Raw genomic sequence first — 144,179 nt, 5'->3', positions numbered from 1 at the left:
GAGCTTTGCCCAGGCTTGCCTTTTGAAGAAGTCATTGCTTTGATGTATGAGGGAACACATGAAACAGTGAGGGGAGTGAGGAGTAATTGCGTTGTGTCTACGGGAGGACAGTATTTAGCCCACACAATGACTTCAATCTCTGAGCTTCTCAGCCAAATGGACACTGCATCACACTCAGACTGCGACAGAGGAATCCGGACAGAGTGATTCCCTTTCACAGGCCAAAGTTTAATCTCTAGATTGAGACGCGTAATAAACCTGTCGATTGTTTTGTTTCCCCTGCAAATGACGGCAATAGTATGCCGACCGTTTCTGATGAGATAGGTGAACAGGGGGCTTTCCTTCTGATGGGGTAGTTCAGCACAAGGTCAGGACGCTTTGTGGTCCTCATTTTTGGGTCAAATCCTTTTCGTTTGATGGCCTGTCCACCACGGAAGTGTTGAATGCGACTTGAATGTCAGTAGTGGCTGTCGGTGAGGACAGAAAAATAACTGCTCCAGTAAACTACACTTGCCTTAGCCATGACTTGGAATCTTTTTTTTTTTTACACACAGTCACTATCTGTCAATCAATCAATCAATCAATCAATCAATCAAACAAATATTATGAAATACAAGATCAAATTTTATTCATTTTCTTTATTTTTATTTTTTTTCAGTCTATGTATTTTATCGTATTTTACCCCTTTTTGTATTGTTGCAAATGTATTTATTGCGGTGGCATTTTGTGCTAGAGAGTAAGAAATGCCTGTGTCGAAATGTTATTTACACATTGTTTCTTTTCATCTCTCTTGTTGAAAATCACCTATAAAGTTACACTACACATTTTTCTAAGGTGCCAACAGCAACACTAGTGGATTCAGAGGGAATCCTAAGAGACCAGCGTGTTCTCATTCAGGTCTTATTGCACAATCATAAATGCGAATGGGGAATGGTGAAATACTCCAAGAAATTGATAAACAGCAATGTGACATTACAAGCCTATCATGTCTGCAGCCACTTTGCAAACTGGCCCTGAATGAGTCAAACTGGTGGAAATGGAAGACTGATTACGAACAACTTTATTACAAATCACTTCCCTTCATGTCTGAATCCAAGTGATAATCGTTTTTTTAGCAATCACTCCAAGTGATTAAAGGTGCAGATCTGTTTATATTTGACTATTGGTCTGAAAAGGTGACTATTAATAATAATGCCTGAATTAAGTTTGTATTAATAAATAAAAACTAGTAATATAGTTACTGAATTATTGTTTTTATTATTTTAGAAACATTGTCCAAAAATGTGTGTCTGAGACTGAGATTTTGCCTACATTGAGTAGCAAAACAAATATGAGTGAGTAAAAGGACAGCCAGACCTCTGATGTACCTCTGTGCTCCTTTCAGCATCATAATAGCGCGGTGTGTGTGTGTTTGTTCTCACAATTCACAGGCTTCACAATCTTCCCCGGCAGCGTTTAAAGATCTCTGCTCTCAAACTCCTCTATCAAAAGCAGATGTTTTAAAGCCAATCACACTCTTTGCTGTCTAATGCTGGAACAGTGTGCAGCTTTGTGGGCGATCACTTATCAAAAGTTTGAACTGACATTAAGTGAGATAAATTTGACATTTTATATTTGCTTCAAAGTTAAACAAAGCACTTTAAACAGGCTGTATTCATTTTAATTGGCTGTGATCATGCTGACTATGGTCCAATTATATTTAATATGTGTGCATGTACTCTTTAACTTAGCAGCTAATTATCAAAACACTTGCTGCATTCATATTGTGTTGCGGTATTTTTTTCAGAGTTTTCAATTGATTGGTCAGATGGCAAAAAAAAAACTAAAACAAAAGTTAAGGTCAATATACAATACTACAAATATGAATGAATTTTAAGAATCCTTGTATATAACAACAGATTAGAGGGAAAGATAATAGTTAGGCTACTGTACTGTATTAAGGAGAAAATTCAAAGTGAAGTAACCTCAGATAGCTAGCTTCAGCTGCTGTTTTCAACAAAATGCAAAGAGAGATTCTACAAGGGTCCTGACATCTGATTCTGAAACACCGTATATGGATGCAAAACCGTTTATTAGACATACAGGCCTAGTTATACAAAAAGCATTCATATGCATGATGGGAACATGCTGACGCCGTATGAGTCACTTTAACTTTGTCTGTCAAACTGAAACTCCAAAATCATAAGCAGCACAAATTCTCCAGCTCGGAGCAATTTGATAAAACACAATTAGCTCAGGCAGAACAAAAAAATTTGCGATAAGAAGCTCCCAGTACAGTTTTTTTTCTTCTGTTGTTGTTGTAAATCTTCATTGACTGAGCATCTAGGGTGCGTAGAGATTAAACTCACTACGCCACAGTGAGTATTAGCAGCCGAAGCTTAAGCAACCGGTTGGCAGTGAAGTGTTTATCACTCGCCAGATTTAATTAAATAAAGAGAGCGCGGCTCTCACGACCTGCGCGGAATAATTGGATGAGTGCTTTCCATGCTCTGAGGTTACCAACTTGTGACTATCTCACAAAGAAGATGACACGATGCAGAGCTAGTGTAGGCCATTTTCCTCTCTAAGCATCAGTGGTCCCTTCTTACCTCTTGTTTCATCAGCCAGCTCTGCTGCAGTGGACCTGGGCAGCCCTCAGTGGCTCAAAGTGTGACATGCCTGTCAGTCTAACCTCCATTCATTGCGAGTCACCAGCCAACCAGAGGCAGCCGCTGATAATTTAAAGCCGCAATGTGCTGTCACCAAGACAACCGTAAAAAAAAAAAACTAAATATGATATGGGACGGCAAACTCTGGCGCTGTCAGTCACTGTCGAGGTTTATAGAATGGTGAAAATTGGCATCTTTGAAACACGATTGAATGAATGCACAACGAGGAACCAATGGAGGAAGTCGTGCCCTGTTAAAATTCAACAATATTAGACACTCTCTGCTCGGCGGAGCAAAGAAAAACAGCCTTATGTGGTTATGGAAATTTTAGTGAAATTGGAGGGAAACAAGCCTGCCTCGCCATAAGCTGAGGATTGATTCGGCTTTGTGTTGTTCATCTCAAGCGGTCCTGTGCCTCATGCAAAGTTGAAGCCAAATAGTGGTACGAAATAGAGGTAATAACCACACCGCTTCAAAAAGCGCTTTCCATTTTAGTGAGTTTTGAGGAGCTTATGGTGAAATTCGTAATCAGCCTCAAGAGCTTTGAAGAGAAAAAGAAATCTAATTTGATAAGGAGGTAATGAAGCCTCACGGTAATTATCCAAGATAACCTATTTGTGGCACTGGTTGAGCAGTGATGAAAATTCTATTTAACATAGTTGGCTGATTTCTCTATTTTGATCAGTGCGAATCAAGAGACGGTGTGCTTTATAACCCTTGCCAATTTACTTTGAACTCCCCAAGATGCCAGGGATCATTACTTTAAGGATCCTCAAACAACCTCCTGTTACTAGGTAATTCAAAGCAAGAGGTTTGAAGTCTCGGCTGATAACTTGGGTATTGTAGCCAAGGTGCTGAAGTATTGTTGTTGAGCATGCATGTGAAATAGGCACTTCAGAGTGGACAGTGGAGCAAATACTTCACCTGCTTGGTCAGAGCTGTTATTTTCCTCTGATTTTACCTTCCTTGCAAAACAAATAGGCTGTTTAATCACAAGAAACAGAATATCTTTTCAGTCTGTAAGCCCACATTTGAAATATAGCAGAATTTCTGCTTTTGTTTGACTTCTGTGTACAGAAATAATAGCAAGCATCCACGTTAATTTGATAACTCGTGCAATAAGAGCTCTAGTTCAATGAGTGTTTAGTGTTTGTGGAGCTGTGCGGTTGCCATAGAGGTAAACTACTACCTCCACCGTCAATAAACCTGAACAGAGCTGGTTATTAGAAGTGACATGATTAATTAAACAGACATAAATTAAAACATTACGAATCCATCAGATGAAAGCGATGGCATGTAATTAACAGCAGAAGTTAAACAGCATAGCCTACTGGTTGCAGTGTATTCTGTTGGCAGGGAAACATGTATAATATTGTATTGGAAAAGAACAAACTCTTGTCTGGAACTGTCCAACACTCTCTGTTCTCTAAAGACTGAATTACCATCTCAAATATGAGCAGCAAAAAGAACCTTGACTGTTGTATTATCTCACTACATAAACCCTTAATCCTCATCATTGGAGAATTAGTTTAGTTGTTAAAAAAAAAGCATATTTTCCGCTAAGCAGGGATTTGTTACTCAACAGATTCAGGATGTTCTGAATGCATGGCTCTTAAAAATCTTGCATTTGGTTTCAACCATAGACTGTAAAAAAAGATGGACGACACCCCTTCACTCTCTTCCACTGGTGAAAAGTGAAGCCGCCAAAGTTCTAATATGGCGCTGACATCTTGCGCAGATTTGGGACCTGCTTCTGCGCAGTAGTAACACGGGATCTGCTTCTGCGCAATTGTAACGCGGGATCTGCTTCTGCGCAATAGTAACGCTGGATCTGTTTCTGCGCAATAGTAACGCAGGATCTGTTTCTGCGCAATAGTAACGCGGGATCTGTTTCTGCGCAATAGTAACGCGGGATCTGTTTCTGCGCAATTGTAACGCGGGATCTGTTTCTGCGCAATTGTAACGCGGGATCTGTTTCTGCGCAATAGTAACGCGGGATCTTTTCTGCGCAATAGTAACGCGGGATCTGCTTCTGCGCAATAGTAACGCGGGATCTGTTTCTGCGCAATAGTAACGCGGGATCTGCTTCTGCGCAATAGTAACGCGGATCTGCTTCTGCGCAATAGTAACGCGGGATCTGTTTCTGCGCAATAGTAACGCGGGATCTGTTTCTGCGCAATAGTAACGCGGGATCTGTTTCTGCGCAATTGTAACGCGGGATCTGCTTCTGCGCAGTAGTAACGCGGGATCTGTTTCTGCGCAGTAGTAACGCGGGATCTGCTTCTGCGCAGTAGTAACGCGGGATCTGCTTCTGCGCAATAGTAACGCGGGATCTGTTTCTGCGCAATTGTAACGCGGGATCTGCTTCTGCGCAGTAGTAACGCGGGATCTGCTTCTGCGCAGTAGTAACGCGGGATCTGCTTCTGCGCAATTGTAACGCGGAATCTGCTTCTGCGCAGTAGTAACGCGGGATCTGTTTCTGCGCAATAGTAACGCGGGATCTGCTTCTGCGCAGTAGTAATGCGGGATCTGTTTCTGCGCAATAGTAACGCGGGATCTGTTTCTGCGCAATAGTAACGCGGGATCTGTTTCTGCGCAATTGTAACGCGGGATCTGCTTCTGCGCAATAGTAACGCGGGATCTGCTTCTGCGCAGTAGTAACGCGGGATCTGCTTCTGCGCAGTAGTAACGCGGGATCTGCTTCTGCGCAGTAGTAACGCGGGATCTGCTTCTGCGCAATTGTAACGCGGAATCTGCTTCTGCGCAGTAGTAACGCGGGATCTGTTTCTGCGCAATAGTAACGCGGGATCTGCTTCTGCGCAGTAGTAATGCGGGATCTGTTTCTGCGCAATAGTAACGCGGGATCTGCTTCTGCGCAGTAGTAATGCGGGATCTGTTTCTGCGCAATAGTAACGCGGGATCTGTTTCTGCGCAATAGTAACGCAGGATCTGTTTCTGCGCAATTGTAACGCGGGATCTGCTTCTGCGCAATAGTAACGCGGGATCTGCTTCTGCGCAGTAGTAACGCGGGATCTGCTTCTGCGCAATTGTAACGCGGAATCTGCTTCTGCGCAGTAGTAACGCGGGATCTGTTTCTGCGCAATAGTAACGCGGGATCTGCTTCTGCGCAGTAGTAATGCGGGATCTGTTTCTGCGCAATAGTAACGCGGGATCTGCTGCTCACTCGCATTCTTTTCCAGTTGGCATGAACGCGTTTCGTCAACAGTTCATGTTTAGATAAGGCCAGATTGTTGACAATCATACACACTGCTCAAACATTCTAAAACTCTACAAAACCAGTTGAAACAACTGGATTGAGCACTTCAATTGATTTTTTTTTTTAATGAAAAATCTTTAAATACATTAGCTACAATATTTCTAATTTAATTAAGATAGGGCCTATTTGGACACATTGAGAGATTTTTCCTGAAAGGAATGTTGCCTTTGCCTGTTCTCATTATTTAAGTTTAATGAATGTTTATGTATATTTAATAAATATACAATATGATTACATAGGCATTTCATTCTGTATGTATATATTTCATTATTTAACAAACATGCACACTCATTCATAAATTATATTTATACACGTACAAATTCATAGCTTAATGTTTGTTTTTTTTGTATTCGTTACTTGATTTATATTTGATAAACCTTTTTTAATAATTAATTAAATAATATAAAATAATTAATAATAGAAGTATTTTAGTAGTAAAAGTAGCCTACTAAAGAAGTAAAAATACCAAAAATTTATATAAATTGATATAACTTATCCACCTCCGACTTATGGTTATTAGTGGCAGCTGACGTCCGGTTTTATTGGCAGGTGCGGTCGGCTGAACCCCCTCTCATTAGACTTCATGGGGAGGCGGGCTTTATGACCAGTATAGGCGATCGAGACGCTTTGGCTTCACTTTTCAGAACTTGTGCGGCACGCTTGGTTTCAACAGCTTTCTTCTCATTTACCTGCCCCAGTTGTTTTTATTTCGCCACAGTACACATGTATTCACTACCGAGTCCATTTAAACAATACTAGTGAGCAAATATCTTTCAGTTTTCTCACACATGCCAGACATGGGGAAGCTACTTTGCCAAGCTACATGCCAATCATATTTTAAAGTAGCCTACCAGTACTCTTTTGATAACCACATTGACTTTAAGGGGACATTATCTTTTAAATGCATAACTAGGTTTTATACAAACATAGACCACTGTTCAAAAGTCTGAGGTCAGAAGAAATTAATACTTTTATTATTCAAGGACACATTAAATAGAACAAAAGTGACAGTAAAGACTTTTATATTGTTTCAAAAGATTTTTGCAATGATCTTTCTATTCATCAAAGAATCCTATAAAATAAAAATAAATCTAATTTCCACAAAAATATTAAGCAATAGGCTACTGTTTTTACTGTATTTTTGATACAGCACAAAGCAATCAGGTATAAATGCCCTATGCGAAGCAATATGGTATTTTCCTGACATGCTGCATAACGCCCTTGTTGTTTGGGCTCCTTAAAAAAGTTTTAAGGATAAATATGCAATGCAATGCAAATATGCAATGCCCATATGCAATAAAATTGCATATGGGCTCAGGGCTGACTTGCCATTTCACGTGGCGATGTGCATGACATTTTTTACAACTTTGCGCATGGCTCCACTTCCGAAAATGCACATCTTCGAGGCGACTCTGGAATAACGAGTACGTCCATGTTTAAAGATCCATGAATAATAAAAAAATGTCATGAAGTGAAATGAAAATGTTTAATAAAATTAGAAAATATTACAGAGATTGTTTTTTATTTTGTTCTAATGTCACAACAAATAATATTTAAAATATTTACTGAGTTTTGCACAATTCTTGGAATCTTTTGCAGTGTGGGTTTGAAGAGCTGTACTAAAAACAAACATCATCATATGTGTCCTCCAAATTGACCGACAACCTAATCAGTTTCAACGTAAAGAAATGTTAACGTCCCGGACAGAGATGAACAGCTCAAACAGAACAATAAATAGAGCATTGTTGTACCTTTTATATAACAAGAGTAAATAGAAAACTAGGTTTATTTTATTTTATTTTATTTATTTAACAGGGACAATGCAGTCAAACATAGTTACAATACAAATCCTGCAACTGATGCGCAGCATATATAGTTTAGCTAATGCTAATTTTCAACTCCTGTCCCTGGTTGGGCTTTTCTAAGTACATTATAAAACAGACACATACAAGTATAAAACATTCACATTTCTTCAAACATACACTTAAGCTTTGTTTTATTACAAATGTTGTTATACTGACTTTTACTTCAATAAAAAAAATATTTGAAAGCACAAAAAATAGACACACATGACAACAGCCACACCATTCAATTACTTTAGAGTTTGCAGCACTGACTGCCTCTTCTGATGACAGAGGCTGCGTCCAAAATCTTAAAAAGACTGCCTTCAGAGGATGCATTCCGAGGTAGGAAGGCATCAAGGCACCTTCATCTGATCGATTTTTGAAGGTAGTATAGATGTATCCTTTGCTGCCTTTGATATCCCACAATCCTGTGCTTTCCAATCTGTGACAGTTGAGCTAAAAAAGAAAGATGGTGTCTAAAAGTTGCGGTTGGCGGTCAGTAGACTGTGTAAATGTACATTTCTGATCAACGTTTTCCACTTCTGATGTCATTTCTAGCAAGAAAATAACTATTGTAGGAATTAAATATTCACTAATTTATAGCCAAAGCTCTCTCTATTATGCTGTAGATCATTAAACCATTACTCTGCCTCAGAAGTCTGTCCAAAATCCGTTTCGTGAGTTGCCTTTGTGCTGTCTGCAGAGTCATTGCCTGATAGGGCAGTGAGGCAACAAGTAAACTGCTTAAGTTTTTGGACACAGCCAGAGTCTTGCCAGGGTACATTTTTTGTGAGTACCTTACTTCGTCTCACCGCTGCTTCCTGATGGCTTTAGAGGACAATTACTCTGAGTCACCCCCTGTTATTTCAAAAGAATAGTACAATGGCGCATGTGTCAAGTATAAATCCCTCATCTGTTGGTATGGAGGCTTGCGGTGCCAATAATAACCAACTGCAGAACCGCAGAGCCAAGCCAGCAGTCTCAAACCGGTGTTGGGGTGGAGCTTATACATCATTAAGGTAGGTTTAGTTGTGGGGTGGGGTTGGGTATTCGTTAAGGTAGAGCTTATTTTATGTATTAAACGTTTACATTAAAGGTTTCATTAAACCTTAACAAATATACTGTTATATTACTAAACACAATATTACTGTTTTTATTGTATTTTTGATACAAATAAGTAAATACAGCCTTGGTGAGCTACTGTAAAAACTGTTGTATTTAGCAAGCTATACTGTCATGCTACTGAAAACTAGTTAAATCGCTACTTTTAGATATTCCCAACACTGCAGACACCCTTGACTAGTTTCCATCCCATGAAACGTATCAGTCTTCCAAGAATTAATTCCAACTAACTGTGAGATTACTTTCTAGGTGTTAAAATGCAACAGAATGTCCCATTTCAACAGAGCATATTTGAGATGGCCACTAAGGCAACGCAACCACACACCCCACCCCCCACCCCCACCAAAAAAAGAAGGATTTTCTTTTTAATCCATTTCTCTTTTGTAAACGGACTGATGAAGTGGAGTCCCTCCACCTGCCAGTGTGTCATGACTGACTGGTCATGTGTCACAGTTAGAGCCAGCTCAAACACACTCACCCAGCAGCATATCTCTAATAGCAACCAGCTGTCTGCTCTGTGCAAAGAGAAATATTGACAGAAGTGTCTGCTGGAAAAGTATGCCCGTCTTATTATCTGCCCGTTGGCAGGAGCTGAAGAGTCTTGTGGCTCGAGGAAAGCTTCATTGCCCATATTTGTTGAGCTAACAAATCTGGAAGCTCAGTTAGTGCAGGATTCAGTGGAGCCACTATTGTCTGTTATATTTCTATGGCTAGCCCTGATAGCATACAGCTAGGCTGGCTAGGGAGCAGAGAAGAGATTGGATCACAACAGAAAGCCAAGTCCCTTCACAAACCTGGATCCCCTTGGCATAAAATGCCCAATGAATAGTCCAGTTTGTGTTTATTTGTTTGCATTTAATCATTTGAATGAAAGCTCCACGGGCAACGTGACTGAAATACCAAGATTGGCTTTCAAAGTGGCCACACTTTAACGTAGCCGAAAGCCTCCATACCTTTTGATTTGGGTTCGAGGCTGTTAGCGCTTGCCAAATTTAGCCCGGCCGGGTTGTTTGGTTGCTAAATGAATGCACGAACATGCGCCGTCTTCGCTGCGGCAGGAACGTGATGTGGAGTGCGCTGTTCTGACATCGGGCAGGAGTCTCTACCTGTTATTTTCACTATATTAATATTCAGCACAGCTTGTTGCTCTAGTGCAGGCAGACAGTCAGAATGACAATGTAATTGGGGAAATCTGGGGATTTTGGAAAGCGGCTAGAACAAAGTAATTCCAAGCTGACAACTTTGAGGAAGATCAAGGTGTATTTCCTTGTTTTGGCAAGGTTCAAAATAGAATTGCGCATTTAGAGTTTCCATTTTATATCAGTTTAGCGAGAATTACAGTGTTTGCCTGACTAAACATCTTAGACAAGGGGGTGTTTTGTCACAGCTGTTTGAGAAACTGATCTGAAACTCTTGACGAGACAAACAAATATCAAAACAGGGTTTTGTGGCAGGCACGTTTGCGCGAGACGACAAATGACAGCGCACTCGTTCTCGCGTCTTGAAGCGAGACTGTGATTGTGCATAACAACGCGCAGAAAAGGAATCGTAATAAAGAGGTCAGTAAACGCGGGAGAAGATGAAAGAGAGAGACTGCTCGTTTAATGTCAACTGAAGGAGAGGCAGAGGTATGGATGATTGAATTCTGCCATTACTGCATCTGGTCATGCTTGATTTCAAATAATGACAGCAGGTGCTTGGAAAGAGAAGAAGATATATCTGCTGGATATATCAGCAGGATATATCTGCTATTTGCAGTCTGTCAGTTGACAGAGGTGGAAGACAGTGACGAGAGCCAAACCTGGACGGCAGGTCAAGCCATTTGCACGTGACAGTCTGGACAATTCCATGTGGGAGAATACGTTCAAACGACCGTTAGACAAAAAACGACAAAAAAAAAGTTTACTTCCTTTTCATATGTGGAAATTTTGTAGGAACCTGTGGGATGATATGCATGCAGATAATTAAAGGGATACGATATTTTGAAGAATGTTTGTAACCAAACAGTTGATGGACCCCATTGGCTTCCATAAAAAAAAAATGCCCCACAATTGTTTGGTTACAAACATTCTTCAAAATATCTTATTTTGTGTTCAGCAGAAGAAAGAAACGCATTCAGGTTTGGAACAATCTGAGGGTGAGTAAATAATGACAGAATTTTCATTTTTGGGTGACCTGTCCCTTTAAGTAGATTTTCAAACTTTTTGCTTCTATGGACCCCTAAATATTCCCTTGCAAGGGACAGATTCCTAAAATATTATATTTTCTCTCTATATATAAAAAAGCTGCCTGTATTTTGTATAAATAGGCTACCCTTCAAAATTCATTGAGATATTATAAAGTCAACATGTGTCCAAATTTAAATGTGATTTTTTAAGTATAATACATTATTTATTATTATCTTTTAGAGGATACTATTCAAATATGAATTTAAGGTTATTATTTTAATTTGATATTCATATTAATAGTATATGTATTAAAATATTAAACCATTTTATTAAAATATGATGATAACCTCTGATCAGCTTAATGAATAACCAGAACATTTTTCAGTTCATGCAATTGAAAATCTGTATCTTGCAGCACAAGTGTGGAAAAAATATAGATCTTTAAAGTTGTACAGTTTACTTTTATAAACTTGTCAATGAAACAACCAAGAGGTTTATTTTAAATACTAACATATTTCCCATATGTCAAAAAAGCTGATTTTATAAATGATTTCATAAAAAGACAGATATAATGGGATATAATAGGTTTTCCTGGTAATACAAGCAGATCATCAATGATATTGGATTGCTTTCCTTCTCAGTGATTTGAGTCACTCAGGGGGCTGTTTTTCTATGAAGTGTTTTAGACAGCTGAGAGTGTCCTGCCTATAACACAGATCCCTTTCCCTCAAAACAAAACTTACAAAGTATCATGTGTAGGCTATACTAACAGGCTAATGATTACAGAAAATCATTCAGGACTTTACGGTTGTGGTATCTTTGTATACTAATAAATGTGGCATTTTATACAACAGTTTTGGCCCTCGAATTGTATTGGCTAAGCGGCATTCCAAGTTTTTTTATTCCGTAAAAAAACAAAAAAACAATTTAGTTCTGTGTTTTTCTCAGAGATGCCTGCTAGTTGATTCTGCTTTGGTTTTGACTAAAACTATTTTGACAGAAACTATTATTCAAAAAATGATATTGTGTCTAAAATGTTTAATAAAGGTACACTATATAATAATAATAATTCGTTACATTTATATAGCGCTTTTTCTGAGACCTCAAAGCGCTTTACATATAGAAGGGGGGAATCTCCTCAACCACCACCAATGTGCAGCATCCACTTGGATGATGCGACGGCAGCCATATTGCGCCAGAACGCCCACCACACACCAGCTTACTGGTGGAGAGGAGACAGTGATGAAGCCAATCAGTATATAGGGATGATTAGGAGGCCATGATGGACAGAGGCCAAGGGGCAGATTTGGCCTGGATGCCGGGGTTACACCCATAGATATCATATATAAAGGCTAGATGTCTCGTGCGCACTGCTGGCCAATGGAGGTCGACGTCCGCACGTGGCGGCCATCTTGCCACAGTGTACTCGGTCACTACTTCAATGGTGCATGTACTTTTAAATAACCATAACTTGCTCATTTTTCTACCGATTTTCAAACGGTTTGGTTTGTTATAAACGTCAGAGATGTAGTTATGACACTGCATACATACACTGCATACATATGAAAAATTATAAGATACATGTTCAAGCATTCGGAATTATAGCCACGTTAATAACGTTTGTAAGAAACCAAACCGTTTGTAAATCCGTCAAGATTTCAGCGAGATAAGAGGATTTGTGTGCGTGCTGATCATTCACCTTAATGCACAGAGCACTGTCACAAGATGGCCGAACGATGATGCCGGAAGTGACTGCGCCATAAGACATCTAGCGTTTATATATGATATCTATGGTTACACCCCTACTCTTTTTCGAAGGACATCCTGGGATTTTTAATGACCACAGAGAGTCAGGACCTCGGTTTTACGTCTCATCCGAAGGACGGTGCTCTTTTGGCAGTATAGTTTCCCCATCACTATACTGGGGCATTAGGACCCACACAGACCACAGGGTGAGCACCCCCTACTGGCCTCACTTACACCTCTTCCAGCAGCAACCTAGTTTTCCCAGGAGGTCTCCCATCCAGGTACTAACCAGGCTCAGCCCTGCTTAGCTTCAGTGGGCAACCAGTCTTGGGCTACAGGGTGATATGGCTGCTGGCATATAACTTTTGGCCCTTTGGCAAAACTGCATGCATTTTGCGGAAGAACATTTCTTCGATTGTGCTTTGGCTCTGTGTGACTGTGAATATGGTTCTTTCTCATAACTACAGTAAAACAAAAAGAGAGAGATTATCCTACTGCTCATAAAACATTCACTAGGCTTAAGAGATATAACTAGTTTAGATGGAAAGGATGTCAAGCTGACTATCTGAAGATGTTAATGTAGCTATACCAATTATAGACATGGCACTTCCTTGAAAATAAATTCCAGCAAAGCACTACAGCAATTCATACACAAAAGATGCTTTACAATGACCTCTGTTAGAGAGCTACATAAGGAGATTTATCTGTTTGATGAAATACCTTACTCACCTGTTGAGTAATAAAAACGCCATCTCCGTGTTTTTTTATTACAATTACAACGCTTTTACATTTCAAATCCCTTAGTTCTCGCCATCTCCAAAAAGCCAAGCAAATGTTGATTCTTGTTTTATTACGAACTCTGTCACGTTCTCTTTTTGCCAGCAGACTCTTCTCTATTTGGCCTTTCTTTTAAATGGGTGATTTTCCGTAGGTTCGAGATTTATCGTGCTCCATGTCAACCTTTCTCACTCATTGTGACAACTAACCTATGCCAAAATATAATATATAAGCACTTATAGACTTACCATCAGGGTAAGGCAAGTAAGAAGGGGAAGAAGGTTTGATGATGTATTGATGTATTGAAATTTTGAACACAAAAAAAGTTACATAGTGTACCTTTAACTGTTTGCATCAAAGCAATATTAACAGTCAGCACAATGCTAATCTTACATCTGTGGTATTGCATAAATGTGACAAATAAACCTTTTAATTTTGTATATTATTGAGCTATTCAAATGTTCCTCAAGCTTGACGATATTTTAAGAATTCGGTCTCAATCCAGGTCCACTTAGGTTATCATTTTTGTTGCACTTCACTGACACTCTGGTCAGTTTAGATAAACCAAAATGAAATCCATTGAGGAATATCAAACTTGAGCAGCTGCACTTTGCAAAAGAGATACCCACACATATCACTCCATTTAATTGCCGCTGTGAGAGAGACTGTTTCCATGCCACCCTCCATAATTCTCAGCGTGGCAGTGCCAGTTGTAATCTGATGACCCTCAAAGCAGATATTGCGTAATCTGTAGAGTGGGCAGGATGTGATTCTTGAGGTGTGTGATTGACAGCTCTTGAGCTAAGCTTGGCTCCAGCATTCATTCCGACTGTCTGCGCTGGTAACGGCGCTCAGTGCGACTCTCTGACTGCTAATGATTTACAGAGGACAGTCTGTATTCATCTGGCTATGAAAGAGGCATCAGGATATGTGACATGACAGAGACTTGAGTATTCTCGCTTAATGAACACACTCCTTCTTCTTTTTCGTCACGGTTTATCTTTTCATGAATAGTTCCATGTGAAGTCATAAAAATAATAACAGGGTATATATTTCCCCCCCATTGCGTCATCCGAAAATATCTGGGAAAATTTCCATTTGAAAGATATTTTTCTCAGGGATTGGTGCCACTGAGTGTTTTTCAAGTGACAAATAGATGAGACATAGATAAAACATGTAGACTCTCTCATCCCATCACACGTCTCTGTCAGGGTTGAGAGAGGAAAATTACAGAATGAAGAAAATCAGACTTAAACTACTATAAAGTAAAGCTGCGCCATTATGACACAAATAATTGTCAATTATTTCCCTTGATGCTAAATCAGGATAATCCGTTTCAATTAAAAACATTTCCGTTTTATTCATATTTACGCCTATTTTGTGTACAGACACAAGACCTCTTCATTAGTTCTTTTAGTTTTTGATTGTTGAGTGATGTTTCTTCAGCATTTATTTTCACATGCTACTGCAAAACAGTAGTACTGGTAAAACATGAAATACAAATCTTGCTTTAATTACAGCTGTAGTTACTGATAGGCCTACAGACTAATACAGAATATGATGCTCAACAGCTCCAAAATAAAACATAAATGTAATTCTGTATTCAACTATTTTTACGATTATTTAATCACAGCACTTTTCATTTGATTAATTGTGCATCTCTACTGTAGAGGTTGTCTTTTGTCATGCTTTGATTTGAAGACGTCTACGTCAATGCACGATCAATTCTCAACTGTATAAGTCTGGCAATTCATTTTCATTTCATCTTCCATCTGAAGATATTTGAGAGTCACTCCAGACCTCACGCTGTAGCAGATGGTTATATCTTAAACTCTGAGGTGAAACATCAGGACACACAAACAGCTCGGTTACTGAACATCCATTTATTTTTATTCTTCCCTATACAACTCTCTCTATAACCTTTACTCAACTGGAGTGCCCTATAGTGTCCAGTTGGTTACACTACACACTCGTTTTCTTTTAAAATGATACATCACTCCCACATAGAGCCATGCTGGCATGTTCAACCTTTAAAAAAAAATATATTTTTTTAAATTCTGAAGCTAGAGAATATTTTGTTGAGTTGTTGGAGACTGAGAACCAAAAAAAGCAGCAATGCACGTATTCCTCTGAAATGATCAGGGGCGCTGAAGACTTCTGCTCTTTGCTGTGCTCTTCCTCCTTTTTATATCCTTCAACACAATTCTTTTTGTGGGAAGTGTTTAGCACTGGCACAGAATTCAAGGCAACTGGATGTCCTGGAGCTAGACTTGCATCCACAGAGAAGCTGAATCATTTTCCATACAGAGCATGTGCGCTTTCAGATGTGCAGGATCTAATTAGAATCACCTCCTCTGCCTTGTCAAGATCGGTTTGTGTTTGTGTGTTCAAAAGAGGTCTTTTCACAGTTTGCCAGGTCTGAGAAGCCAGCAGTTCAGGAGCCAGAGGACTACACGCATGCATAATCAAAGATACTCTCTCTACTGCAGCCAAGGAGGTCTATAATACCTAGAGACAGCTATCCGTTCGTCTCGACAGCAGTTGTTCGGCTGGCTCCAGGAAGTACGTGATTTGAAATCTGCCATCTTTGCCGCCTGTTTGTTTTTGGGCCAATCAGCTGAGCCGCAACTAATGACTCTAGAGCCACAGGAAAATGACCTCATGACAGCACTGACTGAGCTGTGACTTCAAAGCACTATAGTTTTATTTTCAATTTCTTTCTTTTTTTCAGCTGGGCTTTATAGTTTCAATGTATTTCGATTTTAACGTTCATGTTTAATGCAGACAGGTTGTAAAAGCTGTATAGTATAGGCTTTAAGTTAACAAACCATTAAAGTTTATTCATAGTTTATATATTGTTGTCTCTACATTCTTAAATATTAATAGGCACAAATAGAGAGCTCTTCATTCATTGGCACTGTAATTGACAAAATTAGGTAACACTTTAGTTTAGGGTCCAATTCTCACTACTAACTTGTAGCATATTGGCTGTTTATTAGTACTTATAAAGCACATATTAATGCCTTATTCTGCATGACCATATCAATATTCTACATCCCTTAATCCTACCCAATACCCAAACTTAACAACTACCTTTCTAACTATTAATAAGCATTAATTATTAATTATTAGAGTTTATTGAGGCAAACGTCATACTTAAGTTGGTTAATAGTGAGAATTGTACCCTAATCTAAAGTGTGACCCAAAATTATTATTGTTAAATTAGCTCATAAAAATAGTTATTTAATGTGTCGGCGCATTTTGCTGGATTTTTTCACATAGCGGCAAAATATGAATATGCCTATAGAGAGCGCGTGCTATTGACATCAGCTCGATAAAACTCATCAGATGCATGTACTTTACGTCGTCTTGCGACCCTGTGAGTCACTCTCCATTTTAGACACTGACAGCAGGTCTCTCAGGTGCACGCCCCCCCGCTCTTGGTTCGTCCCCTCTATCTCCGCTGGGCTCTGCCCACTTTTCTAGCATTTTTCAAATATTGCCAGTGGGTGGAGTCAGGGGTTTAGTTACCCTTTAAAGCTGCATTCAGTAACTTCGGGATTTCTTCGCTGTATTCTCGCTTTTTGCTCGCAGGTTTCTCTCTAGAGCTCCCCCCACAGCTTCGGAATAGATATTTGACAACACTGTTGTAAAAACTCGTTGGCTATTCTCAGACACCAGAGGCTAGCAGATCAACGACATCAAAGCAGATGGGATATTCTTTAAAACGTCTTCTTCATTCGGGTTCGAACAGCGTGAGGGAGCGCAATAATGACGGCATTTTAGCAGATTTCTTTTGGCCGTAAAGCAATTGTTTACATCGCGAGACCTGATATCACGCGAGACTTCCTGACGCGGCGGCCGGCGGCCCGCCGCCCCAAAGTTGCAAGTGTGTATTTTCCGCTCACGGGCACCAGGGGGGTGCGAAACGACCACCATTCAACCCGAAATAAGTAATATAACCATTCCAATGACTCCGAAGCTGTTCAGTTAAGGTAAAAAAAGTTACTTAGTTCACCTTTAATTAAAAATTTGCTTTGTTAACAACTTGTTAACCATATAAATGATGTACAGTATTTATAACCTCGCTCACTCACTCACTCACTCACTCACTCACTCACTCACTCACTCACTCACACACACTCTCTCTCTCTCTCTCAACCAGTTATTTAAATTTAACCAAACACGCAAAGACTGTTACAAAATATTTCTATTTCAAATAAATGCAGTTTTTTTTTGTACTTTCTATTCATGAAAAATGTATCATGGTTTCCTCAAAATATTAACTTTCCCCCCCCCATATTGATGATAATAAGAAATGTTTCTTGAGCACTAAATCAGCATATTATAATGATTTCTGAGGGATCATGTGACACTGAAGACTGGGGTAATGATGCTGCAAATTCAGCTTTAAAGTTATTTTCAATTAGAATAATATCTCACAATATTACTGTTTGTATTATAATTCGATCAAATAAATGCAGCCTTAATGAGACTTAATAAGGCTAAAAGTAACAGACACTAAAACTTGAATTTTTTATGTTATTTTAGTAAGTGATGAAAACATATTCTTGTTTCAGTATTTCCCAGTTATGTAAGTTATTATTTTATTTATGATAAAACTATATCAAAGGCAGCAGACAAAGAAAAAAAAAAAGAAGGATGTCAGAATACATGGATATTGGATACCTTTGAATGGTTGCCAGTGAAGAAAGTTGCTTATTGCAGCTTATTGCATGGTGTTGTTAAGGCAATCATCCAGCTAGGGCTAACAGTGCCATGCTAACCACTCAAGCCTTGAGCCCTTGCCTCCAGCTCACAATGTAAGTAACATGGACATCTGAACATATCACATGCAATAAATAAATAAATAAAAATACTCATTTGCTGATTCGCTGATTTATTTCTTAGGCAAAGTATGAGCTCCGTATCAGTGGGGATTAGATTGCAAGACATGTCTGACTCTTTCTCAATCCTTGAACGGGGACTCCAGGCCCCCTGATTATTGCATGTCCTTTATTCAGCCTTGAGCTCTCAGTCATGGTAGGACTTGTACATCACTCTATTCTGAATTTTGTAATAGAGGCACCAAAACACTAAAGAATCCGTTTGATACACCATGGACAAGGCACATATAAGTAGCAAAAGCAGAGAGAGACAGCGTTCATTTTAATGAGAACTGAGGGGTGTCTAAGATAGAAATTCAGAGAGAGACAGGGCCTTTTTGGCTCACTCTCTTCAGCAGTGCATTGCTCTGACAAGCTCCCAGTTTTACTGAAGTGTGCACTTGTAATAACAAAGCCCCATTTCTATCCAGTCACTTGGTGGCATGAGATCTGCCAGACTTGATGTCTCGCTGCCTTCACCTTTTTTCCTTTCTTTTTCCTTTTTCCTTGTAGCTCCGTGTGCGATGCGACGTGTGCCGGCAAAATGCTTCATGTTTCTCCTATGTCTGCGCTGTCAAGTCGACACTGACAAACAGGATTTGACAAACAAGTGATACGGGAATACTAAAATCTGTGAGAGCTACTTCATGTGCCGATGAGCAGCACGCCAACTCAAAGCGGTGGGAAAAAAGATGTCATTTGCTGCATAAGGTGATTAGAAACCCATATAAAGTAACAAAAAGGACAGCAATCGAGTGACAGATTGAATACCGTAAGTCATTATTTCACAGAACATTACAGCACGAAAATGTCTGTAATTTCTGATATTTATTCATTGACGGGAGATGGCTTCCTAAAGAGACCAGGAAATTGGAATTCTTCATGTCCTCACTTACATTAAATATGGATTGAGGAAGCGAACGATAGGGCTGCTATTTAAGTGGCTGGGGTTAAAGTAGGCAGTGATTGACCACCTCCTGTTCCTGCCTGACAAAACTCCATTTACATGCCACATCTGATGTCTCGACGGAGACACTAATTCTCCACTTTAGCACCAGCAAATGAGAGTAACATAAACGAGGAGATAAATGTCATGAGCAACATCTCGTAAAAACATTCCGTCATGGTGTTTTGACCACACGGGTTAAGTCATTCAGACTCTCCTGCAAGACCTTACTGGATTGGTAACACTCATGGGCAGAACTAATATTGGAGATTGAACTAGGATGAAATTGTGTACTAACAGCAGGGAGTAAGAGCGATGGAGCTGATGGCTGAGGAAGACAGACAGCGAGAGATCAAATGAGACATCTAAAGATCCAAGGCCAACAATCTCTGATTTCTACCACCGAGTGACTGATGATTTGCCAAGTCAAAGCAAACCTTCTCATCTGTGAGCTTAGTTAGCTTCCAAACCAAACCCTCATTTGGATGTCTGCAAGCCTCTGAAGGCTGCTATTTATGGAAAAAAAGAGATGGTGGAAGGATGATACACGGCTTGAGACTTGTAGTTTTGCTCCTTCTTTTGGCGGAGTCAAAGAGAGGAAACAAGAGAAATCCCAGAGCATTTTTTTCTAGAAGACTGTGTTGGTATGAATGAGGAAATAAGGTGAGTTCACGCAGTGTCGGAATTAACGTAATTACGAGAATCTGACTTGGTCACATTGGTGGTGGTTGAGGAGATCCCCCCTTCTATGTAAAAGCACTTTGAGTGCCATTATATAAATGTAATGAATTATTATTATTATAAAGTGTTCACATAAACTTAATTTTCTGAGAGCTCCGACCTAATGGCTAATTTCTAATGGCTTCTGCAGTAAAATGTAGTTAATCTTGTAATATTTCTGTAAAATTACTAAAATTGACTAATGTTAATGCCTTAACAATGAAGCAATAATCTGAAAATAAACAATACAAGATGTACAGTTTAATATAGATAGCACAGAGTTGAATTACTATGCAATGTCCTGCTAAATAAACTATAATCAACTTACAGCTGTTATTGTTTAGTGGTTTTGTCTATTGATTACTCAAGTTACACATCATTTCGGCATTAATAGTGTTGCCAAAGAAATGCATAATTCCAGGCAAGAGGTCATAAACAGCTGCCAAGGAGAATGCAATCTTTATATAATGTGTAAATGTGCTATAGTTGTGTGTGCTGATTATTTGCTTCAATTATCATTGAATTCAAAAATAATTGAAAGTGTTCCAAGTAAAAGTTTTACTTTTTACATTCTAATAAATATGCTTAAAATAATCTATACGTACATGACATGTCATAATTCACTAGAAAAAGCTGGTTTATTCTACACAAGGCAGGTCACTTCAGACAAATTTATGTCAAACTGACAAAGTGCCAACTTGTTGCGGAGTACACCGGTTAACCTGCAGTAAAATAACAGGGCCACATAATACAATGGGTGCTCCAAAGCTGCTGGGGGCAGTAGAGAGGGCAATACTGTTGCATTGGTTGCTTAGGAAGATAAAGCCAGTGAGACATAAACATCTCACAGCTAATCACTAAGAAGTAATGTAGATGACAGTTACACTTCAGCAGTCATTGTTTATCGATATAGTGAGGCAGATCATTGAAGCTGTTGCATTCCTTGCACTGCTCTTTCGAATTTTGCATCATGCAGAGCAATCCTATCCAAGCTTTCGGTCAGTCTGACAGTAATTTCCACAATGAAAATGTATGATTGCACAAGTGACCACTATGGAGTCATTCTCTGATATGGTGTCATTCCTATTGTATGTCATAAACTCCAGGCTGTTCTGAAAAATACAAAACAAATTCTTTGTATTTTAAAGGAGAATCTGTCTAGCGCTGGAGTGAGAGAAGGACATCATTATCCTCATCACCACATTTCATTGTGTCAATCACTGTAAATGTGAGCCCGCAGACAAAGCTAGATAATATTTGAGTCATGGTGCAACGCTGGGAAACCATTTTAAAGCAAGGACAACTTTTGCATGTGCTATTAAATGTTATTGAATTCATGTAGTGTGGGCTTCAAAAGTCAGTATGTGATTCAAAATCTAATTTATACCTGAAAAGAGCATTTAGGATTTTTGAAACAAAGAAATAGTTATATTTTGTTATATAATGAATCAGAAATATGCACAATTGTTATGTGGATACTACAATTTGCCATTTTGTTTGCCCATATAATCTTTAAGTTTAAACGTATTTGGCTTGCTGTCCGCAGCGGAGGGGCTGGAGGAAGCAGCTTCAACTCGAGCTGGGAATACTAATGCTTTGAAGATGAGGATGGTTGCAAGATGCCTAAATTATGTTTGGGGAGGTGAAGGGATGCCAAAACAGCTAATGCCGGAGAAAGGCGAACGGCTACTAATATGCTCCGGCAGTTAATTGAAAGATAAGATGGGTTCACGCCTCCCGAAACTTACCTTTTAATAATGCAGAACAGAATCCTTTTCACTAGTGAGAATTTTCACATGGACTCCTTTGTGTTACATATCTGGTCATGCGATTGAGGAAACACAACTCAACGTGACATTTATATCACAAGCAAACGTTTGTCTTCTTAGTGTCGGATCCATAAGGGATGTCCTTCACCACTATAAAAACAAATATTATCTGAAAATCTCAGCCATGCATAGGTCAGAGAGTCAGTCAAAGAAGCTCTAGCTGACATTTAGTTGCACTGATAAATACCATGACATTTTACAAGATGGCCTTGCCTTAAAAGAGGACCTCCAATAAGGGAGTGTATCAGTCAAGCCATCACACTATGCTCAGCATGTAACTGATTTAAGTGTGTTTACACTGTATCCTGTTATTTACAAGCTCAGGAGAGTGTTCCCTCCAATTACGGACAAATAAGCCAACATGCAATACCTTGAACGTGACGTTTAACTCCTAACTCGCTTCCCTTGATCAGAGAACAGCCCAGCTTTTATCCACTTTGGATTCACAAACAATATTCAAACTATGTTCCCACATAAAAGCAGCGCGGCATCTTTGTTCTGTCACTTCTTAATGTCTTCCATAAAGGCTTCGCTTATTCATTAAGAAGGTTATCTCACCAGCAGCAGAATTCCCTCAGATTGAGACTGCCACCCCTGCTGTGAGGAAGCGCGCAACTGACGCTGTGGAGGGATCATTATTAGAGTGGATATTAGAGAATGATGTGTGCCTCACAGGTTTCAGTGTTGACTGGAGGAAATAGCCAGAATTCCCAGGCTGATCACGCACTCCTGTAAGTCACTTTTATCCTGTGCTAACTCAAAATCCTGTCAGAAAATGCTCTGACTGAACACTGAATATATTGATTATTATTGGTTTAATTGAATGGGGAAATTAGTTTGTTTTAAGCATCATTTAACTCGAAAATGAGGCATTTTTTACTGCACTTGAAAAACATATTTAGGCCTAAATTTAAGATTTATGTGTTTGAATCGCACATAAAATTTCCATCGATTTAGATTAGTTTTAACATAAATTCAGGGGCTGTTTTCACTGCACCGTTTTAAACTAAAAACTAAAACTGACTTTTTGCCGTTTTGGGGGCCTGAAAACTTTTAAAAATTGTTTCAAAGTGCAAGTTTTTGAAAACTATGCCTTTATCATCTTTGTATAAACGACAATAACGCGAATTTGTGAAAACGGTGACATCATGCGCATACATAAATGTTCAGTCTATTGACGCGTAGTGTTTCTTCACAAAGTGATATCGTGTAAGTGACAGTAAAAATCAATATTCAATCGCTTAAAATCTGAATTATTGATGATAAATATTTCAACATGGTTTTTGTGTATTTAAAACACGTTCAGCTTATTAGCACTATTACACAAATCTTTCATTTATGTATGACTGACAAATACGACATTATTACATTAAGTTTGTTGTTTATGTTAAAACAGCATATGGATGGAATTTTTATATGCAATTTAAATACATAAATTTCAGTATTTGAGTGTGTGCACAATATTGTATTCCAGCTTTATCCTGTGACTTATCTTCATTACTTTTTTTATCTTGATGCAAATTCATTGTAATAGTTAAGCTATTTACTGCAACAGACAGAATTAAACATTAACTGTGGTTTAATTAAAGAAAATAACATGTACTGATTTAATACAATGCTATTTCGTAAAAAGTATGTCTAAATGCTGTTCTTTCCTTATAACTCAGTTTTTTTTATGTGAATACAGTCAATTATCAGTCTAGCAACACCATTCTGCTGGGTAACAGCACGGGCTGCAGAATTGATTTTTATAGGGAGGGCATTAACTGAACTATTAACTGAATTATGGTTTAAACATTTTATGAAAAATGCAAATCTGCACTTTTAATCATGAATCCATGAGAAACATGCACCCTCAGGGATATCACGATAGTGAATGTTGCCCTCTTTATCAGTAGTTCAGCCCTGTGCTTGCAATAAACAAGCGTGGCAGTTCATCAGAAGTATTATTAGATGCTCACCAACTGAATCAGAAATAAAAGTATACAACTGTGAATGCAAACAAACAAACAAACCCCCAAAAGAGGCCATTCCGTTTCAGTTTGATGCTCATAATAAATCCAAAATGACATCTCCAATTTCAACACATTATAAGAGCGGTGCTAAAAAAGGAAGAGGAATTGTTCTTCATCTAAGTGGAACTGATAGACAACCTCAGGTGTTTGCTTTGGGCCTTTCATTTTTGATGAAGCAGGCAGAGCTAAACGAGCTTTTCATACAATCCACTAGGGAAGAAGGCAGTCTTTTACATACAGTAATAACACAAACATGATCATAATCCTAAGGGATGAATGCCATCAGCACTTGTCACATTGTGACAACAGTAATCATTATTTTAAAAGGCACCATTGTTGTTATATCACCTTTGAAGTGTTAAATTAATACTAGATTGCTTTTAGCTTAGCATTTATAGAAATGCTTTTTTTATTTTGATCATTTAAGACAAGATCTTGTTGATACAAGGGTATCAAAAACGGAACAGATGCTATTATTTTCTCTATGCTCAAGCTTAGAATATAGAGCCATATATAGAGGCTTCAGTTACATTGTGTGCAGAGCGTGTCCACGACTCAGCGGTTTGACAACGAACATATGACGAGAAAAACAAGATAAAGGCCCGGTTTCACAGACAGGGCTTAGATTAAGCCTTATTTCAATTAGGACATTTAAGCAGATTTTATAAATGTGCCTTAGAATAAAAAATGACAATACACATGTAAACCCAAACTAAGATATGTGCTAAGAGTTTGTTTAATGTTCAAATCACTGGCAGGGCAAAATGATGAGGATGATGATGATGATGATGATGATGATGATTTTTAAATAAAATAAAGCAAGTTTTTTTTTTTTTTTTTTTTTACATTGATTAACAAAGAATGTACATCACTTTTTTGTTGCAATTTGTTTTTAATCAATTTATGAAGCCCCTGTGTACTGAGTCGTTACATAATCATAATTTCCAACACTCTCACATTTTGTACTTGCAATTTAGCGAGACAGAAGCTGCATCTGTGGCGACCACCATGTTCTCTCACTGACAGAAACTCAGCGCTCAAAGAAAATCCAGTTTCCTAAAATGGTCCAAGTTGTCACATGTTTAAATTCATATATAATGTTTGAATATTTGTCTTAAAGGTACACTACGTACAATTTTTTGTTCAGAATTTAAATAGTCAATAATGTGCAGGAAATTGCATACATGTGCACGTCTCATCATATCCGTGAATAAAGAAAAGTTGCTCCGGCTACTTTGATGCGTGTATGGTGTGGGAGTAGCATAGGTTAGTTGTCACAATGAGCAAGAAAGGTTGACATGGAGCACGATAAATCTCAGACCTCAGGGGAATCATCCTTTTTTTTTTTCTTTTTTTTTTTTTTTACAGAGTCTGCTGACAAAAAGAGAACGCGACAGCTCATACTGGCTTGGCTTTTCGGAGATGAGGGATTTGAAATGTTGTAAAATCGACTTGAAGGTGAGTAAGGTATTTTACTCAACAGATAAATTGCCATATAGAACAGAGTTCATTGTTAAGCACTATCTATTGTGTATTATCCTAAGTCACCTAGAGCTGAAACACAACAATGTTCTTCGGCAAAATGCATGTTTTTTTTTTTACATGGTTACAGTGTACCTTCAATTTCTCATCATTTCAAATGATATATTCATAGACTACTACTACTACTACAAAAAAAAACTTAACTGCAACAAAAACGTTCCGCTCAAAACAAAAACAAATCAGCATTAACCCCACAGTACTACATCTAAAATAGGATTTCATACAAATGAAATGAAAAGATTTCCTAAAGGTTTTTCTTCGTTTTATTAATTTGTGTGGAAATACATTCTGTGGAAGAGACATTTGTAAACAGCCTGGAGTTATCATTAGAAGCCCAACAGAATGAGCATTGGTCTGTGCTGTAATTGAAAGATAGTGGCCACAGCTGCAGTACAGCAACGCAATGATACCGATTCAAATAAAGGGTGGAGATTATTCCAGGTAGACAGAAATGCAATGATTAATTTCCTCTTTGGGTTCCGCGCGCTCATAATAATGGGTAAGAAAATGTGTCATTGTTTGTGCACAAAGCAATAGTGCTCCTGGTGGTACCCACAGTGTGAACTTTGAAATGAGGTGTTCCTGTACCTCAGTTAGCAGCCAGGATACAAATGAGTCACTCAGCATCCCACGCCTGCATGCACATCCACCGTATAATAAAGCCATTTCACCCAGCATGAAATAAAAGACCATTTTCAAGTTCAGTTATTTGGTTCATAAACTCTCTCACTGCCTAAAACACACGTGCACGCAACAGTTTGCATATAGCCCACACGAGAGCACGGTGGCAAACTTACACACTGTGACACCAAGCCAAGTAAAGAATTGCTACCTAAATTAGCCAAAGATAATAGATTTAATTACACATTATGCTATAACATAAGTGCTTCACTTTATATTCATATAAAAATTCATTAAAAGCATAATGCCTTCTGATATTCACAGCATAAAACCTGAAGGAACCCTGCTAGCCCACCCGCTTCAATACATAAATAAAGCTGCCAACTTCAAAATTGTATCCTTATTTCTCTCCTAGGAAATGTGACTGGAAAAATGATCTGGGCTGTAGTTTAACACCTCACACAAAGGTACCTTTTCCCCCTCCAACACACCTTAATCAAAGTTTGCGAGCATTTTCAACAAGTGATTCAACGGCCTTTACATTTCAGTTCAAACGTGAACCTTTGTGGCAACGCATTAGTCATAAGAGCCACTAATTAGCTTGCCAGGATGTTTTTAACAGGAGCATGAATTAAATTTGCCTAACAATGCATTGCCTAGAGGTTTTTCTCCTCATTTAAATAATGAAGAACAAATATTTTTAATTTGAGTTTGTTTGTTTGTTTTACATTTATGAAGTTAACAAGAAATAAAATCTGTTCTTTTGTGATGTAAGTGTTCTGGCAATATCGTCCTTTTCACCGCTTTGGTTTGTCAATAAAACTACATTACTTCTGCACCTTTTGGTACTTTAATCACAAATACCAGAACCATGTGTGATTCAACAGCACCCTCTTGTGTGTGCCCTGATGCGCCACACGAACTGTTGCTATGCTACGAAGGACAAGGTTACAAAGTTCACTATCAACAATCATGTAACACGAGCAATATTGCTTTCTTCTCCATCCATAATTGGGCTTAAGTACATTACCTGACTTGACCTCAGATTTCCGTGCACAATATTACAACACCAGTGAAATATACAGCTACTTTTTTATTTGGAAAGAATGTGCATTTCATATAAAAAGCAAACCACAGAATCTCTTTTAAAACAAGATGACTAGATCAGTAAAAACCTTCACCTGGTCTCTGAACCATTGATAAGTTCATAGATAAACAGAGCTATGGAGGAACTCAAGAGTCTTGTTTAGTTTAACAACGGCATACTGCTAATAGAAAGGTGAATGAGTTGATGTGAAGGGATAGTCCTGTCAATCTTTATACATTCTTTGAATGTTTATGATTGCAAAATTATAGACGCTTACTTGTCAGAAGCCTGTTAATTCAAGTCATTCGTATTAGGTTACACAAAGGCAAAAAGGCAAAAATACCAACAGGGTAACCATAGTGAATGTTTCTATTTGGCAAAATGTAATCATTTAGTCTTTGCTTCCTTTAGGCAATTGCATAACTGATTATTTTAGTGCTAAGTAGAGTTTCAGAGTCTCACAAATAAGGACTTATTAAGGACATATTTTAAGAGCAGAAATCTTACCTTACCTTAAGCTTTTATGTGCCTACCTACTCTTTCTTGACATGAATGCCATTTTTATTATTATTAGTGTGGCCGTTTATGCTGTCTGAGCTCAGCTTCCCTTCTGCCATCAATTTCTTGATGTGGTCGTGCGGCCCCTTCCCCATCATGGCTGAAGGATAGCGGTAGGAGCCTCCGATGCGGTCCCACAGGGTGAAGTACTGCCCGTAGTTGTAGTCAAAGAAGAGGTGGTGGTCAGTGTGGTGAGCTGAACCATTGATGATTTTTTCCAACAGGCTGGGCACGCGGTAGTCCCCGTCATGGATGGAGATGGTCCATATGTTGACGAACACGTACAGGGCTAAGTACAGAACCTTGTGTAGAGGGAAGAGGAAGGGGTAGATGTGGTACGGTAGGCCCTGAAGAAATCCATCCACCGGGTGGAAAGCGTGGCTGGCGAACGGAGAGGGGATCTTCCACACATGATGTGGTTTGTGAAAATACTGTATATGAAGGGAAAAGGATGAAAAAAACGGGATTATATATATCAAAGACATGGAATATACACCTTTTTCATATTTTCTGTAGGGGGAAATCTACACAATTATTCAGAATGGTTTTAAATATGGAAAAATGTGTTATATTGAGAACACTTTTATTGGTAGCAGAAAGCATATTCAAAATCAGAAACAAACGGTGTCATATTGTGACCCATACAGGTGGGTCATTCTTACTATGTACCCATAATATGGATGGTAATATGGTGGATAAAATTAACAAATTCACAATAAAATATAAATATCAGATGAAAAATAAATAATAATAATCAGTTGACGTATTAAAATCTGTGAAAACTAAAGCTATACAGAAATTTAAAAAGCAAAAAAAATTTTAAACGACAAAAGCACATCAAATTTGCAAACACTAAAATTATAAAATATAGTAATAATTCTAAATAACACTGTTCTAAAATACAAATAGATTTTTTCTTTATTGTTTACTTTCTCATAATTTTCAAAGCATGTTTTCTTGGGAATATTGTTTTAATTGGCTAATATGTTTTTCCTGCGTCCTTAATATAATCCTGTTTTTTGTAATATTACTCTTTCTCCTCTTTTTTTTTTACCCACTGTTAAACCAAATTATAATTATGCCTTGCATTATCATTCATCTTAAATACCTTATATATCAACTTGTGGTGAAGGAATCTGTGGATCCAGTAAATGCACATGTCAGTGAAAAACAGGAAAGAGACCATGCTGAAAATAAGCCCTGTCCAACCTGAAAAAAACAAGAATAAATGGTAACACTTTACTTGAAGGGGTGTGCATAAGACTAACATGACACCTTCATAATCATGACATGGCAGATGTCATAAATATGAAGGATGTCTTATGCATGTTTATGACAAGTGTCAACTTGACATTACCAAGGCAACATAAATGGTCATAAACATGACATAGCAGATGAATTATCAAACTTCAGAAAGCACTTAGCTTTATGGGTTAGCATTGCATTAAACTGTCAGGTGGTTGGTTTTGACATTGGCTGTCATGAAGCCATTATAACTGTGTCATGAATGTTTTTCTTGACCTCAAGTACAGTGGTACAAATTTAATTTGTCATTAAAATGTTATAATGGCTTCATGACAGCCAATGTCAAAACCAACCACATGGCAGATTAATGAAATGTTAACCCCTAAAGCCTAAGTGGTTTCTTAAGTTTGATAATTAATCTGCTATGTCATGTTTATGACATATTTATGACAGGGTGTGTTGTCTTAGTAATGTCAAGTTGCCATAACAAAGACATCTCACACAATGTCATATTTGCATTAAAAATGTCATAATTGAGCGAATGACACTTAATGACAGTTGTCATAAACATGCATAAGACCTCCTTCATATTTATGGCATGTGTCATGTCATGATTATGACGGTGTCATGTCAGTCTTATGCACACCCCTTCAAGTAAAGTGTTACCAATCCACTTGACAAAGCAAAGACTTTGTCCATGTATCACTTGTTTAGCACAAACTTTGATTGGCATTTATGAACACAGCTCTATTCTCTTACCGAGGGGTGATTCATCGACTCTGTCGTACAGTTTGCTGTATCCTCTCACCTCAGCAAAAAACAACGCTACTGTAGGTATGCTGATATAGGGCAAAGACCACAAAGCATACTTTATTTCACGTTGCACCTGGTTCTATTGACAAAAAAACAAACAAACAAAAAACAAAACATTAATTCTTTCCTCTGATGCGAAACAGAAAAAGACACTGTAGGTTGCTAGATGCATAAACAAACCTCCAAAAATTGAGGGTGTTGCATTAATTTGTGGTCAAAAACGAAGTAGTAGCACAAAGCACCCAGGCCTAGATAAAAGATGGCAGCACCCAGGTTGGTGACCACCATCAAACCGATGATCTGTCGCAGAGGCTCGTCCTCGGGCCATGATGAGGGATACACATATGGAGTGAAGAAGTAATCATCTGCTACGTTCAACAAAAGGTCCATCTTTGACCTTAAAAGATGGCCAGAAGAAGTGGGATTAACTGTCTATAATGTGACTAAAGAAGGCAGCTTCAAATTAAATCATCACTGCTGTATAACGTTACTGTATTGTAAAGAAAAAAAGAATGATTAAAAGAAACACTGAGGGGGAAGAAACAAGAAACACTCAAGTGCACTTTCCCCAATATTGTAAACAATAACTTTGTACTTCCAAAAGACAAAATGATTTAGAAAAAAGATTATACAGAATGAATGAAAAGTCTATGTTGTTGTTAATAATAGATGTTAGTAGCTAAAAGAAAATGCTGTAATTGTACGAAACAATCAGCTCACCTGTATTGGTGTTTTTGAAGACACGCCAGAGAAGAAAATATCTGAGGTTAAAGCCCTCACAGAGGCCGTCCTTCTGCTTTCACTGAAGAAACACAAACAGACGCAGCCAATGGCGGCTCACTTCCTCACAGCGCGAGCCCGTTTCTTGACAGCTCATTGGTCGATGCGAAATCTGGTCATGGCGTTAGTGATAGGAAGTCCAACTCCTTTCCACGAATCGGTTCTTTTGAACAGTTCAATTCAAAGAACCGGTTGAAACAGATTCAATGATTGTTTGATGTCTTGACATAATTGGGTCATCATGTGTCCCTTACGTTCAATTGTTTCAGTAAATCTGTATGAGGCACACACCTTGTTCTCGTTTAAGTTTTATTATTATTAAGATATTTATTGTAATTGTATCTGCCCTAGTTCATTTTGTTGTAGCCATGTGTCAGCTCATAAAATATATACATTTTTAATTCAAATATAATATGTATTTACAATTAATTTAATTGTACTTAAATTCATCTATTGTCTGCAAAGTTGTTGTGCGTTTTAGTAAAACCAATTCTGTATAGAACTGTCATGCAAAATTTCTAGTGCGTCTTGTTCGTACCAATTCGTGGAAGATTCAATCAGACGAGGTTTATGAACCGGCTCAACAGATTCATTGAAAAGATCTGGGGTGCGTTTCCCGAAAGCATCGTTGGCCAACTATGGTCGCAAGTTCCGTCGTTACCAATAGAGTTCAATGGACATTGCGATGAACTTGCGACCATAGTTGGCCAACGATGCTTTCGGGAAACGCACCCCTGGTCACAAATTGTACGTCGCTGTATGGCGTTACAAATGAATCAGAGTAAATTAAAGAAACACTGTGATTACTCGGTTTTATTAATCCAGGTGCATTATCGACTACATGATGTTGTATGCTCAAATATAAATAGGAGCTATGCGGTCTAATGAATAGACCGTCTCTGCGTCATCAGACAGCGACGCAACAAACAGCTGCGCTGGGCATAAGACTGTACGGATTTGTATTCTTACGTTCACAACATGTACTGCACTACATACACTACATAACTTACGATTATGTGATTTAACGTAGTTTGATCTTATGATTGTGTACCAAAGTCGGATCATGGACAGTGAAGTACAGAGAGATGGAAGAGTTCTTGATCTCACAGACGATGCCTGGAGAGAAGACAGACTGCCTTATGAGGACGTGACGATCCCACTGGTGAGAATTCATATTTACAGTTTTGATATGTGCCTTCCGAATTACGTACATCAAAATTTAACATGGCAATGATTGGCTCGTACTGTAAGTACTGCAGTCAGCAGTGAAATATGCACATCAAATTGTTTATTTTTCCTCATTTGCACAACATATAGGCCTAGTCTGGGGTGCGTTTCCCGAAAGCATCGTTGGCCAACTATGGTCGCATGTTCCGTCGTTACCAATAGAGTTCAATGGACATTGCGATGAACTTGCGACCATAGTTGGCCAACGATGCTTTCGGGAAACGCACCCCTGATCAGTTACATATTTCACACGTGGAAATATTTGAATTAGACGATTTGAGCACTTTATATTTGTATTATGTTTTCCATAAATTGCCTCTAAGCCTATCGTATGATGATTTAACTCTTAATCTCTTTTCTGAAAGAGTGAACTTCCTGAAGCAGAACAAGACAACGGCGGATCAACCGAGTCAGTCAAAGAACAAGAGATGAAGTGGTCAGATCTCGCCCTGCAAAGTTTGCATGAAAACACCCCAAACATCGGCAGTTAGATGGGAAGGCTCTGTCCTCTCCAACTGATCCTTCTGTGGGTGATCTGATCCAAGATTTATTTATAATAGAAAGAACTCGGGCTCGTTTCTGAAAATATGACATTGAATAACTGTGCCACTGTGATTTTCATTAAAAGGGTTTCATTGTTTTGATATCAGAAGAACTAAATAAAATGTTTAAAATTGAAGTGCAGTATCAATCCATTTGAGTTGTGTGCTAGGTGTTTAAACTGCCAGACATTTGTCTCTCTCACAATTTACAAAATGTTCAAGGTTTCAGATTAGTTCTCTAAAATGCACAATACTTCTTTCAGTTTTCTTAGTTGCAACCTACAATTAATCAAAAGTGACAGTAAAGACAAGTTAGAAAATATTCTTATTTCAAATAAACGCTGGTCTTTGAATTTTCTATTCATCAAAAAATCCGGAATTTTTTTATTTTTATCAAGGTTTCCAAAAAATAACTCTCAAAAACTTTTTTTTTAAGCACCAAGTCAGCATATTAATGATTTTCTGAAGGATCAAGTGACACTATAATGGCTGCTGAAAATTAAGCTTTGTCTTCACATGAATAAATTATGTATTAAACCATAAAAAGTTATTTTAAATTGTAATATTTCACAATATTACTGTTTTTACTGTATTTTATCAAATAAATGCAGCCTTTGTGAGCATCAGACTTTCAGGGTACGTTTACACGACAACGATGTACTAAAAACAAGTGTTTTTCCTTTGCTTTTTTCATGTACAGACAACAATGTTGTCAAAACGATCCCTGTTTAGAAGGATCCATGAAAACTACTAAAACACTGTATTATTCATGCCAGGCCAGTAGTTGGCGATGTCACTTTGTAAAGAAATATTGCGCGCATGCATGTGACATCAGTTTTCACAAATTCACATTTTTGTAGTTTACACAGAGACGATAACAGTATCGTTTTCAAAAACTTGTACTTTGAAACCCAATTTAAAAAGCTTGCATTTTAAATGAATGGTCAAAACGCATGGAAAAAAAGTTTAACGTTTTTAGTTGAAAATGGTGGGCGTGCAAACATCGACACATCTTACCAACCTCAAATTTTTGAAAGGTAGTGTACATTAGACTGATTGCAGGGACAGCCATCCTTATACTGCAGTACACATAATATGAAACTCAAATGCAATTAGTCACTGGAAATATAATGCAAGCAAGCATGAAATAGCTAATAATTGAATTAAATGCATAAGCAGTAAAGAATGGAATCAATAAATCATTCCTTCTCAGGCTAAGCTTAATTTTATTTGGGTTCAAAAGGTGACACTGAAATTCTCCAAGTGTTATCACAAATATATTTGAACCATGGCTAACTAAGAGCATATTATGTTTCAGTCATTGCCAACATGTATAATACTTTCTTGGTATTACAGAAATATGTGTTCAGCTAGGTGGGTCCTTAGGCAGATGTGTATAGGTTTGGGGGAGTACGAACAAATAGCTATAGAGTTACAGTACAATGGCTTGAGATTAACATATCAAATGCAATCTTGATTGAGATTTTTTATACAACAATCCATTTCGCAGCCAAATTAAATCAAGACTGTAGCTGTATTATATTACAGATTTATGTTGTATGAAGTATTTGTTACTGAGAAAAATAGTAAAGTTGATTTATTTGTAAACTATACTTGAAAATAAAATATTATTCCCCAAAAATGTGCATTCAAAGACTAAATGTCATCGCGGCCAAAAGAAATCAGACTGCAGGGCAATAAAAGCTTGATTAAATTAGGCCATGAGGCTTTAATGCTAATGTTTAGGGGTCAAGTCCTCATGAGGAGAATGCAGGCATGGAGATGCTGCATTAAAATTTCAGTTTGGTCCCATAAAATAGAGGTTACATATGAATGCCTTTATTTTTTTTGCACACTAGCCACCCAACCATTTTTTTTTCACAGTCTATAACAAACAAAAACAAAAAACGAGAAAACACAGCATATTAACTGTCAATCATAAAAATGCTGGCAAAATAAGAATGAACTTCATAAGACTTGGCAAAACACAAAAACATGTTATCAGGGAATCAACCACAAACATACAAATTATGCCATTGCGAGCTTGGGCTCACTTGAATACTCAAACATGAATTTTAAAGTTATCGCTACGCAATAATAATAATTACTGTCTGACAGAACGGTAACATGCAATGACTTAGCAAAAGAACAAAACTGGGTCCACTGATCATAAACTGTCCTTTTAAATTACTAAAATATAGGTTTATCTCCATCTGACAGAATCATTCTGAGAGCATTGTACATCGTCCTCATTGTAAACGCACAAAGTTAAGCAGACTTAAATGAATGAGTTTTCAGGTAAGTGGTTCCCCTTACAGAAGAAAAGTTATGGATCTATGTAAAATTTAGTAATACAGTTTGTTACAAAAATGTAAGTATGGCACTGGTCTTAAATCAGTCAGATACATATTTTAATCACTTAATGTATCAAAAGCTCCCTTTCAATAACATTTCTCTGAAAGGGGAGAGAAAATGAGTCACTTCACACAGGCACTCTCACTTTCAGTCATTCTCCAACACCTTCATGAATACTTCTGCAATCAAATCCACATTCATTGTTTGGTCCCTCAAACAACAAAGAGCAACCTATCCAACATAGTTCAGTCAAACCTGGTCAAGTTTTCAAATGAAGAAAGAAATCCAGTTGCTTGTGATTAAACCCTATCATACATAATAGTAATGGCACAGTTTGGACAAAATGAAAAAATGCACATTTTGGGCCTCCAACCTGAAGGCAGAAAATTAAGAATTTCATGTACCACCTAGTTGTAGTGTAAAATTAAGGTAGGTTGACTTAAACAGGGGTTCCTTTCCACTGTTACTGTAACATCCAGAAAGTACACAATAAGGTACACAGAACTGTTCTGTAAAAGATAGATTACATGCATTTCTAAAATGCAAACCTTTACACTTCATTTATACCCCATCCCAGACCTTTTCAAAGAAATAACACAGAGCTAAATAATCCCTTATATCCAGTAGTACTTTTCAGATATACATCATTTCAGATATACATCTGGTTATGATTTATGTACCATTTGTCAATATCGCAGAGTATCTACAGTATATAACAAGTTATATCTCCATGTTTAAACAACCAAAATTATGGTACATTCAGTTCAGTAAAAAGTCTTTAACATTTCTTTGTACATTTAAAAAAAATGAAACTGAATGTAAACAGTCAGGCGGCAGTCCACTGTCCCGCAGAGGCTGCCGAATTATTATAATTATTATTGACTCCAACAATAATGTTCCAAATCTATCCCATTTGTCATTAAATGCCTGTTCATTCTGCATTTATCTCTGTCTCTGGCCTCTGCACTGAAAGCTCAGCTTGTATGAAGGCGCCCTGTCCTAAGGCTGTGGAGTATGCACGGTTACTGTGTGGAGTTGAGAAACCAGGGCTATGATAGGAGCTAGAACCACTCCGATTAGCTAGTGAGGTTTGGGACGGAGGTACCGGATGGTAGTCATCCAGGTTGTCGTAGTGTGACTGTGAAGTAACAGCGCCTTGTCTTTGCCCCTGTGACTGATGGGAGTAGGATCCACTGTGGTCTCCATCTGAATTGTCTGGTAAATGTGCGGGAAGACTAGACAGGTTGTAATGCTGCCGCTCTCTAACACTATGGGATCTCTCAGGCTTGGGTGGAGGAGCTGGCTTCACAGGAACTGCTTGTTCATCTTCACTGGCGCTGCTTGTGGCTTTAACCCTGCATATGTGGCGATCCAAATCGGACCTTTCGTAGCGAGGCTGGGCACTCCTGCTCTCCGAGTGTTCCTGCCAATGTTTACTGCTCAGTTGCTTTTCCCCTGGCTCAAACTTTGGGTCAAGATGGCTACCCTCTGGTAAGTGCTGCAGACTTCGTGGTGGAAGTTGCGATTGATGTGAATGGATGGATGAGTAGGTCCTGGAGCTGCCCTGTTTGGCGGTTTGGTCCCCCATTCCATTTCCGTGGCAGTGCTTCTCTGTTTCCATATACAACAGGACATCTGGATCGGAGATCAAGTGCCTGGGAGCATGCTGAGATCCAGGAACAATATTGTATCTCGGCTCCTTGCTTTCGGTGGTCATCAATACAGTTTTGCCAGGATCTGATTTGCTGCGCAAGTGTAACATGTCTATATCCACTGGCATGTAGGGCCCCACATTGTCATACTGAGACATAATAGAACCCTTCACCTTTTGCCTAGCTCTGCTTTCCCTGCGGATAGAGTGTATGCGAAGCCTCTCTGCTTCCTCTGGGTCCCACGCAAAGTAAATATTTCCCTTTGAACCACCGTAAGGTGGCATGTCCCTGCTTACGAAGCTATGCTCCTTTAAAGGAATGAAATGACGTGAAAGGTAGTGGTAGCCTCCAGATTTGGCTCCAGATCGAAGTAGAGGGGCACTGTCCCGACCACTGAAGGAATGGACATGCCGTAAACGGATCGTACCGTAATGGTCCACATCATAGAAAGGGGCATCCAGAACATGAGAACCAGAGTAGGGGCTGTAGCGGTACTGAACTCTTCCATTCTCAAAGTAAGGCTGCAGTTGTGTGACATGATAATCAGCTTGAGAGGGCGGCTGGTGAGACTTGCAGTGGTAGACTGGGCGCTGATAGTAAAATAACTCATCATCTGGTGGAACCTCAGTTCTGTTGACTGGCATTGAGCGGATAGCCGTGGGGGGCACATGTAGGGAGTGGACCCTGCGGATTGTTGGGTACACGGTAGGTCCATCTACCTGGCTGTAGCCATGGGAGTGGTGCACTGAACTTGGAGAAACGTACTCACCTCTCGGTGGGCCACGAGATTTGATGGACTGGTGGTAGGACCTGGGTCCAATCGTATTGTATCGCCCATCACCGTGGCCTCTATAAGAAATCTGTGGCTCTGATTTCGACACGTAAGAAACGTGAGGTGGGACACTCTCTGGCCGGTAATGGTACCCTATTGTAGCCTGACCAGAAGTGGTTACCCGCTGATGGTAATATGCCTCTGCAGTGGGCTCCAATAGGGCTGCCTCCCCTTTTGAGTGGTAAATATAACCTGATTGATGAGTGGAAGACCTGTGGTGAGGTGGATGAGATTGTGGGGGAGTCTCGTCCACTGAGCCCCTCATGGATGTCTCTAAGATGGCATGAAAGTTGGCGGGGTTTGCTGCCTCAGTGTTGCAGAGAGCCGCCATTGCTAGTTTACTTTCAATCGAGCGAACAGGGGGTGTTGGCGGTGTCACTCCCTGAGTGTGGTGTTGAGGAGCGCTATCTCCCTTCGGATGGACAGGCTTTATGGCTTCCCATGGTTTTTCCACAGGATCAAGAGGTGCTGCCGGGGTTGGCGCAACTCTAGCATTGGGCTGCGATCTGGGCTGAAATTGAGGCTGTGCTTGTGACTGAGAATGAGGCTGAACTTGGGGTTGAGACCGAAACGAGGCATTAGGTTGAATCTGTATTTGAGGCTGAGGCTGAAGAATTGCGACCAGTTGATCTGCCGCCTTTGTGGATTTCAGTGGCAGGAGCGTTTCAGTCATACGGATCTAAGGATTAAACCCAAACAAACACTGTTAGATATCTTACATATTTTCCTTTGATATTTACATGTGCTGTAAATTTTGTTACTGATAACAATACCAGAATAATGATCGAATTATTCTTGATAACAATTTTGATACAATATGACAAATCTGAAATGTCATACAACATCATAACCCCCTTAGCAGACAAACAGCAATAATGCTTAACCCCCAGGGGTCAACCACCTCGCTTTTTTTCTTATCAGTGCGAAAGAGACTCAAATAACTCCATCGATTTTTGTCATACAGATAAGTGTTATACATAAATAAAAGTAGACATTTCATAGTTTTGAATTGTGTACACTCACGATAAAAACAAAATGTTGTGCTTTTCGTAAAATAAAGAAAATAAACATGATGCACGTTCTGCCGTCTCAGTGTGAAGTCCATTCTGAAAAGCTTGAAGTGTCTATTTTTAAATGAAGTAATATAAGAGCAAATATTCTCTGTTTAAGTAATCTGTATGAAACCAACGAGAGGTACAGTTTCTCAAGCGTCTGCTCATTATCTGTAATGTGACCACACCCACGCACGCACAAGCGATTCACATGCTAATAGTCCACGTGAAGGAATGCGAACCTGTAAACGCCCCCATCACCTCAAAACAAAGCATCAAACTTCATCATTCCTCTGTTTTTCATTGAGTTTGGAAGACACACTGTGAGTTTACCTTGGATTTGCCGCAGAAGAATAAGAACGTGATTTTAAGATAAGAAAGATTTTTAAGGTAAGAAATGTATTCTCTATTATATTAGTTGTTATTATACACATTGTACTAGTTGAACAGTTGCCAGACTAAAATGTATGAAATCAATGGAAACTATATATGAAATATGAACTATAGACAGGTAGGCAACCTTTCAATGCTAAATAAATATACATGCATGACACAAGGATGTTTCTATGCTCTATAATATAAAACACAGCATGATATAAAAGTAGGCTAGTATGAGTGTTTACACTAACATGATGAATATTAGAATGTTTAGACCAGTGTTTACTGTTAAATACTATGTTTGTGGATATCTGCTTAAACGTAGATGTTTATAATGTGCTAACAATAACAAAACAGCTTTCTTACACAAAAAATACAAACAGCTTTCTTACACAAAACATGTCTTACAAATTTTAAATCAATATATTGTTTTGTGTGAATGAGTGGGCAGGAATTTTTTTTTTTTTTAACATCGTTTTGAAGCTAAAATTCTAGGCTACATGATTTTCAAAAAGTCTTGTGAACAAATATTCAGTATGGGTTTTATGGCGTTATTTCAGTGACTTTATTTTTCCCCCCCTACAAACCACACATAAACGTAATTTTCTCAAACTTTTACACAGATGCTGCTCACATATTATTGTAACAGAGTTTGTGCTGAATACAGTGTAATCAGACTTTAGCCATGAAAATGTTACAAGTAACAGAAATAAGCACAAATATCAGAGCATGTCAGAACACCTCCAGGGCCCAGAAAACACCTCAGACCCGAGAGGGTTAATAACATGCTTTTCGAAATTTGAACTTACAATGGTAAAGACCTGGATGATCAATATAAGGGCTGCACGATATATTGAAATGATAGCAATATCACAAGTGTACATATTGAGATATGCATATCGCAATGGCTTACGATATCTGAATGATTTTATACGTCAAAAGATTACAAAAAGTCTAAGTTTTAGGTCAACGCAGACAGCACAGAGTAGACTGGACACATGACTGTTACATACATGTGATATGCTTAATGTTATTAGGCGCAATAAGCGAAGTAGGGCCTACTCACGCGCACAGGAAGCGGTCTCTTGCGTAATCCTGATTTCAGTTCTCTTCTGCAGCGTATATGGCCATATACACACAAAATGATGTCAAAATGCCCGTCTTGGTAAGTATTCATGTAAACACAGTCAGCTATGTCTTAAGTGGAGTAAACAATTGAGAAAGAAAGCGCGTGTGTAACAATATATTGGATCTGTGTAGCTCTTAAAGTGACAGCAGCCTAATAAACCTGCTTCAGTCTGTGTGCTTAATATTAATAAAAAAAAAAGACAAAAAGAGAAAATCACATACTGCTCTTGACGGAATAACTTTTGTAGCTTTAATAAGAATCAATTAAATACAGTGATGACTAAGCAGTGTTTTATTTTTAAATCTGATTATTCAATTTCTCTTAAATTAATCTAATGTAGGCCTACCTGAAATCCTAAATACCCATGGTTTACATATATGTTAAAATGACACTAACTTTTTATTAGGGCTGTCACAATTCCTCAATTAAATTAGAGTACTCGATTTAAAATAATCCTCGATTGCAATTTACCCTTGCTGGGTAACCGGCAAAATACCAGAAGTGGCAAATTCCAAGGACGAGAATCCATGAACCGCATTATTAGACCGTTTTCTAAGGCTGCACAATGTATTAAAACCATTTAAAAACCATAGTATAGCATAGTGCAATTGTCAATTCACATAGGCTGCGATTCAATCAAATAAATATATGCCCTGAGGATTATATATATATATATATATATATATATACAGTGCTATGCATAAGTTTAGACACCCATACTAAAGTTGACTAAAAAGAGGAATAAAAAATCATATTTTGGAAATTGAACTTAATGCCTTAATTTAAAAAATTAGGAAAAATCCAACCTTTAAGGACACCAATTTTCTTTGTGAATGAATAATGTATCGTAAATAAATAAATGTTCTTCCTTAAAATACAGGGTGCATAAGTTTGGACACCCCTATGTTAAATTCCCATAGAGACAGGCAGATTTTTATTTTTAAAGGCCAGTTACTTCATGGATCCGGGATACTATGCATCCTGATAAAGTTCCCTTGGCCTTTGGAATTAAAATAGCCCCACATCATCACATAGCCTTCACCATACCTAGAGATTGGCATGGTTTTATTTCAGTTAGCCTAAAAGCTAGTTTGATTTGCATTGAGAGATGATCTTATGGAAAGTACCCCATGCCAATCTCTAGGTATGGTGAAGGCTATGTGATGATGTGGGGCTATTTTAATTCCAAAGGCCAAGGGAACTTTATCAGGATGCATAGTATCCTAATTTTTTTTAAAAAAAAATACTTAAAAATAAAAATCTGCCTGCCTCTATGGGAATTTAACATAGGGGTGTCCAAACTTATGCACCCTGAATTTCAAGGAAGAACATTTATTTATTTACGATACATTATTCATTCACAAAGAAAATTGGTGTCCTTAAAGGTTGGATTTTTCCTAATTTTTTAAATTAAGGCATTAAGTTAAATTTCCAAAAGATGATTTTTTATTCCTCTTTTTAGTCAACTTTAGCATGGGTGTCTAAACTTATGCATAGCACTGTATATATATATATATATATATATATATATATATATATACAGTGAGGAAAATAAGTATTTGAACACCCTGCTATTTTGCAAGTTCTCCCACTTGGAAATCATGGAGGGGTCTGAAATTGTCACCGTAGGTGCATGTCCACTGTGAGAGACATAATCTAAAAAAAAAATCCAGAAATCACAATATATGATTTTTTAACTATTTATTTGTATGATACAGCTGCAAATAAGTATTTGAACACCTGTCTATCAGCTAGAATTCTGACCCTCAAAGACCTGTTAGTCTGCCTTTAAAATGTCCACCTCCACTCCATTTATTATCCTAAATTAGATGCACCTGTTTGAGGTCGTTAGCTGCATAAAGACACCTGTCCACCCCATACAATCAGTAAGAATCCAACTACTAACATGGCCAAGACCAAAGAGCTGTCCAAAGACACTAGAGACAAAATTGTACACCTCCACAAGGCTGGAAAGGGCTACGGGGAAATTGCCAAGCAGCTTGGTGAAAAAAGGTCCACTGTTGGAGCAATCATTAGAAAATGGAAGAAGCTAAACATGACTGTCAATCTCCCTCGGACTGGGGCTCCATGCAAGATCTCACCTCGTGGGGTCTCAATGATCCTAAGAAAGGTGAGAAATCAGCCCAGAACTACACGGGAGGAGCTGGTCAATGACCTGAAAAGAGCTGGGACCACCGTTTCCAAGGTTACTGTTGGTAATACACTAAGACGTCATTGTTTGAAATCATGCATGGCACGGAAGGTTCCCCTGCTTAAACCAGCACATGTCAAGGCCCGTCTTAAGTTTGCCAATGACCATTTAGATGATCCAGAGGAGTCATGGGAGAAAGTCATGTGGTCAGATGAGACCAAAATAGAACTTTTTGCTCATAATTCCACTAAACGTGTTTGGAGGAAGAAGAATGATGAGTACCATCCCAAGAACACCATCCCTACTGTGAAGCATGGGGGTGGTAGCATCATGCTTTGGGGGTGTTTTTCTGCACATGGGACAGGGCGACTGCACTGTATTAAGGAGAGGATGACCGGGGCCATGTATTGCGAGATTTTGGGGAACAACCTCCTTCCCTCAGTTAGAGCATTGAAGATGGGTCGAGGCTGGGTCTTCCAACATGACAATGACCTGAAGCACACAGCCAGGATAACCAAGGAGTGGCTCTGTAAGAAGCATATCAAGGTTCTGGCGTGGCCTAGCCAGTCTCCAGACCTAAACCCAATAGAGAATCTTTGGAGGGAGCTCAAACTCCGTGTTTCTCAGCGACAGCCCAGAAACCTGACTGATCTAGAGAAGATCTGTGTGGAGGAGTGGGCCAAAATCCCTCCTGCAGTGTGTGCAAACCTGGTGAAAAACTACAGGAAACGTTTGACCTCTGTAATTGCAAACAAAGGCTACTGTACCAAATATTAACATTGATTTCCTCAGGTGTTCAAATACTTATTTGCAGCTGTAGCATACAAATAAATAGTTAAAAAAATCATACATTGTGATTTCTGGATTTTTTTTTTTTAGATTATGTCTCTCACAGTGGACATGCACCTACGATGACAATTTCAGACCCCTCCATGATTTCTAAGTGGGAGAACTTGCAAAATAGCAGGGTGTTCAAATACTTATTTTCCTCACTGTATATATATATATATATATATATATATATATATGACCCTGGACCACAAAACCAGTCATAAGGTGCACAGGTATATGTGTGTCAAAATGATCAATTTCAATGATCAATTATCAATGCAAAAAATACTTATGATATTAAGTAAAGATCATGTTCCATGAAGATATTTTGTAAATTTCCTACCTTAAATATGTAAAAAAATGTATTCTTGTATTAAAGATTTTTTTATTTTTTTATTTATACACATACATATATACATATACATATACATATATATATATATATATATATATATATATATATATATATATATACATATATATACATATATATATATATATATATATATATACATATATATATATATATATATATATATATATATATATATATATATATATATATATATATATACACACACACACATACACACACACACACACACACACACACACACACACACACACACACACACACACACACACACACACACACACACACACACAATCATTGTGGCCACATATTAAAGTATTAAAATAAGTGGCCACATATTAAAGATTAAGTGAACATTTGAATTAAATTATGTTTGGCCAATATAAAACAAGGATTTGATCATGGTTTGTGTGTAACAACAATCACCAAGCCATTGGCGCCCTCTGCAGGCATTTGTTATAATACATAATGTAAATATTATGATTGCTTATATTATGTATATCATGTATGCTAACAGTGTTGTTCTATAAAACCATATAATTACTTGCTTTTGATACTTCATTTGAACCAAATATTATTGCCTCGTTTTTATATAATATATTTTAGGTCATTTTAAAGGCTTAGGTCTTTGCTTAGGTCTATTTTTATTACCACAAAAAATATCTTATTACTCTAGTAATCGCAAAATAATCGTTAGTGACAGCCCTAGTTTTTATGTAGCTAATGCTAAAGTAAAAAACTGCAGTTCACTTTTAGAAGTTGTAGGGATGCTCTCTTTTCACAAAAAGAATGTGAAACATGTATGCTGGTTATATCATTTTTAGTTTTTAAATATATTGAAATAATTCATTTACTTTACAAACTTAAACCATTATCATATCGCATATCGAATATTCCGTTATTTAACAAGTTATAGGATATCACATTTTCTTCAATATTGTGCAGCCCTAATGAATATTTATAACAATGTAACGTTTAGCCTTGGCATCTAAGTACTAGTGCGACTGACATCCCTGCATGTGCCACTACTTACCTCAGAGCTGGGTTGTTGAATGACAGCATCCTTGCTGCTGATAGTTGGTGTGGTGCTTGTGGTTTTGGCTGTGCTCACAGGGGTCTGGCCCACAGCAGGCTGCTGCCTCTCTGGGCTTTTTTGTGTCTGAGAAACTTGAGAAGGTTGACTAGAAGGCAGAGCATTCTGGCTTGGGCTCTCTGGTGAGACAACATCCTGGTTGCTGCAGGAAATGCTAGATGGCTTCCCACTATCAGCTGTGTTAAGGTGAAGACTGACTGAGTGAGTTAGTTTTTCAGGTGGGGTGGATGGTGGTGAAGACGTAGGAGAAGATATCTTTGAGACTGCAGCTTCCTCCAGGGATGGCTGTGATAACAAGGGAGGAGCAGGAGGCCAGTCCAGGGTGTCCAGTAACTCTTGTGTCTTAAGAGGGGACACTGGTGTAGGGGGTCCAGAGGATTGCCTCTGAGACAGAATGGAGGCCTGCTGGGCAGATTCAGCTAGAGCTAGTGCAAGCATGCGGGCAGCGTTCTTTGGTGGGGGAGGGGGAGGGATGAGGGACATAGAGCTGACAGGGACATTGCCCTTTGGTGAGTCCAGAACTACGGCTCCTATGGATGGACAAAACAGAGGGAACTCAAACAAGGCAGGCAGGCTAATATTCACGAGAAAGGTAAGAGAGGGGAAATGTTAAATTTCTACAGATTGTGGACAGATTTCTCTACATTGAGGGCACTCATGCAAAGCGTTACTGGTAAAAGCCTGGTGAACTAAACCTGAAAAATCAAATAATTATCTTATGAAATTTAAACAGTTTACCTTAGAGGATCATTTCACAGTAGCATCAGGGTCAATGACATATTAGTGTGTGTTTGTGTGTATATATATATATATATATATATATATATATATATATATATATATATATATATAGTCAGTTCAGCTTACCTGGCTGCTCTTGAGAGCAGGTGACCTGTGGTGTCTCTGAACAGTCAATGCTTGATATGTCTTTACTTTCTTTACTCTCAAAGGTTGCAGCTTTTGAAAGAAGCTCTTGTTGAATGGCTTCACTCAGGGGCAGATCAGTGGTTCTTGACAGAGAGCTCAATTTTGCAGGAGAGTCGAGAGGAGATGGAGGGGAAGAGGGCTGAAGTGCAGTTCTCTCTGGTCCTTTTCTTAGAATGGAGGCAGCTGATTCAGAGATGCTTAGAGGAGCCATTACAGCTGACCTCTCACTGCTCTCAATTGATTGAAGAGGAGTTTTCTCTGAGACAGATGCAGGGGGCAGTTTATTTCTATCCTTTAAGGCTGGACTGTGGACTGGAGACAAAGAAAAACTTGTAACTTTCGCTCTTACTGGCGAGACCGGCTCTGAGCCACTGCCACTGCCCTGACTCCTCTTTAGACTGTTTGCATCTACATCAAGTGATAAAATGGAAGTCTCTGCCAGAGGAAGGCTACATTGAAAAGACATGGGGTCAAAATCTAAAGAGGCCATGCCAATGTCAGGGGGGCTCAGGTCCACATCATCAGCGGAACGGGGTGGGGAGATGAGAGCAGGCACACAAATTGGACCATCATCCCCATCACTGTCCCCTTGGTCCAGGTTGTCATACGAGTTACAGTGTTGCCTGCTATCCAGCAGGTCACCATTGAAAGAAGCAGAGAGAGCATCACTGCTGGAGCGAGGTCTGCGTGGCCTGTAAACCTTAGACTCTCCTGTGTTAAAGGAAAAGAAGGAAAGTCGTCATTTCACAATGGTTGATTTAAAAGTTTATTCTGAGCATTTTTTGAGATTTAGAATTCTGTTACCTTCAACGTTATGCAGAGAGGTGAGAGATTCCTCACTTTTGGCAGACCGAAGAGTACTGGTGTCTCCTCTTCCTCCTGAACAGTGAAAATAAAGTGGGAACATAGTTAATACAAATTGCTTTTACATGACATTACCACAAAATGAATCCCTTTGGCATGATGTAAGACCTGATTAACCACTGGGTTTATTTTGTGATAATGACCGTCTGACATTCTGAAATGAGAAAATGGCTCAACACTAACCAGCCAATGCCATGGCCTTGAGTTCATTTGGTTCACTGGGATTGCGGTGTAGTTTGCGTTTAGACATCGAGGAAGACTTGCCCAAGTTGAAAAAAGACCGCCAACTGCCGACTGGAGACTTTTTAGACTTTATGGGCTGCCTTTTCCTAGGTAACAAATGATAAGAGGCACAAAATGTATCTCTATGAGAATAACAGGCACTCAGTTTAAGACAACAGAAACACTGACATGGTTGTAGATTTTAAATCTCATTATTATTTAAATCTTAAATCATACCTCTCAGTGGGGAATTCAATGACTGTGTGGAATTTTCCCTGTAAGGCTGCAGGACCCTCTCCCACCTCAATGTACTTGCTGTCTGCAGTGATGGGCGAGTTGATCTGGGCCTGGGTACGTGCCTGTGCCTCTTCTAGTGTTAGCAGCTTTGTGGATGGAGAGGGTACCAGCAAAGATTTAGGCCGAGACAAAGAATTGTGTCCTAAGAAGACAAAGACATTTGTGATGAAAATGTAGCAATTAAAAAAAAAAAAATTAAACAAATGCTGTTTAAACAAAATACTTGTTTGGACAATTGATATGTATCCTGAAGAAGGCTGTGCAGCCAAAACATGTTGATCTACACTTTTAACAGTTTTTAATGATTTAGCCCAGCAAATTAAAGGCTTTTTACTTCACTTCAGTGCCTTGAGTATTTCATCTTCATAATCCGTTGAAATCTGTTTGTGTCCATACCTGTTCCCTCTCGTATGAGTGAGCTCAGTTTGGGGCTGAAGAGAACATCCACATGGTTGAGGATGAACTCCACCACAACCGACTGAATCCGGACCTCCATAAAGGCAGCTGTTCCGCTGAAGCAAGCAGATTCTATTTGCTTTGACCTTTTTAGTTTAGAATAAAAATAAAATATTAGTTACAAATAGTACGATTTTTATATTTATAAAAATTGTATCAAGCAGTATATCTGTTTTCACATTGTATGAAAACCGTTGCATCATGCAGATCATACCTCAGTAAGTTTGGGGCCCAAACGATGGCCAAATTCTTTGTATGCATGTTTGTTACATAGCTGAAGGTTGCTAAGTGGGAAAGATGCCTCATAAGAAACTCGAGGGTCCTACAAGAGATATATGAATACAAAACATTAAACCTACTGATGCATTAAAATCAGACGCTAACTAAAATTAGTATTATGCACTCGATTCAGGAGAAAACTAATTTACGTGAGCAGTGTTGTAATAACAGCCTACATTTTCCTCAGTCATAGATGTACTTGAACTGCATTTGTACTATAATTAGTATGCTTAATGCAGTAGATTATTAAAAAAGCTCTAACATTAGAAAAATTTGTCTTTTGAAGAGAGCTGCAAATCCTCTGGCAACCAACAGAGGGCACTGTGGTCATTTACAAACCTATAATGTGGGGGCGGCAGCTGCTGAATGACATCATGTATTTTGATCAGCCTCTCCTCATCAGTGGCTGCTGACACAGCCTCCTAAAAAGGAGAAGAGCGGGTGTAAATCAGGGTCACTGCATCTAGAGCAGCTCAAACCAACAAAAATATTTTTCAAACCCATGTTCACACTGTACTGCAGAGTGAAGAGCACATGGTCAGTCCCATTTCCTGTGCATTATAGTTTTACTGCTTCCATAGCAACCAGAAAACATTTATGCAGTCTTTACTCTGTCCTTTTTTTTCATTTGCAGTGACTTATCACGAGATGCTGTAAATGTCAGTACTGTGTTTGGCATGGAGCTGAACTCCTTGTGAGCGGCTCTGGACTCTAAGGAGCAGGGCTCTAAGAAACAAACCATTCATTTTGCTCATTAAAAGCAATCAATAGAACAAATTGTATCAAGCCTTCAATGACTACTGCACTGTTTTGCCAGTTTATCACACCAAGAACTAAAAAGGTTATGATATCATGGTTGTTCCAGTATAATAGGTGCTCTCAGCTGTAGCTATTTGTATGACAAAGAGTGTATGTCTGAGAAAAGGCTCTTTAAAGGCCTGTCGTTCTGGGATAAACACTTACCGAGAATTTCTCATACAGCTGGTAGGTGAGAAGTGGGTTGGGAAGCTCTCGAAAGTAAAGCTTGCACAGGGAGCCCACACAGTGTATGTCCTGAATGTAAACATCTTTTGTCAGATCTGGGATCTGTTCAGAGTCAAATTCATGTCTAAAAAAGAGAGAAAGAGAGAGAGTGAGTGAGTGAGTGAGTGAGGGGGGGTGGGTGGGTAATGCACATAAAATTGTAATATAGTAGTAGTAAATAGTAAATATAGCATACAGTTAAATATACTAATAAACCAAAGTTTGGAGTCAAAAATTGGCAGTAAAGGCATTTATAATGTTACAAAAGATTTCTACTGCAAATGAATGCTGTTCTTTTTCAACTTCATTCATCAAACAATATTTTTTAAATATATAAAACTAGTAAACAGTTAGCCTATTTTAAACTATAAATATTACTCTTTTTACTGTATTTTTAAACAAATTAATGCACTGCAGGACAAAAATGTTTTGCATGTTTTTGAAAGAAGTCACTTATGCTTACCATAAGTGACTTCTATCAAAAACATGCAAAACATTTTTTACCAAACCTCAACTTTGGAAAGGTAATGTAACATTAACTTTAAATTTAAAAAGTACATTTAGAAAAACTTGTTAACTGGCCAAGCGAACAAGTCAACTTTCCTGGACGTGGTAATAAACCCCATCTAATCTTTCTCTGAGTCCACTCATTTCCTGCTGTATTTGAGAATACAAACATTCCCATTACAAAATGTAATTAGCAACAGTTTAATGTTCAGCCATTGCATTCAGAGTTTCTCAAGCAGTGTGATAAATCCCTATCTCTGCTACTTGAAATTAGGAAAGTATGTTTATGTCTCACCGCAGCTTCTGAATGTTGGAGGCAATCCCAGAGAGACGGTACATTCCATCAACCACTCCATGCTTCTCAATGAACTCAGTGCAGCTCTTGAGTACCTGAGGGACTAGAGGTTTAGACAAAATGTTATTGAAGCATCCTTTTTGGCACATAATGTGAGAGGCTTGTCAAAATGCCAATAGAATAGAATGCTAGATTCTGTGCAGCAAATCTTCGATTTTGTAAACTATAAATAAGCCGTAGCACAGGTCCGATTGTCAGATAACAAATCCGTGCTCTCCTATATAAGCAGAGGTAATGGGTTCACATTTGCTCCAGTGGCATTAGACAAACTCCAGACCTCCGATGCGACCTTGCAATATTTCACCCAGAGGAATCATAGTCACAGACAACCCTGACTGGCCTCTAGTCTTGACAAAGTTTATCCGACAGATGAGCGATTCCAAGGCTTTCAGAGGCTGCTGTTCATCTTCATTCCTGACATAGCAGTCTGAAGCACAAAATCCTTAAAAACGCAAGAAAATTCTGTTTCTAAGCCATCTCAAAAATCATTCAACGCTTCACAATAAGGATGACCTGGGGCCATTGTGAGTGAGAGTGTGTTTCAGGGCAGTTGATGGAGCTGTCACTTGCCCTTATAAGGCCAGTAATACATTCTCAGTGTGTTTTATGTTTATTGATGCATTTACATGCATTTTTATGCCTTGTACACAAACATTTAGTCTCCTGATTCAAATATGTCACTAAGCTAAAGTTGTCTAGCTGGCAAACACAGATAAATTGTGAAAATTGTGAATGGCTTGTGATAGTCTTGGAAGCATCAGTCACAATGGTTTGGAAATCACAACCATGTTTTTATGAATTTATAACTGTGATGGAGTTAAATTACAGCTGTATAATTTCCAGTTGTCTACGCAAATAATTCATTATATTTAAAATGTAATACATTCCAAAACTTCAGTCACATGAAATCATTCTAATACGCTGATTTGGTGCTCAGGAAACATTTCTTATTATCAAATTTGAAAATAGTTTTTCAGGATTTATTGATGAACACAACGCTCAAAAGAAAATATTTTGAAAAAATACCAAGCGTGCCGCACAAGCCCTGAAAAGTGAAGCCAAAACGTCTCGATCGCCCCCCGGTGACTGGTCCTAGTATAGGTCATAAGCCCCGCCTCCCCATGTTATTCAACGGGACGTGAGACCAACTAAACAATTAAATTACACTTCAAATATCTTTTTTCCAAAGGTGGTTTCTTTCATTTGCTGTCGTTTTTATCACGGTGATGTAAGTTCAAGTGTCTGTTTCAAAAATAAGTTGGTTTTTAGTTAGTTACGTGATGCGGTGGTGTAACGTCATGATTGACAGGTGTGATTGACAGGTTCTCGAGTCACTTCAGTCACTGAAGCACCAACGGACATTTTTTTCGGGATCTTCGGAGGACTGAGGAGATTGTATTTACTTTATTTTAACAAGCCTCTTGTCGTACTGCAATCAATTTTTTTTTTAAAGTGTGCAGAATCCACTCTCCCTGAGTGCATTCTGCGAGAGTGAGGGCGGAGCGTTTATTTCGCGGCTTTACTTCCTGCTCACTACTGCGCAGGTCTGGTCCCGAGATCGCAACTACGCAGACTCAAGTTCCAATATGTCAGCGCCATATCGGGACTCTGGCGGCTTCAGTTCTCATCAATGGAAGAGAGCGAAGGGGCGTCGTCCATCTTTTTTTACAGTCTATGAAAAATACATTGTTTTGTTACATTATAGACCACTTTACATACCACTTTCAATCAATGTAACGTGTCCTTGCTGAATAAAAGTATTAATTTCTTTAAAAAAAAGATCTTACTAATCCATACTTTTGAATGGTAGTGTTTGTTGCACAAAAAGACAGTGGTTTTTGGGCAGTGGTAATATCTGCAAACAACAAAACTAATGGCTTGATTCAGCAAGCATATTTTTTGAGCCCTTTGAAAAATTCTGCACGTTACATCAGTGGCAAACATCCTAATGGCACCAACTGAAAAAGGGAAAAAATGTGATTAATATGTTTAAGTGCATTGCAGGGAGGTCTGCAGAGCTTTACGTTAGTATGACTGATCCATACTAATGACTCACTTCTTGAACAAAGTGTTTGGCCATGTCGTCTCACGTTCCTCTGAGATCAGAGTGTCTGAGACGAAGAGTACACAGTCTGCCATTAACTGTTTTACAAACACTTTAAAGCTTTGTGTGCTTGTGGATGGGAGAGGGCAGTGAAAGCTTCAGATCTAGGTAGTAAACCTAAACATTATCATCTATATAACCCAATTCAATGGGTCACCTTTTGTAGCAGAACACATTTTTAAAGAATTCCTGGAATTTCCAGTTTGAGGACACTTGCATCCTCAGGGAAGGAATGTCCATTCTTAAGCATTTTAATAAAAGTGATGGGTTTCTGATTCCCTTCTAAATGTAATGGTCGAGCAGTCGCACCAAGTTGCGCGGATCCTGTTTGAAAAGGACAAGGCTTAGATTGTAAGGGCAGGCAATGGCTCAGGGAGGATTTGAAGTCAAACAAATGGAGCAAATGCTGAAGGCTGCCAGGGAGCTTTGAATCAATGGGGAAGAAATCTCCAGACACGGCCCCCTAACCATTTCTACTGACCTTTAGACCCCTTTAAGCCAATCCATTGGCATAGCAACCCATGCAGGCAGATCCAAGGGTGAATCTAGAGGAGGGGGTTAGCTATGATTTCCAGCCCACCCACACACAGTGTCAAAGAAACTAGTGTCAAGCACCGTCTGGAGTACGGCTGTGAGTTTGAGTAGGACCAGAACGGGCAAAGCTCACCATCATGGCCAGAGTTGAGAAGATGCTCTCCTAGATCACAGCCAAACACCCTCTCCCTGAGGATACCTCTTTGCTTCAGTTTCTGCTTGGTCGGCCTGGACTTCATGAATGTGCGCAGAAAAGTGATCAGTTTCCCGTGCTTCTTGGACACTGAAAGAAACAAAAGAAAATACACAGATTTAAATACATATTCATGTCAGGGAATACCACAAGCAGCGCAACAATACATGACCACCCCAAAAAGAAAATGCATTTTAACAACACAGGCCAGTGCCAGCCACACCATGTGAGCGGGCCAAGATCTTATGAAATGAAAAATAAAATCACTGGGTTGTGTGAGAGTAATGGGTTTATGCATTATGCTTTTCTGAAGGAATTTCTCAAATCCTACTTTGTAAGTGTTGCTTGAATTACTCAATTACTTATTTCCTCCAAGTACATCCTCCATCTCTTGGTGTTTGTTCTACTGGTAGAGCAAAATAAAACAATTTAATTCTCTGTGGATCCATGTAACGGTTATAGAAACCAAAGTACATTATAATATAATCAACTATGAATGATTCATGATATTGAAACCTGAGCTCAGGTTTGGAAGAAAAAAGCCTGTTGAAGAGTGGCTGACATAGAACATCTGTGAAAGTCTTCTTAAAGCAATAAATACTTCCTTTCATTTTATTTTTGAAGGAGGCCAAGAAGCAGGAAGGACGTCTCAAGCTGTTTGGCCTCCAGAGCAGCTTGCGTTGACATTACACCGACAGTAACTGCCTGTCAGTGGTCAAAAATCAGCAGCCTGACCTAGAATTTGCATGAGAAACTCTTGGACGCCACAGAGGAAAAGTATCAAACGAGAAATTCCAAAGATTTAACAGGAACACAACCGCATCAAAATAATTCCACTGGATTTGCTATAAAAACCTGTATTGCAATTGCTCATTTAACTTGGGTTGTTTTCATTGCTTCTCATAAAATATTAGCAAGCTTAAATATTACAAACCCAAGAACTGTTTGCATAATGAAGCTGTATGAATCAGCAAACAATCTGTTGGCAGAAACAATTTCAGAGTCATTACAAATGCAGCTGGGATTCCAGAATCTGTGTTTATGTTTATGTGGGCACATGTGGTGGATTTAGCAGTAGAAAGTCAAAATTATTAGCAAAATAATTGCAAATATCACACAGTTGTTTATTTCAACTATTTAACTCCTTGCTGATTTAAAAGATGTGTGATCCTTTGCATGCTGAAACCACAGTGGACGTGGCAAGGGGACATCTGCCAGCTGTGATCTCATCTGTTCCTTTGTGTCTTTACCTTTTAAAAAGGAACATTACTCAATATTTTTCTTCATAAAAGATATTGAAATTTCTCCAACAAGCAGTTGCAACTGCTCTGAAGGCAATTAATCCTTTTCATATCCAGTCGAGGTTGATAATAAAAAGAGCTGTTGTAGGAATTTCCTGTTCTACTTTTCAAGAGCCAATAAAGTAACTGCCACGCATTTCACAGAGCCTCTTATTCTGAACACCACAACAAACCAAATACAGGGCATGTGTTGAAGTTCACAGAAGCGGCAAGAAGGCTGTTTGTTATTGAAGAATGAGTGTTTCCTGCAGGCTGCACTTTACTTCTACCGAGGAGACACTGATGACGTCACAGCGCAACGTGATTGACTGACACATTCACGGTATTTCTTTACGTTTTTACCTCCAAATCAAAGCTTAGCTTTGTTTTGAAACTCTTTTAATGTGAGTTCAGATGACTTACCATGAATTTCTCTGGCTTTAGCCATAAAATCACTCAATTATAATACAAAAATGACTTTGTTACAGACATCAGCGTATACAAAGTCTATTGAGAAAGACGATTAGAAGAGAAAAGTCTTCAAGTCAACAAAATGCATGTATCGCAAATTAAAACCAGTGTACAAATATCTTTAACACTTATTTTTCAGCGGAGCAAATGAACAAACCCTAAATAATTCCTACACAAATTTGCCATTAAATGCACTTCAGCCACATCTACAAGTCTGAAATAGTTTAGCAAACTGTATTAGCACTAAAAAGGCAACTTCATAACTTACCTCAATGTTAAATATCCATAAAAAAAGGACAGAAAACAGTACTTGAGTATTTTTAAGTTTGTCAGGCTGCAGCTGCTATAGAGAGCTTGAGACACAATGGTGAAGGATCATCACAAACTGGTTTTTCTCTCGCTCTCCCTGCCAGCCGGTAAAAGCTAATAGTCAGCATGCATTCTTTCCTCATTGCTTTTTCCCTCCTCTGTCTGAGTTTGTCCAGCCCCTAATATCAGCTTTCAACAGCGTTGGCTTCTAATGCAGAGATCGGGGCGTGAGCGGCCGCAAAACCCAGAGAATGTCAGTTTCAGCCTGAAGGCTGTTCCATTTATCAAATATCCAATGTCGAGTGATAAATAAATGTGGTTTAAAAAACAATGGCAGTACAACACAGCTGATTCCTTTGATGTTCTAATAGGCTATAGCCTAAACAAGACTTATAATAAGTAACTTATAAATAAAACTATAAAAAAGCAACAAGTCAAACAAAGATGCATACATTTCATTTGACTACACCACCAAGGCAACAATTCAATTTCTAAAGAAACTCCCAGGCCAAGGCCATGTTCCATTCAGCTTTTACAACCCAGATTGACATAGAACAGCCATAAGGAATTGACAAAGACAACCTTGTCTGAACTCTAAAGCAACAGGTTTGTGGCTAAACAACACAGAGATACACGTTTTGCAAGGTAACGCTGACCCAGTGATGTTATCACTGTGATAAACACACACACACACACACACTAATATGCTGATTTGGTTTTCAAGAAACATTTCTTCTCATCAATGCTGAAATAATATTCAGCATAATATTGCTGCTTAATATTTCGGTGGAATCCCTGATACTCTTTTACATGTTTCTTTCAGTATTTATTTGAAACAAATCTTTTTCAACATTCTCAATGTATTTACTGTCACTTTTGATCAGTTAGATGCGTCCTTTCTAAATAAAAGATTAATAAAAGTGAATTTATATTACATAAAAATAATATTGACCCAAACTTTAGCATGTTATGTGTGTGTACATATATAGACACATACATATACAAGAGCAAAGGGATTTGGAAAACAAACAAACCTTGCGCACTACATTCAAATCATAATATCTACTAACTTCATAAACCATCAAAAAGTGTTAATAGGAATGTGTACGAGTACAAACCAGTCTCCCAACCCAACAGCTAATAGAAGTTCATATAATATTCTCTGTTTTCTGATCAGGCCAGTAAGGAAGTAGAAGTACACAATCCCCTGAAGGATGAACGGACACATATTGCTATGTAAACCTAATACAGTTTGTCTCTCGTTCTCTCCAGCTGTCTTGGCTTGTTCACAGAGGCAGCTGCCCTTTACTCCACTGAGAGGAAGACATTGTTACCCCACAAGGAAGTTAGGAAGTGAGAGGGAGCTAAGGGAACTACATCTGGAGCAGCACCTGCTACGGCCGAGTATAAGAAGTCTGTACAAAAAAAAAAAAAAAGATTATATTTGAGGCATTTTCATAACCTAGATTATACCCTATTCATGCTATAAAACTCACAGCAACCTTTATCACTGTTACACCACCTGCCCGATAGGACATTATGAGGTTAACCATTTACACAGGGCATTTGCTTAATGAGGTGAATGATTCATAAGGTGTTTTGTGTTATGTGATAGGCATTTGTTGCTTGGCTGAAGCTCTGCAGGGGAGCAGAGAGGTATGCTGTATTTGAGCATGCACAAAGGCTGAACACAAGAATGTACTCGAGTAACCATGGAGAGACTGTAGTTCATATTGCCAGTGGACAAAGCTGGGATTATTTTATAGCCTTTTTCAACCAGGGTCATGTAAATCAGCCAACGAGTGTGTTGCAAAATAACTTCACAATGGGGCTTTCTGGAAAACAATGTGGTGCACTTGAAAGAGCAGACAAACTGGGCCATAAATTGATGTCACAAACCTCTTTTTGAATACAGAGACATTAAAATGTAGACTTAGTCAAAATAGAATTGACACACTGACATTAAAATTCTGGTTGATACTGATAATTATTTTCATATTATGGCCGATACCTGATAAATAGCAGACATTAAAATTCTACACTATTTTGCGTACATAAAATAAAATAAAAAAAACTACGAATCAATCAAGTTAAGTTTATAAATAACATTATAGTGTATGAAAAATAAATGCATTCTTGGATTTGCTAAAGATTACATTTAGCAATGTTATTAAATTATTAGTTTTCAAATGTTAATTTGAAGTGACCATTTAATGATGGTAAAGATAACAAATGTAAAAATAGGGACAATGAGCTAAAACAATGAAATATCCATTATTGGTGATATTCTTCCATTATAATGCAATAATAATGCATAATAAGCAATAAATAGCAGACATTAAAAGTCAAAAAAAAAAAAAAAAAACTACAATCTAAAATCAATCATGTTACAGGATTTAAAGTGAAATTAGGCATCACAACATTATAATGGAAAGTATGAAAATTTGAAGATTATATTTAACTGTTTTTAAACTATTAGCTAAATTTTTAAGTGAGCGTTTAATAATTGCAAAGGTAATCTAAATGTAAAAAAGGAGAGAAGAGCATGCACAATTAAAATATCCAAAATTGTCTAATACTGATCAATTTAAAACTAAATCACTAATATTGCTCGACAGCCTACATATCATGTATGTCTTCAAAAAGAGACTGATTGGTGGTATGGCAGCACTACAGTAAAATAAAATGCAAAAACGCTGATAAACAATCACATGCTTTCAAATGCAGGTCAAGACAGAGAGAAAGAGTGCTATCAGGGTAAATCTACAAGACATGGGTCAAAGTCACAGACACCAGAGGAGTGTGAAGTGAAAAGTGGAAAACAAGACTCCATATTTGTTGTGCTTGCACCAGATCCTATATAGTTAACACATGATGTTAGGAAAGACCAGTGAAACTACATTATACCAATGCTATGGAGTGCCAGTAGTGTTCAGACCACCCGTGAGCAGCAGGCGACTGTGCGGAGATGCACAGGAGAGTTTGGGGTTAGTCCGTGTTAGACGTAGTACATGGATAAACAGTTTGGTCTACCTGAGCTCAGCCTGTAGGGGTTTAATGGGTCGGGTGCCCATGCACTGTCCTGCTTTATACTCTCCATCTCCAAATCTGCATGCCGAGAGTAGAGAAGGGGAGAGGGAGGTACCATGAGTTAGAGAACATGAGAACAACAGCTGCACATGCAGCTCTATTAGCTTAGAAATCTTTTAGGAGAGTTTTCCCCTCACTCCACATTTCCTGTCCATTAAGAAAATTTCACAACAGTTCTGAAGGTGCCATAAATGATAAAAGCTGGTGCAGTAAAATTCATGTGAAGACAAACACTAGTCTTTCATGGATGAGAGTGCTCTAAGCTGCAATGCAAGAGAAACACTGTTTTATGATTCTGCCAAAGAATAACTGATGCATACAGGGTGAAAGTGTGATAAAAGAAAGATAGTGAGAAAATGTGTGTGTGTGTCTGTGAGAGAGAGAGAGAGAGAGAGAGAGAGAGAGAGAGAGAGAGAGAGAGAGAGAGAGAGAGAGAGAGAGAGAGAGAGAGAGAGGTGTGTGGGTGTGTGACAACATGTTTGTCTGTTTGTATGTATGTATGTGAAGGGATGGTTAAAACAAAAATGAAATGGTCATCATTTACTTGGCCTCATGTCATTACAAACTGGTATGACTTTTTCTGAAACAAACCTATAACTATCATTAAAGAAAAAGTATTTTCAGCTCCAAAAATAAAATATAAAGCAAATAAAACTAAAAACAAACAAATGGGTTAATAAAATTATTCTAAAGTTCCATTTTTAAAAAGGCAGTCATACAGGTCTGGAACAACATAAAGGTGAGAACATGATGACTTTTTTATTGTTGGGTGCACTAGCCCTTTAACGTTGGGGAGAATATACCAGCACGCACAGGGTGGGAACAGACTCCAGGAGGCCGGCCGCAGACCAGAGCAGGGGGACGCTGAGGGAGCAGTGGAGGAAGCATGGTCAAATAACATATCACACATGCAATAAGTGCAAAGCAATGCAACATACATTCCAAACATATACCACAGAGTCAGTAGGTGGTGTACAAGCAAGCAGTAAAAATGAGCTAAACCCCAGCAAAAAGGATCTGCAGTGTGAAAGCTAATCATATAAACTCTGCGTACTTCATTTTTTTTCTTGCGTTGCCCTTAATCATGAAACAGTAAAAAGCATTGCTGCAATTACGCCCAAGAGCACAGTGCTCTTTTCCGGGCTGATTGTGCTGTGCCATGTCATTGCATCTCTGTGATAATATTACTCCCACAAAATTATGTGCCAAAAAGCCCTCCCGCCCACTTAATGCAAGCCAGCATTCTGATTGGTCTGATGAGTCATGATGATGATTCACCCTTCTGCAGATGCCAATAAGCACCGATTTGATACACAAGGCGGCCGAAACCAAACAGAAACGGCTGAAGGTGATGGATAAGTCTCCAGAGGGCTTGGTAGGCCAGTTAGTCCAAGTCATGATGTAAACTGACTGGTCATAAAGCAGTCTGCATGGTCCACAGCCACTCCAAATATGACTAAATGTATTACTCGTGTTAGGATTGTGAAAGCTAGCAACAGTCCAATTGAGATGTCTATGAATCAAGTTGTTTCTTTTGACATTTCAGTACTCTGCCAGTGAGATGGCGTGGGATAAATCTTACCATGCTGCACCACCGTGTGTGATATACATTAAAGGCACATACACACAACAAACCATTAGGAATGAAATCAAACAACAGCACAACACATTTAACTAAGAATGTGATAAATGAAGAAGGTCAAAGGGTTCCTATGTGAGGAGGGGGGAGAAAGAGAGAATGTGGACTGGGAGCGAACCACAAATTTCCCATGCAGTGTGTTGATGACGTGCTTCGAGATCTGAAAACCTTGTCTCACACCCAATGTGTTGAAATCTAAAGGGACACTTTCTTAAAAAGCAGTTGCACCCTTCCCAAGGACACAGCTTGTAGTCTTTTCTTCGTGGAGGTCTGAAGATTTCTGATTCATGCAACAGGACCCAGAGGCTCGAGTCAGCACCTGTTCCATTTCACTCAAGTACACACACACCACACAGACTCCATCCGTGGCTGATTCAACACGTCACTTGTAAACTTTGTTCCCATCGACTCTCTCTTGCTCTCAAACACGATTAATATCTCACTGCAACACATGAGTAACAAGCTAGCCTTTAAAAACCTGCATCTTTACAAAGGCCCAACAGCCTCGGGGGGGAATCTTAATGCTTATGAACAGCAAGTGTGACCTTGTAGTTTGTTTCCTGATGATGATTGCTCAGTTAGTGCAGTTTATAATGCCCAGCAGTGGAAGTAAGCTGTTTTGGGATAGTTAATACAGACGTGAGCAGAAGAACTGATGAGCTGTCCCAGCAGGATTTGAGGTGTGTGTATGTGCGTGTGTGCTTTGTGGTACCTGGTTTTGGCACCGAGTTGGTGACAGACTGTGGGACCTTGTCGTTTATCAGCTCCACACACTCGCTGGGAAAGAAGCCAACCTGTGAAGAGCAGAGAAGGTTTGAAAAGCTCATTCTCTCTCCGGAGACAGACATGCCAAGGCTTCATCATATCACTCTGCATAAGAACTGATGAGCTGTCCCAGCACTTAGTCACAATCAGAAAATAGCATGTCATCATGACAAAATATTACAGTATCAATATGTTATAATAATTATTCTTGAAACAAACTACAAAGATAAAATAAGGAGAATGGTGAACTGACAATTTGACTTTTTAATGAACAATCATTTGACAATATCTGGTCGAAGATGTAGCCCAAACTATTTTAAACTATGCTTATATTTTGAGCTCCTGAAATGATCAAGAAGTGTACAGCATGATGGAAACAGGCATCTATTAGTTGGGATATGCTTCCATGTTCTGCTTAAGCACATCTAGAATGATGTTTAACTAATCTAAAACAGTGGAGAATAAATGTAAAAATATTTTATGTTTTTGAAAGAAGTCTCTTACGCACACCAACGCTGAATTTGTGATCAACAATACAGTAAAACAGTAATATTGTGAAATATTACAATATAAAAATAAAATTTGATACATTTTCAAATGTAATTTATTCTTGTGATGGCAAAGCTGAATGATCCTTCAGAAATCATTATAATATGGTGATTTGGTGTTCAAAAACATTTCTTATTATTATCAATTTTAAAATCAGTGGGATTCTTCTTATTATTTTGTGGGAACTTGACATTTTATTTCAGGATTCTTTGATGAATAGAAAGTTCAAAAGAACATTTTTCATGCATGCTTGTTGAATAATTTTTTTATTTGTTTTTACTGACCCCAAACTTTTGATTGAGTCCTTTTTGGAGCCTTAATCCCCTTAGAAATACTGCATGTATGACAAACTTTTAAGTCCAGTGCTGTTACTGAGGTATTTTTTTATAGATTTAAATCCAAATCTACGCCATTATAAAATTCCAGTATCATATTAAGGTACAAAATCGTAGAAAAACACCAAGGATTATACATTTCAAGGGCCGTGCATATTGTAAACCTGCCGATACAAGAATCTAAATGAAGAATCAAAGTTCAGCAGTTTCTCACACACACAAACATGAAAAAATAAGAACACACAGAGACAAACTAACATGCTTGCCATGATTTACAACATAGTTTGATTTTATCATTCTATCATCTACAAACCAATTGAAGATTACTTATGAATCAAGATCATAACAAAAGCCTTGGTTTTATGTGTCATAAGAGCTTATCTTGCAGAAAACATTAACCATGTCTATTAGTATAACCTTGACTTTGTCAACAATCTCAGACATTTTTCTGAAAAGCTCAGTCTCTTCAACACCAGATTTCTGACATTCCCTGAGACCCTGCTGACATCAGAGTGTGGTGATTGTGGTGGTGACAGCTGGCACTGCTGTGTACTCATGCTCCATCCAGACAGATGCTGGCTACCTGACCCAGCTGTAGCCTGGCAGAGCTCAACGTCAGACTGCCCCCCGGTGGATCCAGCACACATCTGCCACCATGAGCCAGTCTCACAAGGCCTAGCGGTGACTCAGTGGAGATGCAAAAATGGCATAACATGCCAAAGCACTGCATACTGACAGGGCAAAATAAAGGCGACATATGCTTGTGTGGCAATGAGAGAGAATGGTTTGGCAGGTTGGCAGAATGTGAAGTGACTCACGAGTGGGTTTGCGTACCCATATACACAAGTGAACGATGAGCCAAGCTCTGCTATTAAACTAGTGTCGTTTCACAAACAAACCATATTTTACACTGATAACAGTAATTTTGTTAGTGGTAGCATGACAAATCACACAGCTTGTTTTTGACACTTTAGATGGTGGCAAAGCATTTGTAAAAGTATTTGCCAAATGGACCAAGATAGCAATAGGTTAATGCTTTTTTTTAAATGAAACTTAATTTCATTAAATTTTTTAAAAATGAGCAATTAAATGTATTGTTACATTTAATTATAATTTTGAACAATTTAAATTATCGTTGTCAATTTGAAAGTGATGTATTAATGTATAAAATTGAATTATCATTTTAAATAAGATGTCATTTCATATGTCTGTTTATTGTCAATTTGATTTATTATATTTGGTGATTTATTATTTCATTATTTTATATTAATTAATTTACATTGGTCTTATTTGAGGTACACTGCTAGTTCCTCCACAGCAGCCAAGTGATTAAAGAGCAGGGCTGGCACCACCATAGTTTGCAGGTTCAACTTTTATTAGAGACTGAAGAGCTATGATCACTGTGAAAGCACTCAACCGTCTGTTGCTCCAGGGGGACTGTACCTGCAATTTCTGAGCTGCCATGTACACTTAAAGTAGAGGACTAAATCACATGTAACAAACCTGGAAACCGTGTTTTCCTCTCCACCAGGTGGTGTCCTCTTTGGGTGGCATGTCTATTACGGAAACAATATCCCCCACCTGACAGAGAAAGAGAAAATTATCAACAGCATTCTTCACAAAATAATTGTTATTAGTATGGCAATCACGTATCTTCAATACTGCATTAATCTATCTTCATTTTTAGCCCAGTCACCTCAAATGACAGCTCATCAGCAGCCTGGGCAATGTAGCGCTTGATCACATGGGCCGCTGCGATAGCTGGAACATTTATGGATGACTCCTCATGCACCAGCAAGTGATTCCCTTTGTTGTCAACCTGGAGAAAGAGATGAATTATATTCAGTGAACATCCCTCATCCTCGCTGATTATTCATGTAAATAAAAAGCAGCCAATCAGCTCTCTCAGCTGGCATCAAATCTGTACCTCCATCCATGTGAGGGCCGGCCCACAGTTGATCTTGTTATCAGCAATCGCTGAGAGACGGGAGAGGTAAGCCATCAGCATCTGGGAAACTGCCTGTTGGGAGAAAAAGAGCAAGAAAGGGAGGGTTAAGCAAGTGTAACAGCTTCCAAGGGGGTAATTCTATAAATACAGAGTATTTTTACAGGGAAGTTAAAGGCACACAACTTGAAGAACGAATGGTTAGAGTTTGCATACTTTCTCATTATAAAATGGTAGGGTAGGTATAAGGAATGCAGCTTTCCGGTTAAAAACTAAGCAGAGTTTCGGCATAGCTCACATTAAACTTGTAGAATTCAAATCTATGTTTATTTAAGTAACTCATGAAAACAACTGTTCTTGTTTCTACACATTCTCAAAAGCAATGCTAGTTTCTTCAGTGAAAGACGCTTTGTATACATTTATTTGAGGCATAACAGTCTGTCATTGTTTTTCAGAGTATATGTTTGGTGACTGTGGTTACTTTAAAAGGGATGAAGTTGCACACAAATATAAAATGATCTGAATTATACTTCCACACAGCTTGCATAAAAACTAATATAGCAGGAGGAGGGGTGGAGCGGTCTCATATTTATACAGCTCAAAAGATCTGTCTAATAAAAGTGCTCTACCACACATCTCTTTCTAAAACTTTACAGCCTATTTAAACCCCATTACATACAGCTTAGTCTAAAAATACAGTAGTTATAATAAAAGTCTTTCCTAGTGGAAAACAGAGACAGTAGGATGTCAGCTCATCAGCAAAGAGCAAAATGTTAAAACCTGCAAGTGTTAAAAATTTCTAATTCACAGCACCAATTTCACAGCACCAAACCAACAGCAGTCCAAAATAAAGTGTTTCTTTGTGTGTTTTACATAGTATTTTTTTAGGCAGAGAAAATTAAAGAGCATTTCTTTACCGTCAGTTAATTCTGGAAGCTGATTTAAGTTGCTCTATAAAACGTCAGCATGTGGTTTTGTGATGCTCCATATCCCAGTTTGGTCTACTTCATTTGTTTTAAACGTCATAATGCATTCCTGTGTGTATTTATAATGCATAGCAAAAACTTTACTAAATACTGACAAGGTGTCTAAATCAAGAACTAAATCAAATCTAAAATCACTAATCAAGCTATCTGTCTCTCTTTTAGAAAAGATTAAATTGTTGCACTTTGATACAGAATGTTTATTCAAATATTTCTCCTCAAGTCACAGCAAATGTGCATATGGAAAATATTGGAGGGTATTTTGGCCAAATATAAACCATAACAATGTACAATACATTGCAAAAGATACACATACTGCTTAATGCATTAAATTGATCAAATGGGACAGTGAATACATTTAAATGTTACAAAAGATTTCTATAAAAAAAAAAGTTTATAATTACCCCGAAATAAGGGGTTTGATGAGATAGTGCATATATACCAGTTTAATAAATATGAAAAGCAAGGGTTTTGGTGACTGGTGAACAGCCTACGAGAGAAAACAGGAGATGTACCAGTGAAAGCCTATACGATTTTATTCATGATCCACAGAGCACAGATGGAATCTGTTCCAGCTGAACATGTCCCAGGATCCACACTCCTGTCAATTCCTTTCCCAGACATATGCTGGCACAGACTAACCAAAATGTAAAACTAAGGCCAAATGGGGCTGCAAAGGAAGCATAATTAGGTCAAAGAAGACTGTATAGACAGCTGCAAGATTCTGATACAGCTACATGTACCTCTAGAATCCAAGGCAACTCTGCTTGTGTTGACTACACTAGAGAAAATTGTGAAGAAAGTATGTAAACAGAAGTTGAACAGTGTTCTCTAATGATAGGGTTGCCTGCTTCAGTTATTTGCTCATGTTATGTTGTGCTCATGTGCTAATGAGGCTTATTTGTGTGAGATATCACATATTTAATGCATATGCCAGCCTCATAATGAGACTGTCCTTTGAGGTGTTTGTCCCTATAAATCAGAGCCAATTAACCTTTTAAGATCATCTTAGGGCTTGTAATACTGAGATCCCCTTTCAAGATTCAGATACATCTTTACCAAGATCTCTAAATTGTCTCTCTATAAATAAAACGGCAAAATCCAATTGAATATGACCTCAAAGCTGTTTTCCTGTATTGAGAATCTCAAAGCGCCCAGTTACACAAAAAAACCATAGTGGGAGCTTCCACTTAGCTGCTTTGGAGAGACTTCCATTACTGCAAAACATAATGTGCGGCATTATCAGCCACTCAAACTTCAAAGCAGATCAATTTAGCTGTGAAAATATGCCACGGTTCAAGTATACTCTTCTGTAAAACAAATGCCGGTTATGCCCAACACAGCAGGAAGAAGAGGTTTTTTTCGTATACTACACGGATATCTATATGACGGTCTCTCAAGGGACACCATTAGGTGTTGTTAACCAGCCTCACTGAGCACTCACTCACCACAGATGACTAAAACTGCTCTAAGAGGGACATCTTCCAGGATAAGCTCCTTGTACACTGGGTATAAAAGGTCTAACCCTAACCATTCTGCATTTATCTAAAAAAAGGAGCCTAAAATGGCTCATTGGCCGCAGGGGAGTGCTAAAAGAAGAGTGCTTGGGGATCTTACCTCTGCTCTCTCCCTCAGGCTGTCGAAACGGGGAAGCTCGGGGAGCTGGGAAAAGCGGCGGTCATAGATGCAGAGATGGAGATGCTTATCCAGGACTCGGAAATCTTCATAGCTCCGCCTCACGATCCAGCTTCGTCCCTGCAGGGCGGTATAAGAGGGCAGTAACTCAGAAGGTAAACAAACAAGTGTTCGAGCATGTTGACGTTTGGTCTGCAGAGTAAATATGAGGGCTTGTTTTTTGGATAGACCTCATTTGGCAAGTCTAGCACCACGATGACCACACAAAACTGCCACTTCAGAGTAGCCACATTACAGCTGTGTGTTTAATCCTGGACATAGCAGCATTCAAAGCAATGAGGAGAGGGACAGTGACAAACCATTTTTACAGCTAGAACTAGATTTGGATTTCCTGAAGGAAATACTGATACTTTTAGGGTAGATAAAGAATAGAATCCAATGTTTTGAAATAATAATAAATAAAAAACTAAAACATTTTTGATAAAGGTGAATCCCAATTTTTAAACACCCAGAAAATTATGGTTGTTGGGTATTGGGTCATTGTTACTAAAAGATTAGATTTTTCAATGTTGCATCATAAGATAAATGTTTCATGTTCAGAAAATAAGCTAATATGAATTAAATATTGAGCAGCACAACCGTTTTCAACATTGATAAGTAATGTTTCTTGAGCAGAAAAGGATCATGTGACACTGAAGACTGGAGTAATGACTGCTGAAAATATTAAAATAGGTTAATTAAAAAGGTTTTATATTGTAATAATATTTCACAGTATTACTATTTTACTGATCAAAGAAATGCAGCCTCTGTGGGCATAAAGACTTCTTTTTGAAAACATTTAAAAAAAAAAAGATCATCCTAACCCCTTTGAACGTACTGTATATCATATAAAGTAAATCAACTCAAATCTGTACATGAGTGTCTCTTAAAACGGCAAACTCTACAAAACTACACTGCACTACATTATTGTCTGAAAAAAAGGATGCAGTTATGATAGGGGCATCAGCAGCTGTATAGAGCACTTGAGAATTCTCAATTAGAAGATATCAATGAGCATGAAACTGAATATGCTGATGGGATTCTATGGAGAAGAGTGGGAATAGACTGAGTATGCTAGTTTCTCTTTCCTGCCTCTCATGGTGGATTCCCTTTGTGGCTGCCCTGTGTAAAGCATCAATCATCCTGCCAATGTTGTGCCGCTTGACTAGAACACACTGTGCACTCCTGTAGACCCACGGTTGACCATAGCCGACCAATCAGATTTCCTAATTAAATGACATACAGCAGCATGTGTACATTTGTTAGTTACAAAACAGTTTTTTCTTTTGGCGAATATTTAGACCGACATGATCCTAATCCAGGATTAAAAATAGCTCCTTGCACGGAAAATCAATTTTGAATACAGTTTTGTGGCTAGTAAAAATTCTTGATATATTTTCTCAATTCACCTGCCATTAGTGTGAAGATAAGGCACAAAAACTAATTTTGGTCCCTTGTACCTATATGTGATAAGACCATATTGAATTCTATTCTAGCTAAATTTACATTGTATAGGCCTATTATCCGCTCTAATGAACCTCAAATCAATTTATTACACCACCACTTTATAAAACCATTTAGTATTTTTCCTTTCTCTTTTGGAATATCTGCACTTTTCCCTTCATTTCTTCAGTATCCAAGCCACAGAGTCCATATCCACACCAAATGGAAAATCTCAATGTCTATGATTCGCCCTAAACACTTCTCTCTGAACTAGGGAAGGGAGAAAAGACTTCAAAAAATGCTGGTGTACTAGTGCACCCATAGGGAAAACAAACAGTTGTTCAGCCTTCCTGCTTCCAAAGCATTTCATAGGGGACTGAGGAGCATTTGTTTGGAAAAACGGCAATGAGAGTGGAACTAAAATGCTTTTCCTGTGTGTCTGATCCCTGTCCATTCAGACGGCTCCTGGCCAAACATGCACTCTCAGTCGTTAATGTTTTATTTTTTTCTCATTTTAAACACACAGGAGCAGTGCTGTGGATTTGGATGAGTTCTCACACACCAAGATGGAATGAGGTTTCCACACACAAACCAAGACTTCAGATATTTTTCCACTGAGTTTTCAATCACATCTGCCAGTGCTCAAATCAAGTACACAAGCAGACAGCTGCCTGATTTCTGTACCAGATTTAGGTACAGTTCACTTAAAAATAGAAATGATGTCCAATTTAGTTTTTGAGTGGACTATCCATTTCAGTAGCTAATCTTGTACTTTTTTGCAAAAAAAAGGACAGTTAAAATTTTGTAGCAACACACTAATGCGAAACCGTAGAAGGTCTGCATCTCAAATTTAAATAAGCAACAACACATAGTTGAGTTTAAGTTAGGCTATGGCTTTACTGGGGTGTCTCAAGTTGACGATTTCATCTCTCCCTTTACTGTGAAAAATCACCATACTCTTGCATTTGCAGATTGGTACTAGATTCTGCTATACTTGTTTTTGGAAGTTATGTTAGATGTTAATGTTAGATGCAATGAAGTGCACAAAGACGCCCATGCGTATGTACATAGACAAGCATTATTATACAATATATTCTGTCTTACCTGACAGTAGATCTGAACCAAATACACAGGCTCTTTTGATTCCAGGCCATTCCGTGTCACTTCAGTCTGTTCATCTGCGAGGGTTAACTATAAAGAAAGAGATGAAGGAAGGAATGAACAGAGAGAAGAGAGCACTTTCTTGTTTTAGTGACAGCTGAAAACACTTAAGACATCACATTCTGTTGCTATTATGAGAAGCTTTTTTGATATTGGTGAAAAAATGACTAGCAACAACGTGTCTCTGTGTAGTAAGGTGCAGAGATTGTTCCCCGGGTTTGAAGATGTGTTAAATGATTTGTCATCAGCTGAGCATATTGTCCACATATTATAAATAATAAATACAAGAGCGCTGAAACGGTGAATCCAGTGACAGACGGATCACAGACTGAGCCATGCATGTAAAGAAGTCACTCATATTCTGATTACATTTCTTCAGTCCATCGTAGCTTTTAGTGATAAATGTGAAATAAAAGTTAAATTAATATAAAAAGCTTTTAAGGACTTCATATTAATTCACAGACATCAAAAACAACAATTGTTACATTAGATTATTTTTATCAACATGGTGTGTGTTTTATATGGTCAGTCACACTTTAGATTAGGGTCCAATTCTCACTATTAACTAAGACTTTTTAGGGGTGTTGAAATTAATCGTTGCATTGTGTTGCGGACTATTCTGCATCGATGCAGAAATAGACCACAATCGATTATACCCAACTGAGGTTTCTCCGATTTCATTTGTCACAAACGTGCTACTCACAAAACACATTTTCCAGTGTGTGAGCTGGAGTGTGTGCATGCGTGTGTGTGAGTGTGAGTGTGCGTGCGTGCAAGGCTGCGTGTGTGCACGAGTCAAGTACTTGTGTGTGTGTGTGTGTGTGAGCCTTATTGTAACTTAAGTACACTTGACAGTTTCATGAACTTTTAGTATTTACTAGTGTTTGTTATAAATGGTCCTGTCATCTGATGTGTTCAGACTTAAGTTTTGTTTGATGTTTACTACATTCAGGAAGTGTATTGCTTGGAGCAGATAAAATAAAAAGGGAGTTCATATTGACGGCTTGTATTCATTGAAGAAACTTATAATTATGCTTATAAGTACTAATAAACAGCCAATATCCTAGTAATATGCATGCTAATAAGCAACTAGTTAGTACAGATAATTGGACCCTAAAGTGTTACCATATGGTGTTGTGTTGATATAAATGGACTCACTATACATGCCGAGTGTAAACTGTTTTTTTTTGCTCGTAAGCATTTTTTTTTCTCTCAGGCAACATTATGTCAATCATTGATGCATGTACGGTTGAGGCTCACATTAAGTGAGGGGACTTACAAGCTTTTTAAACATTTAAAATTGACCAGTGTACTATCACATCACATATAGGCTACTAGAAACTCTATAGTGTGCACATTACCTGACACACACAGATACACACTATTGTTGTTTTTGTTGAACAGAATGACCATACAGTTTTCTGCCATTTACCTAATCATTTGTACAGTCATCTTTTTATTTTTTATCCATCCAAAGCTATAACAGCAACACTGAAAACTCCAATCTCTGTGTTTAGCGCCAAATCTTTGACATGATTACCAGGTTAACTGACTCGTAATGTGTGCAATGGCTCACAAGCTCCCGAGTGTCTAAACTCGCAAAGTGTATGCCCAGCCAAAGAGTAATTACAAACACAATGGATCTGTTTGTTGTCTCAAACGCTGTACATAACAAAAGAACTCTTTCTTGATGCGTTTCAAAATAGTCCCAGATCCATGTTTGCGAGGGAACATCGAAGAAATGTACCATGAATAACTATATATCATTCATAAAAAAAAGTCCTCTTACCCTGCTCCAAGTATATTGACTCAAATATTACCCATTACATCATCTCAGGGTGTTCACACACTGACTGTTGTGTTGCGTGAGTGAAAAAAAATTCTGCTGTGACTCATTTGAGTTTGTTCATACTGTGAGATAGGTGATGACCTCAGCGAGAGACACACAAACATTGAATAAATAAATAAAAATCTTTGTCTTGCCAAAAACAAAGGGTGACTATATTTCTGTCAAGTGCAGCTAGTCACACTCCCACATAAAAATAAACAGCATCGTGCAAAAAGCCTCTATACTGGACTAACATCATAAACACATTTAAAGAGGAGCAGAACGGCAAATATCTTTTCAATAAGAGCTTTGACAGCAGCTACTTGGACTTCAGTTGGTAGCAAAAGCATTGAGCTGTAAATCTTGATAGAGCGTAATGCGTATAAAAGGTTGCATCCAGGTGGATCCACTGATAAATAATTTATTTACACACAATTTACCATGAGATCAATAAAGTGTCTCTCTATCTCCATCCATCTAGTTAAATAGCTTTAATGGAAGAGCAAAAATAAAAACAACCCTCTAACCACTTTGTGTTAACTGATATTAACATCCATTTCTGATGATCTGATCACAAGTTGTCAGGTAAGACAGTGTCAATGAAAAGGTTGGCTATTTACACTTAGTGCAAACAGACACTGCCAAGATTTTAAACCCTTGGTTTGGTGGAATGATTACATATTGGATCCTGTGCTATTGTTCGGGAAACATTAGGACTTAGGACTTTAATATTAGCACTTACACTACAAATGTGGTCACATGCGTTTCTGATCAAAACAAAAAATGTTTTAGACCAATCTTACACCTGTATACTTGCAGTCTTTTAGCACTGTCCACTCACCTAGTTTTTGTTTAAACAACACTATGCAGTCCTTTGACAGTCTTCGTTTTGTACCTGAAGGCTGAAATCATATTAAAAAAAAGTACCAAATGTTCCTTTAAAATAGAAAAAGATTGTGTGAACCCTGAAATCTGCCGTCAAATCTCACCTATACGAGTGTGTGGCAGTGTTAATTACACTCTAGTTCAGAAAGCAGCCGTTAGGTTGTATTCCTGTCACGATGAGTGAAAGCTCAGTGGCACTGCACTCTTTAGAGGGAGGGATTATGCCCTTAAAGAAGGCAGGGTTACAGAGAGCTGTGAAGTATTAAATATCTGTCTCAGTGTGTGTGCAAGTGAAACTTTAGACATCTTAACAATACCACATGAAGGCCTGACTGAGCTACGGTCTGAGACTTCTGTTCATTCCACATCCTTACAAGTGAAAAGTGAAATCTAACGCTGCTGCTCTGACGCGAGCAAAGAAACAGACCTCTGACCAGCAAGGTCTACTTGAGAAGAGTGGGAAAAGATTAGAGAGAAGCACAACCAGGTGTACGTGAAATTTGGAAGCCGCGTGCTTCAGTAAGGTCCGGTAAGCAGTGCAGCTCTTCAGAAAACCCTGGGTAACATGAGAAGTAATGACCCAGTTATTCACAGCACAGTTTAAAACTCTCACAGTTTAAAAAGAGAAAGAGAGGTATCCCCACCACAAGTGCCAGGAAAATGAACTCAGATGGGCTTCCATAACCTAAACAGTTAGGGAAATATACTTTAGCAGTGACCACAAAGGGTTTTTAACATGAAGTCCCATGGGACGCACAAACAAATGCATTCGCAGAAGTGGACCTTAAGGAAAGCATCTACACTTTATGGGGATTCTTCAGCTAATCATTTATAAGCACTCACAGGCATGAAAGATATTAAAGTACTCTGGGTGCTCAGGAGGTACTGAGCTCCCCGCAAGAGCGGTTACAGAAAATCCATTTAGTGGATCCATAGCGCATGGTTACGCAGCACTGATCTGAAGTACAAAGCATGATGTCAATGGCCCTGGTGAGACCTGAAGACATTAGGTGTCTCTTAAAGCACATCTGCAGCCTTTAAGTGTGAATCAAGTGAGATTAAAGTGAAGGTATGACCAAGAGCAAAATAAAAGGGTGGGAAAATAAAACAAGCGGTGAGCAAAAAGGGCAAAGACGACTTACAGAGGCACAACATCCCGTTTGCGCTCATTAACGCAGCATCTTTTGTTCACCCCAAGATTCCGGCTGCACGCTGGAAGCTCAATTCAGATGCCGTACTCCTAAACATTCAAGGATTCCCACCTTCGACTTCCATTAGTCAAGCATGCGTGAAAGTAAAACCGGTTCTTTTTGTTCAGCAGAAATCCACTCGGCAGAACACAGATGTCAGTTGAGTTTCCCACCCCCTCCGGAGTGCCGTCCCGGCTGAGTTGTTGTGAAGCACAAGGGTTGAGGTTCCCCCTTTGGTGCTTTCCTGCAAACTTACACAGAGTGAAGTGCTGGCTGGTCGACTTTTTGCAGAAATCCAGTTGTTTTCAGGGACTTCATTGCAGTTTGGTTTTCCTAATTTGTGATGAGATGCTGCGGTCCCTTCTTACTCCATGTTATCTGAAATTCACTCACTTAGTTTGCTGGCCAAAAGTGGTCTGGAGAACACACAGAAGAAAGTAAGATGAAAAAAGCAGTTCTCCCTTTGCATTTGTTGTGGTGTCCTTTCACCACACGCTCTCGTTTTCTCCAGACTCTATTGGTCTCCCCCCCGTTCCCAACCCCCAGCGCCTCCCCCATTCGCTAGCTCTCAGTGGTACAGTCCCTGGGACAAAGCACAGGGCCAGTGAGCCAAAAGAAACAGTGGGGAGAGCCGTGAAGAGGGGGTTGCCCTTGTAGGAGCACAGAGCGGTTCTCCAGCATGTGCCCTTCACTCTCCGTCCTGATCCTCTGGGACCAGTGCAGTCCAGAGCAAGAGAAACAGAAGGGACAGAGACAAATGTTAGTGCTGCATTGAGAATGTCTGGAGAATCCTTCATGAACGACAATGGCTGCTTGAGGCTGTATTGTCTAATAATCACACTATTGTAGTAGCACAAAAGACAAAGAACGAAAACAAAGAGCCTCCATATGTCTCGTACTTTGGCAGGGGGTGCTTTCCGTTCACGGCCATTTTTAATGACCTAATTATCGTGTTCATTGATGAAGACAATAAGGACAGGTTAGGATAGTTGACTACTCCAACAAATTACTATTCGAATGGTAAGGTTGACCAATTAATGTAACTTTTTAAAAGGGATAGTTTACCAAAAAAAAAAAAAAACACATTTGAGAGTGTAGAATAGAAAAAAACAAAGGTATGGAAAGAAATGCCTATAGGTTTAGACATGATGGTGAGTTAATGACAATATTTTAAAGGTGGTTAAAGGGAGTGGATTTAGACATACAACTTGATTTCAGCGTGCTAGTATTTGTATCTCTTAATACACACCATTTTAATCACTGCTGCTTCAGCCATAAAAGCTGTTGAATGAAATATAACATGTCAACAATACATCAAACATTACTGTCAGTCTGCTGTGAGCAATGTTCCCTTTTTTATACACAATTTAAATGCTTGTTCAGGAGAATTATGGTAGTTTTGTGTAATGAAAAGTTACAGCTATTTAGCCTATTTGTTGTATATTTGTCAGCTAACTGATTTTAGGGCTACACTAGCATCCATACCGCAAAGATTTGTTTCTGTTGGATATGATCTTAACCCAGGCTTATTATTCAACATTTTCTTACCACCAACCAGTCAACTACAGTACCTATCAAACGTTTTGGAAAGAAGTCTCAACAAGACTTGGGTGCTCACCGAGGCTGCATTTATTTAATCAAAAACATTAAAAACAGTAAAAATAGCTTTTTTATTTAAATACATATTTTAAAATGTAATTTATTCCTATGATGGCAAAGCTGATTTTTCAGCATCATTACTCTTCAGTGTCACATGATCCTTCAGAAATCATTCTAATATGCTGATTTGGTGCTCAGGTAACATTTCTTAATAATGAGAATAATAATAGTATAATGTTATATTAGCATTTATTAAATTTATTAAAGCATTTATTATTATTTTTTCTTCTAAATTTCATTTAATGCATCCTTGATCAATAAAAGAATTTCTCTTTTTTTATCTTACGCAAATGTTTAAATGGTATCATTATATCAAGGCACATTTTACAATTATTGCTTTAGTCTGACTGAAATGTTAAAGTTTATTTAAAGTACATGCAATTGTAATTACCTATTTGTTGATTTTGAAAGTTTAACCTGACTTTAAGTTCAAGGTCTAATGATGATAAGACGTGGCCTGAGGCAGTGACTATGACAGAAGTACAAAGACAAGCACACAGATACATATTTACACAACTTTCAGCCATAAATCAGTGCAGGGGACAGAAAAAAAGCAATGGGTCACTCCAAATTACATCACTTGTGCCATCACAGCACATCTGAGGGTGATTAAAAAGATTTTCCTGGAGGAGTGTTGTGAAATGCGGCAGTCAACCACACGGAACGCAAGAGAGATCCAAGAGTCCTGCTATTCGACCTGCAGAAATGAGAAATCCTTCCCTGGAGCCCCACTCGCTCAGAAACACATGGCTGCTTCAGTGTGAGTATGAGAGTTTGAGGAGGGAGGCTGGCTGGTATCAGATGTGTTTGGATTATTTCATGGAGGTGGAAGAGGTCATGCAGACCAAAACAAATATGACAGCTTAGAGACTTCAGCTGAAATGTGAGGAGTTTAAAAATGCCTTGGCTTAAAACTATGACATATGACGTACCATTAGCTATAATAACAAGAGTGTGTTCCAGCAAGATTAGAAACACATATGATGCAAGTTAACAAACAAATCATTCTCCTGCAAAGTTATAGAGCGATGACCTTTAAAGGGCCAGAATTGTGATTCCATTGAATAAAGAAATGCCAAGTCGTATGATTATTCAGTTACTCACTAATGTGTCCGGATGAGCTGCAAAAGAGCATTCTTTAGAGTGGACACATTCCAGCGGAAGATTTAACACCCTCAAGCATCCAGTTCCAAAACAAATCCAGAGGCTGAGTGTGGAAAATACACATTCCTTAAACAGAGGAATTCACTATGGATGGGACAGAATTAGTTCAATTAGTGAGATTGAATAGCTTATTTATTCTATAACATTTGTTTTTAACATGTATCGCAGCATATAAATGTTGAAATTGAACTAGTTAAGAATTGTTTCATAATCTTACAATTATCAGTAATATATTATATAAACAATTCTGGGTGCTATTTCAGTCACGTTTCACCACACAATTAAACAGTCATGCTAAAACCCTCTCTGAGAGGACCACAAAAACAGGTTCTGTTTCTGTGAATTTCATTTCATCAAAGCTCAAAAGGACCATGTATAATACAACATTTGCAAGATTACAAAGATAATATCTTCAGATTCATACCCTTTAAAGCATTATGAACTGACATCAAAGTACCGCTTTTGTAACAAATTGCAAGGCAATTTACATTAGACTTCAAAACTGCCTGCTATAATGCATAATCTAATAGCTCTGTGCAATCAAATCTTACAGTAATTTCGCCTATGTATTTGTTGAATCTGTATATATCAGTTATTCTATTAAAGGGGTGTGATTAGTGTACACTTGTTGCTAAGAAACATGTCTGATTAGTGTCTACAAAAGATAACCCTAAACCGGCCTAAATATACACTGGTTCTTTATATCACTTTTTTTAGTCAGTCACCTACACGTCATGTGACTAATCACTTTGGAGTCACAGGATGACATCATAATGCTGATTGGCTGATGGGAACAATAACACTAACCCATTAGTCCCAAACCTTGAGCTGAAATGTTCAAGACAGAAGACACAAAAAATACTTAGAATTCCAAAGTTCATTTCACAGATCCCTCTATAAATCTATAACTAAGTGTTTTGCTGCAAAGAATCAAAGATAATTTCCTCTGAGTAATAGATTACCTCCAAACCTACATCTTAAAGCAGGAAGAAATCAAGAAAAACAGTGGCAACATGAACTTGAAGGACATGGCATCATCCACTGGATCATACATTAAAATAAGACTCTCTCTCTCTGAACAGCTATAAATATTATACAATTAAAATCCACTAGTGACCTAGTTCATCCAGATTTGCCTGAACAGAAGCTGGGCATCCTGCCAGCTTTGCCAGGGTAAATCCCTTACATGATTCCACAAATCACGCTTTGAGAGGACATTCAAGGAAATGGGAGGTCACTGAAATGAACACGTCCGGTGTGACTGGTCAAGAAACTGTACCGTAATCTGTAGCCAGATGAATAAATTTCACATTGTAGAATGATAATACAAACAAAATATTACTGTGCTGAAAAATGTATTTTCTGTGGATAGGGCGGGGCTGCAGAGGTAAGAGCAGGTCTGTGCGTATAAAGTGGTCTTCCCACACGCTCTCCAACCCAAGGGGGGTGAAACGAGTGGTATTTTTGTCGGGCTGCAGAGTGGTTGTGTTTTTGAGTGCGTTGTCCTGTGGGCAATAGTGGAGTGCTCCATTGTTTCATTGCAGAGGAGGGACCAAGATAAAGCAGTGCCTCTGAGGATGACATAACTAAGCAAGGTAGCTTTGAAAGGGTTTAATGTGGATGAAAGATTAAAGTTGATAAGATTAAAACACACAGAAGAAGGTAACAGACTAGAACTATAAATTGTTGTTGGATGACCAATCATAACCCAATTTTTTTTTTTTTTATACATGCACTAACATTCAAAAGATTGGGGTCTATAAGATTTTTTTTTACCTGTTTTTCTAAGTCATTATAAGTTTTTATAAGGCTACATTTATTTGCAAAACAGTAAAAATTTGAAACATTATGAACATTTTAAATAATTGGTTTCTATTTTAATATTATTTAAAATGCATTTTATTCCTGTAAATAAAAAAAAAGCTTTACCACCGTAAAGCTGAATTTTCAGCAGCCATTAGTTCAGTCTTCAATGCCACATGATCCTTTAAAAATCATTCTAATATGCTAATTCAGCACTCAAGAAACATTTAACCGTTAGGTTGAAAACCATTGTGCTGCTTAATATTTTATTGTGGAAACTGACACATTTGTTCAGGATTCTTTGATGAATAGAAAGTACAAAATAACAGTATTTATTAGAATACATTTTTTACTCAAGTAAATAAAAAATAAAATAAAATAAAAAATCCCTCCAAAACTACTTAATGAAAAAAGTAAGCAATATTACATGCGTTTGAAAAAAATAAAATAAATCATACCTTTTTTTTTTTTTTGCTATGGTATCAAAAATGGGAGGAGGGGGTCACATCGAATTATTTTTTCACCCCTGATAGTTTTGCATCTCTCCAAGCACAAACTAGTTATTGGGCTTTTGGCCTCATCTTCTGTTAATGCAGACAAGCACATTATGTCTTGCAGCGTGCAGTCAAATATGATATCAGAATATTTTCTGTGAGGGTTAGTGTTAGGGGATGGAATATACCGGGTGGCGCCATCACTGATCTTGAATAATGCACACTCCTCAGTAAATGTGCAGTTGCGCCCCTGTGTGTACTAAACAGCCTCAGTCCCGCACTGTTAATGATTTAGACTAGTTTGTCAGCTCAGCCTCAGACATATAAAGGTGCTTGCACACTGAAAACACATTGAACTGCACAGATCGATAACAAAGCCAGCTCAGCAGCTAGTAAACATCCCAAAGAGATCTTACAGCATGTTTTCCCCAAACAAGGTCCACAGCAGTACAAGAGCAGATGCTATTAGAACACTGCACATAGCGGCTACACGTAGCCATTTAGCAGTAGAGGGACTGCATGGAGTGAATGGGGTAGTCTGGTGCTTAACAGAGATATTCTTCTGTAAAATGTCCTCTTCTGGGACTGCTGTCATTTGTAAGAGCAGTTTTGATTCCTGAATCAGCATTGTTAATGAGTAGAGGGCACAAGGCAGGGCTAGAGGGAGATTGGAAGGGCAGTCTCCAAGGACTATTTCACAGGCCAGTTCCTCCTGAAATCTCTACCCCACAATATCAGCTGAGGCATTTTGTCATTAACAAGCATACATGGGGTCAACTGACTGACATGATTTATGTGGCCACACATGTACACACCGTTGGGCACATATGCAAACTGCAGTCTGAGATGCTCTGATGGAGAGAGGGGCAGGCCACATGGGATGTCATGCCTTGACTGTGCACAACTCTTTGGGATTTGTGCATCCACAATGCTGACTTGGCAACTGATATATAAAAAAAAGTTCTAAAAAGCCCAGCTTGCAAAAGTAATTCATTTTAATGCAAAATCTCACATCGGAGAGCTTGCCAAATATTAGATCACAAGCTGCTTTCCGCTTCGCAGGGTCTTTATGCAGTTTACTGTTTCCTACACACTAACGGTCCTTGCACAGATGCACACTGAGTCTGAAATTTTCGTATGCGTTTTTTCGTATTCGTCATCCTAAAAATGTGTCACGCACAGAAACCTTGCACAACGACTAAGATGCATATTAATTAATCAGTTGCGGGGTAAAATAATAAAATAATAATAAAAAAAAAAAAAAAAAAAAAACCGCAAACCAATACAAGAAGTAGTCTTAAAGCAGTGAGGATGATTTTGTTGTCCTCTCTCTTTTTAAAAAGTGTCCATCCAATCCTGAGATTGCGTAGAGAGGAAGGAGAGTTCCACCTTCGCTTGTACGGTGGCTCTGAATTGTCAAAACCCCTCTCAAAATGCTTGCTACGGATGCAAAAATCACAGAAAATCAAACCCGATCCAAAAATGTTTATGACGGACGAAAGTTTCGGAGGCAGTGTGTAAACTGGATTGACACAACGTGAAGTCGTATTTATTGTGTGCAAATATTTCGGACAAGAATTTCGGGCTCAGTGTGCAATGACCTTAAGCAAGGAATATCTGTAGAAGTTCACTTTACTTGGCAAAACCTGTACATTTGGAGATATATATATCAAATTTAAATTCTGCTTTGCTATTACATTAATAAATTATGTTAAAATATAAAGCAGTCATTTTAAATAGTAAAAATGTTTCACTATATTACTGCATAAGAGATTCTCACTTAAAATGGCTGAATACCCTGTGAAGTCTATTTCGCCAGTGCACTATTGGAAGACTGGTATGTACTCATAATGTGGCAAGCAATCAATTTACCATTCTACAGGATAGGGCTAGGTGTGCCAACATGCATAAAGAGCCTGCTGAAATAAATAAAACACAAGAGAGTACTCTATGAGAGTGCCTACAAATATCAGACACTGAAGAAATCAGAAAGAGAGCCATGCATTAAACAACGAAGAACTAAACTGGTGGAGTATTCATGTGTGGAAATGAACTCCTGGAACAGATTAGTTTTATGCTGGAAAACAAAATATAGATACTCAGTCACCTAGAAGGCAGAATTAAACAAAATATTTCCCGTCTCATAAATCTGGAAAGCAATGTTAACAAAGCAGATGCTATTTCCTATAACTTTGCCCATTAGCACCAGATGGTGCTAATCAACACATCAGTATTGCCCTAAAAATAAACAGTTGACCAGTCCAAAGCAGGATGAGAATCCAGTTGTTCATGGTCTGTGGTGGGAATAAAAAACAAGCAGAGAGGATAATGTTTTTGTTTTAGTATTCTGTTCATTCAAGAGCCCTAAGTAGCAAACACAACTACCACCCACTCCTTATTAAACTAGCTGATTTGATAAAGAGTGTCGTGCTCTCGACTTGCTGTTACACTACGTGACTCCAATTCTGATTTACATTGAGGGCACAAGCAAGTGTTCATGTCAATGTGATGGCTGAACAGTGACAGCAGCCATACTGGCCTGTCTGACCTGTGGGTTAGAGGCAGCATCTCTGCTCCAGGCTGCCTAATAGCTGAGGAATAAATGTGTCATGTGCACCAGCTGAGGGGTAAGAGCATTTGACTTTCTCCACAGGCAATAAAATGACTAAGAGATGTGAAGATAGATTGCTGGAGAGACAGAGGGTAAATAATAATAGTCAGGCTGTGGACGGCAATTCAAACAGCCTGAGACAAGAGCCGAGAATAGCACAGGATGAGGCCTGCTGTTGAGAAGCACACAAGATTGATGTATCATAACACGTTGGTGACAAAATTTAAGAGGATGAGAGAGAAAAAAGTTCCAATCTTCTGATGGTAGCTGGTTTTACATGTGTCTAGCTAGACAAAACTGGTCTTCAGCTGGTCCTAGCTGGTTTTGGTGGCTGATCAGCCGGTATACCTGCACCTGGCTAAGCTAGTTAACATTGTTGCAGAAAACAGCTTAGATACCTTGACTAGCAAGTATGACCAGATTTCTTCCAGCAAGGGACTGTTTAGCCCTTAAAGTAATTCTGGCAGATACTGTATTTAACTGAATAATAATTTTCATCTTATGACCAATAAGGGATATTAGCCAATAGTACAATTTTGCATAAATAAATAAATAAATAAACTAAAATCAATCGTTTTACATGATACAAGTTAATTTAGGTTAATGCACAGTATGAAAAATGGATATTCATTTTTATTAATAACTAAGTGTTAGATGAAGAAATATTTTATTTAAATGCAAACGGGTGGAAATAAGTATACACAAATATCAAATACTAATATTTAAACAAATCAGTCAATGACTTATATAGGACCAATACGCCATGCACTCCTAGCTAAAATATGAAAGACTTTAATATTCTAAAACAGTAGCAGGTGGAACCAATTTGAGACAAGCAAGCATACATTATAAAGAGATGCACGACGGACCACAGCAAATACTGGGCAATGGGCACATTCCCTGGCACAGGCCCGACCCGACGAAAGCTCTGGGTCGAGGGGGTCGTATATCCAGAGAGTATACAGAGTAGCTATATAAGCCTGGAGCAGAAAATGGGGGAAGGGACAGTGGGACACTAAAAACACGGCCACTGCCCTCACTCATTCACCAGCAGGGAGGGGTGCCTATGGAAACTATTTCCTCCGGTACCAGTCTCAGAACACTGGTACAACATACACGTGTCATCCACACACATTTCCGAGCGGCTGATAAACTTAAGACATATCTGTAATTGAATCCAAGTTGCACTTTTGTCTTCCACTGGCTGTGGGTAGCAGTCGGTGCCAGTTACCACACGGCTGCAATACAAGGCTGAGCAAAGGCCATGAATGAAGCCAGAAGACAAGCCCTCCATTGTGTGCAAGAAAATAAACCAAAATACAATTGGCGGCCGTATCCAACAACACAATTAAGACATCAAATGCAAAGTCACCTCCAGAGCTTTAAACCACAATTGTTTAAATGTCATGCAACAGGCAGAGGAGGGCACAAAAATAAAAAAGCATTCAAGAAAATCTAAACCATGTTTTAGTAAAAGCAATGTCAAATGACCATGTACAGCAATGTAACAGTAAAATCAATGAGTGATGCTACAAGCAAAAGGGTCAATGCCACGTGAGCAAAGCAGCGATTATTGCTAAACGTTTTGCTGTGGGGGACATGAACCCCTCCCATAGTGGCACACATTAATATGGGCTACAGCTTTAACAATGGTACAACCAGGGCCTAAAATTAACACTCTCCAAGAGCCAAATGAGAGTAAAAATCAGCGTTGGGGAGTATGCGAAATGGGGTCACTCGCCAGTTGGCCTGTAACATTTGTATGAATTCTAACAAATGCATGAACGTGAACTAACGGAACCAATGCTCGGAACAGTAGACGGGTCAGTGCAGCATCGCCACAAAAGTTTAAGCCTTGACAATTAAAATATTCAAGCACAAGATGATGCGAAAGGGAGGTCATTTCGTTATTCGCGCGCTGTGTGGAAAGTTGTGCGCACACATACGAAGCCTAATACTAAAATGAGCTCTCTTTCACATCGTCTTGCACTTGAGCGGAAAAATGCACAAAAAATATATATATAAAAAATGTAAAAAAAGTAAAAAAAAAGCGACTATCCTAGTAAACAGTCGGTTATGTCCTAAAGGAATGTGAACAGTTGAGAAAGTAAATGCATGTGTACCGTATCAGTATTAGATGCGTGCATTTGCTCTTAAAGTGACAGCAGCCTAACATTCCTGCTGCTGTCTGTTTTTAATGTTCATCAAACAACAAAGGAAAAAAATAAATTAAAAAAAATCCCCCACTGCTCTTGAATTGTGAATTTTCACTGGCATTTAAAATGTTGGTGTCATTACTGTCGGTTTTTGCAAAAACTGTTTCATGGCCGGTAATAAATATTTATGGCAGGTAAACGTTTAAGTCACCAGCCATTGGCAGGTGTAGAAAAAACATCTGTTTCAGGCCCTAGTTACAACAATGGCAGTAAAGACATTTAGTTACAAATGATTTTCATTTCAAATGAATGATTTCTATTCAAAGAATCCAGAGAACCCAATTTTCACAAAAATATTCAGCAGCACAACTTTGTACAAATGTTTTCAACATAAGAAAGGTTGGTAACAATTTACAATAAGGTCTCATTCGTTAACATTAGTTAATGTATTAGCTAATATGAACTAACAAGCAATACATTTACAGTACATCACAGTATTTATTAATCTTGGTTAATGTTAGTTAATAAAAATAGTCGTTCATTGCTAGTTCACAGTGTTAACTAATACAACAAATACAACTTTGATTTTAATTATGTACTAGTAATTAACATTAAGATTAATAAATGATGTAGAAGTATTGTTCATTCTTAGTTCATGTTAAAGTAGTTAACTAATGTTAATTAATGAAACCTCATTGTAAAGTGTTACCAAAAAGTTTCTTTAGCCGATTAGAATGATTTCTGAATGATCATGTGACACTGAAGATTGGAGTAATGGCTGTTTTCTATTTTCAAGTATTTGTAATTGCAATGATATTTCACAATATTACTGTCTTCACTGTAGTTCTGATCAAATAAACATAGCCTTGGTTAGCATTCAAGATTTCTTTCTAAATCAAAAATCTTACCAACACCAAACTTTTGAATAGTAGTGTATATTGTACATCCCCTTATTATTATGTTTAAAATAATTTGTCATATTCAATGTAAAAATAAGGAAAATGAGCACGCACAAAAAAACTCAAATCAGCAGATACCAATACATTTTTAATGATAATCACTGATACCTATATGGTAATAATATATTGTGCATCCTTAATTAACTAAATCAAGTTCATGGCTAACACAGTAAAAAGATTTGTGGACAACAGTGTTTCTCTGGAGCCATTTCTGAATGCAGAGAAACCCAGTCATTCTGCTGCTCTTTTGGGAGTATCAGTCAGTGATCTGCCTGTAATTACAAACCATTCATAAATCACCAGCAAAAGGATGACATGCTTCTGGAAGGAACTCCACAAACATAGCTAAAGTATCCATGCCAGCAGCAGCTGCTGTACAACTGCAGGCTCATTCAATTCTGGGCTGTAAAGGACTTCTCCGGATTGAATTGTGTTTTGTGCATAAACCATGATTATGTGGCAGAGTAAAGAGAATTATTGATGTTCTTCATTGTCGCCATGGTACCCTGCTGCACTGACTGCGAACTGGTCCGATAAGAGAAAGAAAGGAGCTGCCGCCCTCTACTGGACGCCAGTGCAGGCTACAATCGGCTGCACCTAGATGGTTTACACAATCCTAGAACGACAATCATCTATAAACAGCAATGAAGAAATGTCGACGCTGCAACATGTGAATGCAAAATAGCTGTCTCATATTTCGGCTTTCCCAGGGCAATTCCTCCAAAAGCAGGATTACTATTCAGTGTGAAGGCCCCCTGAAGAAACCACTGCTTCACTCCCTCCCAATTGTCTGGCCCTCGACACCATGCCAATCTATTTTCTCATTCTGTGAGCGCTCCATTATACCCTTAATCCCAAACACAGAGACACCGAGATCTCCGACACTGTCGCACCACCCCACCTCCTGTCCCTACACAACAAGGCGCTATTCAGCATTCCCACCAGTCCTTTTAGTCTTTCACTGAGCCTTGATACAGTATATAATGAGAAATGTAAAATATGTGAAAGGGAACAACACTGTGAAGAAGCCAAATTTATTCAGTGCAGATAAGTAGGCTAAAGTTTTCTTTCCCACATCAAAAGATGTCGCAAGTAGGAATGTGCATATCGGGCATTATGGGCTCGCTGCTGCTTTTTTTGACATCTAGCACCATTAGCGTCATGTTCTAAAATGTAGTCCGGTTAAAAATAGTTCTTTAAAAACACCATGTCTATCTGTTTTTGAAAGGGAGAACGTGTCGTTGTGAATGCACTCTAATCCTCTCTAGATTGTTGAGCTCTGTTACTGCCTCACACCGAAAGTCATGCACAGTTCTGACCCAAGCTGTCACACTTCTCTAACCTAGTGGTTCCCACCCTTTTTCTCAGGGGACACAAGTCATATGAATCACGAGTCATGTGTTTCACAAGTCATATGCTTCACAACCACACCTTTAAAGTAAACTTATGTGTAGATAGGCAGTTGGAAAATATAGACAGAAGTATTATTAGAAATTTAGCTTATTCTATTAAATTGCAAAACATCTTTACCAGAAACCCTATGCTTGCATTTTTTCTATGTTAAATACGTAGTGATTTTATGAATGTGCTAAATATAAAGACTGTCGACTTTCACTCTGTCATGTCCATTTGTTTTGATCACCACAAGTTCGCAGAACAAGAAGAATTTTTATTCAGTTTGATATTTTGTCATGGTTCGTGCAGCTAGATGGAGCTAAACAGAATTGAACAGAACGCACGTGACTTGAAATACATTTTTAGTTTAGGTTAAGTTTAAACTGCTTTTAAATGGAAACTTACACTGAAAAAAAAAAAGAAGAAAAAAAACACTTATTTTTATCATCTATGAAACACATCTGTTTATTAGCCTGGATTATTTAAATGTGATGAGTAAAATCATTAGCTTCTCTAAAATCAAATACACTCTTCGACCCCTCAGACAGCCCTGATGGGGGTGACAAGCCGCAGGTTGGGAAACCCCGCTCTAACCAAGCAGACCTCAAAGTATTTCCACAAAATACCACAAAAAGACAAAATTAAAAATGAGGCCAAATTTTGGTCTATTAGCATTTAGCAATTACTAAATTTACATCAGTGTGAATTTCTGACTCTGAAAAATATATACACTGATGAGCCAAAACATTATGCCCAGTCACAGGTGAAGCAAATATCATTGATCATCTCCTAACAAGTCCACATATTAAAAGATTAGTTCACTTCAAAATTAAAATTCTATTTCAAATCTGTATGAATTTATTTCTTCTGCTGAACACAAAGGAAGATATTTTGAAGAATGCCAGTAACCAGACAGTTGATGTACCCCATTGGCTTCCATAGTTTTTTTTTTGTTTAGGAGTGTGATGTTCTGGGCAATGTTCTGCTGAGAAACCGTGGGTCTGGCCATTTATGTGGACGTAAATTAGACATGTGCCTCCTACCAAAACATTGTTGCAGACCAAGTACACCCCTTAAAGACAAAGATGTTGCCTGGTGGAAGTGGCCTCTTTCAGCAGGATAATGCACCCTGCCACATCGCACATTGTTAAGGAATGAATTGAGGAACATGATGAAAAGTTCAAGATGTTGCTCTGGGCTCCAAATCCCCCTTATCAATCCAATTTAGCATCTGGGATGTACTGAGGCACTGTGTATATGTGTATATACATATTAAACAGTGTTATGAACTTATGATGCATTCATTTATATAATTTCCTACATTTAGAGAAGATGGACGTCACCTAAATAAGTGCAAACTCTAAAACCGGTGTCTCTCAGTGTGACACGATGCTGGACTAAAGTGAAGAGATTGAAACAGATGCAACAAATACACTCTCTTGCTATCACACTGAGTCTTTCTGTCATGCTTCTGGCGCAGTTTCAGTTGAGATACAATTATGATATAGCGATGCATCATGACTGAATCGTGACATGTATCGAGATATAATGTATGGTGAAGCAGCTGAGGATGCCCAGCCCTAGCAGAGGAAATAGTCAACTGCAGGTTTGAGAGGGATGTAATATCACATTGATCCTCACTTTTCAATTCCCTGGAGCCTTGCATTAGAGACACGCTGCTGTTCCTCTCCCAGCTGTGGCACTCTGGTGTTATCTGCACACCCTTGACATTTTATTGCACACTATCACACATTGAATCTCCCCTTTTCTCTCATTTTCAACACTGTCCCTTTCAAGTCCAGTCACTGAGAGTCACTCTGTAGTTAAAGCAGGTTTACTGTTATTAAAGGACTTACGATCTTACCTGTATTGTCCCAAAGTCAACATTTTCATAGTGGAAGTGGGCACATTCGGCTAACTTTGGGAAGTGACCCTTGGTGAATGAGAGTCTGAAAAGATCACACATCGGTAAGTTTAATATTCAGCTATTGGAAACATGAGGATAATATAGAAAACTTTGTGACTTTGGGTGTGTAAATGTTTGACACTTACTTTTTAACATTCTTCACCTTCATACTGGCAGTGCTGCTGCAGGAGCGCATGAGAGGCTCAGAGGTCAGCTCTGGAATTTCAGCACTTCGTGCCTGAAAGAGAGATCAGCATGTTATCAGCTAAAGACAAAAAAATAAAAAATAAATAGGAAAACCTAACACCTCCCCAACAGTTCTCTCTTTTTTTTACATTTTAAATTCAGAATTGTACAATACAATCACTAATACTCATGCATTATATGAGCAGGGGCTTGGCCCAAATGATAAAGCACTTGAATATAGTTTAACAGGACATGAACAGTCTCCTCTCAAATCTTTGTGCAAAGAAGAGCTCAAGAGAGACAAATCCCTCTCACACACACAGTGTCATCCTTAAAAAGCACAGCACAGTATAATAAGAATATAATTTAACACCACTGATCACCTGTAGGCACCATAGAACAGATCTACTGAGTAATGGAAGGAAAGAAAAAGCTACAACAGGGTCAAAGACGGGTTAAACAGATATGCCAAAAAACGGAATGACCCTGAACTGTTGTCTACAAAGGCTAAGTGTGCGTCCAGCATCTGAATCTTTTAAAAGCTGGTATGCTTTATAATGCTCTATTGAATTCTCTTCATTTCCTTGCCAAATGAGAGACAGTCATCTGGCAAGGCCAACCAAAACAAGCTAGTGATTCAGAATGCCCAGGAAATATGAATAATGCTTTGAAAGTGTGGCTCCTAGAAGCCAGACACAGAATTATTAAAAGTCTCTTGACCATGCAGCCTTCAAATATGCCATGCGGCTGAACAGACCAGTTTCTACTGGTGTAAAACATGGTGTGAAAGCTAGACTGGGTCTGGTCCAAATCTAGTTCTGTTTCATTATTTGTAACACCCAGTCTGTTGATCATCACAGTCTCACTTCACTATAAGTGACAGTGAAACTAGGTCACGACAGTGAAGAGACAACAGCGACTAGAACTTGATGACCTTGACAGTAAAATTAACGAGTTAAAATTAATACCCTGGCACACAATGTTATAACACTGAACCTAAGAGCATTAAATTAATGTATCATAAGAGTGAGGCAATACATGGTGATTCCCTTGATATGTCTTCGCTAATCTGTTTGTGCTCAAAACAACATCAGCCAACAGTCAGGTTGCTATGGAGACAGTTTTTTTTTTTTTTTATCAGCACCACTGAATGCAAGTATGTCAGTGCTGGTGAAATCATCATGAACTAATTCTGAAATGAACAAAGGCTGAGGAAAGAACGTTATAGATGGTGTAGATCATCAAAGCAGTGAAATAGTCATCTATTACTACACTGCTCTCGAATACTCCATTCTAATAGGTCAACCTGGGATATTCTGCGATATACTGTACGTCATCACTCATTGCAAAAGTGTCAGATGATGTGTTAGCTGCTTCATGACGGGGTGTATTTTACATTAATGAATGACTGACTACATTATGCTTTACATTTTTTATATAGAAAGGAATAATTTTATTCAGCATGCATGCAATATATTAAAAGTGACCGTGTTTTTAGAATGTTTTACATAATGATCACTAAACTGTATCATTGACCATTATCCCAGGCAACTGGTTTCCTCTCATATTAATCTGCAGTCTCCTTCCTAAAATAATTCTCAATAAAACTCAAATCTACATTTCATGTCCATTCATTCATTTATTTCATAATGCATGAATTATATAAATAATTCTGCTTTGTGTCTGCTCTATAATTACCAGATCTACATTATCGCTCTGCAGGCATCTGACAAGAGCATGTTCCTACAGACAGGTAATAATGTCAGTCTATGGCACTAATATGGATCTTATATAAAATAATTATGGCTGTCCCTACCAGCAATAACCAGTCAGTCTTTAATTTTCACAGCTTCAGGGTATGCTATCTGTTCTCTTTACTACTGCAATTGTAAACGTAGGGTGTGGGAGGGAGTCACTGAATTTGTGCGAGACTGAGCACTTGGCTTCTCACCATTGCGCTGATGGTTTCCTCCCAGTCAGGTCGCTCTCGGGGGTGGATGCTTCTGGCAAGCTCTGGCACAATATCGTCTTCTTCCGGGTGCCGTCCAGGTCTCAGGCCCCTGAAGGGAGAGGGGAGGGGATGGGATATATAGAGAGAGAAGCAGCAGGGTCAGTCTGATAGCCTGTGAACTAAACGGATATACCCTGCTTTGCGCCTGCCTTTGAGAATAATGACAGCGGAGCAGAGTAGAATATCAGATAGGCAGTTTGACAGCAAAAATGACGCGTCCTCTATGTAAGGCGGTGATTTAGAACATCCCATCCTTCACAGAGGTGTTAATGGCAGCATCATTTAAATTAGCCGAGATGTCGAAACTAATCACAGTGACAAAAAAAAAAAAAAAAAAAAAAACAACCAGCATGCACAGCAGGGAATCAAAGTGAGATCACTACAACAGCATGCAGGAATATCTGCCAATTTAAGTCAAGGGTATCTTCAGTTTTCTTTAGAAAATTCCTGCAGCCTAGAAAAGTAGATGCTGTTGATTTACTTTAAAAATAACAGAAAAAAGTAATTTGCTCTAATGGGTTATATGAAAGAAAGCAAAGATATTATTTCCTTCCAACCCTGATGAATGAGAGGGTGGGAGAGACGAAGAAGCAGTCTGGCTTGTCTCACATTGGCAAAAAGACAAACCACCGCTGATCAGAGATGAAAAGCGCAGCGCGGTCAGTGGTACGGTTACACTTTCCAAAGTGGGGGATGTTCTGACAGAAAAGAGAAAATTGTTTCCATAAAAAGACATGGAATGAATTACATAAAAGTTATACGATATGGAATAAACCAATCTGGATAACCTGGAAAATGGCTTTGAATGTTTATCTGTCTACTTTAAGCAGAGACGCTTGTGTTGGAGTTTAATAAGTGATCCTGCAGTTTACGGCACAATAATACATCCAGCAATGTCATAAAGTGTGCCTGTATTTTACTTTAACTATATGTTGCAATTTTACAATAAACAAGAACTTGACACCACCACACAAATATGGGCTAAATTAATGACATGGTTTACATCCTTGTAAGACCTTTAATTATGCTGAGGATTTATGGAGCACAGTGAAAATGGTTCTCGCCATAAGGAATGTGCCAGGGAAGATGCTCCAGATACAGTATTACGACTGGGAGCAATGTACAGAAATTAACCATTTAAAAATCTCTCATATTCATCTGACATTTATCATTTACAAACAAAATTATCTTGAAGATGACCAGAAATGAACATCAAAGAAGGACCTTAGACAATACAAAAAACAGTCTTAGGACGTTTTCAGACCTGTAGATCATTTGCTTCATTTCGAATAAGGGACTTAATTTGTTCCAATGTTGCATTTTCTTGGTTTGGTTTCAAAGTGCACCAAAATGTTGCAAGTCACATGAGATTAAAACTGTCCCTATTGGTCAGCTTCCACTGCGTCATGGATTGACAAGTTTGCTCCGCGAGCTTATTGTGGTTGTTGTGACACACGCAAACGTGAGCTGCCGTGAGTTGTGGCACACGCAAACACTTATACGAATGTAGCCATCATTCCCGCTCAAACTTATATATTTATAAGTCGTCCTGTACCCTTAGCAGTGATACAGCCCCAGAGCTAAATGTTTCCACCTCCGTGCTTGACTGTAGGGATGGTGTTCTTGGGGTCATAGTCAGCATTTCTCTTCCTCCAAACATGACGAGTTGAGTTGATGCCAAAGAGCTCAATTTTGGTCTCATCTGACCACAGCCCTTTCTCCCAAGCCTTCTCGGAATCATTAGATGTTCATTGGCAAACTTCAGACGGGCCTGTACATGTGCCTTCTTGAGTAGGATTTCAATCCATTGTGGCGTAGTGTTACCTATGGTTTGCTTGATGACTGTGGTCCCAACTGCCTTGAGATCATTAACAAGCTCCTCCCGTGTAGTTCTGGGCTGATCCCTCACCTTTCTCATGATCATCCTTACCCCATGAGGTGAGATCTTGCATGGAGCTACAGACCGAGGGCGATTGGTCATTTTGTATTTCTTCCATTTCCAAATAATGGCACCAACAGTTGTCTCCTTCTCACCAAGCTTCTTGCTGGTCATGTAACCCATTCCAGCCTTGTGCAGGTCTACAATCTTGTCTCTGATGTCCTTTGACAGCTCTTTGGTCTTGCCCATGTACAAGTACTTTCTTAAAGTCACAGGACTAATCTGTGTTTCACATGGACAAATCCGTTAAAATTTTAACAAATCCGTTAAAATTAACCTACCATCAAAATTATAGACACTTCATTTATTTGCAAGTGGGCAAATTGGTGTGACATTCAGATTTCGTTTTTTCAAACAGGTTTGTTAAATAGTTTGCCAGGTCTACTTGGGTAAATGGAGACCCTACTTAAAGAGGTTGTTCCACATTATTAAGCAAGTCAAAGTCCTCATGCAATATGGGGAGGAAGAAAGATCTTTCTGAAGATAAAAGGTATGAAATGGTGCAATGTTATGCAAAAGGCATGAAAACAACTTATATTGTGTGAAAACTGAATGGAGATTATCGAACTATCATAAGATTTGAGAGTAATTTACAGCACAAGAGAACTCTGTCAGATAAAGGCTTAAGGAAAGTTTCTGTATTAAAAAAAAAGAAGAAAAAAAAAAGTATTGTATTAAAAGGACAGCTATAAAAAAAAAAGGTCACTGTTGAGCAGCAAACAGGTATTTGAAGCTGCTGGTGTCACTGGAGTCTCAAAGTCCTCTCTATTCAGGCTGGCAGTTATGTTTTAAGTTGCATTTCAGCCAGGTAACCAAAGCTCACAATGAGAAACGTTTACAGTGGGTTTACACACACACGCCACTTTATTATGTACACCTGTTCAACTGCTCATAAAGACAAATATCTAATCTGCCAATCACATGGCAGCAACTCAGTGCATTTAGGCATGTAAACATGGTCAATACGATCTGCTGAGGTTCAAACAAACTCAAACTCAAATGGCTTCCAGAGTCACCAGATCTCAATCCAACAGAGCACCTTTGGGATGTGGTGGAATGGAAGATTTGAATTATGGATGTGCAGCCAACAAATCTGCAGCAACTGCGTGATACTATTATGTCAATATGGAACAAAATCTTTGAGGAATGTTTACAGAACATCGTTGAATCTATGCCACTGAAGGGGGTGGAATGGAATCCACTGCTGCTTCAATGTATATGTAATGAGTAATTATAAATCAAGGTATTAATCAATATTTTTCCTTCTAAATTTCAAATGAGTTGAATGACTTCTCTGGAGATTTTACTTTGTTATAGAAGTTGCCAGTGTGATTATTGAAATGTTCTTTTCATGTATTCTTAATGTCTGTATTTGATATCTGAATGCATTAACAGTGCTTGCTTATTTAGCACAGCTTCCAGAAATGAAATAGGGACTTGTGTGTTTGAGAAAAGTCTTCAACGTGTTAAAACATATAGGGGACATTGAAGCCAATAGTTTAAGGGACCATTTCTTTGTCAAAGCCTTACTTTCCAGTTAGACTAAAGTGTAGCTCTCCTTGAGAGAAAGAACACATTATCTCTCCTGTTTAAAGTTAGAGCCTAGCCAAATCCAACCTTGGAAAAGCTGTGTGTCAGTGTGTGTGTGTGTTAGTCTTTTTGGTTGCAGGTTAAGGAACCACTGGCATTATTGGAGATTGACTGAGTTGTTGAACTGGACATGTTGGCACCCAGCAACCCAAATCTGAGAACTGGAAGGTCACAATGTGCCTAACTTCAGGGTCTGAGTGTCAGCTGCCTAATCGATGGAGATATGCTTCAGTCTATCTGTATGTGTGGAAAATTTCTATGTTTATCTATTTCTTAGCCAATCAGAAACTGCAACCTGAAGCAACATAGCTTAGACCTTGGTGAAGGGTATAACTGCTGTGATCTTTGTAACTGTAAGCGGCGCGGCCTACGAACTCCTGTTTGAGTCTTGAAGCTGACTTCTGCTGATGAAACTGCAAAATATCTTCAGTAAAACTTTTCTTCAATTTATTATAATTCTGACTCTGTGTCTTCTTTCAAACATCAGGTCCTTGGGTCCTAAACTGTTACCCCCTAACACCACAAAGAATTAAGGCAGTTCTGAGGGCAAAAGGGGGTCCAACCTGGTACTAGCAAGGTGTACCTAATAGAGGCCGGTGAAATTTATAATGCAGTTATAGCGGGAATCAAGGCTTTGTCAGGACAGCATTATTGCAATGCATGGAGAAGAGCAATTATAAAACATTAAAGGTATAGCGGAGGATTTTCCCGAATTTTAGAAAAGAACCTCCACTTTTTGAAAAAATGCACATGCGCAACACTCTACCTGCTCCCGAGAGGGAACGCCTATTAAACGTGTGCACGAGAGAGCATGCACGAGCTAATCATAGCTTACATTAACTTTTACTAGCAGTGATTTTAAATGGATTTCTCCAAATAGCATGCCAAACTTTACCTGTCAAGTAGAAACTTCGCGACTGAGGCATCAGTGGGAAGCCCAACCTGTGCTTTGAGCGCACGCCATCGTGTGAATCGTGTGCGCACGAGCACGTATGACGGCCTTACATAAACATGTCACCAGAATGATTGACACTTAGGAGGACCAATAGTCTTGATGATCCACCCGGAAAAAGAAAATCCTCCCCTATACCTTTAAGATGAAGAGGCACTCTTTGGTTTTCACCTGTGATAACTAATATCCTCACTCATAGAAGTCAGACACTGCTGCTTTTTATATAACACATTGTCTCGTTCAGGCGTGATTGTGTCCTAAATGAACCAAACTAAGATGCACCAGGTTCTGACACAAGTGCTCCAAACGAGCCAGGTGTAAAAACAACCTTAATCAGCAAAACTGTGACCTTACAGAATATCTTAAATTAAGGTCTTAAGTTACTTTTCTTACACCATTGGCAAAGTTTTTCTTAAGCATAAACCGCACCAAATTCTTGCAGATTTCTGTTTAAAACAAGAAAAATGTATCTGTTTTAAGGGTGTTTAAATACAGTATTGTTACTGGAAAATGAGCTGAAAATAAAGATTAAATGATTTTGTGCAGAGTATGCATTAAAAACAACCTGGAGAATTCATCCACGTCTCTGTAGTGCATGTACATATCAGATCTCGCTCTTGCTGCCAGTTTCAGGCTTACATGAACACAGATCTAGCACTTCGAAGGGGAACAGAGCAGTTGGGTTATCAATACGTTGATGACCTCAAACTGCCTTCCTCCATGTAGTTCTGACACAGCAGAGTTTGCATCCATAATCACCAGGATGGATGATGTCCAGAAAGCAACAGTGTGCTGCATGACACTGCTGCTAGGACTCTTCGCTGATCCAGGTGCAACCAACTGCAGTGCTTAATCAATAACGATTCATCTCATTTGCTTAAACTACAATGCACAGCGGCCACGGGCCTGTGTGTATTTTGGTTAGTGAATCACTCCTGGAACAAGAGTGCTCAATGAGGCATGGTGTGATGGAGCAGGAGATTCCATCACGTAGGCTACATGTGGAGATGAGCAGGGTATTCTGGGGTGAGGTTAGAGAGATATGCTAATGACAGGCCCACACAGAATCTGCATCCGCAAAACTTCACAAAATTCCGCAGAACTGGACCTCCTGCCATTCAAAAATGACTACAAATCCACCACTCCCTGCATGTTTATTATATTGTATAACAATTTAGCTAATCTGATTATGCTTTTAGCAGCAGATCCAAGTGGTGTACTGTCAGGTACTGACAATTTGACATTACACAATGATTCATAGCAGCCAGAAAAAAAAAAAATAACCAAAGAGCCATTAGCTCCTAAAACGAAACATTTATGAGGCAAATTACTTCAGTTGACTATTTACAGACCAGGTTGATAAAGGTGATATTTGAAAAGCGCTTCAGTTCATTGAGTAATAGATGCCTATATTGGACTTCATATTAGGCCTGTCGCGATAGTCAATAAATCAATTAATCGCACGATAAAAAAAAAAATGAGCTCGATAATTTTTCCGGCCGCAATAATTCCATTTGCATGCATGTTTGTTTTCCTCGTCTCTCTCTCTCTCTCTATCAAAGAGAATGGATGACCACTCTCGGTTCCTTAGCGTATAGGAGGAGTGAACCCTCTGGTCAGTTGCATGGTCTTTGTATGGGAAAGCGGGACTGCTTGCGGCGACTGCCGGGAGAGAGAGAAGACGCTAGTTGTGAGTTGGAGGAAAAAAAAAGAAAAAGATGGAATTGGTTTCAAAGCCAAACGCGACAGCGAGCCCAATCTCATGAAAATGCGTATCTATACCACGAATGTTATTTCTCGTGCCATTTATAGGCCAAAAATAGTTTTTGCGTGCATATGATACGCACTTTATGGCGTGTAATACGCACGCACTCCTCACCCCTAATCCTAACCAAGTATTTTCAGTGCGTAGCATATACACGCAATAAAGTGCGTCTCCGTCTTCCCGACAGTACACAATCACTCGGGCGTTTAGTCGACAAAGTAACAGAAGGACAGTGCAAAATGGTGTGATATGGCTTGTTGAGGCTTTTTTTATTTGTTTACAAAGGTCCTAACTGGCAGTTTTGCCTGTTATGGAATGTATCACTATTTATGTCTGAGCCTAATGTTTAATATTTTTTGAAGTGCAATTTTGATTACATCCATTTTATTTATTGTTTTTGGTATTTTTTGAAGTGAATTTTTTTGTTAACAGACACTGAGAGTCCATTGCTTTTATTGTTTTTGGTTGTTTTGTTCATTTTTTGTGGATATTTAAAATGTTTTCCGTTTTCAATGTTTAATATTCTTTAGAAATAAAAGTTAATAGATCTCTGAAAAGGTGTACCTGCATTATTATGCCATTATCATTATATTATGAAAATGGTCTCAGAACGACAATTTATCGCCCAGCAAAATTTGTTATCGTGACAGGCCTACTTCATAAATAATCACCAATAAAAGTGTTTAATATTTGAATGTTTTTGTTTTGTTTTTTTAAACAATTTTAAATAGCATTCATGTATAAAATGACTCACAGTTCAGCTCAACTGTGAACTTAGTAATGGTTCTGAACGATTCACTGACAGCCCGATTCAAATCACTTTCTCAGCAGAGAGTTTGAAGTGGTTTCTGTGAATGTTTTTGACTGACTCACAAAAAAAGAACCATGTCAAAAGAGTAATTTGTTTGTGAATCGGACACCACAGCGCATACTTAAATTATATCTGCTGAAAAAATATCATGCATTTTTATTTGTCACATTTGCATCTATTTTAGTCACATTAACATTTCTCAATTTAAATCACAAGTCTAAATTACCCAGCTTTTCTCTCACAAATTGTGTAACTTGTGCAACAGCAACAACTTTGAATATGGTACCATTCTGGCCGAGTGAATCTTGATGACAACAGTGTGGAAGGTAGCGTTTCAGCCACTGCAGGACAACAGAGATAATTAGGATGTTTCTTAGGTCAAGATGGAGTGTCCACCATTGTGTTGTCACAATATCCTCATCGCATCCCAATGGAAGTCGTTAACTCCTGGAGGCCACTGCAGTTCATGCTGGCCCTTCATAAATCATGAAATCACCTCTATCCAGAGTCAGCAATTCATTAACACCGATTATGGAAGGAAAAAGAGAGGACAAAATAACAAGAAAAGATTATGTATCAGCTCCTCCTCTTCTACAATAGCAGCCATATGCCCCTGTAGCCCAATACTTGTTGCCCACTGAATTTAAGCAGGGATGATTCTGGTCAGTACCTGGATGGGAGACCTTCTGGGAAAAACTAGGTGGCTGCTGGAAGAGATGTTAGTGAGGCCAGCAGGGGTGCTTATCCGTCTGTGTGGATCCTAACGCCCCAGTATAGTGATGGGCACCGTCCTTTAGATGAGACGTTAAACTGAGGTCCTGACTCTCTGTGATCATTAGAAATCCAAGGATGTTTTTCTAAAAAGAGTAGGGGTGTAACCCCGGCATCCTGGCTAAATTTGCCCATTGGCTTCTGTCCATCATGGCCTCCTAATCATCTCCATACGGATTGGCTCTATCACTCTGTCTCCCCTCCACCAATAACTGGTGTTTGGTGGGAGTTCTGGCGCAATATGGAAGCCGTCGCATCATCCAGGTGGATGCTGCACATTGGTGGTGGTTGAGGAGATTCCCCCCTTCTATGTAAAGCATTTAACAACATTCTGTGTACCCCCTTTCTTCCACTTTTTCCATTAAGGGACAATATTTGCCCCCTTAAATTGATTAAGTTTTTCTAACCCTATTAAATGTATGTTATATTTTGTGTCAAATTCTTAAGATTCCATTAAGTTAATTATTAATAATAATAAAATAATTTTATGAGATAATGATTAAATAAAATAAAATAAAAAATGAAGTGATACTTTTAAATAGTAAACTAAAACCAGCAGGTCTTAATGAGTGAGTCATCGAGTTATTCATTCATTAAAAGGTGAACTAAGTAACTTTTTTTACCTTAACTGAACAGCTTCGGAGTCATTGGAATGGTTATATTACTTATTTCGGGTTGAATGGTGGTCGTTTCGCACCCCCCTGGTGCCCGTGAGCGGAAAATACGCACTTGCAACTTTGGGGCGGCGGGCCACCGGCCGCCGCGTCAGGAAGTCTCGCGATGTAAACAATTGCTTTACGGCCAAAAGAAATCTGCTAAAATGCTGTCATTATTGCGCTCCCTCACGCTGTTCGAACCCGAATGAAGAAGAAGTTTTAAAGAATATCCCATCTGCTTTGATGTCGTTGATCTGCTAGCCTCTGGTGTCTGAGAATAGCCAACGAGTTTTTACAACAGTGTTGTCAAATATCTATTCCGAAGCTGTGGGGGGAGCTCTAGAGAGAAACCTGCGAGCAAAAAGCGAGAATACAGCGAAGAAATCCCGAAGTTACTGAATGCAGCTGGCTGAATTTGTGAATGGGATATGAATCATTGACTCTCTCGATTCATTCAAAGCAGCAGATTCGTTCAAATAATGCTGTGTGTTACTTGGAGACACACAACAGTTCTGCGGTGGATTTTATTGGAACTATTATTTCGTGGTACAATAGAGCAAATAGTATTGACAAAACTGTTTAAAATGTACGTCATTTAAAGCTGCAGTCCGTAACTTAATTAAAATGATCCAAAATAAATTTGAGCAAGTACATAACCAGCCAGTGTTTAAACCTATCCGCTTGCCTTAGCTCAATTCAAAACCGTAAGCTTGTAATAATGTTTTTAATTCCAGTGGTACTGGTGGATTTCCGCGGGAAATTCGAGCTTGTCTTTGCATCATTACGTCACATCTGTAAACATGAAGGTGTCTCGGCTAGCAGGCTATATTGCGTGTGAGAAGGTTGGAGGTGGAGATTTATAGCCTTTTCTCGCAGCACTTGATATAATTTAACTTATCAATTAGATGGCGAATCCAGAAAGGTTTAAACGACAATCACCAGTGACAACTGGAGATTCACCCATTGTAAAATGCAAAAGACTTCGGACTTCAGAGTTGCTACAGAAAAAAAAGAGACTGCAACCTGGCCCATGCGAAAACAAGGATAAATATCAGAAGGGCATTAAATGTAGTCACACAATGCTGATGTTGTTAACATTAACAATTTGAGAACAAAGTATAATTTGCACAGTTTGACGTGATATGATAAGCGATCGCTAGATTTAATCAGCGTGATTTACTGCAATGCTTTTTTTCCCTTGGTTAGTTGGTCAGGACAAAAGTGGATGTTACTTGTTCAAATGACTTTTACTGGTAAAAATTACTATGTTGGTCACACTTCCAAAAAGTAGAATCTGTGACTCGAATGACAGTATCCACACCAGCGCGGGGATTGACAGCTGCACATTCTCCTCAAAACATTGGATTCATCCGCACTGTGCCGTGCCGAAGCACAACCCACGTAAAGTTGATAATTCCGCAAATAACTGCAATTGCAGATTTCAAACAGAGATGGTGACAGAGAGGAAAAACTGCGGACTGCAGCTTCAATATTACCTTTTTGTTAGTTTAAATGTTGTACAAAATCAGTCACCTTTGCAATTGTGTGGATACTCGGGAAAAATTGCATTCTTGCTTGTATAATTTATCAACATTAAAAACGAACCCACACAGGGTATGTGTCTGCATTGAAGAGAGTTTGAGTCTTAAATCGATCCCTATGCACAATCCGTCTATATTTGTTCTTCATGCTAGTATGTGGCATGCTAAAACCCAACTTTTACAAATGTACATTGTCGAGAACGGCAGTAATGTAGCGCGATTTGACAAGTCAGCTTACTCATATGCACACTGCTTGTGTGGATGCAGTCAGTTTTGATCGCAAAAGATGAGGCCATTTGATTGGATTGTCATGCATTTGACCTTCAACGGCAGTACCATTGCGCTGTCTTTTTCACTAGATGTGGCATTTCTGTTAGAAATACATGCTCTGATTTTATTTTATTTTATTTTAAGGTTGGGTAGAATTCAATGAACCGCAAAACTCAGCATTTTGTTCACGTGTCACCTCCATCACCTCACATACCCTAGTTTGGGAACCACTGCCCCAAGGCAACATCCCCTAAAACAAATTATTTTAAAACATTTTCATTAGATAGCTGGTTCTACTCTCGAAAGAAGAAATCAGGAGGATCACGCTGAAAAATGTTACGTTATTTCAATCACAAGCACATTTGGGCATTTCTGCCCTATAAAGGCAAAAAGACCTTAACTCGCTATAGTGTGGAACAGAGAAAAATTACTTTAAAGATTTTTAGTTGTCCCGCCAAATTAATTATAGGTAGGACACTGGAAATCTGGCAATTAGATGTTTTAGTAATGAAAATTATCTACATAAAAAAATATATATTGAGCTCAAACTTGACTTTTGACCACTATTTTAGAGTTACTGTACTCTGCCTTTGTATTGTAAGCAAAAAGTGAGAAGTCATGCCAAGGCAAAAGGCAGTAACTTCCACATTATCAATATTTGGTTGCTGATCACCATTAACAAAATCATTATAGTAACACCTGTATAAAATCTAGTGATCATGGCTTTTATTTTGTATGATTTACAATTACTTATAGCCATCTACTTATTGCTATCCTGTGCTTTGGTTGCATTCTGATGGCATTATTAATACATTAGACATGACGAAATACATCCATAGCGGTAAAGAGTATCTTGATTGGTACACAGTGGCGTAAGAACCCAAGTGGCATAAGACTTGCTAAGCGCGCGTTCAAAATGATCACGATAAAACAGAACCTCACGCACATTCGACCAGGGGACTGGTTTATAGCGGTGGACCTGAAAGACGCATACTCTTTCACAATCAGATAGCCCCTCATCACAGGCGCTTCCCGAGATTCGTGTTCGAAGGTGTTGCGCTCCTTGTACGTTCACAAAAAGTATGAAGTTGACGTAGTGCTTTCCCCTTTGAGACTTAGTGGGGAATGCGTTCTGGACTACCTAGACGACTAATGCATTTATAGCACAACCTTCTGTGTTTTGCGTCTTTTCAGTATGCGGTGGTTTCAGCTGTCTGCCCTATTATTGTGCTTGTGCACTTCGCTCTTCCCGCGGATTTATTCCAGACGCTGTGATTGTAGGTATAACCCGAACATGGTGCGGCGGGGCTTTAGTTCTTTGTTGTATTCATCTGCTACGGCATGTTTAACATTTTTCTGTCAATTCTGCATAAATCCTTCGCGATCGATATCTCATGTTTGTCTATGGAGCGGGTTTAGACCATACTAAATGTTCTGACCGAGTTTGTGCAGGACAAAGCTCTGGGGACATCAGAAGTTACAGGGACTGATGGCAGCTGTACGAAGTACACACGCTACAGCGTAATTTCAATTTTAATAGACAGTAAAACAAAGGCAGAACACCATACAATCTGATAGGTATTATTTGATAGAACACTGGCACAGTAACTTCATATTGAAGCGCGGCTAAACAAAGGCAGAGTACCGTAACTCAATTTGAGCGTTCCAAAACAAAGCCAAGAGCAGTAACTGGTGTTACGGTGTTCTGCCTTGGTTTTTTAAAGGACTTTTGGAAGTTACTGTTAAGACAACCCATTATTTTCTCGAAAAAACAAAGGAATTGACTCAAGATATTTATCCACATGATACAGGAGGTCTTGAATGTGCCAAAAATATCAATAACAAATTTTCGACCAAAAACAAAGTTACGACCTTTTGCCTTTGCACGGCAATTTTTCAATTGGGAATGATCAAAACAATAGCCAGCCTTTCTAAACGAGGGCACACAGAAAACACCAGGCCTAGAGCTCGCTGTCCCCTACAGGGGCACTTTCTATCTGCAAACTCTAGTGGCAGAGTGTCAATGAAGTAATGCAAGTCAAACCAGCCCACACAGAGTAACACTTTCCTATTAAACTCACTAAAAATGATATTTTTTATTTCCCTTTTTAACATGAGAGGCTACTGGCACTGAAATGAACAGCACAGACCATATGCTTCTGCAACTCTTCGATCCTGAAGAGAGATTTTGGAGAAATTAAATGGTCTACTGGAGGACTGGTGCATCAAAATCAGACGAAACATTCTCGCTTACTTTCACATGTGATTTTCAATCAATCGGTGGGTTTAACATGTAGACTTTGTATATAAAGGAATAGTTCACCAAAAACGAAAACTATCATTATTTACTTTTTTTTTGTCATGCAAATACCAAAAAAGGAGGGTTATCAGTATTAATTTAAGGTTATCATTGTTTTTTGGTGATTTGGAAAAGAGATAAAGTTACTTACAATTCTAGTTTTGTTTTCTATGAATAACAGAATAGCAGGTTTATGACAACATGAGACTGTTTAATAATGACAGAATGTTAATTTTTGGGAAAAGTACTGCTTTACACGCAGCGCTCTATCTCAAGCAGGGGCAAGTCCTGCAAGAATGCTTAGTCACTGTGAGGACGAACAAATTGTCAACTGATAGAAAAATGCTGGTAGAAATGCACTCTGTCAGCATGCAATATTTCAGGAAGCAGAGAGCTCTCCCCTGTTTGCTCAGTATTACCCAATCACGGACACAAGAAGATTCTGGGCTAACAGAAGTTTATTTTAATGAACACAAAAAGCAAATCTGTGTGGCGTGTCTTATAGAGAACTCAAATAAATAAATTACTTTTCTTGCGCCGCTATGAATCTACAGAACCGCATCAAAAGAAATTTTATTTTACCCAAGTTATGAATTTTCAGCCTGAACTGAATGTGATTAAAAAATAAAATCGGACAAAAAAAGAATAATATAGAGAGACAATAAATAGACATTACATCTTTGTGTTTCATTGTCTTCACTGGCTGTAAGCAAAGCAAACATGCACCACTACTATTGCAGATTGGCTGGTGAACGAATGACTTGTATTAGCAGGTTAGCGTAATGATTTCATTTATCAAGTAACTATTTGTTACACTGTACAGTAAGGTTGTAAACATTAAGAGCCATTATTGACAGTTACATTGTCGTTATTGTTCAATGATATAGTGTTGGTAATTCAATATGCATTAATTTTCATGTACAACTACAGTAGTATACATAGTGTGAATTATAAAATGTAAAAATAATAGGCTACTTTAACTACTGAACAATAAATGTAGGCTATATTAAATAATATAATAAACAATAGTGAACAGTGTATTAAAAAGTTAATTTTAAGCAAGGGTAACACTGTATAGATAATTTTTTATTGTTAGGTCATGACTAATAATTGCATTAACTCATGTTTGAATTATACAACCTTATTGTAAAGTGTTAACTAGCAATCAATAAATGGATGTCACACATTCATTAAAGCTAAAATATAAATAAGGCATACGTGACGACAACACGATTACCTGCTTGACATTATCAGTATCTCCCAAATAGCATTTGCATGTGAAAAAAAATATATACTTCAAAAGTCCCACTTAACCTGCAATCACTTCAGCAGTATGGTGTTGAGATGGGTGAAAATGAGCCTTACGTGGAAACGGAGATCTAATGTTAAAGGATTAAAGTAGTGGTTTAAAAAACCAAGTACAGCAAGATCACAAACTAGGGGATCACAAACCCGTTTTATCACTTTAGTGCCCTTGAGTGAGGCACTAAACCTTCAAGTTGCTCAGGGAAGACTGGCCCTGCAATCAGAGCACAATAAGGCGCTTTGGATAATAACAGTCTCTTAAATGTCAAGTAAATAGCCACGCGACTAACTGATCTACTTCAGAGGTCTCTTACTGCAACCTAGACGCCGTCGATAAGAAAGTTAACAAAGTTTAGGCAACAAAATTAACTGTTGCATACTCTTTGCAGACTGTTCTGCACTTTAAAAAGCTTACTTGCCTAGCTGGAGGCTATTCAATGTCAGAGTCCTACTCTAGAGGCTGCTTATTTAAGATACGCATGCGGTGCAGCGGCAGGACAGCATATTGAAGGATTGCAGAGCTCTAGGCCATCAGAGTACCAGGGACTGTGAAAGCAAAGCCTCAGCACAGCTTAAGCATTTCCCCTAGTGACTATGAATCATAAGCATGGGTGTGTATGAAAATGACCACCAAATCTGGAATGCTTTTCACAACAGCTGAGAGAACACGCTGCCTCCCCTTGTCCTTTTCCTTGCCTTCTTTCGCTGATGTTGTGCTAATATTTAATATATGCTAAGCTGTGGCTGCCATGGCAACCTACGGCAGACCAGATTTGGACTGTGTTCAAGTGAGGCTGAGGGCTAAAATGGCTGGACAATAATCCTCAAAACACAGGACAATCGCCGCAGAGCCCAAAACCATTGGCGGCAAGGTGATAGGAGAGGGATTTAGGGCAGAATTTCAGAGAGGAAGCCAAAGCATCCAGGCTCTCGTGAGTGCTGCAGATCATGTGACTTGCGCTCAGAGCTCAACCGTGAGAGTGGGTGGGTGGGAGTGTACTGGCATTGTAACGCTTTTTATTGGCTGCCACAGCTTTACTACTCAGCATCGTGGATTTTCATACAGACTGTGCACTCAGCACCATGTTATCTGACTGCAAAATTTGGGCTTTGATGACGGCAGGGATATTATATGAGGAATGACGTTATTCCGAAGAAATAAATGTTCTCATGTTGGGTATTTATCATTGCTAACAGCTGGGTAATGTTTCTCTGCATACAATATGTTGGATATATGTACGCAACTCTCTAAAAACCTTTAGCTTACATAGTTTCTGCTGCATCTGCGCGTACCACCTAGAGCTCGCACTTCTGACATTTCTCCTCAACCCCTGGAGAGGAATAGGATGTACGTGCCCAAGCCTTTGCTGCGCACACACACGCTGCACACAGAAATAACCTCTACAGTTATGAATGAAACAGCAGGGAAGCAAAGGGCATGCTGAGGCAGGGACGCAAAAACTCACACAGGAGCAAGAACGCAACACACACACAGAAACAAACAGGTACCTTAAACGAGTAAAATAACCCAGGTGAGATCTCCCCCTGGGGAGGTCTGATGAGGAAAGACATTGAGTCTTACCTGTCAGAGATGTCATGACTTCCTGTGGCTCCGAGCAGTCCAAGAGCTGCACTTCCCACCACTGCAGCAGCCCCACTGCCAGCCTCCATGATACTGACTCACTGCAGAAGCAGCCTGCCAGAGAGAGAGAGAGAGAGAGAGAGAGAGAGAGAGAGAGAGAGAGAGAGGGGGGGGGGGGGGGGGGGGGTGGATTGAGAGCAAGGGAGAGAGAGTAAAAAAAAACATTTAAAAGATGTAGAGTCAGTACAGAGTTAGAAATGAGAGACGAAACAACTTGAACAGGGCGAATGCGAGTTAAACAAGCAGAGGAGAAAGGCGGCCGTGAGATTGTGTCTCTCTGGAAGATAGCAGAAACCTAGACAAATCTCTGATCTTCATACTCTATTGGGTACTTTCAGGATGATGCTTAGACTTTAGGAACATGTTTTTCTCTGCTTTCAAATGGTGATATTGCATTCATTCAACTTGATCTGACAAGACCATAAAAAAAAAAAAGACAATCAGATTACCCAGGTTGTTATGTGGCATTTTGAGATTATCACATCAGCTGATATTCATAAATTGAAAATACCCATTATAAAAACCCTTAGGAAAATAGAGGGAAACAGTGGCGAATTAGTATTCAGGGCGTTGAAGTCATTCCTGCAGCACTCTATAGAGATGCCAATTCAAGGAAGCACAAGAGTACTCAGAATACTAAGAAAGTATTATTATAACAACAACAACAACAACAACAACAACATTAACAGTTATATTTAATTTCAAACAAAGCATCATTTAAAAATCTTTTTTTTCTTCACATTTTCTGCAGTACGCCTAGAACTATCAAGTTTGCTTCTTTTTTTTCATCCTTGTCTGATAATATCGGCATCAGCTGTTGAAGATCCCGTATCAGTTGTTCGATAAATCAATAAAAACATCCAGTGTAAGACGGTATAATGTGTCCTTCCCTTGTGCAAGTACTTAGTGGAGGTTATTAAATCTTGTTAATAGTACCATTAAAGTTGCCACCCAATCAGACACAAAGCTAATGTTTGTCACACAGAAAAACTCCCACCCCAAAGCTCTGTGTGTATTTAATTGCAGAGACAGGAGATAAATGACAAGCTGAACAAGAGAACATTCCTCATCCATTTAAAACAACAAACCCCTAAACCCACACAGCCATCCTCCTTTAGTAGCCATCAACCACCGCCATGCGGCTTTCTTTGTGTCCTTTGAAGCAGACAAGGGAAACTTTATGAAAGACTGGCAGGCAGAAAAATTGTAGGAAGCGCCGTACACCCACGCACGCTCAAAAAGCAACATCATGTCAATGAGAGGGATGGGCTGTTGTGAGAGTTTGACACTGGTAAAGAAGAACTTGTGGAAAGTTTCCTTTGTAAACGACTCTTTCAACGATTTCTGTGTTGAGCAACTGGTTGCTGCGACTGTTATATTACATTCGAATGAATATGCTACAGGTGATTAACGAATATTTTTAAGTCATCTTAAAAGCTGTGTCAAGTCAAGCTGAGCGTGTTATTGTGCCGGTACCTTGGCTGGTTTAGGACTGCCGTGGACAGCTGACTCCTAATGTTTTTGTTATTGTTCGTATTTTGTGAGATTGTTAGTTCACAGAACTGACAGAAATAAAATTTTCCAATAAGTTTAAATAGATTTTATACCTTTTATATATGTATTTTTACCTATATAAGGACAATTGTGCCATACCTAATAAAACGTAGCCACATTTTATGTAAAATTATTACAATAATCAAATTCAGTTAGAATAATAAGACACTATAGGGCTGTTACCAATCAAATGAAATCAGAATCAACAAAATCCATCTGCATCTGACATGCCATTTAGATGTAGGCCTATTTATTTAATGCAGCTCAGAGGTGACAAATGTATTTAACCTGCAGTTAAAAATGCATAATTGATGTTTAAAAATAAGACATTGATATATATGACATGATTTTAAAACTGAAAAGATACTTTAAATGTGAAACTAAAACCGCCAGTTGGTGGTGGCAAGTCATTGTTCCCAAGCGAATCATTGAGTCATAGACGCAAAACAGTTCTGCTGTGGCTTTGCTTGGAACTATTTTTACCAGTCAGAGCAAAACAGGCAATATTGTGTCTAAAATGTAAGTCACTTAAACGTTTATTAAATTGTATAAAATCAATATCGCATTTGCAATTGTGCTGATATTTGGGGGGAAAAGCAGCACTCTTTGTGTGATTGCTTAACTATATCATATGGTATAAATATAGCCTAACAGACAATTAGTCACAGGGGCATTTTACTGCATTTTAATAGAGTAAATCATGCAGTGCACTCTTAATGCACATGCACAGTAGTCTAACCTAAACCGAAAAGGCAACAGCATGCAGTGCATGCACTCTCTAGGTGTGTTTTTGTTTGTTTTTTGAAAATGAGGGACATACTCGATGTTTGCAACAACTATGACATACCCCTATGTTTTTCTATCTTTTACTACATATGATAATTCATACTCAGAAAGTAGAGCTGAAGTGGCATTTCATTACAAAATAGTGCTGTCACGATTCCACAATTAAATTCAAGTGCTTGATTAAAAAAAAAAAAGGTCCTTGATTGCACCATTCAACAATGGGGAATAACTCCTGACATTTACATTTCATCACAACAATTCAGTGTTTCATAAGATTCAAATTACTGTATGGTCATCTTATTCAACTGCAGGAGAAGCCGGGAAAAACATTTCAACACTTGGCTGACGCTTGTCATTGACAAATGAATGGCTCTCCGATCAGTGTTCTCCAAACAGTCTCAACACTGTTCACTCAAAGCTGTTTCAATATTATCAGTAAAATAAGCAGAGAATTTTATACCATTTTTGTCTTGGGATAGGTCAAGAATATGAGGCTATTCTTTTTGTTCTTTTGATTTTTCAAATTGAGCTTACATATGAATTTATCTGCATCACTTCATTTTCAGAGTATAGTTGTCAGAGGAGACTGACATTTTCATGCACTGCAAAGGCAAAAGGAGGACAAATACACTTTTAAACCTAAGTGTTCCAAACCTCCAGACCCCCACAACAGAACACCAGATTCATAAAGATCTAGTTGAAATATGATCTCATTGACAGGCAGACAATCTGTCTGGTGTAAGACATGGTGGCCTGCACTAATATGAGAAAGATGGGATTTGTTAACATGGCATTACATCAGAGGGCAAAACCCTGCCTCTGCAGAGTATTACCTCAACAAATGTAACACGAGGCAGGTCAGAGAATCTATTAAAATATCCGAAGGTATACACATCAGTTTAAAACTAGGAATCATGTTTCTCCCCCATTTCTCACAGCTGTCAGGCAACATCTCAATAATACAAGATTCATATCTTCATATTGTCTGCTGCTGGCAATAGTATGCATTATTTCTGAGTGAAAATAACGTGCAAGCGTGAAAAAAACAACAGCTGATTGATTAATTAGATTTGATGTGTTAAACAATCTACGTACACTCCACATCTGTGAAATGTTTGGTAAAAATCCCAGAAAGCACAGAGTAAGGTATTTAAGCCTATATTGTTTTCGACAAAAAAAAAAGAAAAAGAAAAAAACACCTTTAAAACAATTTGCTTTAATCAAGTAGAAAATGTTTGTAAAATATAGGCTAACTTTTTTCCTGAGAATATAGCTTGAGCTTATTTTTTTTAAACATAAACCTCTCAAAATTTTGTTAGAATTATGCTTAAAAAGAAAAAAGTTAAATATATCTTTTAAGCAGAGGGTTCCTATAGAAAACAAGACAAAAATACTAATTACGAGATTTTGTTTGCAGTGTAGCAATTGTCTCTCCATCCCAAGAAAAAAGCACTTGTTTTGACTTTGCATAGACAAAAGGAGAAGCTGATGAGCAAACTTGTACTTGGTAAATAGGTAATTACTGGAGGTTGTTTTGAAGAGAAGAACATATCTATGAATCCGGTGAAGAGACCAGAGATAAGAGTAAACAGCATCCAGCGGGTGAGTCCATGAACAAAACACTGCCAGAGCTCCGATGAAGCCCTGCCTCATTCAATTATATGCCAGGAAAACTGCAGCTTTGAATGGATTTACACAGGATTTGTATAGCCAGATCTTAAATCTGTGAATGAGAGGGGAAAAAAAATCCATATTATATCTAGGTTATTTTGAGCATTGCTAACCCTGTGAAAAATGACTGTGTCGTAGGGTCAGATGCTGCTGTTTCTCAGATAAAAGTACAATTAAGACAAATTCAGACTTCACTTCTCCAACCACCATACCATGACCAATGAGGAAAACAGCCACTCAGCCAACACCAAAAAGGCATAATTTCAAGCCTAAAACTTGAGGAAATGTGTACAATACATCATGTGGCAGATACAGAGTGATGTGTTTTGGAAATAGTGCTATAATATCACTTTCTGTGAGAGGTGACTCAGCATGTCCATCCCCTTTCACTTGGAGTTCGGGGAACTTTGGGGAACTAAAAGCTCTGCCAGATCCAATACAGTGACCTGCCAACTTTGCTAAGAGGAGATTTGTGCAGTCACAAAAAAAAAAAAGAGAGAGTTAGGTAAACAGCATCATCAAGGTAAGACCTGTCAGCGTGTTATGATCTATAAGGTTATTTATCATGCTACTGTCGCATTAGCATGAAAATGTTAGACCCAAAACCTCTGTGAGAATAATTAGCATGCTTTAAAACGCTTTGCTGCCCATCCCATGGGCATCGCTATTAGATGGCTGTTCATGCTTAATTAGACAGAGAAAACAAAGGGACAGTTTGTACTGTTAACCAACCTGAACTTGCTATATTTAGAAATTATCAGCCCCCCAACCCCCCTAACAAATTTAAAGCAACAAACACAAATGACTAATGAAAAATCCTAGCTTGAATTATTACCCATGGACATGTTACTTAAGTAAGGAGGAGGCTGCGTGTGTGTTATGTTTATACAGTGTTGTTTTAACTATTTCAAAACATGCGTTATGGCTGAATGGGCATGTCGCCCCGCATCAAACATCAGTTATCAATCGGGCTGAATCTTGGGAGAAAAGGTCAGTGCTGATGAATAGCCCAGGCTCTGCTTATATTGCTGGATTACATGGGAAGTGGGCAGCAATCTGAATGAATGGGAACGGGCAAAGACTGCTGGGCAGAGAGACTCGAGCCTAGAGAAAAAAGAAGAAAAAAAAACTGTGGCTCAGTAGGCCCACAGAAGAGACTCTCCACTCCAAACAATGCAGGCCGGAAACCTATGGCTTCAGCAGATCGCCTGTACAAATCCAGCAGAGTGGGGTCGTAAAGAGATCAGCCCAGAGTCCCACAGTGCGGCCCCTGCGTGGGCTACAGGTCACGATCAGGCCTACTAAGACTACAAAGCTGGGAAAATATATTCTGCAACTGTTTCATGCATGTGAATCTTAACACTGTACAATGCTGTGCTCTATATATCAGTGGTAAACAGGGAAACTAATAATATAATTAACATAACAAACGAATGGACGTAATCAAAATGCTCAAGACATCATAAAACCTTCCCCCTCTCCCCTTGTGTTCAAACTAAGTCACCGACCCCAAAGAGTCGCAAAACCAGTTCTCTTCAAACGCTGTTATCACCTTGGCTCTCCTGAACGAGCCGGCATCGTGATTCCTCCTCCCGATCACTGGTGGACACACACATTTATGAACGCCTGAAATTTTACACACATTTTACTTTCACTTTAGAAATAGCACCAATTCGAGGACGCACAACTAGAACAATAACTAATTCTTTGCAGGTTGCCTATTTGCATTGGGTTTAAATCCAAAATATTGCCATATTAGGCGATTTTACAATACGCTTTGAAACCAAATCTTCCGCCGCCATCATCTTGTTTGTCACTCTCGTAACGTGATAAATGAAATCTGACTCCTGCTGCTGATCTGTGCTGCGACTCTCTCAGCTCACGCTGCATTGAGCAGACACGTTCAGTTTTTAAATGTAGTGTCTGTTTTCTAACTGAACTAAATTATTTTTATTAGGCTACTTAAAAAAAAAAAAAAAAAAAAAAAGTAACTGCGCTGGGAGCTATGCCGAACTGAATCGAATTAGAGATGTTAAAAGTGAGTGGGTCCACATATTTTAATGATATAATTGTTTCCGATGTTTTGCGCCACGCATTACGTAATCATGTTGAAAGGTCACATAGGCGTGACATAGGCAGAAGTACTGACCTAGTGTTTACAAAGCGAACGTGCAAAGACTAAGTCAAAAACCATTTACAAAAAAATAAATAAAAAATAAAAAGGTAAAACCACGTTTTATAGATTTTGTTTCTGACACTAGATAAGACCTTTATTCCTCGGCTGGGATCGTGTAGAGCCCTTTGAAGCTGCAATTTGGACCTTCAAACCATTGGCCCCCATTGGAGAAAAATCCTGGAATGTTTTCCTCAAAAACCTTCATTTCTTTTCAACGGAAGAAAGACAGACATGAACATCTTGGATGTGGATGAGGTAAGTAAATGATCAGGATATTTTAATTCTGAAGTGAACTAATCCTTCAGAAAACTAGATGAGTAACAGACGCAAGCCTATGCTCTTATTACTGAGCTGAGCCAAATGATCCGGTTCGGTTCCCTAAAAAGAGGTTAACTAAAGGATTAAATCGACTGATCAGAAAATAGATTCATCTTAAAAATAAGCAATGGATTAATCGACTAATCGCAAAAATAACCGATAGATTAACCGATGATCAAAATAGTCGTTAGTTACAGCCCTAATTTTTATATATTTTAAAACGTAATTTCTGTGATGGCAAAGCTGAATTTTCAGCATCATTACTCCAGTCTTCAGTGTCACATGATCCTTCAGAAATCATTCTAACATGCTGATTTGGTGACATTTTGCCATTTATGTCACTGAAACCGTGACATTTTCTTCAGGATTCTTTGATGAATAGAAAGCTCAAGTGAACAGCATTTATCTGAAATAAAAATCATTTATAAAATTTCATGTCTTTCCTGTCACTCTCAATTTAATGTAATCTTGCTGAATAAAAGTATTAATTTGATAAAATTATATATATATATAAAATATTGAATGGTAGTGTAATATAGTGCAACATTAACCACAGACTTTATGCCAAAATAGGATGAATATGAAGCAATTACTTTCACTGTTTTGACCATCGCTAAAACAAACAAAAGCAAAAAGTTGTATTTTCTTGCGCAATGATGCAGTTCGTTCAAACTCATTACTGGTCTATTAAACAGCAATGCTACATGCTCACAAAAGAACAATATGAGATCCAGAACAACAGGGGAGGAGCATTAAAAACAGACTGAGAAAAAAAAATTGAGAATGTGAAATGATTCGGACTGAGCTGGGCACTGAGGCTAATTTTTTTTATGGCCTCCCCAGTGCTTCTGTGGAACGGTTAAGTGATTTCACTAAAGTAGTTCATCACTACTTTCTGGAGCCAGGTTCAGAGCTAAATAAACTCTACAGAAGTTAAATGAGTAAATTCTGTCACCCTAATGCAGTTTCACACTTCAGATGCTAAGCCTTGAAGGCCAAACCTCAAGAACCTTGTGGAGTGGTACAGAGAGAGATAAATGATACCAGTTAGACTGTTTATCAACTAGAGAGAAAGCAAGCATATTACAATGGCCTTCAGAGGACTTTAAATGCAATAACTGATAATGAAGACTCCTTGTAGTTAGTCCATCTACTCGCTACTTATCAAACATGGCCAGTTAGAACTGAGTGTCCTGTTTATCATGCTTAGATGAAAGCTAATTTTAGTGGGTGTGCACGTCACAGACTGTTCTGCTTCCAATGCAGTTGTTACTCTGAATAGCCTCGCCCACTGCAAAATCTCATTGGCCCAAAATCCTTCTCCACATAACTGTACATTAAGTACAGTGTGATTGTCACATTGTGCAGCAGTATCACGTTCAGTGTGGATGAAGTGGTCAATCAAAAGACCCGCAGGCCAGCGGTGAACACAAACTGTGTGAGGTCCCAGCATGGATTAAATTCTTTGTGAACTGTCTCAATCTCATCGTCATGCCTCTTACTTTGATTAATGAGGCAGAAATAACACAGCATGATAATCCTGTCAGTGCCATCCTAGCGCTAAACAGGAACAGCACCTCACCTAAGCTCTTCCAGCAGAGATTCACAGGCCTGATAAGCATCCCTTCTCTCTTTATAAATGCAAAGAATTTCCTTCTCCTCTTCATCCCTGCCCATAAAAAGAGAGACAGAAATCTAGGCCGTCAACCACCAGCATATGGCATTAATATTCATGAAACAGAGACAGAGTTTCAGCAAGGCCTCACTTTTATTTCACCGGCATCTTTGCTCAAAAAAGACAGAATGATACACTACCTCATTACATAGAGAAGTGAACCAAAAGCTTGTTGCTTAAACTATGTCTGCTTGCGAGGCCAAAACACAAAATCCTGCTAAAGCTCCGAGTCATCAGCAACAAGGCTGATCTGGGAAGTGAAACTGCCATCATCTCATTGTCATTTTCTCAATGCAGCACTGAAATGAATGCACTAGTTAGTTTCAAATGCACAATCAGATCCATGCCCTGTGTCGCTGACATTAATTATCCCTCAGTGTGCAGGAAGAATAGGTTATGTCTGCATGCATGGATGTATCATTATGCTTAATTGCTTCACAAATTGTGGCTAACCTCGTGTTCGCTTCAACAGAAATTCAAACTATGGCTATCTTTAAAATAAACTTAATAATGAGGAAATGCATACTTTTCCCTGCAGGAAGGAAAAAAATGTGAAGTAATTCCCCGACTGACCTTTCTTATGCATGCAAGTAACAAATAAAGCTTCAAATGAAATTTCATAAACTACAAAATCATATACTGTTACCTATAATGTAGGTTACTCATTTGTTGGTTTGTGCTTGGTTATGCAAAGTGCATGTTTGCGCCGTAATGGATTAAAATTTGCATACTGAAAGAAAGTGACCTGAAATGTTGAAGGAAAAAGGTACTAGGATCTAAAACCAGAGCACAAAAATTCCCTTTTGCAATGATGTCCAGAGATTACAGTGCTTGATGCAGGGTTTGCATTTCAAAATTGCATACTTTTCCAGATTCAATTTACAACATTTAACAAATGATTCATTACGTTTCAAATGATAAGCCATATTTGATGTCGAGAACAAACAAATTGCCATGCATGACATACTGCAATTACCACAAGGACCCACCGTTAACGATCTGTCCGTCATGGATTGCGTGACTTCGCCACTTCCGGTGGAGATTTTTTTTCTGCTACTAATCGATTAATAAAATTTGGTCGACTAACCTTTTTCTGGTCGACTAACATTTAGTTGACTATTAGGGGGCAGCCCTACCTAAATTTCTTTATAACCAGCATATATTCCCCTCTGACATATCGGTTTGATGCTGTAATCGTGGTTTGATGTTGCACGACCACCAAACAGCAAAATACAGTCTGAATTAAATGAACGTTTGCTCCTTTATCTGTTGCTGGTTTGAGTAGCACATGCACATTCGTTTAGTGAAATTCAAAAGAGACTCTTTTATTGTAAAGACAAACTGTTGCAACAATCACTAAACTTTCTGCTAGTATGATACATTTATTTTTAGAATTTTTTTATTTTATATTTTATAAAACTGAATAGGGGAAATGGCCTGGAAACATAAAAACATCAGCTGGAAAAGAATTCCATACTTTTCCAAATGGCAAAGGGACGCTGTTAATGGCTTCAATAATAATTGATTATCAATTTATCATTTGCTAAACATTTTCTTATCAATTAACTAGCCTCTAACAAAGCTCCACAGTGGTGTGAAGCTCAGCTTCTGACATTACAGGACAACAAAGTCACTCAACATTATCTTTTCTGCACAATTAAAAATACTAGCTCCCCATTTTTTCATGACACCCCTATTACACACACACACACACACACACACACACACACAAAGAAAGAGCTGTTCAAAGTGTATCTTCTACATCTCTAGCTTCTGGATTTAATTGAGAAGAACCCAGTCAGTACTTCGGGGTACACATGTAGGAGCAGATTCTTCAGACTACTTGAATCCCTTAATTAGGCCGCAGTATAAATAGAAAAGCAGACTTTTGAAGAACTCTGCATGTATAGAGAGGATAAAATTAGTGGCCCAACATCAGAGGAGCAGAATATGGCACCTCTTGACTTACCAGCAAGTAACATGGAGACACAGGCTTGTCTCAAACTAATGATAAGCAGGAAGCTACAGAAACAGAATGTCAAATTAAGAGCAGCTCTTTGCAGTGTGGATTACCTGGTAAAAGGCATTCAGTCTACCGCAATATCATGCTACACAGCAGCAAAAAAAAAAAAAGTTTTAGAGAATATATGGTGATTTAAGCTATTTTTCTTACCCACTAAACTCACTAAATTAGAAAAAAATCCTAATAGGGTAAGAAAAACTTTTCTGAAAGCAACTCTTTAAAATACATATTTTTTCATGTTATGGCTGATGACTACGGAGGGGACCTTTGCAAAAATAAAAATCTACAGACCATCGCGTGCTCGCGAGAAACTTTCATGTACGCAGGAGAAAACTATCTAGTTTCTAGCGATAGTTTCTCGTACGCATGCAAAACTTTCTCGTGAGCACGTGAAAGTCTGTATATTTTTATTTTTGCATAAGTCCCTTTAGGGGCTCCGAAGATAACTGATAAATTGTAAATATCAAATGAATAAATTGTAAATTACAAAAATAACAGTAGCGGCCAAAAGTTATATACAACCTTATTTATTCAAACTTTGTATTAAATATTTTTTAAATATTTTGTATGCATGTCATGAAGTTGTGCCTGGAGTGTAAAACTAATGTATGCATTCCACATTCCAATTGTATCATGCATGACGATTTTTGCGGATGTCATTTTTTGGACATACCAAACTAGCACTAATAAATATATTAAACCCACAGGGGCAGGGCATACATTTATTTAATTGAATCACAGCCTTTGTGAATTCACAATAGTGCTAGTATGGTTTTTAAACATCATGCAGCCTTTAAAAACGGTCTAACAATGCGGGTCATGAATTCTAGTCCTTGAAATGAGTCACTTCCAGTGTTTTGACGGTTACTTGAGACGGGTAAATTGCAATTAAGGATTTTTTTAAATTAGGTACTTCAATTTAATAGAGGAATTGTGACAGTACTCGCTAAAATGTAATACTAAAATTAAACAATTTAAACAAAAGTGAATTTAGGCATCACAACATGACACAGTACAGTATGAAAAATGGATATTCAATTTCAGATTTAAAGATTAGATTTAACAGTGCTATTCAATTGTTAGTGTTTTTAAGTAAGTAGGGCTGTAATCTCCCAGTCGATTATTGGTCGATACGTTCTGGCTCGACTAAAATTCTGATTGGTCGATTTTTTGCCGCGTACATTTCATTAGTTTTGCCGCATTCATTTCATCCGTTTTTCCGCGTTCATTTCATCAGGTGGAAAGCACTAATTGCTAATAGGGGTGTTTTCAGAGCACCCCTGTTTCACAGGTAACAGTCTATCTTCAGAACACCCCCCTTGTTTTCACTTCTTTTGGATTAGCCCAACCCACTGGAGAAGAGAGACAGATTGAAGAATGTAGGCTACTAGAAGGTTTACTGAATATTATTTATTTAATTGTGAGAGCGTTTAATTCATAGTCAGTCCTATCCATGCTTTATTTTTCAGTTATGCACTTTATTTCGTTTCTGCTCTTGATCTGGTTTGTTTAATAAATATTCTTTTTTTATTAAAGTGAACGTGCCTTTTGTGTTTAAGAGTAAAAGCTTTAAGTTAATAGTCTATTCGTGTCTCAGCCGCGAAGCTGAGCTCCTGTGTTCAGCTGGCTGAAATTATAGTGTCTGTCAGGTATTATAATACATATGACAAAAACAATTGTCTAAATTATGTTGCATATTCCTCTAAAGTTCTTGTGATGATATCACTAGTTGACAACATAGTACTATTTTCGGATATCATAGGCTATAATATTGCGCAGGTGCACGTGATGCAACGCTGTCAGAGCCGACAGACTAGTGTGTCAGACTCATTTCAGTGCAAAATAACTAGGTCAAAAACGATTTAATATACTGCAAATAGCCTACTAGTTTTTTTATGTTTATTTATAATTCATTTAGGCGGACAACAAGGCTACCAAGTACTGCGCAGCTAATTAATTTAACGTTTTTTTTTCCTAACGTCATTTTTAGTAGATTTTTAGTCAAAAATTTCAGGACTTCAGTCGACCAAGATTTTCTTTGGTTGATTACAGCCCTACTTTTAAGTGAGCTTTAGATGATGGAAAAATAAATGTAAACAGAGGAAAATATTCAGTATCAAAGAAAAGTGACCTGATTTTATGTACCAATATATTGTGCATCCCTAAATTAATTATTGTATATAAACATTGATATTTTGACTGTAAAACAGCAATGTTCACACTTATATTCAAAAGACAAAAGTCTAGGGAAAGCGTGGGCTGGTGTGAAATACTACTCAAAGGGAATGGATTGGAGAGCTACATGTTCCTGCACTTGTCCAGAAGCTTCCACATTCTGATTCAATCTGCACAATAGCAGGATTCTATCTCAGTGTTTGCACCATTTCTCTCATCACAGACCTGTTTGATCTCGCTTTTTAAGAAGCCCTGACCCTAATTCAGCAAGTAGCATGCATTCATGGGGTAGCCTAATTCATAACAGAGCAGTGGAGGAAATAGGCCACCGCTCCGAGGACTGCAGCAAATCTCAATGAGGTGCCACAGCGAGACCGTCTGGGTTTCAAATGGCAGAATGTCTAAGCCTAGAGCACATACAAACACACACACAAAAAAATATTATACAAATACACACAAAGCATGAGGCAGGAACGCTTTTAGACCAGAATGACAGTAAAATAAAACAAATGTTTCAATATTTGTTTAAACTCATACATAAACACTGGTAATAACAGGCATTAATTTTTCAACATGACTAATGTTTTGACTATAGAAATCTGAGACTTTTAAAAGTGAGATGGAGTATAATGCTTGACAAAAACATTACAGGAATGACCAAATATGATAAAACTTCTCTGATAAGTGCTGTCAGACAAAACAAATCTGTTCAGTAACTCGCTGGGCTCAACCGTAACCTTATAAGCAAAATCTATGTGTCCTTCTGTGTGACTATGAGACGCACAGGAGATAAAGGAACCTTGAGGATCCTGTATTCAACCATTCCAGCTGCCATGGCATTCAACACTAAATCAATACCACTGCACCCATGAGGAGAAATCTGATATTCCCTTCTGCAGTCTCGAGAGCACGAACATAACACCTGCCCATAATATCTAAATTCATCCTCTATATTAACCAGCCAATTTGGCATCAAACAGAGCAACAACTTTGTAAATAACATTCAGTTGCTCCAACAGGAAAAAGAGCCTGGGTGAAGACACAACAAACATGAACTCCACTTGGCGCCTGCCAAAGAGTGAACTTACTGCTTACAACATCTTAGCATGAGTATGATTAAGTATAATTATAGTGAAGTTGGTAGTTTTGAGTGAGGCCTATTTTACATGTCAGTATAAAGAGCAATGAAAGCATCTTCAGCAAATCAAAAGAGTCCACTCACAGATCAATGTGTCAGCATTAATCACCCCTCTACAGACACACTAAAGCTCAAGTTACCTTTGGCTAGTAAATCTTTTTTTTTTTTTACTCGCCAGAATTTTTACATGGAATGCAAGATCAATGCAAATGAAAAAAATTTGATATAAATATAATATAAAATATTAATTTCAAACATTAAAGACAAGTAAACCGTCTGTAATAAGAACAAATAGCCTAATAAAACTACAAGCAATAGTACAAAAAAAAAAAAAAAAATTTTAGAAAAAAAGTGCTTTTGAGGTTGGGGGGGAGGCATGCACCTCCGGAAGAAATTGTTTTAAAATAACCCCTTAAACCATGACTTATGGCAAGTTTTGTGGATAGAAATGGACATTGAGACATACAAATATACCATGAACAGATTCAAGGCATGATTATTGCAGCACGTACCTTGAACTGGTCACAAACAGAAACCTTCAATTTATAATTTTAGACAGGATTATTCATGTTTTTCTTTTGTGTTAATTTTCAGCTATAAGGTAGAAATTGAAAGGGGAAAAATGAAATGGCACAACCCAGAAAAAGATTATTTACAATTTATTGAATTTTTTTTTCTTAATGGCAAAGGCCACACACAATCTGTGAGCACTTTTTCTGGGCTTTTCATAGAAGATCTCTAAGACTCTTTGGTAATTGAATGCTATTGTGGGAGGGGGGCATTGATGCTGACACGCATGCACGTGGCCAGATGCTGTCCTTGTAGCCTATTCCTCAGGTCTGTCTTCACCTAGAAATAAAGGTTAATTTTTTCACAGAAATTTTTTTTTTCAGTACATTTTTATTTATTTTTCACTGAAAAATTTCTGTATTCTGTACCAATACCAGTGAAAATCCACGATTCTCAGTACCAATTTCGCAGGTCATTCCACCAGCAGGGAACAGTCATGGTAAAGGTCCAAGAAAGAGATTTTGTGCCTCTTTGAGATGGCACCACAAGACGGCGTTCACTTGCAGAGTGCAAGTTTATGTGTAGCACGCAAGTCTGAAGTAATGAGTTTAGGTAAAAGGGAGCAGAGCCAGTGGTTGTTCTGTAGGCAAAGGTCAGTGACTTGAATTTGTTGCGCCTATATTTGATTTATGATCATCATACATAGATCTAGATAGACCACTTTTTATTTCTTTTAGAATTAAAAAAGAAAATTGTTTATTCATGCGTTTCATTCCTAATCCTAAATGTTTAACCATTTATTGTTTACAATCTACAACTATGTAAAATTGTACAATTCCAAGCTTGAGGTGACAAAGCATAATATATTAGTATATTAGTGTAGAGTGTTTCTTTCTACATTACAAGTAAGCCAGTAAATCTTATCCTAAAAAAAGATTCACTGCTGAACAAAAAGCACAGTGTGATTGTTTGATTGACAGGTTGTTTGACACATGGCTAAGGAAAGTCTGTGCCTCAGTGAAACAGCACAAGATATCACACTGTTATCAGAGGATAAATCTAAGATAAAATGGGAATGCAGGCTGGTGACAGCACAGGGCGTTTTCTTCCTACAGAACTGGCTATTATGCACACTAGATGCGGAGCACAGTCGACCCTAGAGACCTTGAAAATATCACATTCATTGTTCAAAGCACTGTTTTGAAAGTTGACAGCAGGATGTCCTACAGAGGGAATTTTGTGCCACAGATAGCCTAGTGGTTGGAACATTCTGACAAAGATAAAATGGCTAACTTACACTGGGCACACATTGGAAAGAGTAAAATGTATGAAAGGAAATGGGGAAAATGTCCTAATCAGAAGTGACGTGATAAAGAAACAAGCAATAAAAGCCATCTCTTCAATATAAATCAGATTTTTTTTTTGTCCTGACCATAGCAATATGACTTTTTGATCAAACTCTTGGGGCCTGTCTCAATGTCCACACTTGCGGTCTTAGCCACTTGAGTGCATGAACGTGACAGGAAGTACAGGGATTGGACAATTAAACTGAAACGCCTGATTTTAGACCACAAAATATTTTATTAGTATGGTTTAGGGCCTCCTTTTGCAGCCAATACAGCATCAATTCATCTTGGGGAGCCATTCCTCTTTCAGAACAGTGGCCAGGTCACTATGTGATACTTGTGGAGGAAAACGTTTACTAACTTGCTCCTCCAAAATACCCCAAAGTGGCTCAATAATATTTAGATCTAGTGACTAAAAGCCATGGGAGATGTTCAACCTCGTGTTCATCAAACCACTCTGTCACAAGTCTGTGTGTATGACAGAAACATTCTCTGAAAAAAAACTTTCTGAAACAATCAGCGAATGCTGAAAGCTGAACAATTCAAACTCACTGATTCTGACTTCTCTTCCCCCATCATTTAAGTATGCTGATTCCCAAATAAAATTTTATTTTGTTACACTATAAGATTTATGTTATTCATATTCCATCTCTATATTTACACAAGGTCCTGCAATGTTTGATGTTACAAGCAAACACTTCCAAAAGAAAATCTAATCTAGCGTCAATAACGCTGTTGTGAAAAAGCTCCACGAGATCCAGAAACAAGCAATACAGATCCTTTGTAATCACTCTGAAATGCTATACATTTATCCTCGGAGCTGAAAAAGATAGTAGGTTTCGAAGCATCTGAGAGTGTGAACAAGCTGGCTTATTTCGCTTGCTCATTCCAAAAGTCAATGTTCCTGACAAAGTACCAGCACTTTCCATTCTATTCATTTAACCAGCAACGTTTCTTCTCCTGTTTGAGTCTTTATGTCTTCACATGACCTTTAGCTGGCTGCCATTTCTTCAGAATTGAAGTGATCAATTAAAAATCAAATGCCTAAGACATACAGCTCAAACATCTGAGAGATAAAGGAGTAATCTTTGACGTTACATTTACAGTAGATAGATAGACTATGAAAGCTGTTGTTTATTATGTCTAAGTCAGTTCTTAACTGAAATGGACAGGAAAGTCTTCTCTTTACAGGTATATGTCCTAGGTTTAGGGCTGCCCCAAAATATTCGCCTAAACGTTAATCGACGAGAAGAGGCTTAGTCTACCAAAATAAAAAAAATAAATAAATAAATAAATAAATAAAAACTCCACAGGAAGTGGCAAAGTCACACAGGGACAGATCGTTAATGGCGGCTTCTAGTGGTAATTACAGTATGTCGGGCAGGAAATCCAGACGTTCGCCTATCATCCATCGACCTTAAATACGACTTATTTGAAACATAAGGACCTTAGCCAATCACTCTAACGTTAGATAAATGTGCGGTATTATTAGATGCATATCTAAGTGTTTGTGCGGAGTGTGGAAGCTAACGTATAGCATGAGTTCTGCATAACATGGAGGTGCCGGCGCGATCACTTTTTATCACTTTTTTCCTGACAACAATGGAAGCAACTTAAAATACTCTGTCATTTTGATCATACAGAATATACATTTTGAAACTGTAAGGGTCTACATTTGGGTAAACTCACAATAACAACAAAACGTTGTGCTTTTGTAAAATAAAGAAAACAAACAGAATAAGCTTTCTGCCGTCTCAGTCTCTGTGAACTGAAGCACGTCACAAAAATTTAAAGAAACTCAGCGTATAAGCTACTTGCCTCACAGACAATATATATATAGGATGCTTGAAATGTCTACTTTTAAAAGAATCAATTCAAATAGAAGACAAATACTCATTATGTAATCCGTATGAAATGTGCATTTCTCTTTATATGAACCTCCCACTATACTGCAGAGATGGGCAAGTGAGCATTGTCAACATCTTTGCTGCTGGCAATGAACCAGAAAACACTGATTATTTATTAATAAATTAATGTATTTTTTCCGACACATTCATAATGAATATATGAATGAATGAATTTAATTTAATTAATTAAAGGGGTAATATAATGTGATTTCTTCTTTTCCTTTTTCTTTAGTGTGTTATGTAGCTGTTTGTGCATGTATAAGATCTGCAGAGTTACAAGTCTCAAACGCAAAGAGATAGTCTTTGTAAAAGTTAAGGCTCAGCCACGCCTTCCTAATATGCTTCATTCAAACATGCCCCCACAAATCTACGTCAGTGTGTGGGGGTAGAGTTTCATTACACCGCCCAAATGTATACGCAATGTATTCTCGCTGTATTATTGTTGCCGCCATGTTGTGGAAACGCTTTGTTTTTCGTTGCGAAAGCCAAACTACTTTGTTTGGCCTTCCAAAAGAGAACACAATTAGAAAACAGTGGTGAAGCTTTATTTACAACTGTTCCAGAACAGTATAACCAAAATATTTAAACTGTGTGCTGCCCATTTTTCGGAGGACTGTTTCCAGAACCTGGGAGGGTACAAGGCCGGCTGTGCACAAATGCTGATTCTAAAAAGTGGGGCAATTCCATCTTTGAAAGTACAGTCTGGTGCTTCTGACTCACAGACATAGTGTGTAAGTATGCTATCATATTTTAAGAATTTGCTACTGAACTATTCAAACGCAAGTTTTGAGCAGTATAGAGTAGCGCTTGTTTGTCATTTCTACGACCACAAATGCAGACCTGGTTTTATGTTTACATAGCGTAACTCAGTGTAAAAAGACAGTATAAGTCAATATAATCACTAATTATGTCCCCAATGAAATAAAACCTTACCAATCGGATACGTTCTGGTCCAGTCGCGCTGGCAAAGTTGATCTATCAGCTTGGCCATCTGCATTTTACGGTACAGATTTGGGCTCGAATTGATAAGGTAGACATGTGTTACGGACTGATGTTCCAAATATGGTAAGGGGCATGACATTTCCATCACACGCTTAAGGTATTCGGGCCAATCAGAGCACACCACGCTTTTTCAGAACGATGATCTTTGTAAAAATCGACACGTTTCAGAAAGGCGGGACATAAAGGAGCAACAATAATATACGGTATGTGCAAAATAATGACTTTTTAACCTAAAACCACATAAACGCATTAAACCAAATACACAAAATAATGTTTTTTTTAGAAGCGTCATATGACCCCCTTAAAGATTCATTATGGCTTATGTATCCCCCCAGTATTAAAGTAGTTAAAGGGTTAGTTCACCTAAAAATGAAAATTGTCATTAATGACTCACCCTCATGACGTTCCAAGCCCGTAAGACCTCCGTTCATCTTCGGAACAGTTTAAGATATTTTAGATTTAGTCCGAGAGCTTTCTGTCCCTCCATTGAAAATGTATGTACGGTATACTGTCCATGTCCAAAAAAGGTAATACAGACATCAGAGTAGTCCAAGTGACTACAGTGGCTCAATCTTAAGTTTATAAAGCGATGAGAACAACCCAGAAGCGCTACGCAGTTATACTACGTGAAAAGACTCGAGGCCCAGAGAGAAGGAAATGAATAGTGGAATAAAGTCGTTATTTTTGTTGTTTTTTGCGCACAAAAAGTATTCTCGTCGCTTTATAAACTTAAGATTGAGCCACTGTAGTCACTTGGACTACTTTGATGATGTCTGTATTATCTTTTCTGGACATGGACAGCATACCGTACATACATTTTCAATGGAGGGACAGAAAGCTCTCGGACTAAATCTAAAATATCTTAAAACTGTGTTCTGAAGATGAACGGAGGTCTTACGGGCTTGGAACGACATGAGGGTGAGTCATTAATGACATAATTTTCATTTTTGGGTGAACTAACCCTTTAAATTAAAACATGCGATAAGTCAACTAATGGCTTAAATCAACGACTACTAGTTGACTAGAAAAATCTTTAGTTGGGGGCAGACCTACCTAGGTTATTATCTGTATCCAGAGCTATGCAGATCAAATACCCGCCTGACATGCCCGCAGTGTCCAAGGACAGGTCATTGCTCATTAAGTCAGCACAGCATCTGAGAGCTGACAAATCCCAGCATCTATACCTTCAAAAATACCTTTGCCTTGCAGATGGTATGTCACAATTACCATAAAGAACTATAACTTCACAATTCAATTATTTGGTGATAAATTAAATAAAAAAAGAGGACAAATATGCTTGCAACTTTAAGTCAGTAAGGCAGTGATGTGAAAAAAATAATGTGTTTTTAGGTTGACTGTGCAGCCAGCATGATAGAGATCAAAGTATCACTCGGCAGAAGTCTCACAATACTTAGCCTACAAGAGACTTTTTCGTGACCTCCTCACAGTGAGCAAGAAAAACATCACGAGATGGCCTTGAGATAGGCCTACTGTTGAACAAACAAGCAGCTTTATATCTCCAATGTACATCAAAATATGAGAAGCACATTTCACAGCCTTTGCAGTTTCACAAAAGAAAAACAACTCTGTGTGGGTGAGCATTCAAGTGAGGTTTGAGAAAAGCGTGGGGCAAGAAGAAAAAAAACCCGGAGAGGACACTGCAAAACTTATCAGTAAAGCTCTTGAGAAACGTCTGGAGGTCCTGCATCTATCAGGAACAGAATGAAATCAGTCTGATGCTCCTCACTCACCCCGGGCAGCTGTCTGGCAACAGCCTCGAGCACTTGGTGCCAGTGTCAAGTGGCAGCAGCGGATCAAAGAACAGAGGGCAGTCTGTGGCATTAGGAAGCACTCAAGTGAGAAAATGAACTTTACCCAATTGTAGTTCAAGAGCAAAGAAAGGAGACTGCATAAGCAAATTCTGTAACAAGACAGTAGTTTGGTATTGCTCTCATAATATAGCAGAGTATAAGCTTTGTTCCATGCCCTAGTGAGCTCCCTCGCTGTAGGATGCTGCTAGTATAGGACAGAACCTCATTAGTGAATGGAATGCTACATGCAATAGTTTGAAGCTAGCATGTTACTTAGCCAACGACAATACTTTTTATCAATGCAAATATTGAATAAAATATTGCATTTTCCATCTCATCTGCCATATTTGATTAGTTGAGCTAAGGGCATTCTGGCATAGGTTACATGTACAATACCTTCAAATTAGGGATGTCCCGATCCAATCCACGTCATCGGTATCGTGCCGATACTGGCCCAGAACGCTAGATCGGAGACAAAAATATGATCCGATACCTATTAGGGGTGTAACGGTACATGTATTCGTATTGAACCGAACCGGTACGTGCGTCACGGTTCAGTGCATGGATTTACACGAAGAATACACGGTATAAAAATAAATAAAACTCGCGTGCACATTAATGTAATGCGGAACTACTGTTAGATACACACATAGATGTGGGTTCTTTAGGGACACCTAATCTGTAGCCCCGCCTTAGCTCTGAACGCGCGTCTATTTCGCTTTGGACGCGCGAATGGATTCAAAATGTTCAAGCGTCGAACTAGACGCGATAGACGCGAATTTGACGCTCTATTCGCGTTTGGTGTGAACGCAGCATAATGACCAGGCTGCGATGTCAAGATTGCAATGCTGGAAAGTGTGTGTGTGTGTGTGTGTGTGTGTGTGTGTGTGTGTGTGTGTGTGTGTGTGTGTGTGTGTGTGTGTGTGTGTGTGTGTGTGTGTTAGAGAGAGAGAGGCACGGGCGTGATCGAACAGTGGAAACATAAAAACATACTCCGTCATTTTGTTCATACAGGACATCATTAAAACTGCAAAGTGTTTAGCTTATTTAGATTTGTGTAAAACACAACATTGTGCTTTTGTCAAACTGTAACCTACAACTGTCACCCAACCAAAATATCACACACACGCTGTTTAAAAGCCAAAATTATCTCATCTTTTGGACATTCATCATATTGCATTGGTTTTCATTTCTTGTCCTAAAACAGAGCACTAATCTGTTTATTTTTAAGTTACACATTCTACATTGATTAAAAAAGAAAATCAAATGTGTTTTTTAATGGTAGTATTATTTTATACAGAAATAAATTATTTATAATTAAGATGAGAATAAAGTTAAAGTTAATTAAAATCTTAATGAAACAAATATATTGATCTGGAATATAGCAAATTCATTCATTCATTCAGGTACAATTACTAAACATATCTCAAGGTCTTTTGAATAAAGGGTGGCAGTCTTTCATTATCAACTGTTGTTGTGGACTATATACTAGAGAAGTATTTGTTCTCCATTTGAGTGAGCTGTTTTTATGTGGCTAATTGAGCAAAGTGCTTCCACATATTTTATTAGTATTAGTATTAGTTCAAGAATAAAATAAAAATATCAGATTGATATCGGTATCGGCAAATAGCCAAAGCTGCGGCATCAGTATCGGAAGTGAAAAAGTGGTATCGGGACATCCCTACTTCAAATCTGGCCAAAACGAGTTCTCTTGGAACAGTGTTTTGGTCATAATTCCAAATACTCAATGTACAATAGAAGTACTTCCTAAAGTTGTTTAAAAATATTAAAGGAAGAATCCTACAGGGAAAAACAGACACTTTAAACCAGACTGGACCAAGATGATTTAACTGATGGCTGTTATTGCCTGAATGTGCATATGAATAATTAATGCATTCAATCTTTAATGATTAATTTATGAGTCTCAATCCATAGTATCACACAGGTCTGTGCCCTCAGGAAGCAGTTCAGTGGTGCAGAACAGAAAGCCGATGGTTCCTGCTTATGTGACGTTTTTAAATTCAATTCAAGTCTTGGGGAAACTTACAAGGGCTAATCAGCTTGATTGGAAAGTAAATGCATAACTTACCCAATGAAGAACTTACAAGCCTAATTTTTGTTAAACAATGTTTTCAGATTGAAGCAAACTATAAATGGGAGGTAAATGGCAAAGTTAGATCAAGGACAAAAAGGGCTAATAACAAAAAAGAATGTACAAGAGCAGTCTTCTCTGTCAGACTGAGAGATGTTTCCATTTTAAAAAGGGTTCTAGTCAAATCTGACCCAGAATATCTTGCATATGACAAACACCTCTGACAGTCAGAACTTAACCTACACTGGAAATAAAGTGTGTAGAAAAAAAAACAAAAAAAAAAACAACATTCGGCACAGCAAGCCAGGACATTTCACACTTAATGAAACAGCTTCTAACAGAGAGCAGATAACATCAGTGTTAGTCTAGGCAGTTCTTCGTTGTCTTCCAATCCTAAATTGCTCGGTGTGTCCCAATTCTGTCAGGCGTGGTTTCACTCAAGATTTACATGGGTTTGGAAAAATCCTAGATCACAGCAAATGCTCTTTACCACATCACTTTAGCCGAAAGTATCACATTTTGAATTCACAAAGTCTGTGATTCAATTTATTAAATATAGCCGTTGCCCTGCATTTAAATAAATTAAGCATATATATATGCTTAATTTATTTACATGCGTGCAGGTTACATGCATCTAAGAGCATTCACAGTAAATGCTGCTCCACATGAGCTGTTTTTATTTATGTGTGGAGCGCATCTCAAACTCCATTTCTGCTAATGCTGTGAGTTTGGGTTACTTATAAAGTTCATCTGGGAACGCAATGTGCGCCATTTCATCAGATTTATAACGCAAATCATTTATAAACTTATGCCAACACAGGAGAATACATCAAGTTTCAATGTGAAATGTTCAACGCAATTTCGAATTAAAAGTTTAAACCCTCGCTGTCTGATTTTGCAGATTATGTCCACATATTCTTGTTCAAGAAATTACAGTGGCTGTAGCATTTTAGATATTAAAGATTAAGTTAACATTTGAATTAAATGTTGTTTGACCCATCTTAAACAAGGATTTGATCTGGATTTGCAGGCATTTGGTATGATATGGAATGTACATAAGTTTAAATACTACGTAAATTATAGCATGTATTTTAAGAATGTTGCTCTATAAAACCATGATTATTTGCTTTTGATACTTCATTTGAACCAGAAATGATTGCCTCATATATTTTAAGTAATTTTAAAGGCTATTGTTTGCTATGGCCTATTTTTATTACCACAAAAAAAAATATATATTACTCGATTAATCGTCAAAATAATCAACCGATTACTCGATTACCAAATTAATCATTAGTGACAGCCCTATGTACAACTGAGAAGTTACACCTGTGAATGCTTTGAGTAAGTTTGCAATGAATAGCACAATAGACAACCAAGACTTTTGAGTTTATTGTATAAGGAGTTGCTAGGCTGACCAAACACTGCTTCAAAGAATGGTACATGCATGTACATACAGGACAATGATAATGCCTTAAAGACTGGATGCAGCTAATCCATTTTCAATATTAAGATTTGTATATGTCAGCCTTAAGCTAAATTTACAAGTTAGCTGTCAATAGCCCAGTCATGACTCGTCAAACAGCTTAACACATACTGCGTGACCTTGTATGACCCAATCTCCACATCAAAATCCAATTAAAGGTGTAAGAGATTATCTTACTCAGCACATACTGTTGGAATTGAAGCCTTATTGTTCATATTACTCAGCAATGCGCAGAAGTGACCAGCAATTTGCCAAATGGTGAGAAAAATTTTTTCAATATTTATTCCAAATGTTCTCAGTCTCTTGTCTGACTAATTAATAGCAAACGGTTTTCAGTTATCATCATATTGGGAAGTCAGAAAGAATATCCTTCAAGAAGCTACTGAAAGTAGTTTTTGTTGACTGCTTGTTGTTGGCTATTAATTGTACTATACCAACACCGATGCCAAAAATTACATTCACAGGCCAGTGAGAACATACTGAAAAAAAAAAACTTACAAAAAAAATGGTAGTATGCAGGCTCCTATTGTATTTCAGACAAATTAGAGTTAACAGGAAAAATGAGCTGTCAGAACTGAGGCTGAAGATTCTCCACAGATGAGTCATCCCTCAAATTGCTCTTTCCCACAGCTGGAGCATCAAGCCGTATGCTAGATGTGCTTTGGAAGGTTGCACTGAATATGACAATCAGAGAGGCAATTTATATCAAGAGTGATTTCAGGAGATCAAGGCACAAGATTGTTTGAATAAATTAAAGATACTTTCAATAGCAACAGGTTTAGTGATGCAGCAGAAAACAGAGTCTTGTGAAAACAGTCTCTATGCCTTTCAGAAAATATCAATATTCTACAAGTGCCAATGAAATCAAAATTAGGGCTGTTACTAACAATTATTTTGGTAATCGAGTAATTGGTCGATTATTTTGATGATTAATCGAGTAGGGTTAGTACAGAGAGTACGGATATTTTTTGTGGTAATAAAAATAGACCCAAGCAAAGACCTAAGCCTTTAAAATGAAAATACATATAACAATGAGGCAATAATATTTGGTTCAAATAAAGTATCAAAAGCAAACTATATGGTTATAAAACAACACTTAAAATATAAAAAAATTAAACAATCATGTGCATGTACATTGTACATTATGTTGATTGTTACACTTTACAGCATATCAAATCCTTGTTTAATACTGGCCAAACGACATTTACTTCAAATGTACATTTATCTTTAATATTTGGCTATTTGTTTATGATATAAATGCTACAGCCACTGTAATTTCTTGAACAAGAATATGTGGACATCAAAACATGCAAATTCAGAGTGAAAGGTTTAAACTTTTATTTTGAAATTGCGATGAACAGATACACATATTTGGATGTGCATATCTGGAAACACATTGATGTATTCTCATGTGTTGGCATAGCTGTATAAATGATTTATGTTACAAATCTGATGAAATGGCGCACATTGCGTTCCTGCGTTCCATTGCATAGGGGTGTAAATTGGACTGTTCATCACAATACGATACAATATCGATTCTCTCAGCCAGCGATACGATATTTGCCGATACCTCAAATCCTGCGATGCGATTTCGATTCGATTCTGGGATATATCGATATTTAGATATTATGTGTCAAATTTACACAACCAATTACGTTTATTAACTCACAAATGTTTGCAACCAAAATATATAACATGACCATTTAATTAAACTCTTTGAAAATTGCACACCCTCTCCCAATTGGGACATTTACAACAGAAGAGTTAATTTGCAAAAATAGATAACTCCATTCTTGTTCATTTTCTTAAGTCATGTTTAATCAAACTGTAGCTGGGTTGTTTTGATTTAAGTAATAAGTAAAAAAAAAAAATACAGGTAACTTGGAAAATTAAAGTTCATTTAAAGTATGTTTTTATATCTAAAAAGTTTTTAGTTTTTTTTAGCAAAAAAAAAAGCACAGTAGCACAGTAGTCGATTGTCGAGTTCACGCGCGTGATCATAGGTACTAAACCTATGCGCGTGAACTCGACAATCGATTACTGTGGACTTCGACCGAAAACAGGATGTAAATACAGGTATGTGCGCTGGCTGAATAAACATCATTTTTATTCATATCTTTCACATCTACTGCAGTCAGATTCACCCGCGTTCACTCCGAAGGAATCACTCTGTACTGACAGCACTCCAAATGTACAAAAAAATGAGCTCAATGTTAAAATTGACCGGAGTTCTCCTTTAAGTCTTGTGTACGTTAATTTTGTACGAGTGCAGGTCTCAATTTCAACATAAAACCGAAAAACATGGGTATTACATTAACGCACCCGATAAGCATTCGCTAAACGAATCAGAACGATTCTCCGAATGTTTTACTTTAGGACACAGCATATTTTACATACATAACATTGTATTTTGCAGAACAACAGTGAATTCACGCCTTTGCTGGTTTCATGATAGCATTTTATAACCTAATTTTCCCCATACTAATCTCTCATACTATTTATTGAATTAAACAATTGTATCGAACTTTATTATGATCATATTAAATGTATGAGACACTAGGTATACGTTTCTGTTATAACTTTTTTTTTCTCAATGTAACCCAGCATCGTTAGGTCTGACTGAAGAAAACGGAACCACTACGACTTTCACAGTGAGTATTTGTCGAGTTATTGCATATTTGTTCATTCCATATTTGTGTCAAATACTCGTAGCTCCTATGATATGTAATTTGTGTTAAGTTGCTTTATTGAGAGCCCCCATGAGACCACTAAAACATGTGACAGTGTAATTCAGGCTGCATAAGTTACGAAGTTGATGTCTGCCATTTTGTGTTAGTCTGGGGGGGACTCCTAGTACTAGCTTGTTGAGGACACAACGTGGCCATGATATCATTTTAGGTAACCTGACATCCTCAGTTGGTTCTAGCTTACTTGGTGTCCTAGGCAAGATTAGATATGGAGCCTCTAAATTAGGGGGGAAAAAACTAATTTAACTAATTATTGTTATTAATACAGAACTATAAACCGAAATTTTCAAAACAATTTTATTTTTATTGAATAAATGTTATTTCAGGCCAAATACAATAAGAATATCAATAAAAATAAAAGTGGTGTTTGGGTTAATGCTAAAGTTACTTCAAAACTTGATATTACATTGACATTATTCATTAATTGACTAACTTAATGAATTTAGAGTTAGCAACTTTATGTCAGTGGATGAATTTCATGGGTGTCACTTTGTTGTAAAAAGGGCAGCAATAAATCTTACAGACTTTCATTTCATAACCTTATCGTCCATCTTTGCCAACCATATTGTCATATTCTGTAGGTCAGTGGTTAAATACATAATTAACTGATGTCATGTTACCAGATCTAGTGGCAAGTTTTGATTTTAAGTAGTTGTCCCTCATATACTTTAATAAATCAAACTTGCAACGGTATGTCAGTGCATGTACATCGGGAACACCCAGAATGTGTTTGTATTTTCAAAACAATTGGGGCTTTAAAAACACACCTGTGAAGGGTACATCCAAAGACTGGCATTAAGGAGAATGCCACATTTTCTTGTGACAACTGTGATTTTAAGGACATCTGCTCTCAATCAACATTTCTTCATTTAAGAGGACATCATGAGCTCAAAGTACCTCCTGTGAGAATACTCAAATTCAGATGAAATTACACTAAACACTGAGTGAAGTAACCCTGTACTTTTTCTTTTTGTGTGTGTGTGTGTGTGTGTGGCTTTTGCAGTCTTTCAAATATTTGTAAATGTCTTAGATGTTTAATGTTTAAACTGTTAAGATGCAGTTTCATGAGCTCAAAGTACCTCTTGTGAAAATACAAAAATTAAAGTGAAGTTACACTGAACATTTGAAGTAACCCTCCAGTTATGCATTTTATGGTGTTTTTGACGTTTTTGCACTTTAGAAAATGTTTGTAGATGTTTAGGCAAATGTTTAAACTGTTAAGCTGCAGTTTCATGAACACAAAGTACCTAAATACTAAAATGTAAGTGAAATTTCTCTAAACACTGGGTGAGTACACTCCCCAGTTACTTACATTTTATGGTATTTTTTTTTATGTTTTTGCAGATAATTGATGTTTTTCAAATAATTGTGATTTTGTTAATGTAAGGTGCAATTCATCAGCTTTGTGTATCTTATCAGAATACTGAATTTAAATGCATGATTTTTAAAGGTCTACTGTGCAGAAAATTCAATGCATTTACCATTTTAAGGTATTTTCACAATACTGTTGTAGATTTAATAAATGTATTAAATAAACTATTATATTATAAAATAAACTGTGGCCGAATGGCTTGAGTGTTTAATATATAATGATGTAATACATTTTTTGTCATTTTCTTTTGGGGCAATGGGGAATAAACAATACAGTAAAGTTGCTTTACTAATATAAATTTACCAATATACATTTTTAGTTTGAGATCAAACATTTAGATGTGACCAGTCACTAGAAAATTTTGAGTTGGTGTAAATAATAAAAACATACACTAAACATGCAGGGCATATTTATTTAACTGAATCGCAGCCTTTCGTAAATTAACAATAGTACTATGCTATTGTATTGTTTTTATATGGATTTAAAACATTGTGCAGCCTTAGAAACAGTCTAATAATGTGGTTCATGGATTCTTGTCCATGGAATGAACCATTTCCGGTATTTTGCCGGTTCCTAGACACGGGTAAATTGAAATCGTGAATTTTTTTTAAATAGAGTACTTGAATTCTAATCAAGGAATCACGAAAGCCCTAATAAAAATATATGATTAGGACAACAAGTAAACCAAAACAAAGCACAATTCCAGTACAAAACTAAATGCATTGGGAAAAAAAGCAACTACATATTTTCCACTTAACAGGACCTTTTTGTTTTTGGTTCTCAACAATTCCTTTTTTACAGTGTGTAGATACGCTCAAAGAAAACGGTAATAAATGGTGCAAACATTCCCAAGGTATCAGAGTTTTGTGCAGGAGAGCTCCTCAGCACACCATGTTGCCAATTGAATACCGAATGAGAACTCCCTTTGTCAAGGCTTCCTCGTTATCCCCATTGTAGGAATTCCCTGGCTGTTCTCCAACAACCTCTCTCAATGTGGGAATTGTTTATACGCAAAGAATCCAATAAGAAATTCCAAAGCATCTCTACAGTGGAGACCAATGGAGATGCTTTTTATGCTCAGCGCACACACGCTCACTCAGCTTGAGTGTGGAGGTCAGGGGACGAACCAATGCATGAGACTCTAATAATTAATGGACATGTGACCTGAAATGACAAAGCCCTCATTCCCGCACAATGCATCCTTAGCCCTCAGAGCTGGGGGTTAGAGTTCAGCCAAGGCTTTGTGTGTGGCAGTGCTGATTGTCGACAGACAATGAATCCTTTGATTGAACTGCAAACTTTTCAGTCACCGAAAGGATGAGTATGGTTTCGTTTGCCAAATGTACAAGGTTATGTAAGCAGTAGGACCATTTTGTAACTTTTAGGAAATACAGAACTCTGCTTTGTTTTTCCAGGTTATTGCAGAATATTTATGGGGATATTGTGATATCCAAGAATCTCAGAAAACACACACTACTGTTATTTTTTTTTTAAAGTAGTATCTTATGCTCAACAAGGCTGCATTTACTTGATCAAAAATACAGTAAAAACTAATGTTGTAAGGATTACAATATGAAATGTTTTCTATTTTACTATATTTTAAAATATAATTTATATAATTTATTTTATTTTAAAACAAATTCTAATGGCAAAGTATTTTCAGCAGCCATTGCTCATCTTCAGTGTCTTCAATATGCTAAATAATATAATGAATAATTTTAGGATTCTTTTATGAATGGAGTTTAAAATAAGTTCCATAGTATTGATCATCTTTTAATTAATTACACCATTTAAAGGGAAACTCCACTTTTTTTGGAAATAGGCTCATTTTCCAACTCCCCCAGAGTTAAACAGTTGAGTTTTACCGTTTTCGAATCCATTCAGCCGATCTCCGGGTCTGGCGGTACCACTTTTAGCATAGCTTAGCATAGATCATTGAATCGGACAAGACCATTAGCATCTCTCTCAAAAAAAATGACCAGAGAGTTTCGATATTGGTTTGTACCATGGTTCCAGCAGGCGTAATGATATGACGCAGCGCCTGAAAATAGTCGACCCTATAGTCTACTGAGCTGGGGACTATTTTCAGGCGCTGCGTCATATCATTACGCCTGCTGCACTCATGGTACGGCAGCAAAGTTTCTTGATTATTACGCAGGAATGAGAGTATAGTTCCTAGCCATATCGGCCTAGAAAATCGCAACTTTTCATTTTCCGTCAGTCTTAGTACACAATGTAACTACAGAAGAGTCAAGTTTTAAATAGGAAAAATAATCGAAACTCTTTGGTCATTTTTTTGAGAGAGATGCTAATGGTCTTGTCCGATTCAATGATCTATGCTAAGCTATGCTAAAAGTGGTACCGCCAGACCCGGAGATCGGCTGAATGGATTCGAAAACAGTAAAACTCAACTGTTTAACTCTGGGGGAGTTGGAAAATGAGCCTATTTCCAAAAAAAGTGGAGTATCCCTTTAACACTATTCACTATAGGACTGTTGGGCTATAGCAATGAAATAAAATCAGTGTCAACAAAACACATCTTACCATTTATCAAAATTAATTTACACAACAATTACAATTGCCTAAATGTTATGAGATTAAATTTCTAAATATAAAATTGTGAATTGTAATATGAAAATATTGAAAATTAAATGATACTATTATATATGAAACTAAAATCGCCAGTAGGTAGCGGCAAGCCGTAATGAGTGAATCATAGAATTATTAATTTAAAGGTGAGGTAAGTGTTATTTGAAAAATGCTGTTTGGAAGTTAGTTAGACGCCACACGAAGAACAACAACAACAACAAACTTGTGTGGCCAATCAGCATTATGGGGCATATGACGGTGGAGGAGAAAGAACGAACAAGAGACTGCAGAAATAGAGATGAGACAATACAAAAGAGAAAAGCTCAGAAGAAATCACTGGAAAATTAAGGTTTATGACTGGGCAAGAGCTTTAGGACTCACGTTAATATTAAAAAAAGCTTTCCAGCGCTGGAGAGAGCCTAGCGGGAAGGCCTGAAAACAGACACGGAGATTTGCTTTGGTTCCACTCCACACGTGAGTAACAATGGGTTTGAGTGTCATTATTTGTTGGGAGCTGCTGTGCTGTTGGCAACTAACAACAAATTATTATTAATTTGAACGAATTATATTAAAAGACAGAACAAAGCCCATTAGTCCTGAGAAACAAGATTCACTTCTGCAGGTTTGTGACGGAAAAACATGATGAGTAGCACATAGTCGTCACATCAGTCAGCTGGTGCTTGCTCTTACACAAACGTTTTGAGCTGAGTATTCACAACGGTTAACGAAACCGCACTGCAAAGTGCTTAGAACGCTTCTCTCTCCATCATGACATGGACAAAGTGTTTTAAAAGCTAAACACAAACAGGTAAACAGCAACACTAGTTTAACTTGCTGACACAACATATTGTTAGGAAAGAAGCTGGGAGATAATGATAAGGTTGAGTACAGTACATGCGTTCCTGTAGCTATTTGCACAGCACTTTGCTTAACGTCTTTACCTCATGTTTTCTGAACAATGTCGGACTGATTTGTCTGTTTAGTTAAGCTGCAATGCGTCAGCCTAATTCAAACATCTTTCAGCTCTGAGGTTCTCTTAAACCCTCTCCAAATAAGCAGCCCAATTACAGCATCATGTTCCCAGCCAAGATTACTCCATCTTCAGATAGACTACGCTTCTGCAAGTCCCTGTCAGAAAATGTAACATCTGACCGTGACCGAGCAGAGAGACCTTTACAATTCAAGCAGAACTAATTGGTTAGTTGTTACACAGCGAACAATATTTTTTTAAGTACAAAAAGGTGGAAGAAGCCATCCGTTCTTGTCTGAAACACCACTTGAACATATAAGTCTTAACTACACAATTTCAAATTCCTTATCCAAATTTCCATGACTATGTCTGACTAACTAATGGAATTCAAGTCTTGCAGAAGTAGGCTAACTTTGCATTAGCCTTGCTCTCCAAGACAACATGCTCATTCAACTGAAAATATCAATGAATGCATTTCAAATAGAAACTAACGTTCATTTCAGAGATGTGTCTCATATTAGTCAAGGCACCAAGTGGAAGGTTTGTATAATATCTACCTCCCAACAATGGCTTTCTGAACAGCACTGCCTTATGTCATTCTGTTTTGCATTAGTTTGCATAGACATACAATGCAAACTCTGTTCTCAACCAGAGATTCAATGCCATTAACCAATACTGGCATTATCCTCCACTAATGTATGTGAAGAGAGAGAAAAACAGAGAATAAGAAATAGACACTAATGTGCTTTCATATTTCAATGCAAAGATTTAAATTCTTTCCTCATTTCACAGAGCAGCGTTATAATGACCTAAAGGCATTCACCAAGTACACATGAAAAAACGCAAACCACTCCACACAAGGAAAACAGATGGCTGCTGGAGTGAATCAAACACTGATATTACAACACACTTCATATTCTGATGAGGTTGACACTGTATCTTGAATCGCATATGCTGTTTTGACCAACACAAATTAAGCTTAGTCTACAGGGCTGCACAACATTGGAAAAAACTGACATTGAATTTTGTTTTGTTTTCTGCATTATATTGCAATATAAAAAATAAAAATAGAAAAAAAAACACCAAATGACTTGAATAGCTCTATTTGGACAGAATTAATCTAGAAAAATCTAAAACGATTGAGGTGATTTTGTAGGGAAGTAAATTTGCAATAATAAAATTACAAGCAGATATAAATACAACAGAACAAAGATACAAATGAAAAACAGTGTTTCATGTTTATCAGGCAAGTCTAACAGTATTCAGTTACAGACATTGTATAGTCAAATGTAAAATAATACTACATAGTCTTCACTGGAGCGTACGATCACACCGGTGTGATTAGATTGGTCAGTGCATCACGTGATCACGTGTTGGCTGGCGCTGAGCCAGAGACAGACACGCTCAGAGCTTGACATATCAAAACTATCTGTTACACACATTTATTTTGGGTTTCAGACATTTACATACACAAGTACTATCAAAACAAATGTGTAGTTTGTCATATACACACACTGATGTCTCTGGAAGTGCCAATAACAATCCTTTCAATTAAAAAAAGACACATATCAGAGACACGTTGTGTAGGTAGCCTAACTAAAGTTTACTCTATTCTCCCATTTCACTGGCCTCTTACTTTCAGGTATTTCGGGAGAAGTGTATGCTATGAATGAATTTGTGTTTTGTAAATCCGACAGATACAATTATCTGAATTTCAGTGCAAACGAACATGGCGGGTTATAGATCAACTAACATGATCATGATAAAGGTTTTTAAATGACAAAACACATTCACTTACATGCATTTGAAAATCAGAATATCATGTAGATAACATGGCTAACAAGTTTGTGAAAATTTTGTCATACTGATCATACAGTGGTATCGTGGCTGAAGTGTGTCAAGTGACAAGCATGACGTGTCGCCATTGGAAATAATAAGGTGATAACGTTCTAAAACAAGTCAAATTAAACTACCGTGTGAAAGGGTTAATAAAACAGACAGCACACCTGGTATTAGGCTGCTGTCACTTTAAGACTGAATGCACGGATCCAATATAATAATATGCATCCGTTTTCTATCTCAATTTTTTGCGTTAACGTAAACCATAAGCCATTGCATTTATAAGGATACGGGCATTTTGACAATTTTGTGTGTATGTGTCCCTTAAAGGGATACTCCACTTTTTTTGGAAATAGGCTCATTTTCCAACTCCCCCAGAGTTAAACAGTTGAGTTTTACCGTTTTCGAATCCATTCAGCCGAACTCCGGGTCTGGCGGTACCACTTTTAGCATAGATCATTGAATCGGACAAGACCATTAGCATCTCTCTCAAAAAAATGACCAAAGAGTTTCAATATTTTTCTTATTTAAAACTTGACTCTTCTGTAGTTACATCGTGTACTAAGACCGACGGAAAATGAAAAGTTCCGATTTTCTAGGCTGATATGCCTAGGAACTATACTCTCACATGACGCAGCGCCTGAAAATAGTCCTCAGCTCGGTAACTTCCAACGTGACCGGGACTAAGTTTGTCTAACCTACTAGACCTATTTTCAGGCGCTGCGTCATATCATTACGCCTGCTGCACTCATGGTATGGCAGCAAAGTTTCTTGATTATTACGCAGGAATGAGAGTATAGTTCCTAGCCATATCAGCCTAGAAAATCGCAACTTTTCATTTTCCGTCGGTCTTAGTACACGATGTAACTACAGAAGAGTCAAGTTTTAAATAGGAAAAATATCGAAACTCTTTGGTCATTTTTTTGAGAGGGATGCTAATGGTCTTGTCCGATTCAATGATCTATGCTAAGCTATGCTAAAAGTGGTACCGCCAGACCCGGAGATCGGCTGAATGGATTCGAAAACGGTACAACTCAACTGTTTAACTCTGGGGGAGTTGTAAAATGAGCCTATTTCCAAAAAAAGTGGAGTATCCCTTTAAAGCAAAAATAGACGTGAAAGAACGTAATTCGGTGTTCACGAACTGTCACATACACAGAAAACATGCTCATGACAGCATTTAAAATATGCTGGAAAGCAAGTATGAATGAATGAATGTTAATAAAATGGGATCATCTTCTTCAAACAAAAGTTTAAATGATATCTGCCAATATTAGAAAAAAGACTTTTTCATCCACACATCTGGAAATGCTCTAAAATCCAAACCCTTCCATTTGTGTGTGTATCATTTTGTAATCACCTTACAAATATGCATTCAATTTGTATCATGTAGGCAGTGTCTTCCCTGTTTATGTAGGTCATATATCAATATATTATCCCGCACTGCCTGTCTGAGTTAAAGAACAGATGAACTAATGAAACCAGACAATACACAATAACAATTCAGTCCAATCACATTCAGGCAATGTGCAACATGTTTTACAAGTATTTAGTTGTTATCAGGCTGTTATCAGTTTTGATGCTTATCTTGCTCCTTACATTTAATTATATAATCATTATGGCTTTAAGCATTTTATGTTATTGCTTGTTATCAGAGTTGTAATGCAAATACAATAATTTCAAAGAGCTATGCACCATTGTTCTCCAAATAATCACTGTTAGAGCAGCATGGAATTTGTATGCTAACCGATGCAGGAAATTAGAAAGATGAGAGGAAATATGAGAGGCATTCTACCACTGTGCCAATCAATAGCAGCTCATCGCTTCAGCAGCGATTCACATCTTGATTGACAATACACGACAAGAGCAAGAATGTCAAGCACGGCACCAGACAGAACACGAAGGTAGAAAAGGGTTATAACCAGGCTGCTCAAGGTTGCTCTTTCCATGCTGGCAATAAGAGTGTCAGACCAGATTGGATGTGGTTCGCCTCAGTAATACGACGATGAATGAAAGCTGTGGGCCTATCACAATACAGGCTAAAGCCTAAGCTATACATATAGCTGTAATTCTATCACCAAAATCAATATTTTGAGCAGAGCGCTGCTTTAATATGCACACAGACGCCTCCAGCTGATTCTCAGGCTTAATGTCAAGTCTCGAAATCATTCAGAGACTTTAATATAATTTAGGATGCGCATCGTTATTTTTCTAAAGCAATGTGGCCAAGAGCAGAACATTTTTCTCTGTCTAACAGGTGTACAACAACCAGACTGAATTCAGTTTAAAATATTGATTCATGACTGCTAACCCCTTTCAGAGCAAAAGGGAAAACCAGACCTGAATGCAAAGGTGCTACATGAATTCTCATTTGTCTAGACCAGGGATTTTCAAACTAAAGGGCCACAAGGAAGTGTAGGGGGTCTGTGGAAATGTTTAGAGAACAAGTGGGAAAGAAATAAATAAAAAATCATTAGGCCTACTATGACAGCACGGTGATATAATGAGTAGAAACAAAACGCAACTAAATATTTTCCAAATAATATTTGAGACATATTTGTTACAATCATTTTTCAAAAAGTATAAATTGTATCTTTATTTCAAGATTCTAAAAGATGGCTTTTACATTTCAGGATGGGGTCACAAGGAGGATATTTGGGGGTCCTTGCCATCTAAATGATTGAAACCCTCTGGTCTAGACCAAAGAGTAGACATAAATCCTCAATTTTATGTTGTCATTCTGCACCCTTGGAGCAAAAAATAAAAATAAACCAACGTCTATGGTCAGATCTCATTGTGAAACACGAAACGTAGGCTATACTGCACTATACGGTCTTTATAAATTGCAATTCGTTTGACTCTGTTGATTCTTTTCAACTCCGTTTCATCGTAGATCTCATCTTAAGGGACTATTTAACGATAATAACTAGCGACATCTAACGAGTGTGTGTACCTTTATAAGTAGGCTACAGGATAAACAGTACACCTCCCAGGGAATGTACTGTGTAACCTAAATCAATATAACATTCTAATCGATTCAAACTTCCCAGAAACACCAGTTTTAATGACACTTAATAGTGTAAATTGCATAAAATACAATCATGTAGACATAAGCTATAAAATGTAAAGCTAAGTAGCAGAGTTTATTATAGGAAAGCACGCAAAAGCACACGCGCGCACACACACACACATTCAAGCCGCTCCACTTTCCCCCCTCGCGCAGGCGTTTCACTACCAAGTTATGAATAAATATAACGGTAACCCGCTATGTTTAAGTACTTACCGGTTGTATAATTGTGTAAATGCTCGAGAAAATGAATAGTGGGGTGTCAATGTGGCTCAGCACCGCTCTATCCAGGGATCCTCCACGAAGACCGCAGAAAGCCAGCCGAGAAACCCGGTGCCAGAGAGTCGCATCGTGAAATTAAGAGATTTAAACGAAAAAGACCGCAAAGTCCACACGAAACTGGATTGTGCTGTAGAAAATATAACTTCAGAGAGATGAAATTATATAGGTTCCTTAAAAATCGTCTTGTGGGGAAGGGGTTTGTCGAGCTAGCTTTGCAGCTAGCTGCAACCAACCAGCTGTTCGAGCGGCGTTCCTGACTGAACTTTAAAAAAATATGACTGAATATGTGACTAGACCTGTCACATATCTGACGTCCATTTTAATGTTAGCGAATATATGAAGAGAGGTGTACTGTCCTGTCGGCTGAGCCACGCGTACCGCCACTTGCCTCAGAGAGACTTCGGTTCAACATTCAAAAGCGTGACCGCGCAGTGGTGTTCCATGCGCGTCACCGTGACCACATAAGTGCGATTGGCGCAGAAGTCCAGCGGATTTTATCAGGGCACACGCACTGAATCGTTCATTCTTTCCCTTTTTATGAGTATTTCTTGTTAGGGCTCGATGAGAGCTTAAGAGACTTATTATAATCTTATAATGAGAGACTTATTAGAATCATGAAATTGTCGTGCGGTGCTCATTCTCTTAAAATATTGACAAGAGCAGTCAGTCTCTGACTGTTACTGTGCACATTAATTATGCAAGACTTCACATAGCCTACATTGGTCCTATAGTGCAATATTTGCAAGTATAAATCGTGGTTCTAATAGCCTACAGAAATACACTTGCAGTAAAATATTATAGGCCAATTGAGTAGCCTATCCTAAATGTATCAAAATGGGCAAATCTAACACACAAATCACTGATTATTGAGTAGCTTCTGGGACCAACAGACAAGACAACAAACCTGAAATAAATATTATATACAAAAAAAAGTGTCAAATATGTATTATAAATAAATGACAAATCTTGCATTTACTTCAATGAATGAATGGATGAATGTGACTACAGCAGCATTAGAACCGATCTTCAGCTCCATCTATTGAACTGTCACGGCAGTCAGAAAATCTTACGAAATAGCCTTATTTGCACATCAGACATGTATTAAATGTTGCTGTTCTAATTATCACATGTTGCTAAAATGACCAAAGCGGGTTATTTTCCTTTTGTGTATATTGCCACAGGCTGTGAGACGTTGTTGAACCATTATTAGTTTAAGGGGAAAATAGTTTCAGGACTTTTATTTTGCCTGATTTTTAAAAATATATATACTGTGTTGACCAAAAGTAGGAACACAGTTGTTAAACTTTATACAAGATAAATATTTTTAAAATAAACATTGTCTTTCTGTCAGGACATAACAGCAAAGTTTCTCGAAAAGATGCATCATTTTACAGTATTTCTGTTTTTATTAAGTTTAATAGGCCTATACTTTATAAATGACTGAGTTATGGTCTGATTGAGAACCTGTTTTAGGTTACTGACTGTCATAATACTGATAAAATGAAGAGGAGTTTTTTGTAATCCCCTCTAGTCAATTTCCTTTTTGAAAACAAATTCAATAGAACAATCTTGTCTGTCCTGATGTAAAATATTTTAATATTACTATTAGTTTTGGCACATGTTTTTTACACCAAAAGATAACAGGTACAGTAGGTATAGTATGAAGAAAATTTAAAATGTTACAATAGCACCAGTCTCCCATACATAAGCAAAGCTCACACGAGTATACTGTCATTTTCTTGTCTCTTTTATTATCTCAAAATACAAAACATTTTTGAAGCAGGCAAAAAAATACATGAGTCTAGCATCTGAAAATGTCAATGAGCTGTACCAGCACTGGGTGAAGTGAACCGAAGAAGTGATGATGGTGAGGTCAGTATCTACCACTGTTAGTCTTTTTTTTAAATAGTTATTATTGTAATTGTTTTGTTTATTTATTTATATACTTGGCAGCTCCACTTGTATCTATTATCTGAAAAAAAAATCTATAACCTTAGTCTTGATGAGTAAAGCAACATCCTAGCATCATATCATTGCTTCTTGTGTCTGAGGTCAGATGTTAGTTAATTTAGAGCTACTGGAGAACTATAAACAGTTGCAGTCAAAATATTGTTTGGAATCTGAAACTCATAACATAAGGGCAACCATTACGGTGCAATTAATAAGAGCACTGTACAAGATACAAGAGAGGTAAGCAGAGTTAACCCTATGGGTGCCGCTTGAAATTTCATTTATCTGAAACATATGAAAGCACATCAAAACAATACAGCAAAGCTATTGAACAGCAGTGACAACCATACAAATGGGAATAAATGATACAGAACAAAGCAGATTCCCACATTCCTTATTGTGATGTTAAACATTTTAGGTAACAACATTCATCCTGTAATTCAGAATAAAAAAAGACACAGTTCAGCCAAAAATGAAGATTGTATCCTTTACTCACCCTCAATTGTCAATTCTCAAATGTCATGTAGAACAACATGAAGGTGAGTAAATGATGGCAGAATTGTATTTTTGGGGTCAGCTGTTCCTTTAATGACATAAATCATATATCACATATGCTCTCAGATTACAATGTCATGTTTAATTCCTTAAGTTTCTGTGCAGGCAAATGCTGACAGTACAGCATATGGATAGAAACCTACATCAATGGAAAATAGTGGCACATTAATGCCACTTGATTGAGTCCGAATGAGGTCATATTGTGATGTGCAAATTTGCAAATGATTCTACAAATGAAATTAAAAGAGTAAAGTATAAAAAAATTAAAAGAGAACAGTGACGGTGCAAACATATTACATCAGTACAGCATACATGTTGAGGCTAACAAAAGGGCTAACATTGTTGCTCTACAGTAAAAAAAAAAAAAATGTTGTTTGACAAAAAAACGAACAAAATAGAATTAGCCTATAGCAATTTTATTTTATTTTTAAGAGATAAAAAAAAAAAAACTGTGTAAATGGAAAGCATCAAAACTGTTTTGCACTGTAGCTATAACCTCTTATATGTCAAAAGTGTTTTCCCGACTGTCAAGAGCGTGTTTACGGTATTTTCTAAGTGTCTCTAGTTTTTGGTAGCGCATTGATGTAACAAAGTACACTCCTCAGGTATTAATGTGTGGTTTTCTCTCATTTTCTTTGTTAATCTACAGGAAAGATCGTTCAGTGATGATAAATGTGAGGCGCAGAGTTATCTCTGGTCTGGACCACAAAATCAATCAGCAATAGCACCAAGTCATGATATGTTCAATGGTATGGCTGCTTACACACCACACTGAGGTCTCTAGAAAAGGTTACGGTGATTGTTAGAATACATACCTACTACAAAAAGCAGTTTGCATCATCTGCTATTTCGCTAATGACCACACCTTGCTACCAGGAGCATCTAACAGCAGAAAGAACATATACTGTGTTTCTCCATAAACAAGACAGCTAAACTGGAACAAATCTTCTGGGTTTTTCTCGCAGTACAAAATTAAAGATTCCCCAATTCGTCGTTATTACGTAACTATAAATATCTGTTATTTATACATACAGTACACTGTCAAAATATTTCTACTGGTACAGTCTGTTGACTATAAGAATACAGAATACATATATCTTGGACTGTGCTGCTATACATATTGCAGGTGCCACACACCCTACCCCCCCCCCCCCCCCCCCCCCCCAACAACAACATAACGACAAATGCCATTTCATCTTGAGCTGACTGCTTAAACTACATAACAAAAATCCATCTCTGCAGGTATATTGAACTGCACGATTAGACTCATCAGACTCATCAGAAACTGGTCATGCTCATTTGTGTGATAGATTTCTTTATGCCGCAAATGATCATGAGAATATCTTCCACACAGTTCATTTTACATTAATGAGGTTTTCTGAGCATGAATCATTTATGAAATAATATTCAGCACGTGCTTCCCCTGAACATAAGTTAAAATGTTTGACGGTGAAAATATGAGCAGTTGAATATAGGTTTTATCTGTCACTGAACTGTACCAAAATGTTGAACCAGAGCTTTAGATGACAATGAAACAGAAAAAAGTGCGACAACAAAAAAAGCATAACAGTAGACAACACCATCCACTTTGGTTTACGATTCTAGTAGCAAGTGAGACGTTTAATCATTGTGTTTTATAATACAGTATATTCCATCTGTAATAGTTTTATAGATATCTGAAAGTGAAGGCCTGCTACATGTTTCCATA

The 144,179-nt window shown here is 38.1% G+C and overlaps 3 protein-coding genes across 7 annotated transcripts; 1 reads left to right on the top strand and 2 right to left on the bottom strand.

The window, feature by feature from the left end:
- Positions 1-27,221: 27,221 nt before the first annotated feature.
- Positions 27,222-30,667, bottom strand: sc5d (sterol-C5-desaturase). Its single transcript, XM_084387917.1, has 5 exons — positions 30,565-30,667; positions 30,025-30,241; positions 29,791-29,923; positions 28,895-28,995; positions 27,222-28,217 (listed from the first exon to the last, which is right to left on the bottom strand). Exons 2-5 carry the CDS (start codon positions 30,232-30,234, stop codon positions 27,762-27,764), a joined length of 900 nt encoding a protein of 299 aa, XP_084244043.1. The 5' UTR covers positions 30,235-30,241; positions 30,565-30,667; the 3' UTR covers positions 27,222-27,761.
- A 622-nt stretch (positions 30,668-31,289) lies between these two features.
- Positions 31,290-32,530, top strand: anapc13 (anaphase promoting complex subunit 13). Its single transcript, XM_084388244.1, has 3 exons — positions 31,290-31,573; positions 31,681-31,786; positions 32,217-32,530. Exons 1-3 carry the CDS (start codon positions 31,509-31,511, stop codon positions 32,340-32,342), a joined length of 297 nt encoding a protein of 98 aa, XP_084244370.1. The 5' UTR covers positions 31,290-31,508; the 3' UTR covers positions 32,343-32,530.
- Positions 32,531-34,216: 1,686 nt separating this feature from the next.
- arhgap32b (Rho GTPase activating protein 32b) lies at positions 34,217-140,396 on the bottom strand. Of its 5 annotated transcripts, XM_084388239.1 has the most exons (25): positions 139,901-140,396; positions 103,374-103,487; positions 87,833-87,941; positions 85,842-85,933; positions 85,654-85,738; positions 67,589-67,675; positions 64,985-65,122; positions 62,367-62,459; positions 62,136-62,258; positions 61,943-62,020; positions 59,503-59,584; positions 57,965-58,015; positions 57,095-57,169; positions 51,942-52,091; positions 49,111-49,213; positions 48,249-48,393; positions 47,625-47,707; positions 47,221-47,328; positions 46,947-47,092; positions 46,491-46,692; positions 46,215-46,360; positions 45,972-46,046; positions 45,108-45,878; positions 44,181-44,770; positions 34,217-37,911 (listed from the first exon to the last, which is right to left on the bottom strand). In XM_084388239.1, exons 2-25 carry the CDS (start codon positions 103,460-103,462, stop codon positions 35,680-35,682), a joined length of 5,853 nt encoding a protein of 1,950 aa, XP_084244365.1. In that variant the 5' UTR covers positions 103,463-103,487; positions 139,901-140,396; the 3' UTR covers positions 34,217-35,679. The 5 variants fall into 5 exon arrangements, with proteins under 5 accessions (XP_084244365.1, XP_084244366.1, XP_084244367.1 ...); XM_084388240.1 differs by lacking the exon at positions 57,965-58,015; XM_084388241.1 differs by lacking the exons at positions 57,095-57,169; positions 57,965-58,015.
- Positions 140,397-144,179: the final 3,783 nt, after the last annotated feature.

The sequence above is a fragment of the Rutilus rutilus genome, assembly GCF_951802725.1.
Source record: "Rutilus rutilus genome assembly, chromosome: 18".
In the NCBI taxonomy this organism is placed as follows: domain Eukaryota; kingdom Metazoa; phylum Chordata; class Actinopteri; order Cypriniformes; family Leuciscidae; genus Rutilus; species Rutilus rutilus.
Note: the sequence above shows the minus strand (reverse complement) of the source record. Positions and strands in the feature narration are given on the sequence as shown.

Bases quoted from the DNA above. Each gene is read 5' to 3' on its own strand.
- sc5d (XM_084387917.1), bottom strand. From the start codon at position 30,234: ATGGACCTTTTGTTGAACGTAGCAGATGATTACTTCTTCACTCCATAT. The intron at 29,924-30,024 runs GTTTGTTTATGC...TTTTGTCAATAG, and splicing joins AACACCCTCAATTTTTGGAG to AACCAGGTGCAACGTGAAAT. The intron at 28,996-29,790 runs GTAAGAGAATAG...TGTTTTTTTCAG, and splicing joins AGTCGATGAATCACCCCTCG to GTTGGACAGGGCTTATTTTC.
- anapc13 (XM_084388244.1), top strand. From the start codon at position 31,509: ATGAATAGACCGTCTCTGCGTCATCAGACAGCGACGCAACAAACAGCT. The intron at 31,574-31,680 runs GTACGGATTTGT...TGTGTACCAAAG, and splicing joins GCTGCGCTGGGCATAAGACT to TCGGATCATGGACAGTGAAG. The intron at 31,787-32,216 runs GTGAGAATTCAT...CTTTTCTGAAAG, and splicing joins AGGACGTGACGATCCCACTG to AGTGAACTTCCTGAAGCAGA.
- arhgap32b (XM_084388239.1), bottom strand. From the start codon at position 103,462: ATGGAGGCTGGCAGTGGGGCTGCTGCAGTGGTGGGAAGTGCAGCTCTT. The intron at 62,259-62,366 runs GTACAGATTTGA...CTCTTTCTCCAG, and splicing joins CGGCCCTCACATGGATGGAG to GTTGACAACAAAGGGAATCA. The intron at 37,912-44,180 runs GTAAGTAGTGGC...TTTAATCCTTAG, and splicing joins TTCAACAACCCAGCTCTGAG to ATCCGTATGACTGAAACGCT.